The sequence below is a fragment of the Trachurus japonicus genome, chromosome 20, assembly GCF_045865225.1.
Source record: "Trachurus japonicus isolate A0001 chromosome 20, Traja_1.0".
Taxonomy (NCBI): Eukaryota; Metazoa; Chordata; class Actinopteri; order Carangiformes; family Carangidae; genus Trachurus; species Trachurus japonicus.
The window spans coordinates 23,151,193-23,289,924 of NC_140926.1; the positions used below are offsets into that span (position 1 = coordinate 23,151,193).

The 138,732-nt window shown below is 42.5% G+C and overlaps 8 protein-coding genes across 19 annotated transcripts in view; 2 read left to right on the forward strand and 6 right to left on the reverse strand.

The window, feature by feature from the left end:
* Positions 1-3,163, reverse strand: part of map7d2b (MAP7 domain containing 2b) — a 37,333-nt gene extending 34,170 nt beyond the window's left edge. Inside the window, exons 1-2 of the mRNA XM_085763165.1 lie at positions 3,037-3,163; positions 2,627-2,686 (exon numbers count right to left, since the gene is read on the reverse strand). The gene's annotated coding sequence lies outside the window, so the exon portion shown is untranslated. The remainder of the gene's footprint in view (positions 1-2,626; positions 2,687-3,036) is intronic.
* A 5,007-nt stretch (positions 3,164-8,170) lies between these two features.
* Positions 8,171-14,115, reverse strand: eif1axb (eukaryotic translation initiation factor 1A X-linked b). The gene is made up of 7 exons (XM_085763721.1): positions 13,963-14,115; positions 13,169-13,252; positions 10,933-11,036; positions 10,662-10,712; positions 9,619-9,700; positions 9,224-9,315; positions 8,171-8,400 (listed from the first exon to the last, which is right to left on the reverse strand). The coding sequence occupies exons 1-7, from the start codon at positions 13,976-13,978 to the stop codon at positions 8,395-8,397; spliced, it is 435 nt and encodes a 144-aa protein (XP_085619847.1). The 5' UTR covers positions 13,979-14,115; the 3' UTR covers positions 8,171-8,394.
* A 2,748-nt stretch (positions 14,116-16,863) lies between these two features.
* Positions 16,864-21,205, forward strand: LOC146966929 (uncharacterized). Its single transcript, XM_085763606.1, has 2 exons — positions 16,864-17,154; positions 19,986-21,205. The coding sequence occupies exons 1-2, from the start codon at positions 17,128-17,130 to the stop codon at positions 21,057-21,059; spliced, it is 1,101 nt and encodes a 366-aa protein (XP_085619732.1). The 5' UTR covers positions 16,864-17,127; the 3' UTR covers positions 21,060-21,205.
* A 3,980-nt stretch (positions 21,206-25,185) lies between these two features.
* On the reverse strand, positions 25,186-80,718 carry rps6ka3b (ribosomal protein S6 kinase A3b). 5 transcript variants are annotated; one of them, XM_085763519.1, is made up of 22 exons: positions 80,192-80,718; positions 72,486-72,545; positions 42,505-42,621; positions 41,871-41,952; positions 40,424-40,504; positions 40,169-40,248; positions 38,915-39,021; positions 38,753-38,790; positions 38,454-38,596; positions 36,929-36,999; positions 36,246-36,334; positions 35,320-35,384; positions 35,112-35,214; positions 34,876-34,985; positions 33,055-33,180; positions 32,854-32,943; positions 31,574-31,732; positions 30,550-30,711; positions 30,112-30,188; positions 29,771-29,888; positions 29,548-29,688; positions 25,186-28,762 (listed from the first exon to the last, which is right to left on the reverse strand). In XM_085763519.1, exons 1-22 carry the CDS (start codon positions 80,258-80,260, stop codon positions 28,640-28,642), a joined length of 2,211 nt encoding a protein of 736 aa, XP_085619645.1. In that variant the 5' UTR covers positions 80,261-80,718; the 3' UTR covers positions 25,186-28,639. The 5 variants fall into 5 exon arrangements, with proteins under 5 accessions (XP_085619645.1, XP_085619647.1, XP_085619643.1 ...); XM_085763520.1 differs by having other exon boundaries at positions 26,691-28,762; positions 33,055-33,177; XM_085763521.1 differs by lacking the exons at positions 72,486-72,545; positions 80,192-80,718 and adding an exon at positions 61,903-62,071.
* Positions 80,719-81,725: 1,007 nt separating this feature from the next.
* On the reverse strand, positions 81,726-94,343 carry pdha1b (pyruvate dehydrogenase E1 subunit alpha 1b). Of its 6 annotated transcripts, none has more exons than XM_085763531.1 (13): positions 94,174-94,343; positions 92,843-92,863; positions 92,045-92,137; positions 90,336-90,401; positions 89,579-89,752; positions 89,156-89,282; positions 88,954-89,045; positions 88,712-88,804; positions 87,428-87,583; positions 86,992-87,063; positions 86,193-86,260; positions 85,866-85,974; positions 81,726-83,127 (listed from the first exon to the last, which is right to left on the reverse strand). In XM_085763531.1, the coding sequence occupies exons 1-13, from the start codon at positions 94,231-94,233 to the stop codon at positions 82,963-82,965; spliced, it is 1,296 nt and encodes a 431-aa protein (XP_085619657.1). In that variant the 5' UTR covers positions 94,234-94,343; the 3' UTR covers positions 81,726-82,962. The 6 variants fall into 6 exon arrangements, with proteins under 6 accessions (XP_085619657.1, XP_085619655.1, XP_085619658.1 ...); XM_085763529.1 differs by having other exon boundaries at positions 91,982-92,137; XM_085763532.1 differs by lacking the exon at positions 92,843-92,863.
* A 778-nt stretch (positions 94,344-95,121) lies between these two features.
* Positions 95,122-104,759, reverse strand: acot9.1 (acyl-CoA thioesterase 9, tandem duplicate 1). 3 transcript variants are annotated; one of them, XM_085763535.1, is made up of 16 exons: positions 104,600-104,759; positions 103,561-103,655; positions 101,873-101,899; positions 101,146-101,191; positions 99,901-100,071; positions 99,760-99,797; positions 99,593-99,676; positions 98,923-99,026; positions 97,653-97,726; positions 97,437-97,504; positions 97,243-97,354; positions 97,051-97,141; positions 96,550-96,635; positions 96,364-96,451; positions 96,117-96,267; positions 95,122-95,738 (listed from the first exon to the last, which is right to left on the reverse strand). In XM_085763535.1, the coding sequence occupies exons 1-16, from the start codon at positions 104,611-104,613 to the stop codon at positions 95,683-95,685; spliced, it is 1,305 nt and encodes a 434-aa protein (XP_085619661.1). In that variant the 5' UTR covers positions 104,614-104,759; the 3' UTR covers positions 95,122-95,682. The 3 variants fall into 3 exon arrangements, with proteins under 3 accessions (XP_085619661.1, XP_085619664.1, XP_085619662.1); XM_085763538.1 differs by having other exon boundaries at positions 101,281-101,899; XM_085763536.1 differs by lacking the exon at positions 101,873-101,899.
* Positions 104,760-106,347: 1,588 nt separating this feature from the next.
* Positions 106,348-109,694, forward strand: LOC146966933 (diamine acetyltransferase 1-like). The gene is made up of 6 exons (XM_085763541.1): positions 106,348-106,598; positions 107,544-107,595; positions 107,685-107,765; positions 108,873-108,974; positions 109,071-109,111; positions 109,201-109,694. The coding sequence occupies exons 1-6, from the start codon at positions 106,536-106,538 to the stop codon at positions 109,375-109,377; spliced, it is 516 nt and encodes a 171-aa protein (XP_085619667.1). The 5' UTR covers positions 106,348-106,535; the 3' UTR covers positions 109,378-109,694.
* A 7,285-nt stretch (positions 109,695-116,979) lies between these two features.
* LOC146966934 (MICOS complex subunit MIC26-like) lies at positions 116,980-134,113 on the reverse strand. The gene is made up of 9 exons (XM_085763540.1): positions 134,008-134,113; positions 133,544-133,657; positions 130,735-130,857; positions 128,649-128,681; positions 128,204-128,258; positions 123,254-123,349; positions 121,310-121,401; positions 118,095-118,184; positions 116,980-117,177 (listed from the first exon to the last, which is right to left on the reverse strand). The coding sequence occupies exons 1-9, from the start codon at positions 134,023-134,025 to the stop codon at positions 117,133-117,135; spliced, it is 666 nt and encodes a 221-aa protein (XP_085619666.1). The 5' UTR covers positions 134,026-134,113; the 3' UTR covers positions 116,980-117,132.
* Positions 134,114-138,732: the final 4,619 nt, after the last annotated feature.

Below are 138,732 nucleotides of genomic sequence, written 5' to 3' on the forward strand. Positions count from 1 at the left end.
GTTCCAGGAGCACCGTGGCTTGGGATTGCAAGGTCTTAACAGCAGCTTCCATCTCTGTGATTTTTTCGAAGTTTTCACTCACCACAACTTCAGTATTAGTGAGGCGGTTGTTAAATGACGTCACCTGCTGACCTAGTGAATCCACTGACTGCTTCAGAGATTCAGTTGATTGTTGAATCAGGATAGCCATGTCAGCTTTGAAGCCATCACGTTGTTTGTTGAAAAGAGCCTCGAGGTCGATCATGGTGACTGGGTCGGAGTGGCCTCCGCTGTCGGCGCTTCTGTCCCCCGGGTCTGGAAGCTCCGGCGTGGCGGCGGCGGCGGCCATGCTAGCTAGCTTAGCTGAAATGCTAGCTGCCCGAGTTGTTACTGACGGTTGAGGATTAGAGTTTGAAGAGCTCATTACGTCGCAATACTCTTTCCCACAAAAAATAAGTAATGCACGAGTCAGCCCTAAGAGAAGCACTGTAAAACTGGTAGACTTGAAAGGTAAATGAAAAGTTCGGCTGGAGCTCCCTGCTCGCACGTCTGCTCTCTACCTCATCAAACCGGAAGTCATAAATGCCTCTTTTTAATTCTAATTTATATATTTTATATTTTTCATATCAAAGCTGGAATAAGTGAATACTTATATCCAGGTTTCTTGAATCTTCTATGATTAAAGCTATAGTGCGTAACTTCTATCGCCCCCTAGAGGATTTCTGCGTTATTACAACAATACGGCCGGCACCTGCTTCTTCAGGTTCTCCGCCATGTTGCTTCTAGCAGCGCTCTCCTCCCCCCTCCCTTCTCGTTGTCAGGTAAAACCGAGTAGAACGCATTATTTCCTGTGTGGAAGCGCGGGAATGTCGCCAAAGACACCAAATACAAAAAGAACAAAATTGAAAAATACCGCGAGGTGTTAGAGGAGCCAAACGGTTTAATCAGCGTTGTATCATCTCCTCTTGTAGTGGCTTGGATGAAACAGATATTTACAGTCATGTAAGAAGTTACGCACTATAGCTTTAACATATATTTTTTAGGTATTGGACAGCTGGTACAGAATATAAAGATCACTTTGACATTTAGAGAATGTCTACCATTATAGACCAAATATCTTATTGATTATGTGAGATCTGTTGGGGTACTTGACCAGCGTTCCCCTCCTTTGTTCCTCTCCAGTTTGTTGTTTTCTATGTTTGTGGGATCCTTCCTGATCCACCTGAGCCTCTGTTCCTGACTCTGCAGTATGTAAAGACTGGCTCGCTGGTGCATCCGTTCACCCATATGGCTTAATTGGGCCGACCCATGTTGAGAGGAATCTGGTTTCTTTTACTTCACTAGTTCTTGTTTACCTGTGACTCCTGTCCTGTACCCTTTGTCACCAATTCCAGGGGGAAACACAGGACCCAAATGCAGACAACAAAACGCAGGGTGCTGGGGTAACAAAGGTTATTTATTTAGGAAACACAAAAAGGTCAGCTGTCCGGAAAAATGTTTTTTTTTAAATCCTGAGAAAAATCACGGGACTAAAATCCCAGAAATCACAAACAGGGAAACAAAAACATCTTCAACCAAAAGGACAAACACAACTCAAGGAACACCAAAAAAAACAAACAGACCAGAACCCAAAAGATGAGAGAACCACAGACTTGCAAGAATAGCTGCATAAAGGGGGAACCAAAGGGGGATATACAGTATATACTATATTTAAGGGGAATACAAGATGAGACACAAGTGCAACACATTAGGGCGAGGCAGGTGCTGATTATAGGTGTGAACACAAGAGCAGGAAGAAGACACAAGGGGTTTTCAAAATAAAGCAAACTAAAGAGGGAGCACATGGAGAACGTGGCACCCTTCAGTCTGTAAACAGCAGCTCATGATCCTGCACACAGCCTGTAGTGTCCAGCCTCAACCATCACTCTGCTCCTGCCAAGTGTGCTACTGCTGCTGCTGCTGCTGCTGCTGCTGCTGCTGCTGCTGCCGCCTTGTTGTCAACTGTTCATTCTGGCACAGATAACTGGTCAGCTGCCTGAACCAGACACTTCTCTATAACAACCTGTCTCTGTGTCTGGTCCAAACTGAACAAGAGCATAACCAACACTCTTATTCACTGACATACTGTAAGTTTGTAACGGGTTGTGCAATATTGTTGTTATTGTGTATTTTTGTGCATGATGCGTGTTTGTGGTCTTGTGTTGTCTTTCCGCTGCTGGTAACATTGTAATTTCCTGCAAAGGATTAATAAAGTATCTTTAACTTTAACTAACTTTAACTTAACAGATAAATCAATAATTAAAATAATCATTATGTCATTTTCAGTATTGCCACTTGGCTCCACAATATGAATTTGAATTATTATTTTTTTTCGTGTCATGCCACCACTGTGGCCCATAAGTAGCCTACTAATAGTTAAAATCTATTCTATTCATTGAAATTACCCAAAATCACATCTTTGCCATTAGAGGCTTTACAGTCAGTCTGTTATACAATAAATAGATATTTATGAAGTTCTATTTTCCACTGTGACATTTAACCACCAGCTAACGCACACTGTCTCCACATTGTGTGTCTGTGTGTGTGCCAGGGACAGATGAAGAGGACAGACCCCATAGAGCCCCACCAGCTGTAGAGTTACTCATACCTTGTGTCTTCTCTCTGTCCTCCTGACGCTCTTGTCCTACATGTAGATGGCGACGGGAGCCTTCAAATAGGTGAAGGAAAAACTGAGAGTTAGTCCATTTGTCTCTTAAATATGCTTTCTCTCTTTTACTCTATTTTTTATTCTCTCTTCTATTCTATTATTATAGTGTTTATGATTAACTATACTGTATTTTCACAACTGTACAGCACTTGTTTTAAATGTGCTTTATAAATAAACTGTGACTCGACTTGCCTTTTTCTGTGGAAGATATAAAAACACAGAGACAACCAAAGACTCAAATACTGCTTGTGTTTGTCTTCACCTGGGCTCTGTCATATTAGTTTATTTCTGTCCTGGATTATGATGATAATGGAGGCACATCAAAGAATGGCACCTGATTTGAAGTTTACCTGAAGGACTGCTGTGATTGGACGCCGATCGGGCAGGTGATGCATTCCTACTGTTGAGCAGCAGAGGAGGGGCCAGCGCTGTGTTTTAGAGAGGAGTCAGATGTGATTCATGCAACACTGAGCGGCTGAGAGACAAATATGAGGTTGAAAACATGAAGCTGGAGTGATGAACGTGACTCCTGCATTCGTCAATCACACAGACTTGTAATGGCGTCCCGCTGCGATACATCTCCTGTCAGTCACCACCACGTCACGTTTAAGGACAGGCGTCAGAGCAGGACCCCCGAGCGTCGCCCTCAGCCCATTCCCCTGCTAGGTTTTTATTTTACAATCTGTCAAGCTGACATGGAAGTGGAAATCTATCGACCGACTGTAACAGCTACACACAATACAAGAGAAATCTGAGAAAAAAAAGGTCCTGCTCTCATCACACACACACACACATATGCAGCCATTATGTATGCAAATATATGCAAATCTGAGCCAAGTCCTGAAGTGTCTCATGGGTCCTGCTTAGGATCATCCTTAGTCAAGATTACATAACGGACAAAAAACACATAAATGAGCTGAATCACATTTAAAGCCTTTCACCTCCATCTTTCAGTTGAGGTACCTGACTACACTGTGACTATGATGCTGAACATCTGATGCTGCATTAGTGTAGGAGCGTTTAGCAGCGCCTGTCAGTGACTGAACAGGGATGTACTGGAATGTGTGAAGGAAGAAACCTAATGTTGGATATAAAAAGAGGACTACATGCTGCCTTGAAATAAATGGCAACATTTTTCTTTGTCAAAAATACACTATATAGCCTGCTCTAAATGTAATGACATCATCTCATCATGTATAATTCAGTCTATATATAACTTGCAGCAGTAATGGTTAAATTCTGGTGTGTGCTACAGATTAATTTCATGCATATTTTCCTTGTTAGAGACAGCATTGAGCTCACATATGGAGGTCGTCCATTAACAATATAGAAATAATATAGCTAGTACTCCTGACTGATGTGTTCCAGTGTTTAACACCTATGATGTCATACAGTCACAATAATCCCCATATGCTGAAAACCTACATTAGCCTGCCCAATTATGCTGACATCAAATTCACAGCATTGCAGGATCTTTAAAGGGAAATTCTGTGTATTTTAAGGGCGTAACTCGGTCAATTTTCTTACACATTAAGTGTCAGCATGAGCATGGAAACTGAAAGCCCATTCAATTAATGTGGAATAGCAGCATCTCCTCACCTGTCATGTCCGGGCAGCTCGCAGCCACTTCAGTCATCTTCCCGTCCCTTCACCGACCTGACGGGAGCCAGAGAACCGTCAACACCCACAGGAGACCGCCGGTCTTATACAGCACAATGACTCAGGAAAAGACGACTGCAAAGAAAATACACTGGCAGGAGCTTATGGTAGAGAGACGGAGGAGGGAGGGGAGAGAATCTATGGATTTATGGTCCTTTCTCCGAGCTAAACCTTCATCGCTGCCAATACGGTTAATGATAATTAACGGGTGGTTCTACTTTCCGTCTGCCTCAAAAATTAAAATACTGTGTAATGTGTAAAAAAGAAAAGAAAAAAGAAAGAGTTGTTACTACTATTGTTCTACGTAGCCTATAGCCTACTACGTCTTGTCATGTATCTGAAAAGGAATAATTTACTTACAGGATAAATTAAATCAGTCTTGAACCGCACCCTATTTTTGTTCTTTCGTTGCTTTTTTAGCAGAAATACAAATCTGTAACCGCCTCACAGTTTGACTCATTTACATATTAATGCGCATGAAAATCATCACTCACGCCCTCAGATGCTCACGCCGTTATGGGTTGCCTGGCAACCAGGTATAGTGCTGCCAAAGAACTACACATCTTGGCGGAGCAATAAAAACAAAATTGATACAATTATAATTATAATTTAACTGATTTAGTGTTCTCAGATAGCAGACAGTAGATAGTAGAGACATGAAATTCATATTCAAAGAAAAATAAGTAAATTTAAGAAAGTGGAAAATAGGAAATGTAAGTGAATCAACGGATGGTTTCTGCTCAGTCTTTTGGTTATGTGGAGCAGCAGTAGGCTACAAGCTGGAATTCATAGAAAACATACCACACCTTAAACACCCCACTCGTATAAAGATATCCTACTTTCATACCACCAGTGTAATAAAAACTGTTTTAATGATATTTGATTTCACTGTATTATTATTGTGGCCGCCCGCTCTCCCTCACGTGGCTCTCTGGCTCGTGTCAGAGCGCACGTGCCGGGCACAAGCGAGCCCCAGCGGCTGCGTTACGTCATTGTTGAAGCAAAACGAGGCGGGCTGCTGTTGACATGCAATATGGGTCAGTGCTGCTGGCAGTCTGCTCACACACACATGCAGGTTCACTGAGTCATGTCAGATCAGCACCATAAATAACTACAGTTAACACTATGAGATAATAACCAATCAGCACCTTATACTGTGTTGATAGGCCTACCACTTATAAACCCCACAGCCAGAACTCTTCAGCAGCTTCATATTAACACCAACAGACTATGAAAACAAACTCAATCAGAAAACTGAGAGTCCATTGCATCTGGATTACAAGTATGATCCAATAAGCAAAATCAGCACCCTTCGCCCTGGTAATGACTATCAGCAGTCAACTGAAACAAAAAACCAAGAATTAAAAATCAACACCCTTTTGTCAACATAACATCACGACTTCTTCTTGCAATTGCAGGTTAGAGAAATACAGTCAGCCTGGATAGTGGATATATACACTACTCACAAAAAGTTAGGGATAATAGACAAGAATATCCCTATAAATAGTTCATGCTACAGTGATATTCTATCATGAAAGCAGGCCTTTTAAGTAGAAGGATGCAATGGTCATTTCTTTATCTCAAACAAAAGCTAACAACAGTGTTGGCTATAGCACAACACAAATCTCAATGTCTCAATAACTTGTTCAGTTTGATCAAAGTGTTGTCTTGGTCTCATGATGTCAAAATGTGAACAAGGTGGAGAGGAGAGGGAGAGAGAAGAGGACTGTATACAAACTGTCATTGAACCAGAACATTTAGTGGTTCAATGACAACTGAACCACTAAATCAGACGGTGCTTGTGATTTTTGTGGTTAATCACCTTGTTAGAGAACAGCATGTTATTCAATAAGTACTGAAACATTGAACAACTGGACATGTGCATTCAAAAGTTTAGAGAAGGTTAAATTAAGTTCACCTGTAAAGGTTATAGTGCATTTTAGGTGCATTCTGACATTTAATCCAAAAGCCAAACATCCCTAACTTTTTGTGAGTAGTGTACATTTCTCATCTGTTGCCAACCTGACTGGAAACACAATCAAGCGATCGATAAGCAGGAAAAAAAACTTACACGGCACTTTAGAAACAGACACTAAAAATGCCTGGCATTAAGATCTTGGTCTTAAAACAAGGCTAAAATCAATATTGGAAAAGTGGATTCTGCATTGTATTTAAAGGAAAAGACATCAAGTCTCAATATCAGTGCTTGCATCTTTTGCTACAATTAAGTCTCTAAATTCAGATTAAACAGAGACACCATTTTAAATTGCTTGTTGGAAGAATAATACAAATCTGAAGATCTATCTGTAATCTAAATAACATAATTTTGCTAAGAAAAAAACACATAGTAGCTGCAGTGATCACAAGCCACAACACAAAAACAAACAGCAGTTAGGTACTGAGCTGCGACAGGAACGTTAGCAGGGCTGCTTTATGTTTCATCTCCACTACGTCAACAACACCAGTGGCTCTGGACGTGGTGGGCCCACGCTGTGAAGGGCATGAGCCCAGTTACCCCCCCAGAGCTCCTTCTGTTTTAGCTCGGCCTCTGTCAGACCAGCACAAAGCGTTAGGCGCCTAAAAACCACTTTGCCAGGTCAGTGGAGTTAAGATCTTTATTGGAAACCCAGCCTTCAAACATCATAGTACATTTTTTTAGTAATTCAGAGTTACAGCAACAACAGCAACAGGCTCCATGTGGTCTAGAACAGTGGTTCCCAAACTGAGGTGCTGCCCCCCTCCCTCAGGGAACATGAGGAGGTTTCCAGAAGGAGGAAAGGAGAAAAATAGATGTCTTGTATATATACTGTATGTGACTGTTATTTGATTTTAAAGAGGTTCAGAGAATAAGACAGAAGGCTCTGCTGTGAGGTTTTACTGGTGTGGATCGGTGGAGGAAGAGTTTGGGAACCGCTGGTCTGACGTGAGACAGAGCAGCCGGCCGGGCCGAGCTTCACTGTGTGTTGAAGCTACAGAGCGAGCAGCGAAGAGTTCACAACAGAACATGGAAACACACAAAAAAGAAGGAAAAAAAAAACACAAATAAGGGAAACAACAGAAAAATACATTTGATTTTCCTTTAGATTTCAGGGGAAAGGAATTGTCTTCATTCGGCCACGGTTCAATTCAAAATGCAAAAAGTTTACTGTAAAACATCATCAGTGGGATATGAAGTTGACAAAATGACAAACTCTAAGGATTCAGAGCCATACTCAGTGTTATTACCTTTCTTCTATCATTAATAAACAGCTTTCAAACTGTCTTCAACTTTATCAACTGTCTTACAGGCTACAGCTACAATGATACAGACTGCCAAAGGAAAAAAAAATAAAAATAAAAATACACAAAATGGTTTATCTTTTTATTGGCGAATCCAGAGATTCTGTACTTGTTGCTAAATTCCACATAGTGTGAAATCAATATAAATACATTTTTAAAAGATGACGCATTTGGTGCAAGATATTTTGCAGTCATGTATCGGCTCGAGCCTCTACAAAAACAGTTAAGTGTTTGAATTATACCAGAAAATAAAGAGTACAAGTGATGCGGCACATTCGCCATTTTGTTGATGTTTGAAACAAAAAGGTAAAAAAATCTAGTAATGCTCCAGATATTCACCCCAAATATGATGCTGGTGATCAGCCTACTCTGATTCTCCAATCCAACTGCATGAAGGCAGAAAGGGGAAACTGTCTGCGTCATCATCAGTCACTAGGCAGCCTGCTGCATCGCCCTCCGGTTGCTACAAGTGATAACTGAGACAGTTGTACTGAGGCAGAATCTCACGTTCATTCATGTTAACAATAAACTCAAAGTACTGATGTCTTTTCTACCCCTTATGTGAATGCACTTAAAGTTCTCCATACAACAAAGACTGGTGATAAACAAATGGAATAAATTGAAACATACTGTAATGTAATAAACTGTATTGGATTGGCATAGGCTGATCTTAATAAAAATAATTGTTATTGGTGCGGTGTGTCGGCTCAAAATATCCCAATTGGAGCATATCTAGTAAAATCCCACTTCCTCCCTCTAGTTGCAGGTCTTTAGATCTGGGGGGAAAAAAAGAGAAAACACAATTATTTCAACTTTTATTCGCACTTGTAATCCATGGTCATTTTCTGCTTCAAAGTTAAATTCCTGAAACATTTGGAGTTTCAGCTCATTTCAGCATTCATTTCTCATCACTAAAGCAAAACTGGTTCAGCCTTTGGTTTAGTAGCTGGGCTGATTAAAAATGACATCTAGTAGTATAGTATAATATAACTGTTGGTATAGTATAATATAATGTGTGATTAATCAACAAATTGTTTTAGCTTTCAACCACACACTGGGAGGAACCAGTTACTCCAGGTAGAGATGGGTGTCAACCCTTAGTTACTACTAAACCTGACTGAAAAGTGTCTGTAGCTCTGAATAAGCTGAAAACACAAGGTAGTAGAGCTGCAACTTTCAATTCTGTAGATGAATCAATACAGAAAATAAGTTGTAAAGTCATTTGATACGTGGTTAAATATTTGTCATTTTCCAAGTAAACATGACAAATGTTTCAATTCCAATGTGAGTAGTTCATCTTCACCCATCACAATCAAATCTGTATATTTGAGGTTGGCATTTGAAAACAAATCTCCTTGGGCTGCTACAAATTATAAAATGGTCAATTTTGCTTCCCACTTAGTTTTTTAAAGACCCAACATAAGAACATCACAGGCAGACTACCTGAAAAAGCTGATGATGCATCACTGATCAGATAAAAAAGTTAGTTTCTTTCATCAGAAATAACTGATTAATAATCACAATTTAACAAACTGATTGGAAACTAGCCCTTAGCACAAAAGGGAGAGGAGGTCAATCATAAAATCAGAAGACACTTACGTCATCAATGTCCTCATCATCATCGCCAATGTCATCAAACTGGATCTCATCGTCGTCTCCGGGCCCGAAGGTGTCTGTCTCGTTGATTTTGGCTGAGGAGAGAAGACAGAGAATGATGGTGAAGAGAAAGGAAAAAGTAAACTACATGTTCAACAATCAGAAAACCATGTTTCTATTACACTAGGACGAAATGACTGAATATTGTTGAGAGGTTGTAATAAAGGTCAGGACAGTGAGGACCTCTGCTGGTGGAAGTCAGAAACTACACACGTTGTCAGCCACTGCTCCTCTATGAAACTCTCATGAACAGAACAACAATGTGAGCCTCATAAACAAGGAGCTACAGAGACTATAAATAAATCCCTGGACATGTGATGACCAGTCCCCCAGCTCACCATGCTCTGGCAGCTCTCCGTAGGCTTTCAAACTGCGAGCCTCGTCTGCGTTGTACTTGAGGATGACGTCGGCTTTGTTATCCTGAAACACATGAGGAGGAATGAGACCAAGGCTGAGGCAGCACACCGCTGGGTACCGTAGCTACCAGGTCAACTTGTTACATAGATTAGAAAAGCGTCAGAAGGAAATACTGACTAAACCTTCATCACACGGACATAAACTGATATGTACAGTGACATTAGAGCTTTAAAAAACAAAAATATCAACAATCAAGGTTTAGGAAATGTGATGAGAGCTTTTTTGCTGATGAAGCATACGTCCTTTTAGGCAAGAGGCTGATCTGCCAGAAACTACATTTGGTTGCAAATAATATCATTACTTAAAAGGATAGTTCAACATTTTGGCAAATTGTTACGAGAGCGAGTTGTTTTCGAGGCAAATACAGAGACTGCTTGCCGAAAAACTGTCCCCGACGGGAACGCGCATCAGCGGTTTTGCATGAATTAACCTCTAAAACAACTCTGTCTCGTAACGTTCTGTTATTATCTCATAGCGTGGTGAATGTGCAGGTCACAACTTGTCCACCAGAGCGTTTTGGAGTTGTTGGATTGTGTATTTGATCAGTTTGATGAGGGAAACCAAGAAATCCCATTAGCCTCCATAGTGTCGCTCTGAGCAGCTCGTGGCTCTGCTCCGCCGTTCTAAAAACAGCTTGCACCGACAATTAAAGGCAACAAACCTACTGCTAAAACTATAGGGATTATGGCATGGGCCAATTTGCCAAAATGTTGAACTATCCCTTTAATCATTAATCATGCATAGAAGCAATTGGATGGATGAACATATGGATTGAATATAAATAAATAATTTTTTAAAAAATCATCTAAGTTTGACATTATTTTTTCCCAGGGTCTGATATCTGGAACATGGGAAACCTTTTAGTATGTGTGAAACAAAGGGAGCAACAAGTTGTGCGATACGTCCTCACAGTGAGGTCACTACAGTGTTGACGGCCAAGTGTGTGTCATGTGAGCCAACACACCTGGTAATCTCTCAATCCCACCAGGATGATGTCTGACGTGTTAATCCAGACCTGATGGAAAACAAGACAAAGCACAGATTACACCTTGTTTCATACAGCCACGGAGTGCAGTACGTACACACACACACACACGCTCAACTGAGTCCATGCTACCACATTAACGGTGGCTGACAGACCATTGAGCCCGTGCTGATTCAGCATTACGTCAGGGGAGGTTTTCTCATGTGTGTGTGTGTGAAAAGGTGTGAGATGACAGTCGGGACATTCCTACCTTTTTCCGGAGTTTTCCTCTGATGTGGCAGAGCCGCTTGGTGCCATCGAAACACATGGCCTCCAGACGTCCATTCCCCAACATTTTTATCACCTGAGCGTATTCTGGAAAACAAGATGGTGCAAGCAACAATTACATCAAGGAAATATCTGGACATGTCCTTTAAATCACTTGGGCAAAGGTCTTTAACATCCAAGAGTAGGACGGTTATTCTGAGCCACTTCTGGCAGCAACCTTTTAATTTCTATCAGGAACATAGAACGGTAATAAAATGTGGAGGTCTAACTTTCAATGCCCATGAAGCTGGAGAATTTCTTATAATACAAATATAAAACTGTAAGAAATAAAATACATAATGACTAATTTACCACAGGGTATTATGATCAAATCACTTCCACCGAGTGTATCTGGTTGTATCAGACGAATTTGTTGCACTTTTATGAAATATTACATTACACTTATATTGAGCTCTAGAGGAAAAATAAGCACGACCATGCATTTAATGAGCCAGGTCAGTGTTTCATCTGTAGTCCAGTGCAATTCTAGAAATGTAATGTATGATAGAAAAGAGCAAAGTGCAGACAAAAGGATCTGAGGAGAGAATAGACACAGCTTCAGTGTTACTGGGATCTGAATAGGAAAGTTCTTGACACAAACACACAAAAAACTGTACTGACAGAGTATTTGAGGTCAGAACAAGTAGAAACAACATTGCTCTACATTCTGCTCTTAGACTGGATATTTTAATTACATCACATTCATGCTCCTCTACAAAAATAGGGACTGAATTCACTGTTTATCATCTAACATAATAATATGCCCACTTCATTTTATAAATTAGTGATTGAAGAACACAAATAGAGTAAGTCAGTTTTCTTTCTGACTGATTCATGAAATATTGAGAGCTGAAAATGAGTTCCAGTTTTATTTCCATCTTTTTAATCTCCACTGGAGAGCCTTCATAACCTACGATACCAACCACTAACATCAGGCTTACTGCTTCTTTCTCCTTCATTTCCTATTATATTATCTACTGTCTGAATTAAAGGGGAAAATGATGATATTCTTTACTCTTTGACACAGTCTGGTGTGATGCACATCAACTACACCCGAACTATTCAAAAATATTTACAAACTGCGTGACCTAAATATTCACAGGCGATTCTGCGCCCGGCTCTAAACATGACTGTGCATTGCGTAAGCGTTGCCTTCAGGAGCAAATCCTCCTCCGTACACTGGGCTCTCTTCCACATAGCAGGGATGTTGGCATCACTGTTCACTGCAGCTGAAGCCGTGAGCATCGCCGCTCTGGAACTACTGGTCCTGGATGTCAAACAGCCCAGTAACAAGCAAATCAGAGACGTGTGTTGTTCACGTAGTCTATTTGTACATCGTTGTGCACGTCATTCATGTGATTCGTACTCAATAATATCCGTTATATTAACAGTGTTTATCCCAGCTATTGTTTATGCTCCTTTATAGCCTTTTTTTTTTAAATTTACCTTGAATATTGCACCAACTGGTTTGGCATTTTCATTTCGTTGTACATGTGACAATGACAGAAATTACAAAATAGTTGAAAAAAAGAAGAAAAGAGCTCATTCATTTATTGCAACTTCCAACCCCAAGCTGGTGTCTCCGGGCTGCTTGTTTTGTGTGTCCTAAGGTTTATTGTCTTGACTATAAAGAACATATTTACACTAGAGATGCTGGAACAGGTTTTCTTGGCTTCTTTTGTTTTTTTGAGTAAATAATCAATGACTTCCCCAAACTTGCTGCCCAGGAATTATCTGTAGCTTATCAGTAGCTTTCCACTACTGTAAATTAAAGCACAGACCTTCAGCCAGAGAAAAGCCTCAGGAATACTATAAAGTATTTATATTCCTAGTTTTGCTCTGGTGTTTATTGATAATGTTTAATGAGATGTTCACTAGAACTGTGACTGTTTAAAGCGATGACAAGCTGCTGGGCTTTTCAGGCATCAGTTCATTCCCCTTTAGGGTTACTATAGGTAACTTTATTGGCAACCACACTACAACGCCTACCCTGTCCACACTGTCAAACCAAATGCTGGAAAACACTTAATTTTCATGTCCCTGGTCACTTTATCACTTTTGGAAATACAAATAATTCTCTATTTGTTTTTGACATCATGAAGTCAGAGTGAGGAGGCTCTTCAGTTCAGCTCCAGTGTAACAGCTGGCTCCTCTCCCCCGGGATCAGACCTGGTACTCACCCTGTCCATCCTCTTTGAACACCAGCTCTCTCTTCTCTGACTCATTCTCGTTCTTTCCACGTCGCCGATTCTTACCTCCCTTACCTGTAACCAGAGTCAAAAAGATACAAGTTACAACTCTCCATTCATTCATTTCATCATCCCGCTCACTGGGTTAAAGGTCAATGGACGCATCAATTAGCATACTTCATTTTTAGCCAACAAAATTCATTCTTTGTCACACAATCGACCCGTAAATACGTGTTGGGATCATTTTTATATAAGCAGTGGTATTTTACAGTCCAGCTGGGACGCTACAGAAGATAAGATAACGTGGTACACGCTGAAAGATACCGAGTTAACTTAGTTTAAGCGACGTTCAAGAAACACTAATGACCTGGACCCTCACACTACATCCCCATGGAAGTTCAATAAGACAGTAGAAACGACCAGGCGTTATCAGGGGTTAATTCCACAGAAACAAACCTGTCACAGGCCAAACCGGGGTGGGGTTTAACTAGCAGCTAGCCCGTTAGCTGTACCGGCTAGCCGCGAAATACACTGACAAACAGATAAAAAGTATACATCATATTAATTTATCCAACACTGGCTCCATCACTACCGCGAGGAAATCCATCCTCGGTTGGGTTGACTCAGACGCCGTTAACGGTTCGGTAGCCGACTCTAAAGATGGTGCTAACTAGCGTTAGCCGCTCGGTGTCACGTTTTCACTGCGTGTCTCCGCGGCGACTCGACACAATTACACAAACACCGACACAGGAGAACACGCGGTGACTTGTTCCTGTGGCTCTTACCTTTATTCTTGGGCATATTCTTTCACGCCTTGGCAACGTTAGTCCCACTCGATAGAAACGACAGGCCGTTAAACAGGAACTGTTTATAGTTGTCAGCGAAAGCTGAGATGTGAACTGAGCTAGTGAGCTACCGCTAATTCTTTCCGCCGGTCTGCGCATGCGCTTAACAGGGCGTTCAAAATGCCGTTGCTTTATTCATAAGTCACTGTTGACAGTTACAACAGAACAATATGTGTTTAGGTAAATTAGATTTTCAGTTTATATCTGTTTGGATGATCTCTTTCCATTCACATATCCAGACCACGCCAGGCTGATGTGATATGTGTTAATGGTGATTTCAAATGATTAATAGTTGGCCCTTTATTATAGCAGGTGAGACAATTTAGCTATTAAATATATCTATATCCCGAACATATATGGAAGAAAACAGCAAACACAGGAAGAAGGTAGTCGTATTTAACAAATTAAACCTGAACAACTAGGCCAAATAATCGGTTGACATTCAGTTTTTTCATCACAACTAAATGACTGGAAAAGAATTGTTCATTGCTGCTTTATAGCCTAGTTGTATAAAGAGACCAACGAATGGTGATGTTTTATTACCCAGCAGCATAAAGTAATTATCGTTAACACTAAGGTGCAACATGAAAATGATATGATAAGATACAATGACTTTATTCATTCCCAAAGGGAAATTCATTTGTCTGTCAGCTCATCTTTCATTAGCAGAAGAGTTAAAAAACCTGAAGGTACAAAGGATCTTCTGTATGTCTCTGTCCTGCAGTGAAGAGAGGAGCCGTCCTGGTCCACTAAGATGTTATGAAATAGATGATCCCAGTTGTTCATAACGGCCTCCACCATCTTCAGTGTAGCTACATCTGGCCACCACACCCTCCAGTGATAGGCTACATCAAACATGATTGAAGTCTCCTGATATTATTAAAAGTGCCTCAGGATGTTTAGTCTGTATCCTAGTGTTAGGGTGAAAACTGTCTGTTTACCTTTACCTACCTGAATATTTACCTTTACTAACTGAGTTTGATATTGTGCCCTACTGATTAACAAATAAAACAGAACACCGTTGTTTTACTGACTGATGGAATAAAGCTGAACCTGTGTCTCTACACTGGAGATTTCCAAGCTGCACACAGATACCTCATCAGAACTAACACATTCTCCACTTTGACATTACTGATCAACACTGAATATATCTCACCGAGGATTGTTTTATTAGATTGAGCACTTAGACATTTTACCCATTTAAACAAGTTAATCCTGTGTGGTGTGAAACTTTTGCCTTATGTAAGTTGTTCTGAACTGTATTTGAGCTGTTGTGTCCTGTTGAAGAATGAGAGAGAGTCAAGCATTGGCCCCGTGGTACGAAGGGTTAACACATGGAGAGATAGGAGCCAGCCCAGGACATATAGAAAGATTTAGTATGTATCTGTTTATGCTTTCACTTTAAGTAGTAGTAAAGTTTAGTCTCATGTTTTAACTATGTCTTATATTTTTGAGTAGCCTAACCCATTGAGTTTAAAGATAACTGAAACTTGTAAGGAAACCATATAGATTTGTGTTGAGCCTGATTCATAATGCAATAAATACCAGTAACCCTTTTGATCATTCAGAGGTAAGCTGAGGGCACACAGAGCCACACTAAAAGCAAAACATCTCCAAGGCCGAAGGGAGGAGAGGATGAGAGGCCTGTGGCCTGCTGAATGAAGCATTGTGAGGAAGAGTTTTAATGGTCTGTATTATCTGCCCTGACCCCTCAGACACCTGGGATGGAAAATGTATGCCAGAGTAGGGAGGATTTTGTTGTGTTTCAGTGTTTCAGTTCGAAGTATTAAGAATTAATGTAACGCCTTTGTCTTGGGCAGATGACAGATAATTCTCACTCTCTTGGGATGGTTGGTGCAGATAACGGCTTGCAGACTGTGTTTTCTTGAACAGGAGAGTTTTTTGTATCTGATTCCTTTGATGATCCAATTTAATAAATCCGGAACGTCGTTGTTTGTCCTCTCTTGGAATAAACGAACACGCATGTCAGTGTTTCTGTTGTTTCAACCTGACACTATGCTAGCAACAACTTCATGGAGAACTTCACATAGAACTTCAGTGGTTGCTATGGGTGAGATGTAGCTACACAAGTATTGTTATATGAAAAAATGTAGTAGGTACTTTCTTTCCACCAATATCTCCAGCTCATCACTCTTGTTGGACAGAGAGTTGATATTTCCCATGATGCCTAGCAGCAGAAAGGACCTACAGTACATCTCCACTTCAAGCCTTTATCTTTGCACCAGCAGCAGCAGCACGGCAACCATGACAACACCTCTTCATCTCAACTGGAACAGGGCGGCGTCCTCCGTCCAGACCTGCTTTGTTTTCAATGAAAGAAGCTCCTCTCCTGAACAAACTCTTCTCCTCACACATGTATTCATAACTAGTTGACCTCGTCCACGTAGGCTATGACCAAAACATAGAACAAAAACACACCATGAATAAAGCAAACGTTGAGCCAGTTGAAGTAGGAGTGTTTACGCCATTATGCCTACAATTTATTAATAGAATTCATAGCAATATAGGCCTAGGATACATTTGAAAGAAATTCTGCTTCCTACTTTGTGTTCATTGGAACAACGTTTATTTGAATAAATGTGTGTTGTAGTAACAGAGTGGAAATATTCCTACTTATTTATCCTTTTTCAGCATGCTGAAATCACATAAAACTCTTATGGTGAATTTCCACTGAGTTTAGCTCTAAATTTCGGCCCAGTCGTTCAATGGTATTTTAATGGTAAATCCCTCTGTTGTTATCCCTCCGCGCCACCAGGGGGCGCCCTGTCCCCCCGAGCTGCTACTGGTGTTTTGTTTTTCCCCAGAGAGAGAATAGACATTTTGGGGGCTGTCGGCTCTCGGCTGCTGGATGAAGCCTCCTCCGCTGCTGCACCGAGCGAACGCTGATTTTCGTCCCGGACGATCACCGGCGCGTTACAGCCGTCTGCTTCCGCCGGTACCGAGCCCAGCGGGGCAGAGAGAGGGAGAGAGAGACGGAGGAAAGAGAGCTAGACCCCCTCGGCCTGGACCCCCCCCCCACCTCCCCCCCTGCTCTCCACCTGCCTGCTTGTTTTCATATAATCTGGTCTTCGAGGTTCCTGTGTGATGGCTGACTTCAGCAGCAGGGTCACGGTGAGTCTGCACCGTCCTACCGCTGCTCAGCGCACACACAGATACACAAACACACAGAAATGACACACGCTCTTCGCTTTCCACTACTTTGTTACTTTACTACGTAGTTGTGCGTATGTGAGTTGTTCACAGAGTCAGTAGTCAGTAGTGTGTCAGTTGTTCTTTTTACAGTGGTTGCAGCATGTTCATCAGCTGCTGCATCATGTTGTTAACATCATACCCAGGGGGCAAAATCCCAGTTTTTTGAAAAACGGACACGGAGCGTTGTAAAAGGTTTGACACCAGAAATTATATCTAGGAACTTCAAGGATTAAAACCTGGGTGGACAACCCGGTCAACTAGCTGCTGGAAAGCTACAGGGGGCCAAAACCCCTTTCTGGGGTCATTTTGCTGGCGAAATGATGTAAATGCAAATATTTAGGTACTACAATGGCATAAATAGTCATACAACTATAAAATTTGGCAGAGAGTATCTTGACACATAGGGGGAGGCATGAAAAAAAGATTCTGGGGTTTGCTGCAACTCAATTTTAAGATATCTCCCTCAACATCCCAAAAAAGACCAAAAAAAGTACTGTTCGCCTGACAAATTCTCATGAAAATTATTATTTTTCAGCACCTTATGGAGAATATCTATGCTTAACATATATATAGAAAATTTCCTTAATTCATAAGCTTCCATTTGAGTCCAAGATAGCCTTTCTACTAGCTACTGGAAAGCTACAGGCTGTCTCCAAACAATGCAACACCTATTGTGAAAAACTACATGTTAACTGGCATGATCAGAAACCATTCTATTTCTGGTCTCCCCAAAGTGAACAGATAGATAGAGAAGACCGTTGGCCACAGCAAGTGGGGCTTTTGAGATAGAAAGGCTATCTTGGACTCAAATGGAAGCTTATGAATTAAGGAAATTTTCTATATACATGTTAAGCATAGATATTCTCCATAAGGTGCTGAAAAAATAATAATTTTCATGAGAATTTGTCAGACGAACAGTACTTTTTTTGGTCTTTTTTGGGATGTTGAGGGAGATATCTTAAAATTGAGTTGCAGCAAACCCCAGAATCTTTTTTTCATGCCTCCCCCTATGTGTCAAGATACTCTCTGCCAAATTTTATAGCTGTATGACTATTTATGCCATTGTAGTACCTAAATATTTGCATTTACATCATTTCACCAGCAAAATGACCCAAGAAAGGGGTTTTAGCCCCCTGTATCTTTCCAGCAGCTAGTTGACCGGGTTGTCCACCCAGGTTTTAATCCTTGAAGTTTGTAGATATCATTTCTGGTGTCAAACCTTTTACAACGCTCCGTGTCCGTTTTTTTGCTTTGCCCCCTGGGTATCACTATAAAGTTTAACTTCAGTTTAATGATAAGATCTGTTACCGGAACCAAACTACAAGACCTCAGAAACTATGGCTAATAATAATAAGACACCAACAGTAGTATTAAGTGTTTCTGTCAGGGGTGCAGATCGCGGGGGCGTGGGGGCACGGGGGCACGGGGGCACGCCCCCCCCCCCCCGAATTTCTGAAAAACATGAATTGAAATATGAATAAAAAAACGACCCTCAATCTTAGGGCTTCATATTTTGATATTCATCCATATCAATTAATCATGCATAAAATAGTGCCATTCACTGGAATAAAAGGAAGATGGTGAGAAGAATTGAGGATCTGAGAAGGTCGGAGGGAGGCGAAAGATAAGAATGTGAGTAGACATTACATACCAGAGACCCCTAAAATTATAATATAACAGTTGAGTAAGCAGTGATTTGCGCTGTTGGCTATTTAGGACAAATAAAAAAGAAATGTAAGCACAATAAATGATTCCCTGTGCAGTACTGTTTGAATGATATGGTGAGCCTCTACCAAGTTGTAATTTATGGTGGCATGGTATGAGTTGCATATACCCCCCCCCCCCCAAATCCTGACATCAGATCTGCACCCGGTTTTCTGTGTGTTGATGAGTTTTCTTTTTTTTTTAAAAACACTTTATTTGTAATTTTCCAATTATCATATAAAAAAATCATATTTTCTGTTTAACAAATAACGATAGAAAAACAACACTGACAATAAACAAAGACAGACCAAACCCAAAATCAACGTGACAAACTAGTCACAAACAATGGACCGGCAAAGACAAGAAAAACTAAACAAAGTGCACCATAATAGCTAGGCTACTTCTTATTGGTGTAATCATTCAGAGTTCCAGGTCCAGACCAGGTCAACTGTTCACATGAGTTATTGGAGGGTCCCAGGTTTTGTGGAATCAGTTGATGGAACCGTTGAGGGAACATCTGATTGGTTCTGCATAAGGTCCCTGATCCAGTGGTGATGTGATGGAGGAGTAGCAGCTTCCATTTGAATAAAACCAAGTTTCTAGTAGCTAATAAGGAGGAAAAGGCAATGACCCTCTGTAAATGAACAGGAGGAACAGATCCTGTTACGGACAGTTGTGTTCTACCCTATGTGGTACAATATTTTATTCCATTGTTCCTCTTTTTAAAGGTTGCCTTGTACAAACTGGCAAAGGGATAATCGATGAAAACTAGCTTTTTAAGCTAATTTGAGTGCATTTACATGTGTGTTTTTTATACAATGTTTATTAATGTGCATTGTCCCTTTCAAAGAAACTAAACTGAAACTGAAACTGGATCAGAAAACCAACCAAAAACTGATTTTCCACTGTTTTCTGACAGTTTGTACAGAGCCGTCACTGCAGGAGTAAAGTGTTTGATTCAGATCAGCAGCAGAGTTTGTGTGGATGGACGGATGCAGAGAGACAGGTGACGTGAAACATCAAATGATCTTTGTTTGTCCTGTCAGACGTCCACAGAGCAGCTGGCGGTCAGAGCGGCAGGAAACGGAAACTGGGACGGTGCCGGTGGGATGGACCAGATCACGGTGGTGAGGATCGACGACAGTCACATCGCAGAGGAGCAGTCTCACGTCCAGGGGAAGGGGAAAGACGAGTTGTACGAGGTGGAGTACTCCCCGCAGGCGGAGGAGGTGGCGGCGGCGGGGGAGGAAGAGGAGGACGGCGTGTACGTCATCGAGTATTCAAACCCAGAGGAGGAGGGAGAGAGCTACCAGTTCACCATGTCTGTGGACCGCTCGCTCCCCCACAAAAAGCCCGTCAGACTTCCTGTGGTGAGAGAGAACGCCAGAGCTCCTCCGCCCGTCGTCAGCAGGCAGAGACGGCCGAAGAGGAAGATGATGACAGAGGAGGAGGAGGAAGAGGAGGAGGAGGGGGAGGAGGAGGAGGTCAGAGTGGTGAGCAACAAGAGCGTGTTAGAGTTTGGAGAGGACTACGACGACATGATGGGCTCAGGGAAGCAGCTGCTGGTGTGCTCACTGTGCCCGCCAGGCCGGACCTTCAAGAGGGCGTCGGGTCTGGCTGTCCACATGAAACAGATGCACCTGAGGGAGGGCAAGAAGACCTTCTTCTGCACCGCCTGCAGTCAGAGCGTCCGCACTCAGATCGAACTGGACACGCACACGCGGCGCCACGCCAACCACGACGCCATCTTCACCTGCCTGCTCTGCGCGGCGGGGACAGAGGACCGGACGGAGACGGAGACGTCCGGCTACAGAGGGTCCAGGAGGGGCCTGAAGAAACATCTGGACAAGGAGCACCCGGGCGTGGTCCCCCGCTGCAACATCTGCAACAAAGGCTTCAAGACGCTGGCGTCCTACCTGGCCGACCAGTTCCGCCACGTGGGCGTGTCCCCGTACTACTGCGCCCAGTGTCAGATCTACGAGATGACGGAGCGGGGGCTGAGCGTGCACAACAAGAACCACAACAACAAGAAGAAGAGGCAGGAGGAGGAGAAGCCGCCGCCCGCCGCTCCTCCCACCACCGCCGCCGATAACTCGGCCACGGACGACTCGGACTTCTGACTCCGCAGAGTCCGGTCTGGTCCCGTCCCCTCAGACTGAAGCAGCTCAGACAGACCCACGGCCCGGTCGGACCCGAACTCTGGACCAGAACATGACTGGTTGGACATGTGACCACAGAGGCGTTGATGCCTCCAGAGCTCCTCCATGTTCACCTCACACACCCAGTCAAACTCAACATTTCCTCTACACTTTTCACAGCCCTCCATTTTTTAGGAGCCTTTTAAAGGGATAGTTCAACATTTTGGCAAATTGGCCTATTGCCATAATCCCTATAGTTTTAGCAGTAGGTTCGTTGCCTTTAATTGTCGGTGCAAGCTGTTTTTAGAACGGCGGAGCAGAGCCGCAAGCTGCTCAGAGCTACGCTATGGAGGCTCATGGGATTTCTTGGTTTCCCTCATCAAACTCATCAAATACACAATCCAACAACTCCAAAACACTCTGGTGGACAAGTTGTGAGGTAAATTCATGCAAAACAGCTGATGCGTGTTCCCGTTGGCTGCAGTTTTTCATCAAGCAGTCTCTGTATTTACCTCTAAAACAACTCTGTCTGGTAACGTTGTGTTATTATCTCATAGTGTGGTGAATGTGCAGGTCACAACTTGTCCACCAGAGCGTTTTGGAGTTGTTGGATTGTGTATTTGATGAGTTTGATGAGGGAAACCAAGAAATCCCATTAGCCTCCATAACGTAGCTCTGAGCAGCTCACGGCTCTGCTCCGCTGTTCTAAAAATAGCTTGCACCGACAATTAAAGGTAACAAACCTACTGCTAAAACTATAGGGATTATGGCAATGGGCCAATTTGCCAAAATGTTGAACTATCCCTTTAATGTGAAAATCCATCAGGTGTATATTTAGTCTGTTTAGTGTCATAAAGACCAAATGGCTGGAACCTTGAGACAGTGATGTGACTGTGGAGCAGGATGTTGTCGGCTGCAGCCGTTTGCCTCAGTGTTTCTGTTGGTTTTTAACCTGCTCCTTTTGTTTAAACACTGAGGGATTTTTGAATGAGAGTTTTATATTTCTGACTTTGCCAGTCTGTGTCATTTGACAGAGTGCCGTCCCTGTAGCGTCCATCAATGTCCTGTGTAAAATAAATCCAGTTCTATTCTTAGACTCAGTGGGAAATGAAGGAAAATGAAGTTTTTCCACAGCCAGAGTTTTGTTGCAGTCGTTTCTCACATGTTTCAGCAGCAGGTCCCAAAATCAAAAGACACACAGCTGCATAATGTGATACAGCCCAGTGATATCAATCAATATATAATTGAGAAGAAATTATTACATAGACTATGAATTAATATTTTTTTTGTATTATTATGACCCCTCAGGTTTATTTCCACAGATGGAGATCCACTGAGGACGAGTGTCTGTTCGTCCTTCACAAATGTGGATTTAAAAACTCAGATGTTACATCCAAACACTTGTTTTATGAATTTTATTTAAAAAACCCCTGTACCTTTTTTTTAATAAATAGATGTAGAAAAAAATATTAAAAGACTAACTTTTTAAAAACTCTTCACAGACCTGAGTTTCTGTTTATGAAGGTTTTGGAGGATAAAACGAGGGTTAAAGGTGCATTAACTGAGTTTGGGCAGAAACACTGAGATCTGTTTTCAACCGTCATTTAATATGTTTTAATGTTTTTATTTCTGACAAGAAAATATGTTTTGATAAAAAAAATCTTTGTTCCATGCACATTGATCAGTTTCTTTCTTTTTTTACTTGTGCAGGTTGATTTGTCTCTGCAGCCTCATTCATGTCTTTTTTTATTTTCTTATGTCATTAACCCTTGTGTTATGTTCACATTTTGGACCCTTTGGAACTGTTCGGGTCAAATTGACCCGGAACATTATTGTTGGTTTTAAAAGAAATATATAACTAAATATTTACATAAAAAAACTCCAACATATATTTTCTTTATCTCAGTTCCAAACAATATAGATAACATACATGAATCATGTTTGCAATTAATGTCTGCTAGATCACATTTAACAATGGAAGTGTCATTCGTTTTTTGTGATAAAGTTATAATGTATGTAAAAAATCCACTATAGTAAAGCCTTGGGGTGTTTGTGTGTGTCTGTGTCCATGTAAGTTTGTGTGTGTCTCTGTGTCTGTGCGTGTGTGTGTGTCCATGTGTGTGTCTCTGTGTGTGCGTGTTTGTGTGTCTGTGTCTGTAAGTGTGTGTGTGTCTGTGTCCATATAAGTGTGTGTGTGTGTGTGTGTGTGCTTGTGTGTCTGTGTGTGTCTATGTCCATGTAAGTTTGTGTGTGTGTCTGTGCGTGTGTGTGTGTCTGTGTCCATGTGTGTGTCTCTGTGTGTGCGTGTTTGTGTGTCTGTGTCCATGTAAGTGTGTGTGTGTGTGTCTCTGTGTGTGCCTGTGTTTGTGTGTCTGTGTGTGTCTATGTCCATGTAAGTTTGTCTGTGTCTGTGTGTGTGTGTCTGTGTCCATGTAAGTGTGTGTGTGTCTCTGTGTCTGTGCGTGTGTGTGTCCATGTGTGTGTCTGTGTGTGCGTGTTTGTGTGTCTGTGTCTGTAAGTGTGTGTGTCTGTGTCTGTAAGTGTGTGTGTCTGTGTCCATGTGTGTGTCTCTGTGTGTGCGTGTTTGTGTGTCTATGTCTATGTAAGTGTGTGTGTCTGTGTCCATATAAGTGTGTGTGTGTCTCTGTGTGTGCGTGTGTTTGTGTGTCTGTGTGTGTCTATGTCCATGTAAATTTGTGTGTCTCTGTGTGTGCGTGTTTGTGTGTCTGTGTCCATGTAAGTGTGTGTATGTCTCTGTGTGCGTGTGTTTGTGTGTGTGTCCATGTAAGTGTGTGTGTGTCTCTGTGTGTGCGTGCGTTTGTGTGTCTGTGTCCATGTAAGTGTGTGTGTGTGTCTCTGTGTGTGCTTGCGTGTGTGTGTCCATGTAAGTGTGTGTGTGTCTCTGTGTGTGCGTGCGTGTCTTTGTGTGTCTCTGTGTGTTTGTGTATGTCTGTGTCCATGTAAGTGTGTGTGTGTCTCTGTGTGTGCTTGCATGTGTTTGTGTGTCTGTGTCCATGTAAGTGTGTGTGTGTGTCTCTGTGTGTTTATGTGTACGTGTGTGTGTTTGTATATGTGTGTGTGTTTGTGTGTGTCTGCATCCATGTAAGTTTGTGTGTGTGTGTGTGTGTGTCTGCCTGTCTGTCAGTCAATGTATTTCATCCGGGTCAAATTGACCCGAACATCCTGTGAAGGACATAAATGCGTAGGGGTATTGTAGCATATCATGTCAATATTTTTTTTTTCTTTCACACGTTCTTCACATAAAATAAGCCAAGGCCATGGATTTTCAGGTCGAAAAGTCGTATCCTTGTATATTTTTTCTTTTAGTAAAAATTTGAAACGGGTCAATTTGACCCGAACACCACATAAGGGTTAAAGGGAAACACCACTGATCCCTCAGCTCTGTCTTCATTCTCTGCTTTCCCCTCTTTATGGAACTGGATCAAACCTCAGTTCAAACAAACTGATTATTTTCATTCTAAATCTATTGATCATCATCTGATTGTGCTCTCTGTGAAATGATGTACACGCCCCCGTCGCCCTGGTTACCTGTGCTCACCTGGATCTGCATTCAGCAGTGTGTCTCAGTCTCCCTCCAGATGTGAAGTGTCTGAGCCGACGTCTTTAGTCTAACCAGATGTTCTGTTGGGTCTTCATGTTGTGTCTCATCAGACCAGAGTCTCCCTCAGGCCCTGCTGGGTTCTGGGTCCAGGACCCCAGGATGAATCCTACTGGTTCCAGACTCTGGGCTCCAGACCTGCTTTAATATCCTAAGTCATTGTGCAAAAAGTCAATTTCACATATGATGTGTGAACTGAAACAATAAACACGACTTCATCAGCTGATGAGCTCTGATCTGGATCAGTTAAGCTGGTTGTTAAGCTAGTTGTTTCTATTTTCAGTGAATTTCCTCTTTAAAAACAAACGTGTCCACACTATCCCACAAAGGACTCTGCAGGTTGTTGTTCCAGCTGAGCAGCAGCACACCAGACCTGACTCATTTAATCAACTGATCTCCGCCTTCAGACAGCTGATTGGTCAAACTGTGAGCTCTTGATTGGACCTGCCTGACCTACAGAGTGCAGTGACCAGTCAGTCATCTCGTGTTACTGATTATCCTTTTTATTTATCATTTTAATAGAAAGTCCAACTCTCACTGCAGGTACAAAAACAGAGAGCTGGCGTAGCAGCAGGGCTGAATGCGTCTCTGACAGGATCAGAAAGAGGAGGAGGAGGAGGAAGATGGAGAGGGAGAGAGAGAGAGAGAAAGCTATTCCCCTGTTTATAATTACAGAAAAAAAGAATCATTCCTTTTACATTCCTTTATCCCAGAGCTGTACATGGAGAGACGAGGCAGAGATCAACACTTATATATTTCATTTGATATAGAAAATAAAAGAAAGTCAAACATTTGTGTCCGAGCCGCGACGTTTTGTCCCTTTATGTTGACAGACGTTCACGCGAGCGCAGGGAGGGAGGGACGAGCAGTTTTCAATCATTCACCTACACATAATCATTCATGTTCATGTTACAGATGCACCACTTGTGGAGGAAGAGGAAGTTGCTTTTTTGTTTTGTTTTGTCTTTATAAGGTCAGTGCTCGCTGATTGTCTTCAGTCCTCCTCCTCCTCGCCGACACGACAGGTGTGGGGAGGTTTTTGCAGCAGAGGCACACACAGGTAAGGAGAGAAGGCAAAGCACAGAACAGACTGTGGAGACGCAGCAGGATGAGATCACACAGCTCACACCCAGCAGCTCACTGTGTGGTGTGTTGGTCCGAGCTAAAGGAGCAGTTCACCCAAACTACAGAGAAACCCACACTGAAGGAAACAGCTGCATGGGAAACCTTAAATCTTATCTCACTGTCATGGAAACAGTGTTAATTATCACTTTATTGTGCTGTTATCTGAACTCCAAACACTGAGGAGAGCTGCAGTACCACAGAGACTTGGTTTAAAATGTTAATTTGCTTCCATTTTGTGAAACACACTGAGATAATGTTGTCTGATCAGGTGACTCTTTGGGTGAAGTGTGAACAACACACACTTATACAACCTGTGACGCAGCAGGCTGGAGGAGAACACACTGGTGGTCAATATTCAGCAGATTCTTTTGAATTTGGACAAATCTGACTCAGATTTCTGCCTTTAGATGAAAAGAAAACAGAGAATTATTCACTGTTAATAGAAAAAATCCACACGTCACTGTGAGGAGTTTCTGCTTGAGCCATGAAAGTGATGATTAGAGCTCAGAGGTGGTGAAAAAATCTCCCATGACGCAATGTGTAACCTTGAAGTGCTTTTCTTTGAGTGGTTTGGGTGAAGTAACTCCTTAACTCCTGATTTGGTTACATGACAGGTAGATGTGAATGTGGTTTCTCTGCTACACAGCTGAGTTTAAAGGGTTTAGCAGACAGCAGACACACACACACTGACACATCTGCTTGGACAATAACGCCACCACTCGCTCGAGTGGACGACACTGAAGAGATGAACGACCACAGAGACGAAGCGCAGCGTGACCGGTCTGAGCCTGTGTGTCCTGCTCACCTCCCATCACTCACAGTTGTGTGCTTTTTTTTCTTTTTTTTCCTCTGTCCCCTCCCTCCTCCTAGACATAGAAAACTGCATTGTCTTGATTCATAGAAACCTGAGTTGCTCGACGTGTTTGTATTTACAGTTCAGCTCCGTGTGGGCTGCACATACAGAGATGATGGGGCGGCTCCTACAGAAGGTTCAGGTGTTCTCAGACCAGCGGCGGCGGCAGGAAGCTGGTTCCATCCAGTATGTTGTCTGCTCGTTGGGTAACGAGCTGTGAGCTCAGTCCTGCTGTCTGTTTGGTGTGGCTGCTGCCGGTCTGGAGAGTGATGCACCCACACGTCCTCTCATCACCCGTCTCCTTCAGTTAAAGCCATGTAGTAGCACCTGAAGCCTCAGAGTGTTTCTTCAACCTCAATTTAGATTCACTGACGCATTAAAGCTGCACAAGGCAAGATCCCACCAGCCTGAAAGATACTGTCCATTCTCATTTGCATAAATTACGTTGAGCTCTGGAGGTTAAACACTGAACTTTAAGAGTAAAACTATACCACTTTGTTTGTTTTTCCACCACTGAATTTCCTCCTTATATTGTTGCCACTGCCGGCACTTTGCATACATTTAGTCAAGTGCATCAAGTTATATTAATATTCAGGCATGCTGTGGCCACCAGGGGGCGTTCACAGCCTGAACTTGCCTTGTGAAGCTTTGAAGTGAAGCTCAAAATGTAGACAGTGTTTGTTCCCTTTCATTGATGAGATTCTTCTCACATGTTGAGTGAGAATGGCTGAAAAAACTAAAAAACTAAACCAAAAGAAAACCTCTATCTGTATCTGTTTCACCTCTCACACTGAGGATGGTCCTAACAGCTCACTGTTATTTAAATGCCAAGTCTGGTCATTCTATATATTTTTCTTCTTGTCACCAAATCCCATATACCAACCCAACACTGACACAGCATAGCTTTGTAGATAGTTCCCTGCAAACACTCCATCTCTTCCTGTTTGTTTGATAAAAAAACTAAAAGATTAAAGTTTAAGAGTCAAACCGACAAACTGTTGGTTTTGGTTTTTCCATCAGATTTGTCGACAAACACTAAAATCTACAACTGCCGGTGACTTTTCTCTACGTTTCTGAGCTGGTGGCCAAATGACACTTTGACTCAAACAGAATAATGTGAAGAGACTGTTGGACTGAGGCAATTTTGTTTTGTTCACCTAAAAGGTTAAATACTGGAGGCCGGACGTCTCCGACTCTGACGTACTGAAGTTCATTTTCTGAACAAATCCTGAGACTTGTCTTCATTCAGAAACATCAGGAACGACCAGATGTTTCCCCTCTCACACTAAGATTTTTGGAGATTTTCTGGCAAATGTGAAGAAACACGTCTGGAGGCTGCTCTGCTCGCTGAGGTGAACGTTCCTGTGCGCTGCTTCACGCTCTCTGTCCTGTTCTGTAGATGCCGTCATCTCAGAGGCTACTTGAGGTTGAAATGCAGGATCTACAGCTACGCACAACTGTGACGCCACTATAATAACATGATCCTAGCTCTTTAAATGCATACATTAGATTACCATGTTCCTATGTTCAGATTCCCCCCTGTTGAAGTAAATAAATACAGTACTTTCATTTTCCTGACGCGCTGATTGTCCAAAGCAAAAACGCCGCCGGAGGACTCGGCCTCCGCGGCGGGAAAAGAGTCGACGGGTCGTCGTTACAGCTGAGTCCGCCGTCGATCAGTGACACCACAGCTGAGACTCTACAGTAAGACAGCAGAAGATCCAATCGGAAGAGTCCATTAAGGTGCAGGACAGGGAGGGGAGGAGGGGAGGAGAGGAGGGGGGGTCAGTGGCGCTCTCTGTGCTCCTATTTGGCGTTAGCGGTTCCCAGGTCCATCAGTAGTCTGTCCCGCCGGACTGGACCGGAGTGGACAGGAGGGGGAGGGGGTGGTGGTCCGGCGGAGGTCAGATCGAGGTCAGAGTTGATGGGAGGAGGTGGATGGGGGGGTGGGGGGGCAGTTAAAGGTCACAGAGCGGTGGAGGTGATCTTCTTCACCCCCCTCCGCTGGGCCAGAGTGGAGCAGCCCACCGGCTCCAGGACCGGGGGGACGTTCCTGTTGAGGGCTGAGTAGGTGGCCGCCATCGCTCCCTGCAGAAATGTCATGTCAAAGTTAAAGGTCCAGTGTGTAAAATGAGGGGAAAACAGTGACATCTAGCATTCAGATTCTATTATTTATCTATTAAAGAATTATATTGTTTATTTATGAACGCTTGGCAGAGGTTCATAAAGGTGTATTGTCTTGAAATTTCCTACCAAGTCGCAGAGTTTACTTTCACTTTCATCACCTTACCAACTGTAGCTTTAATGTAAAGCACATTAGGTTGCCCCTTGGTATGAAATATGCTAACCAAAATCCTGTGTGTACATTATTTGATGTCTCTTTCACAAAACCAGTCAGGAACAGGAACAATGTCTCACTTCTGACTAATGAAGAGAAGAAGAGTCGACACTGACACATGAACTTCTTCATGGCTCATTGAACTGGTCGGTCATGACTCTGACTCTTCGGCTTCATCCTTTCTTCACACTCATCTTCACGCTTTTATTGTGAAATGTTTTTAATCTGCTTTGTGCCTGGGGTGAACTGGATTAATGCTCCGCAGCATGTAAATGTCTGTGTTGTTTCCATAACAACTAACAGGGGGCGAGGGACTAAAATCTCCAGCAGCAGCAGCGGTCCGGTCTGAGTCACGTCCAGCGCCGCTGCTGCTGGAGATTTTTGGAGGATTTAGAAGATTCTTCCCAGCACCAGTCCAACAGGAAAAGGACGTGACCAGTCTGTTTCATACAGTGTGTGTGTGTGTGTGTGTGTGTGTGTGTGTGTGTGTGTGTGTGTGTGTGTGTGTGTGTCCATGCATGCGTGCGTGCGTCACCTTGACGAGGTGCGGTGCGTCCTGCCTGTTGAGGGTGTACTTAGGCAGCTGGTCTCTGTGTGTCACCCAGGGGTGTCTGAGGACCTGGCCCGCTGTCAGCCTCTGGTGGGGGTCCACATGCAGCATCTTGGACACCAGGTCCTGAGGACAGACAGAGGTCACACAGTCAACGTACAGCAAACAGAGCCTGACTGGGAGACGAAGAGGAGCCATGTGTCCTCACCTTGGCCTCAGCAGAGACAGACGTCCAGTATCCTCCACTGAGGGAGAACTTCCCACTGCCGATACGAGCCAGGATCTCCTCTGGAGTGTCCTCAGGACCGTTGGCAAAGGGAGTGAAGCTGGAGACAGAGGAGGGGACAGAAGGAGCAGGAGAGGGAGACAAAGATTATTTTATATAGGTGCAGCAGTTCACAAACAAATGATCAATTGGTAACTAGAATAAAATGGCAGATTAATCAATGATGATGAGACCACTAATTGAACAAACTCTTTTAAACTGATTTATTTAATTAAACTAAAGTGACATCACTGAGAAAGGTAAGGACCAAAGTCAGCACCAACCCTGTCAACATGGTGTAGAGCAGGACTCCCAGACTCCAGATGTCACAGGCAGCATCGTAACCCTGCTTCTTCAACACCTGACACAAACACACACACAGCACGTACATCAACTTCTGGGACAAAGAGCTTCAACACACACCTAGAAAATGATCTCATTCCAAACTTTCAGGCACACATTTATTCATATACTTGAACGCCTCACAAGATATACAACTTCAGACTGAGCTGTGAAACTCATCACCACAAGTCAAGTAGAAAACATCAGCTCATTAAATTCACCACGTCCTCCCTTCATCCTGACAGCTCATGTACATCTCATAACTAACAACATGAGGAGTTAAAATGATCATCTGACATCAGTATAAAAGTGGCGGGGACGGATCGGCATTATCTGGACACTGGCAGGGACGTGTCCCCACTGTGGGACAGCTGACCTACCTCTGGAGCCACAAAGTTAGCGGTGTAGCACGGTGTCATGAGCAGGCCGTTCTCCGCTCTCAGCTGTTTGGCGAAGCCGAAGTCACAGATCCTGATGGACTCGGCGTTCCCGCTCTCGTCCACGTAGAGGATGTTACTGGGCTTCAGGTCTCTGTGCACCACCTGCAGACACACATGGAGGACATGGTAAAAGATACTCTTCAGGTTATAGTCACTGTTTACTGTGCAGTGTCAGCACCAAACCAACTTGGACATAACTTTATATTATTTACACTGTTTTGCTGAACTGGGAAAATTGTTTGTGTTCTGAAAATGCTTTAATTTGGTTTGTGTAGATAAAAGCCTTTTGTCTTAGATTACAGCCTTCCTTTTAGTGGTGAGAAGATGAAGTATCCAAACTGTTTTTTAAAGGCAACCAAACAGTCACAGTAAACACAGAGGCCGATGCCTTTGTATCTCTCCCAACTGTCATAGCAACATTAAAGGAAATGTTGCAAAAACATTTCAGTTAGACCAGTTGTGACATCTGCAGTTATTTCTCAATGTGAACTTTAATTGCGAGGACAGCTGAACTACACAAAAAAAAACTTCCAATAATAAATAAAGGAAGAATAAATGGGGTTTAAATTGAGGAATTGAAAAATTAAACTCTTTATTTTGTACTTGATTTTTCCTGTAATTAGAACTACACATTTCTTTCCAGGAAGCTTTTCAGAGTCATTATGACAGAGCAGAGCTGACACTTTACTTTCTGTGCTTCCTCTTACTAATCACACCCACATTTACCCAGTCACTGCTTCCTCCAGCCTGTCACTGGGAAACACACCAAATTAATTCAGCGTGAATTCTACCAATGATTAAAATTACGTTTTTCTAATTAAATGCACCTCTAGCACTGAACAGCTGTAATTATGAGTGAACAGTTGTAATCTGTGTGTACGCACACAGCCCAACTTCCACTGTCTCGTCTCCCTGTCGTACATGAAGCATCATGAGTCCAGAATCCGGCGGTTCAGTGACGTACCCCCTGCACGTGCAGATACTCCAGTGTCTTGGTGATGGTGTAGAGAACAGCGCTGGCCTCTCTCTCGGAGAAAAACTTCTGTCGGAGGATCTTGTCCAGCAGCTCGCCTCCTTTCATCAGCTCCGTCACCAGGAACACCGAGCGCCCGTCGTCATACACCTACGACGTGGAAACAGATCAACACTGAGTCACTACAGTTTAGTCACTGGCTGCTCTGTTAATGAACTCATCCACTCACAGTCATTCACATTTCACTCGATGTCACAGTTTCAGACATGAAAGAGGCTGAAAATAAAGATTAGAACAATTTGAAAACTGAACATTTTTATAATTTTTTTCCTGATATCTAAGGGTAATGTTCACTATTTTCAAAAGACAAATTAATCAATGAAATAATCAACAAATTTACTGCTAAGTGCTCAACTCTGTATTGTGGTGCAAGACAATGGACTTCACTAACAAAACGTTGAGAGAGAGAATGTGTGGTGGTGAATATGTGAAAAGTGTGAAAATTTGCTAATAGTTGGATTTCGCAGTCTCCAAATGTCTCCGAGACCAAAGTCATTCATATATAATGAAATGGTTTCAGATGAATTCCATGATTTAAGGTATAGTCTTGATCTATTACTGTATAAGAAGAGTAAGAAGAGAAAAATGTGTGAAAAAATGGAGAATTATCATTGTTTGGACCATAGACTTGCAATTATGACATTTTTATCATGTAGTGAAGTGTTGAATAACAACGCCCTTCTGATCGCTGACTTTAGAGTAAGTGGGATATTTCTTCTTATTAAAATTGTGAAATTCAGAGCGCCACAGCAGCAGAGAGGAAGTAAAGCATAGATGTACTGATTCGATAATGAATCAACTGAAATGAAAAAACTCCTGAAAACCACTTTCTTTCTGGTGTTTGGACAAAGGGCTGAATCATGTGTGCAGCAGCCTTCTCAACACAGGAACTAAACAAAAACATGAATACAGATAAAACTGTCTTTTGTTACTGGAACTGATGCAAGTGAGGAAATTTTCACCCAGCAGCAAAATGATATTTTTAACTCTAATTAAGACTGAGTCAGAGAAACAGTGAAAACCCGAGCGAAGCCGTTAGCATCGAAGCAGGACATTGTTTCTTAATCTTAATCTGTCCAGTGATGAACGGTTCAACACCTTAAAGTAAAGACAGCAGATGTTCACAGTCAGACGCTGAGGGTGGATTTCACTTGAATCACGTAAAACCGTTAGAACCACAGATTATTGACCACTGGTTGTGTGTGACTCACGTCCTTGAGGGTGATGATGTTGGGGTGCTGTCCGTATCTCAGCAGGATCTCCACCTCCTCCGACGGGTCTCTCTTGGCCTTGTTGATGATCTGTGAAACGGACAAATGTACGTTAACGGTGTTGAAAATGCAGGAAGCAGACGTTACACTGCAAACCACCGTGCACGGATGCCATGTGTCTTTTTTTAAAATTTTTTTTACCTTGACTGCGTACTCCATGCCAGTTCCTTTGTGTATGCAGCGTTTACAGATGGAGTAGGAGCCGACGCCGATGTCCTCTTTGATCTCGTAGGCGTCTGAGAACTGCGATGTGCTTCGGTGCAGCTGCTACATACAAAGACACAAAGATAAATATTATATCAGTGTTGATAACTGAGGGTGTTACAGTGTCGCTTCGCAGAAATAAGCACTTTTGTGGGTGGGTGTTGTTTGGATGCGTCCTATTGAAAGCTTTTGTTGACGGCTATTTATTTATTCATTACTAAATAATCTCAAACTGACGTCCACTTAGTGGCTTTTTCAGGAGCTTTGAGTGCATCTGGCACATTATCAGTAATCTACAGTCTTTCAGCCTCAGACACTTGCACGACCCAATTGGAGTTACTCACTAATGCTCTGCAGTTAACGATCAGCAAACTGGGAGAATAATGGAAATGATTGCTATTTCAGTTTTTATATGTCCTCCTTTCCTTTCACTGTGCAGCAGCAGCATTCAACAACACAAATTCCTGCTGTCAATGAAGCTGCACTGCAGTTACAGTCCAGTGTTCATGTGTTGGTCCACTCATTACTGTTGTAATGTTCTGTTGTTGCACCATAGGGGCTGATGACGATGTGACAGCATTATATCTCAGGCCCTGTTCAGGCCTGCTGTTGACATTTACCTTCAGTGAAGTGGTCAGCTCTAAACACAAACAGTTCAAGCCTGAGGCCACTTGTGATTGGATCTCACTTCCCTGCTTTACATGCAAATAAACAGACGTGAATGAGGGAGAACAAGGAAGTGAGAGAGAGACGGAGAGATATAGAAATGGGCAAGGGGGAGTTCAATAAATTACTGTGGGTTAGGGTTATAAAGTTAAGTTTAAAGAGATAGTTCAACATTTTGGCAAATTGGCCGATTGCCAATCCCTAAGGAGTAGGTTTATTACATTTAATTGTCGGTGCAAGTTATTTTTAGAACGGCGGAAGAGAGCCGCAAGCTGCTCAGAGCTACGCTAATGGGATTTCTTGGTTTCCCTCATCAAACTCATCAAATACACAATCAAACAACTCTGGTGGACAAGTTGTGACCTGCACATTCACCACGCTATGAGATAATAACGGAACGTTACAAGACAGAGTTGTTTTAGAGGCAAATTCATGCAAAACCGCTGATGCATGTTCCCATCGGGGGCAGTTTTTCGGCAAACATTGTCTGCATTTTCCTTGAAAACAATTGTGTCTCATAACGTTCCATTATTATCTCATAGTGTGGTGAATGTGCAGGTCACAACTTCCAACAATTGTTGGATTGTGTATTTGATGAGTTTGATGAGGGAAACCAAGAAATTCTATTAGCCTCCGTAGTGTAGCTCTGAGCAGCTTGTGGTTCTGCTCCGCCGTTCTAAAAATAGCTTGCACCAACAATTAAAGGTGATGAGCCTACTGCTAAACTATAGGGATTATGGCAATGGGCTGATTTGCTAAAATGTTTAACTATCCCTTTAATCTATTTGAAATAGTAGAGGACATCAGGAGAGTCGTTGCTCCTTTAGTGTGTTCAGGATGTTTGTGTTCACTCTGTGTTCGCCCTGAGTGATCAGCTCTCTCGCTGCATCTTGGATTCATTCACTCCTCAACGTAGATCACTTGTGATCAGATCACCTGAGACAGATGTTAACACCTGGCCTGAATGGGGCCTCAGGGCATGTCTGCTTATTCATTGACCTGGCTCATTAGTCCCTGTGTCTGACAGCTTGTTTTACAAGTGATATCAACCTCTGGAAGGTCCACATCTACACAACCAGTGTGTGTTTGTACCTGAACAATAGCATTGGGTAGTGGTTGTGTCTCCTCCTCTGTTATGGCCACAAAACTGAATCCTCTGAACAGCTGGTGGGCGTTGGCGCTTGGAGGAACCCCTGGAGAGTCTGAGACAGACACGGGAACAGCTGTTAATCCTCACCGCTCAATCAAATGAGACTTCATTGAGAATGTAGTTCAGTGTTGAGTAAAGAGGAGGAAGAGGAGGAGGAGGTGAAGTGACAGTCAGGCACCTCTGGGTGTTTTAGCTGTGAACTCCGGATCAAAATAGAAAGTGTCATCAGGTCGTCCTGAAGCCGGCTTGAAAGGAGGAGGGATCTCTCTGCGGAAGAGTTTCTGTGGAGAGAGGAGAGCCAGGATGAAACAGAGTTAAGACAAAATAATGAAAGAAATATATTCAGTCCAGGTTTGTTTCTGTGTCTCTGAGTGAAAAACACTGACGTTCCAGTCGATGGTGCTGAAGAACTGGTGTCTCTTGATCTCTTCTACTCCATCTGGTCCAGCTCCTGCAAAGAGACACACGAGCAGTGAGTCCAGAGCAGCACGCGACAGACCAGCAGGGGGCAGAGTGACTGCTCTGTACATCACAGCATCACTGTCTAACCCCCACAGACAAACACTGAGCCACTGTCAGAGCCCACTGCTTCCTGATGAGTCCTTTAAAGAACACCTTTGATCTTTTTTATTGTTTTATTAAGAGACAGTTATTAAGAAAGAGCATTTGTTTATTTCACCATTTTCAGCAGCAGATTTATCTGTCACTGTCTCAACATAATGTACTAAAAATAAAAAGAATTTATTTTCTGATAACCCTTGTCTCCATTGAGAAGATACTGTTCAAGTTCACTGAACCTGAGTTACAGACAGTGACTATTCCGCCTGTAACTGGACCTTATGTGTGGAAAACACTTTGAAGCCACAGTCTGAACCAAGTGTGTGTGAGCAGCTGCTGCAGTGATGTGAGGATCCTAAAATACTTAGCACAGATACAACCAGGTGGTCTAGGTTGTGGATTGACTAAAACAAACAGAAAGCATCACTAGCAAAATAAATAGTCCATCCACATTTGGTACTGTAGTGAGTCAAGGATGGATGGAAGATGGTGTGTGAGCATGTGTGTGAGTTCTTCTAAAACCCTAAATGAGCCCCGGCAGGCTTTCGTGTGATTACACTGGAAAGAGTGAGAGTGAAATCCACCTCCTCCTTGTTTTCTGCAGTGACTCAATAACAACAGTGTCCTGCTTTGTCTGGAGGAGGTGAGCAACTGTGTCTTAAGATGTGAGGCGCCTTCATTGATTCAATCAGGGAGCAAATGATGCACTTGGCTGAAGTTCAACACAAAGCAGTGATAAAACAGTGAGTTGGACCTAATCTGTTGGCAGGGTTGCGCTTGAAAAGGTTCCTGAGGAGACTCTGAGCTTCTGAACTCAAGAACTGTGGCATCCCCAGCTTGGCCCTGCGAAGACACAGAGAGACACAGAGAGGGGGGGTGAGACTGAAGGCTGTGGGTTTATTACTGAGGAGCTGTCATCAAATGTCCATATTGCATATCCAAAATGAAAGTATCTGAAAGACTAGACGATAATATGTCTCACACACAGGAAACACAGTCAGCAGAGTACAGAGAGTCTGCTCAGCAGTTTCTACAGTCAGAGAGTGAGAGAGACGACAGAGGAAACAGGAGGGGTTAATATTTCCTCTCCTTTGTTTTTTTCTCCCATTATCTCAAACATAATTAGACTTTCTTCTCTCTTCTCTTCTTCCAAATCTTCTTTCCCCTCCTCTGTCCCCTCCCTCACTGTTCTAAATGGATACCAGCACACTCCCAGTCCAGCCCTCCTATCCCTCCTCTGCTCTGTCCATCCTCATCCTCCTCTCCCTCCTGAGAGCTGCACTTTATCTCCTCTATTATAAATCCTTCACTTCCGCCTGGGCTGATTCTGTGGAGGGAGGGGGGGCTGTCAGTCTCTCTCTGATGTACAGTAAGCTGTAATAAAAGCTGTTAGGTGGCGACTATATTGGACTTTTCCGGCAGTGTGGAGCGTCTTACTTGAGGATCATGGTCATGGTCTCTTTCCGGTCTTTTCCCTGAAACGGCAGCGTTCCCGTCAGCATCTCAAACTGGAAGAAAGAGAAGACAACACATGTCTGACACTCAGCTGATGCTGTAAACTCTGGAGGTTACAGGCTTAATGCAATAAAAAATAAAAATAAATAAATGAATACATGCATACAACAATATAATAATATTAATTTCAATGAAGAACTCCCAGTAAATAACTCTCAAGCATACATTTTAGTAGCTTTAAAGTACAATAAGGTTCTGTAGCTTTGTTACACATAAGCACACAGTGTAAAGGTTGTATATTATTTTGGATACATTGGCATCACTGTAACCAACTGAGGTCATAGTGTCAATGATTTGTGGCCTTAAACTTAAGAACAAGTTCTATGTTCACTTTCCATATCTAGTCCAATATAGAGTGTGGAGTGTCCAGATGTGTTGTGTGACAGTGACTGTGTAGTGCCAACTATTGTAGCCTATACATCATTGTAAGATACAGTATATAAAATACTCCAATAAACTGTCTGTAATTATTGGGCACAAATCAAGTTCATAACAGATGCTGGAAAAGTAAAATTGAATGAAATGGCTGAAACTCTTCTAATACCCTCTGAACTACAAGAGTGGATAAACATTATGGTTAAAACAGCTTCATATGAAGTTATGCTCAACAAGATGAATAACAGGAATAAGATCAAGGCACCAGTCTGGGACTTGTTTTGGACTCACATCACATTGACTGATGAAGCTACAGCTTGAAAACCTTTTCCTGAGTGTATCCAACATGTTGTATGTATATGCTCTCCAGCTATGCAAATGCATCAATATGTCCCCTATACATCATCTACGTATATGGTACTTTTATTTTATTCTTGTTTTGCTATGCCACTGATGCTACATGTAATGTGCCTAAGATGTCTCACAATGTAAAATGTTCTACTGTCAAACACCAGAGATAAAAGAAATACAAACTTGAATTACAAAAAAAGAAACTCTTCTAATAACTGATTCATGGAGTGATTTTAAGCAAATATACTGAATAATCTTTAGTTCCAAGTTCTTCACTTTGAAGATTTGATGTTTTCCTTTTACTGTTTACAGTTTAAAGCAGATAAAACAACTGTCATCTTAATTGGAAATAAAATTAGTATTTGCAGCCCAATTTCCAATTTAAAAACTAATCAAAGACTGATGTTTAAAAAGCTCAATCTCCAATTCTATTTCATTTTTTATTGCAAGTTGTTTTTAAATATGCAGCATGGATCAGGATCCAAAATGCAGACAGCATCAGAACTTCTCCACTGGGTTTCTTTAAGGCGTTACACCTTCACATTTCACTGACCCGACTATTTGAGGCCGAGTTAATTATCAAACTAACCCTAACCCAAACTAACCCTAACCCAAACTAACCCTAACCCACACAATTAGCAGGGAGCGTCATGACAACCCTTCCCTCCCTGCAGCCTGTGGGCCTGCAGTGTGACCAATGAGCGAGCAGCGTCCCCCTCACCATGAGCACGCCGTACGACCACCAGTCGGCGCTGTGTGTGTGTCCTCGCCTGTTCACCACCTCAGGAGCCATGTACTCCACGGTGCCGCAGAAGGAGTAGGCTTTGTTCTCGTGGTCTATTGACTCTTTGCTGAGGCCAAAGTCTGAACACACACACAAACCAGAGCGTTATCTTCATTTACAGCAGTGAAAATATGATATGCAAACAGACCTCAGTGTGGCACGCAGCGGCTGAAATGAACAACTGAAGCAGACACACACCAGAGGAAACACAATCTTTGAAGTGTTACATTACGCACCGGTCAGCTTGATGTGTCCCTCCTCATCCAGCAGGATGCTGAAACGACAGAAATGCTTTTTGTATTCTGAAGGAAATGTCTGGAGGGGGAAAAATGCAGCATGACTCTGAGTCTGAGTATCTGTGTGTGTGTGTGTGTGTGTGTGTGTGTGTGTGTGCATACTTCTCAGGCTTGAGATCTCTATAAATGATGCCGAGGCTGTGAAGGTGATCGAGAGCCAGAGCGAGTTCAGCGAGGTAAAACTTCACATCCTCCTCTGTGAACATCACCTGCAACACAGCACAATTTAAGTTATTGTTGCATTGAACGTCACAGCATACCACTGCTATTCAACATCAGCACCTCGGTGAACAAACAGTGCTGTATATTCATGTTCATGGACAGTGACATTGCTGTGGTATTGTGTGTTGCCTTACACAACATGCTCAGTCTTAGTTTGCAGAAAATGGAGCACCCACACAGTTATGTAGTGCAGCTTTAAATTAATCTGAGGTAAAAAAAAAATAAAAAATAAAAAATTAAAGCATCTTTTACAGGAAATGTGCGTACTGAATCTTTTTTTTGTTGTTTTCATACTTTGTTGTGCTGAAACTCCTGTGAAGCGGAGTGTGTAACATTGACAGGATCCATCCTCACCTTTGTCAAACTGTGCTAACTAGTCTACACCAAATGTTCCCAACCTGTGTGTTACCTCTGGGTACTGAAAGTGTGCTGAAAAATCATTGCATCAGGCAAAACAGCATAATGTTGATGAAATGTGTAATTAATTAACAAAATATATAGTGGAAAAAAATAATGGAAATTGTGCCTGTGTGCTGAAATATCCCATCCATGGTATAATGTGGAGTATTAAAATGAAGAGCTGATTAGCAACAGGAAGTACTGCTGGTCTCTGTGTGGTTTGGGGTTTGGATGTGGGCCATCAGTGTTTTTGTTCATGTTCAATGAACGATCGTTCATTAATATGTAGCGGAAAACAACACCAGCACCACAGTGTCACAGCGCTAATGTAAACCCTGGTTGGATAAGGATTCAAAATTGGATGAAATCTGACACATAGTTTGATAAAGTTATTGCTGTCTGTGGTTCTATATGGGCTGTGGCAATTTTTTCTTTTTAAATAATAGCTTGCAGCAATGTACTGAAAAAACAACAAAAAAAACCAACTATGAACTAGTTCATTTTTGGACCCGTGAACTTAGTTCATAATTTAGTTCATTTTAAAATTTGTGAACTGAACTTTGAACTAGTTCATGTAGAAAGTGGACTTTCCCAACACTGCCAGTCTACACCTCACTTCACCTGATTCCTTTCTCCGTCTATTTCTTATGAGTCTGACTTCATACATTCTGATTAATTCTATCTCCTGCATGTTTTTTAATGCTCTCGAGCTGAAACAGGTGAAGCAGGTGTCACCTCCTTAGAGAGACGAGTGAAGAGATCTCCTCCTCTGAGAAAATCCAGGATCAAGTAGAGCTTCCCCTCCGTCTGAAACGCTGCAGGAAGGAAGGAAACAGAGGAAAGTGAATTTAGATAAGATCGGAGAAGTTCCCTGCCTGCTGAACGTTTCCACTGCCAGCTTTGTTGCTTGCTAAAAGAGGAGCAATGAGCTCTGATTGGCTGGAGCGGAGCTGGTGACTCATCAGGGAGGTCTGTTATTGTCTGACTCACCGTAGTGCAGTTTGACGATGAAGGGATGGTTGACCTCCACCAGGATGTCTCTCTCCATCTTAGTCCTGACCCGGTCACGCACTGAGTACACATAGAGAGAGAGAGGGAGAGAGAGAGAGAGTGGAAAACACATAAATCAGCAGATAAAGCTCTTACTGAAAAGCCAAAATAAAACAGCCTCTCCCTTATTGAGTTTCTGTTTGGGCTGGAGAGGCGCCGAGATGGCAGCGACGACAAGCAGGATCACAGGGAGAAAAGCAGAAGGAACGCAACAAGAGAGAAAATAGGAAGAAAAGGGAAGGAAGGAAGAAACAAACAAACTGAGAAAGAGGAAAAAACACAAACAAAGAGGAAGTCAGAAAAGAGAGAAGAAGGAAACAGATGAGCTAAAGGAGCAGGTTGTATTTTTTTCACCAGCAGATGGTGCATGAGCTGAACATCACTCTCCTCCGTCTTTAGCTCCTGTTATCTGTTCGGTTTCACGTTCACGTGCAAAATTCCATTTTGGGAGGTGACGACTGAGCAAACCAAAAAACACCTAAAACACTCCAGATGACTTCATCTACTAAGACCCTCCGCTGACTGAAACTGTCCAATCCAAACTTTTTGTCGTCATACACAGATTTACTACATTGCCTCTACTCAATTTGAAGTTTGATGATGAGCAGTGGGACTAAAGAATAGAGGAATTAGTCACTACAATAAACTTCAGATCAGCCTTATTACAGTGTATTCCTGTTTGTTTACAGTCAACAGGTTAATGTGATCTGTAACTTTGATTTTAACCTGCTGTTTCCAGACATCACACATCATTAGGGCTGTCACAATCATGACCTTCTAGTTGACAATTTTATTGTGTTTTTCTGATCATGATTGTATGCCACTATTATAGTATCAGCCTAAACATAGTTTAATGATACACCGTATGAAGAAGAGACATTTATTGGCATACAGATGAATGGAAATCATTTTTTTTTTTTTTTAAGTATATTTTTTTGGCTTTTCGTGCCTTTATTTGATAGGACAGTTGAGAGTGTGACAGGAAATGGGAGGCAGAGATGGGTGGAATGACATGCAGGATAGGGCCGTCCGTCGCGGGACACGAACCGGGGCCGCCTGCAGCGAGGACTATAGCCTCAACACATGGGGCGGGTGCTCTACCAACTGAGCTACACAGCGCCCCATGAATGGAAATCATTTTAACGATTATGCAAGTCAAATAATTGTGATCAGTCGAGTATGTAATAATTGTGACAGGTCCTTAATCATGTTTGTGGATTAAATGGTAAAGGAATATTCAGTCTTCTCTCATTAGTATTTACAGTTCAGTTTGTTTTTCTCCAGTTTCTCTGTTTTTTTCCTCTCAATAATCATGAAGTGAAGTCAGACAGTTGGATTAGAGACAAACATTTAAAACAACATGTCACAGGAAGTGAGGGCTCTGTACCTTTCAGTGTGGCTTTCTTCAGGACCTTCATGGCGTACAGCTGCCCAGCATCTGGCCCAGTGATCTTCCTCACCAGAAACACCTACACACACACACAGTTACATGCATACATGCACAAAGTGAAAACCTAAGTCTCCAGCTGAAGCATTTAATTGATAAGTGTGTGAAACAGTGTATAATTTACACATTGTTAAGTCAAAGTATAAATGGGAATCAAAGTGTGTGTAGCCTACTCGTTGGTGTTTTGTGTGTTTGAATTTTTTGGGAGGTTAGCCCTCCTTTTCTAGGTTATACTTGTGTAGACCAACAACACACACACACACACACACACACACACACACACACACACACACACACACACACACAGACAGACACACACACAGCAGGAAGCTAATTGTTCATTCATAAAGATGATGATATAGAGCTAGAGTGTGAAGGGCCCTCAGCCTGCCATTTCCATGGCAACGGGCTCTCAAACACTGGCACAAGGGAAACACTCCAGGGATCTGAGTGGAAGTGAAGCCCACACTTAACGCTGAAGTACACACTCACACAAACAAACACACACACACACACACACACACACACACACACACACACACACACACACACACACACACACAGATGGAGGTACCTTGCCGAAGGAGCCTTGTCCCAGGACTTTACGCAGCTCGAACTGTCGAGGGTCGGCCTTCTCTGAGCCCTCCTTCACATGGTGGGTGATGCTGATCTCCTTGATCGGCACGTCATCCTGAAACACACACACACACAAACCATCAGGATCAGAATAAAGTTGTCTTCTTTTGTTCCAAGTGTCGCTGGAGCTTTTTGCTCTTTTCAAGCACCATGACCATGATTAAAGGTATAGTATGTAGGAATTCCCCCCATCTAGCGGTGCGGTTGCATTCACGTGAAATCGGGCAGACGTCAGACAGACAACAGACGCTGCATGTAACAAAATAAACAAGCGTCTATGTAAACAAGTGGTCCGACAGCACGAGGCAAAACAATAGAGGCCTGACAATATGTTGTCATGGTGATGTGGTATTGTTTTACCGTCTTTCTCTGGTGGAGTAAAATGACATGCGTTTGGTTTGCCGACGGCCGTCTGCCTGACTGCACCTGAATGCAACACCAGTGCCTCTGTCCTTCCTCACACTACACAGTGGTGACAGTTTTAACAGGCCGAGCCCACAGCTCCGCTGAGTTTCCGTGGTTACCTACGTTCACGCTGCCACTCAACGTAAAAAATGGCGATGCAACATGGCCGCCTCGGTTCGGTGCGTCGCCCACTTATGTACTTGTAACGACTTGTAACAACTCATTCTAAGGTACCAGAAAGCTTTCATTTGTATGTGGGTGTGATTCGACCACGGACACAGTCCAACTACCAACCCTGTCCAGAGGAGGTTCACCCACTGGCACCCAGGTTGCCATTGAACACAAGGTGAATACAAGGAACTCGGTCCACGGAGCGCCTCAATCAACCAGAATGCATTGCAGTTGCTGAGCGCTAAGACAAGTTTTCACAGAAGAAGCGGTTACACTGAATCTCCTCCACATTCAAACACAAGTGATGAAGCAGTGAGGCTAATTCAGACACGGTGTGTGTCTTGTAAAGGCCTGCTGGGAAATGTAGTGCATCAAGGAGCCGGTTATATCCAAAGGTAAAGTACAACAACGTTGACCGTGTCAGAAACTGGATTTTTCCAACTCATCCAGACTTCTTCACATCTCAGTGACTCACACAACAGGTTGAACAGGGTTCCCAAATGTTCGTCATCCACACAGCGGGAATCTACAACACACACACACACACACACACAGTTGTCATGGAGCCACCCCCGATACCTGGTTCCCGCTGAAGCTGAGTGACTAATGACACCATACTGTGCATGTGTGTGTGCAATCAGAGACACCACAGCTCCTTCTGCCGTTAACCCTCTCTGAAGCTTCCTGTTGATGCTCCACATAACCATGGAACGGAGCAGCCGGTGAACAGGTAAACAGGAGAACAGGTAAACACATCCATACTGCATTCGACCCGTCAGCGTCCTCTCCCTGCCTCCCCTTCATCCTCTCTATCCTCTTCCTCAGTCCCTCTGTCCTTCACTCCTTCACTCCTTCTCCTCTCCTCCCTCTCTTCCCTCTCCTCGTACCTGCAGTTCCCAGGTGTTGGCTGCTGGGTGTCCAAGTGTATTATGGGTCCTGTAGTCCCGACTGCGGCTGAGCTTCTGCGGCGTTAACATGCTCCTGTGCGTTGACGGTGAGGCGACAGGATGGAGCCAGCGCTGGCTTCTGCTCATCCTCTCTCTCTCTCCCTCAGAGAGATCTTTGCCTCCCTCCCTCCCTCCCTCCTTTCCTCCCTCATTCCCTCCTACTTTCTCACTTTTTCTATCTTTATTTGAACCGTTCTCACCTCTCCTTCTCCATCTTTCTTATTCTCTCACTCCCCTGTCTCGTGAGAACAGGTTGTAGACTGGAGAGGGAGAGTGGAGCCAGATGTGCAGCAGTACATCTCATCTCATCTTACTCAATGGAAAGTAAAAGTCTTGAATTTAAAATTAAAGTTACAGGTACATACATATTATTAGAAATAAAATTTAGTTTATTTGTGCAAACACATTGTGTGCTTTTTTGTGAATTATAAAAATCAACATTATGTTAAAAAACATTGATTTTTAGATAAAACTCACTGTTACAACTGTCTCTTATTTTCTTTATTGATTCATTTGCCTGTCACACGTAATGAACTAATTGTTGGTTTGTCTGATCTCCTTTGGTGTCTTCAAATATCCCAGAATATTCAGTTCACCATCAGAGAGATTTAAACAGTTGATCGATTCTCAGACTCCCTGCAGATAAACCAATGAATCGTGTCAGGTCTGATACTGTGCACAGCTCCACTCTCAGCCACACAAGGACACACAAACATGCAATTAACACTGCATGTCATCAAGTGTGGAGCATCACATCGCCGTATGTAAATGAGACTCGTCCTCCAGACAGAGACGACCGAAGACCGCGTCTCTGAACGGAGCTCAACGACACAAACAGCTGATAAACGCACAAAAGCAGAGTTCAGACGCTGCTGCCAAAAGAGATGGAGAAATGTTTGAAAAGCTGCATAGTTTAAGACGGTTGACATTTTAAGTGTGTGTGTGTGTCTGTCTATGTGTGTGTCTATGTGTGTGTGTGTGTGTGTGTGTGTGTGTGTGAGTCAGAACACAGATGGAGGATCAGAGCTGAAGCGACAGGATGCTCATGTAGCACCTCTTAATCACAGGATTAAAACTGCAAACCCTGCACCTGTGATCTGAACACACACACACACACACACACAAAAATGACACGTCTACACACCTGACCCCCCCCCCCCCCAGGCACACACTTTACCTTCGTCTCTTTCCACCTGTTATCATCCCCGTTTATTTCCATCCAAATTGTGCGATGGTGAAACTCACCAAGAGAAAACAGACGTGCGCGCACACACACACACACACACACCCTCCGATTCACTCTTCTGTTGACTTATTAGAGTGTATTTCTGTCACACACACTCGTGCAAAGCAGTGAACACAATGTCCACACATGCAAAGGGCGCAATGAATCCAGTCTTTGAGAAGTGTGAAATCACTGCTAGTCAGTGGGAGATGTAGTCCACTCTATCACAGTCAGTACTACAGTCAGTGGTGCAGCAGCAGCAGCAGCAGCAGCAGCAGCAGCAGCAGCAGCAGCTGTCACATCAAACTCATTCACAGAAAGGTAGGCCACCTATCAGGAGAGGATTCATGTCCGTGATGGCTTGGAAAAAACTAGTTAGAGGCTGTTTCCATTGTCAAGAATAAACCACAGGAAGTGGAGCTTCATCCTCTCCACAGTGGTCCAGGTGTGCATCCAGCGTGGGCCCTTTGGATCGAACCCTACATTTCCTCTCTGATAACATTGAAAATGAAAAGATGGCTTTAAAAGGAATAAACCTTAAAACTCAATGTCTTTGCCTAAGAAAATGACAATATCCACAACTGCCTGACAACTGGGCAGACTCAAGGTGCTGGTGAAGATTTCCTTATATAATCACTACTGGACAGTGACTATGAGCTCAAATGATCCGCTTTAGTAAACTTAGATATATAAGATAAAATAAATATATAAAATAGACCACACACTGTATTGATCACAGGAGAAAAAACTATCAGAGCAACTCCTCCTCTGTCAGTCGTGTGTGAACCTGTCAGAGTTCACTGGTTAAAGATGAGGCAGAAGATTGTTCAGAGACCATGATCTGATCTGAGGCCAGTGTTTGAATTGAGACATTTTGAAATTCCTCTAGTTTTAAATATCACAACCACCAAGCTTCAACAAAAGAAAAAAGAAAACAGCACTTGAGTGATTGTTTCACAGTCAGTTCAGTCAGCAGCTTGGTTCAGACTCATGTGTTTGTGTAACTGTGGAACAACACAACAGTAACAAAATGCACTGTTAAAGCAGATATCAGTGGAATGTTTTTGTTAATATAAGTCCTAAATAGTCCTATTTTCCGTCAGCAATCACTTACATGAAGTATTTCAGCCTAAACACGAGTCTCTCCGTCACTCTGCTCTGCTGTAACCCGAGGAGAAAATTTTCCTTGTGGGATACAAGTGTTATCCAATGAGGGGAGAGAACGGCATGAAGGGCTGTGTGTGCAGCCAAGGGATGCGCGTGAATGTGGTGACGTAGCACGAGGACCAATTGATGCCTGACAAGGGCGGGGGCTGCTAACTCATGGTGCGTTCAAGGAAACTCGTACTTTGTGTTTTTCCTTCCTGTGAAGTCATACCAGTTCGATCTGGTACGAGTTCACGGGTCGGAAGTTACGAGTGGCCGTTATAGGGAACTTTCACAGACAACAGGACGGTAAAAACACGAGCTACGGGTTACCTGGAACGCTACCAAGTCGTAGTTGTGACTTGAAGCTGTAACTTACGGTTTCAAAAGCCTGCCTTGAACACAGCATTAACCGAAACGGCCGTGCCACTGATATCTGCTTTAAATACTAAGCACAGCTTTCTAGTCATTTATTTGAGGGAGAAAAGTGACTGAACAATTTCCACTTGTATCAAGAAAAGTGACTGAACAATTTCCACTCGTATCAGAGCAGAGTGTGACCTGGAGGATCTGTACTCCGTCTCCAGTGATGGAGCTGAGGACTTTGTCCACCTCTGGACATAATCAAATCAACAGCTGCTAAATTAGTCTCAGATAGTCAGAGCTGTGTCCTCAGAGGTGTCAGTGCAGCAGAGGATGGTCTCCTGCACCTGCTCTCATTCTGCTGCACTGGAAAAAACACTCTGCCTTGTTGAAATTCTTCAAACCAATCTCCATCATCTGACCTCCGGATGCAGAGGCGGTGCACAACACTGATGGAACATTTTCATAGGCCAGTGGACTGTCAGTGCCTGCAAAGTAAACGTCTCGAAAATCAGCAGAGGTGTCGACTGTGTGACTGCACGATGCAAATCTTAAGAACAACTTGTCATGTTGAGTGGAGGCTGCAGCTCTGAGGTTGTTGTTGTGTGTTGTAGTGAGAGCAGAGATGGAGGAGAATGCCCAGTGGCAGGATTATCCCCACAGCTCAGCCTCCATCCGGAGAGTCAGACGACTGATACATTAATTATGAGCTGCATTGGTTTTGTCAACTAGAGCTGCAACAGTCCATCCATCCATCCATCCATCCATCCATTTCTGTGCCACTCATCCTTACATGGTGGAAGGGACTGGACCCGATCCCAGTTGACATTTGGCAAAGGCTGGCTACACCCTGTACAGGTGGCCTGTCACAGGTCAGCAGACACAAACAACCTCACACTCACATTCACACACATGGGCATTTTGTCACCATCTTTGGACTGTGGGAGGAAGTCGGGCACCAACACAGACAGGACCAATACTGATACAGATTATTAGTAATAAAAGGAAACATATAACTGATATTAGAACCATTTGCAGTAAAAACTTAAATTTTGGTGTCAACATTTCAAATACCACACCTTGGATTAGACTGGATACAGTATACTTTGTGTTTGCTTTTTGTATACTGTGGAAATATGTGATAAAAAGACCTTCAATTTATGGAGGATAACATAAACTCCAACACAAATCAGAGCCAATGGAGCATGGTTTCAAATAATTTCATTTTATCCATTATCAGTGAAAAAACAAACAGCCAATGCAGATTATCATAAAAGTATCGAATATCGGCCGATATTATCAACCATGCAGTCATTATTTTCTACTATTTTTCTTTTTGTCGTCTCTTTTTCACCAGTATCTCTTCTCTCTGTTTCTAGCAGAACACTCCGTTGATTTTACTGTTTCAGACAAATATCATACGGAGATGATATGTTTCAACCAGTCACTGCAGTCTTCACCAACCGATAGTAAAAGCGTTGGTAACAGAAGACAAAATGAACCTATTCAAGCTAGAGCATCAGCTGAGTTTGTGTTTGTGAGGTGGAGGCGTGGAGGTCTGGAGCTAAAACATCAGGTGAGTCTGGTCACTTTTCCAACTATCCTAATCTTTTAAAAATCAATCTTTAAAATTGTACGACATAAAACATGTGGCCCTCTCCTCCTGGTACCGTCTCTGACAGCGACTACACACAAAGCAGCAGACTCCCTCAGACGCGGCGTGGTGAGCAGGTTCCCAGAGAGCTGTCAGTAGCACAGCTGGAGCGCACGCAGCACAGCAGCACAGCAGCACAGCAGCACAGCAACACTTCACATCATCTGTCCACCATCACATCTAATTAAAGACGTCTCCTGAGTGGAGTGAATCAGTGTGATGTTGTTATAGCGATCTGCACACTGCAACAACAGACCTTAGCCAACAGACAGTCAGTTAGATTAAATTAACGTTTTTAACCTTTGGACCTCTGGACGGGGAAATCGACACAAGTGGGTGTGTGAGTGTCTGGCTGCAGGGCCCGATCATTTTCTTATTAAGCACAGTGAAGACTCGGAGTGTGTGGTGGGGGCCGCTGCTCCGGAGCTCAGGGTCATGATGCTGCTGTGAAGGTTGGAGGGGTTTGTGATCACTGCTGAGTCAACTCTCTCTGCAGCTGCTCTTCTATACAAAACTCTAACTTTCACTCAGACACTGGATGTGACGGGACAAGAGAAAGAAAGAAGTGTAAATATTTCATCTCTCTCCAGCTGAACAGAGCTGATGACATTCTCTACAACTGTGCTACAGCTGTGCACTCTTGAGCTTGTTTACTTTAAACCACAGAGGTTTATACTTTTCATTACTGGACTGATGTGTTGACATAAAAGTGAGATATTGCAATAGCACAGACAGAATTAGCTCCACAGCAACAATAATTTACCATTATTGATTTATCTGTTGATTATTTTTTATGGAGAAAAGAAACTGATCCTTATTTTGCAACAGCAGTTTTCCTGATGATTTTTTTGTTGCTAATCAATCAGTCAAATCAGTCTCTTTAACTATAATAGACTGAAATAAACACTGTAGGTGTCATGTGCTTTACATGGAGAGAAAAAGTCTAAAATATTTGATATATTCATGTTATTGGTAACTGGTATTTAGTCACAATCAACCGGTTCTTACTGTGTTCAACGGTGCATACTGTAGGTATTTGAAGCTGATGTTAGGACACGTCAGTGTTAGAGGATGAGGGAAGTGGTAACATGACCCCCCTCCCCCACACACCCCTCACTGCCCTCAAACACACACACCCAACACAACACAACACATAAACACAAATGTTTGCAGAACGTTTCCATGACTTTTTTGCTATTGATGGATTTTAAACTTGCTGGTTTCAAAATAAACCAAACCGTGTCTGTGTGTCATCAGGTTTCTGAAGCAGCACCACATCAGCTGATTTCACTAACAACTAACAACACTTCACCTACTAGCTGGAGATCCCCTCTGTGTCACTTCACTACATTCTCCAGCAGTGTGTCGGTTAGATCTCCAAAGACATTCATCAGATCCGAGCAGTGACAGGAAGCTTAAACAAAACAGTCACATCAAAGATCCAATGCAAACAGCTTCATCCAGACAACAAGAAGACCACGACTTCAAATCTATTCACCTGTCTATATTACATTACATTAGATTATATCTGTTCTAACCAAATAAACAGGACAAAGGCTGCACAACATCCAGGTTGAATGAAGCCCCATCAGCAGCAGGACCAGGCTGTCCCTGTCAGACAGCTGACAGCTTCTCAATCTATTCAGAACTACGTTTTCCAGTATTTAGTTGCACAACTTTAACACACGTACAGGACACACTAACATGATATGTTAGCCCCGGCCTCACCTCGTCCTGAACCTAACCACCTGTTGAGGTGTTTAGGGTCTGTCGCCCGGCGCTTTGTAACACGATTTCAGGCTGTCAGGCTTTCATGTATATGTCTGGCGGTGTAGCGGCATGTTAAAGGCTGGGGGGGGGGGGTATATCCTGGAGTCCAGTGACCGGTGGAAGTGCAGAAAAACAACATCAGTACATAAGTCCTGTTCATTGTGGGTCAGCACCTCAGACCACTTCAACAGATCTAGATCAGCTGATATCGTCCAACTAGAAGACATGAAAGAGGTCACATGCTGCAGCACGTGCACATCTGACAGTGTAAGGACTGGACCTTTGACACATGCACGGACAAACTGACCCTCAGAGACTCAGGCAGGACTCAGGACTCAGGACTACTCACAGCCAGACTGGGGTGTGCTGGTCCACAGCAGCCTAACACCGTCTCCCTGTTCTTCCCGTTGAGCAGCCACGGCTCGCCGTCGAAGCTCCGGCTGGGCTGGCGGCGGCCGGCGAGCAGCAGGAGGCGTCGGAGCGACTTGAGCCGATCCCTGAGCGCCCTGACCAGGCCGGCCACGCCGCGCGAGCACGCCGGCTTGGCCTCGGCCTCGGCCCTGGTCCAGTGAGTCATCATGAAGTGGACTGAGAGGACCGAGAGGCAGCGAGAGGTTTGGACCGGTCGGTGGCAAACAAGTGGATATGTGAGTGAGTGTGAGGGGATACCCGGAGGAAGAGGAGGAGGGGGGACGGGGGGGCAGATCCAAATTGGGATGGGGAGCGGGATCCCCCACCCGGCCCCTCCCCCCTCCTTCTCCTCTGACATGCAGCTGTAACCTTCCACCCAGTGTTTCCATCAGGTGTCCTGGAGATCCCCGTCTGCTGCCCACTCACATAACTCACTGACCAATGACCGACTACCACGACAACACACACACACACACACATACACACATACACACATACACACACACGCCTCATTCATTTATATCTCTTTAATTAGCATGTCGAGTCAGCATTCAACATGCTAATTAAAGAGATATAAATGAACGAGGCGGCCAATCTGTCAACTAAATGTGTGAGAAATTATTTACTTCATTTAAAAATCTGATCCATTCATTAATTCCCTTTCATTCTCTGTTCTCAGATCAGCCTGGGAGCCACAGAGTTTAATGTTGACACAAAGATAAAATGATCGGTGAATATAATCACACACCAAACAGAAACACAGACAGTCCTGTTAGTTTTCTGATAACTCTCTGTGAATAATAACAAAATATCAACACACGCAATGCACACACACACTCTTAAACTACTAAACAGTGGAAAATAATGTGTGTGTGTGTGTGTGTGTGTGTGTGTGTGTGTGTGTGTGTGTGTGTGTGTGTGTGTGTGTGTGTGAGTTAATGAACAACTTTGCACAGTTTCAGAGCCTTGCAGAGGGATTGTGCAATAAAACTAACGATAGAACAGAGAAGTGCAACAGAATAAGAGCAATAAAATTATCTGTGCAATAAAATGTATGAGAGAACAGGGGAGTGCAATAGTGCAAAGGGAGAGAGTGTGTATGTGTGTGTGGTTTGGAGGATGGAAAGACTGTGGATATCTGGTGCTTCTGTAATGTTTCTATGGTTGTATGTTGATGTGTGGATACATGTATGTGAACAAACATTTTCTCTTGTCTCCAAGACAAGTTTCTCCCACAGGAGACAAGAAAAAGTAACTAAACTAAACTAACTACTGCATTATAATCAACACTATATCAGCTATATCAACACATGATAACATGATTTGTAGCAAATGATAGTTACACATAACCCTTGTGTAAGTATTGTCTGCAGTAATGGGTGCAGTGAGACATTTATTAATTGTATTAAACAATATATTGGACTATTAATATATTTCAAAAGGGCATAAATAATAAAAATCAGATCAAAATCACATGTAAAAAACTGAAAACTGAGAATTCTTCAGTTTATGTTGAAAACACTAGTTGCTGACTATTTCCCTGTTCATTGATAAATCAATGTATCTCTTTGGAACAGTCACTTGTTCAGTATAATAAACAAAGATAAAACTGACTGAATATGTTCATCTCCCTTTTTGCATCAACCGCACACACACACACACACACACACAGACATTCAGACATTAACCCGACCAACACAAGCTGACCCGCAGGCGACAGTGACGCAAATCAATTATCCCCAAGACCCAGCGACCAGGACGGCGGAACACACTCCAACACACTCCAACACACTCGAGCACAGACACAATGTGGACACAGACGCCCAAAATCCTCCACCTGTCACTTCCCCCACAACCAATACACAAACACAATGTACACAATGCTGGTGCGGACCGCCGGCAGGATGCGTGACATTTCTTGGATTACCTCCACCTGTTGTCGCCTTCCCTGACACTGCACTGGTTTCCACACACACACACACACCAGTGGACGGAAAGCAGAGTGGACTGAGCACCTGCAGCATTCTGGTGAAACTTGTTCAAGCTCAACATGTTGCTTCTACGTCTCTTCAGCATCAGTGTTTTATTCAGATCAACAGAACGATGATCAGATTGTGTTATGTCTTATTAATGTCCTGCATCTGTCAGAAAGGCTGCTTGGCTGTGTTGTTGCTTTGTGTTGTGAACAGTGGATCCTGTGGATGTTTTGCTGTATGAATGTTTCTCATTTGCTGTTTCCTGTTAGTCTGCATGTGCAGCGCCTTGAAAAAGCTTACGTTGTTGTTGCTGCTGTCTTCATGGTTTCCTCCGTCTACCACTGTCACTGAACATCTCACCAGAGGAACAGCTGAAGATTCACCAGCTGTCTGACACTGGTACATTTATAGAGAAGCTGATTAATGTGACATAGATGCATTAATTCATTTAAAGGGATAGTTCAACATTTTGGAAAATTTGCCTTTTGCCATAATCCCTATAGTCATAGCAGTAGGTTCATTACCTTTAATGATCAGTGCATGCTGTTTTGAGATTCGCGGGACAGAGACGTGAGCTGCTCAGTGAACACAATGGAGGTGAATGGTACAGGTCCCCTGTCCCTTATTATCTCATAGCGTGGTGAATGTGCAGGTCACAACAAATCCACAAGAGAGTTTTGGAGTTGTTGGATTGTGTCTTAAAAGAGTTTTGAGGGACAGGGGACCTGTACCGTTCACTGAGCAGCTCACGTCTCTGCCCCGCAGATCTCAAAACAACATGCACCGATAATTAAAGGTAATGAACCTACTGCTATGACTATAGGGATTATGGCAATAGGTGAATTTGCTGAATGTTGAACTATCCCTTTAAGTTTGTTCAGTTATGAAAAGGCACTGTATTCAATGTGCTCAGCAGCAAACAGCTGGAGTCGTAGAGAAGCACTCGGCCAGATGTTTCCATCTGGAGCTGGTGGAGACCAAACACAGAGCTTTACTAGGTGACACATACGTGACTCTCAGTGAAATAATAAATAGAGGTGTCTGCTAACACATCAGTGTCTCACACATCTGTGTGTGTCAGCATGTTGTGGAGCTGTTCTCAAAAATCCTCACCCAAAAAGACCAGGAAATCAACTGTTGCAGCTTTTAGTGAGGACAGACACCAAAAATATTCACTGCTTTATGCTCATGTCGTGTTTCAGACAAACCAGAAAAACAGTTGGTTTGTGTCTGTGTGAACAGCTATAGCACACTGTTTCTCATCCTTCACCGTTTCTCTGTTCAACCTTCACCCAGACGTCTTCTTGTAAACTGATATCAGTGCTGGGCATGAAACGGACTCACTTAGCCCTGACTGAGGTTACTGCAATAATGGATGGCAAGTGAGAGTGTGTGAGTGTGTGTGAGACAGAGGGAGGGGAAATGAGTGAAAAGTGACGCCACATTTCCAGCTTCACTTGCATAGCCCTTATTAACTCTGCTCATAAATATAGATGCAAGTGGGACTTTGGTAATAACACCAACCAGATTGTTCTAATGTATTTTTATCCCTGCTGTGTGTGTGTGTGTGTGTGTGTGTGTGTGTGTGTGTGTGTGTGTGTGTTTCTGAAACTGCTGATTGCTCATAATCCTGCTGATTATCATCATGAATGTATGATGTGGATATCCCGACAGTCACCTGCAGCACCGACTCCTTGATTAAATGAGCTGTTTACTGATGCACAACAAGGGTTTGTAATAAATACATTTCACTTGCAGAACTTAATGAAATCATTGACACAATCTATTTACTGCTGGAGAGGATTAGTTTAATAATAATAATCATGTTTCCCTGAAGTGGGGCAGACTCCAAACTTCCCCCATGTTCAGAGCTCAGACTGAGAGATTACACTGGAAATGAAAAGCATTAAATATGAAAAGTCAATTGTCACCATTCATTGTGGGGACTTGGGACTCTATTCTTATATTAAATTAAATTCTGTACAGAACATTATTTTTGGGGGGTTGGCAATGACAACTTCACAAAAAAGTACAACCACTAACTAGATTTTTCAAATGGGCCCAGTAGGAGAGTAAACATACACTAATAAAGCTGTCAGCTCATTAGTGTGACTGCTGAAGCAGTCACACTATTGTTCTTCTGTTTGGCCATTTTCTTCCGCCTTTTTACGGTCTTCTTCTAGTCCTTCATACTTTGTGCTATTTCAACAATTCATATATCAAAACGTGCAGCTTTTTTTGAACTTTATCGGCATTACTTTTCTCTTTTTAACTATTTATACTTTTTCAAATATTTAACTTTTTCACAAAAAATCTCACATTCATCAAAGTCTCAACCTCTCTTCTTCACAACTCCACTGTAGTGTAGGGGGTAGGGTGGCCGTTTGCCAACCCTAAGGTCACTGGTTCGAATCCAAGGGAAGAACTCTTGTTATGTTATGTTGAATTCTGCTCTCCTCCCCCGCCTTCAATTGGTTACAGGTGTTTGTTATCTCCTTGATTACTCATACCAGTTTGCAGCACATCATCACATTACAATGAATGACAACAGTTTTGAAAGCAGTGTGCTCTCTGTAGCCGAGTGGCAGAGTAAAGGTTTAGTGATCATATGGTCATGGGTTCGATTCCTGCCTCAGTCTTTTCACTTCATTGCTTGACTTTTGATTCCAATTATTCAGCTGTCATTGGACAGTCTTTGATTCCTCATAGTATAAAGCTCATTGTAACTCAGGTTCTCTGTGGCCATATGGTTAGTGCTCAGCCTGAAATTCACAGACATTTTCATTCTAAGTCATTCAAGCTTGACTCTCAAGCTTTCTTGATGTTGACAGTGTGCAGATCATTAACAGACAACAGTCTCTGCAACTGTGTGTGCACCGTGGCCTAGAGGCAGAGTGGAAGTCTAATAACCATGAGGATGTGGGTTCGATTCTGACCTTGGTCAAACATTTGTATGGTGATCACAGCTTGCACTATTTGCTAATTCTGCAACAGCGTTCAGTTGCTGTCAGCAGTCACACCATTTCCATTCTTGGAAATGCTTTTTCTAGTTTTTATTGATTTCTAACCATAAATAAACATGAATCAATGTCTAATACTATATAATTATATAATAATTATTATTTTAATTCTGTCATTGAAAACATTTCAGTTTTTTTTATTTTTCACCATTAAAAAAAAAAAATTCTTATAGTATTATGAATATGTAATTGATGTTTTGTCTCTTCTAATCAACTATTTTATTCATTTTCAATTTTCGATGAAATCTAAAACGCGATATATATACTGTATATATATACACACACACACACCCACAACACAACACACACACACACACACACACACACACACACACACACACACACACACACACAGGTAGTGAATAAAAATGATGGTGATCTAAAGGTTTTTCCACTGCTGCTCTCAGTGAGTGTCTGACTGAGAGCATCAACTAAACGCCTCAAATGTCAATGTATATATAAGTGTGTGTGTGTGTGTGTGTGTGTGTGTGTGTGTGTGTGTGTGTGTGTGTGTAAAGCCTCTCCATGGCAGCAGCGATCATGGATTGAGCGAGTGGGATTCCATTCCAGACAATCTGTACCCCCTAAGCCCGTTATGCAATCAAATTAACAGGCCGGATGGACACACATGCGTGCACAGTGCACACACACACATACACACACAAGCTTGGGATTTGTCAGGTTAGAAGCATAAAGTGCATTTCCGCTGGCCTTGCCCGCGGCTAAGATATCACACATACAAAGGCACGGGGCCACCGGTCACCTGTCCAAGAGGAGAGCCTGGCTGCAGCGCTCAAATACTTGTATGGAAGTATTTCAAGAATAGACTGTGGTAAAGTGTAGGGACGTGCTGCTAACAACGTCAGCACGCTGCTCCATTGTTAATAATAATATAATAATTATAATCTTTACATTTTATAAAGCTCCTTTCATGCACAAATGCAGCACAAAGTGCTTGAACAAAGCAATATCAGAAACAATAAAAACAACAGTTGAAAACACAACACATCATCTACAAAACAAAGCAAAGCAATAACAGTGATAAAAGATCAAATCAACCCCTATTAAAAGCCAAATTAAAAAGATATGTCTTCAATTTATTTTTAAGAATGGCTAACGAGTCCGCTGTTCTTAGGTCTAAAGGGAAAGTGTTCCAGAGTTTAGGGCCATTAAAACAAAAAGCAGCTTCACCAGTTTTCTTGTGGGACAATATTTCCAAGATCTTGTCATTTTACTTCACACTGGGTTGCAGCAGGTTTGGATGTTTTCTGCAAACTGACACTAGCTGGTTTATTTCTGTCCACTGCTGTGCCTTTGTCATGAAGCACCTCTGTATCTGCTCACACTCTATATAGTGTGAAAGTCTTGAGCTGCAACAATTAATGGATTAATCGCACAATAATTGATTATTAAATTAATTGTCATCTATTTTGATCATCAAATAATCGGTTTGGGTAGCTTTTTTAAGATTAAAGGTCCAAATTCTCAGATTTCAGCTTCTTAAATGTGAATATTTCATGACAATAAACTGAGTCTCTCTTTGGTTTGTGGACAAAACAAGACATCTGAGGACGTCGTCTTCTGGTTTGAGAAACACTGATTGATATTTTTCAACATTTTTTAACATCTTACTGACCAAACAACTAATCGATTAACTGTTTAAATAATTGACAGATTAATCGATAATGAAAATAATCATTAGTTGCAGCCCTGAAAGTCTACAATCAAATTTAAATTAAGACTGAGAGTATTTTAGTCTCAGATTTACACAGGTTTTAGTGTGTCAAGCAACATTAAATGGAGGAAGAAAACCAAACCTGCACCTTTAATTTACTCATCAGACACTGTCAATCATGTCAATGTCATGTTTCAACACAAAAGCTGAATATGAAGGGTCAAGAACACACAAACACACACACACACAGGTTTCCAGTTGATCTTTAAAGCAGTGACAGTGAACAGAAGAAGACAGCTCCACCTACAGAGACTCCAACCACATCGACAGTGTGGAGCTCCGCTCTTTGACTGACAGCTGATCTGTGTGTGAACACGCTGACACGGCAGAAAACCTCACAGTTTGCTCGTGTGTATCATCTCCCGGTCCCGACACCCACTGCCTGTAACACAAATAAATCCTCCCTTGCTGTTTTGTCTTTATCGTCTCAGTCTGACTGAACTGGAAACCTCAACAACATACATCATCATCAATATGATTCAAGGATGTATGTTGGTTTTCAAGGAGTGAAGAGGGTGGAAAGAAAGAATGGGACAAACAATGACAGAAAGACTTCAACATAAAGACCCAGAGAGAGATGAAGATGTAGCAGACAGAAGATGAAGGAGGGTCAGTGATGAAAGGATATGATTTGCAGCCGAGGCCGAACTTTATAGTACAGAGAGAGAGAGACAGCATTAAGTATAGATGAGGAGGAGGAGGGGGGAGGGGGGGGGGGTCATCATTAATTCAGGAGCTGGCAAGACAAGATCCTCAATCACTGCTGTGCACATACACACACACAGTCTGAGCAGATGAAGGAGTGTGTGTCCTCTCCTGCGCTCTGCTGTTAACTGATCTACAGAGGAATACACAGAGGGAAGAGACTGCAGGGACGCTGCTGTGGACCAGATCACAGAGGAGAGGAGGAGAGGAGGAGAGGAGGAGAAACCTAAACCTGCTTCTTCTGATGGTCACAGAGCGCTCGCTCTCTCTCTCTCTCTCTCTCTCTCTCCCAACCCTGTGGTATGTGCATCTTCAGTTTGTATCTCTATCAACCATCTCTTCATACTCACATACAGGGCCGTTGCTAGGAATTCTGGGCCCCCTGAAAGAATACCAAAGTGGGCCCCTGACTGGCCCACTTTTTTTCTTTGACTATGTATGTATTATCATTTTTTATTTAGCCTACTTTGTTTTGATGTTAATGCAGCATTACTATGAGTATTAGTCAAGGTCTTATGCAGAATAAATCAGTTATACAAAGATTAGACTACTGGGGTTTTTTTGTGGGCCCTACTGGGTGCTGGGCCCCTAGAATTATCATCACCTTTCTCCCCTATACAACGGCCCTGCTCACATACCAGCAGCAGAGGAAAACACTGCGTGGATTAATATTAATTCACTTTTCATTTCATTCATTTTCTTAGAAATCGACCCGACAGCAGGAGTGAGAGGGCGAGAGACATCAATTAACACCAACAGTCAGAGAGAGAGAGAGAGGAAGAGGAAGAGGAAGAGGAAGAGATGAGGTGGGGAGGGCTCAGAGTTTGGAAAAACTTTGTCGTCATGCCAACCAGGTTACCATGGTAATCTGTCCATAACACACACACACACACACACACACACACACACACACACACACACACACACACACACACACACACACACACACACACACACACACACACACACACACACACACACACACACACACACACACACACACACACACACACTTCCCTGTGATCTGTTGGACAGTACAGCCACTGTCTGTGTACCCATTCCAGTCCTGACTCTCTCTCTCTCCAACTTCCTCTCATTCTCTACCTCGCTCTGCCTTCCTCTCCCCACCCTCGCTCTGTGCCCCCCCACCACACACACACACACACACACACACACACACACACACACACACACACCGCTGTCGCTCTCTCTCCCCTCATTAGTGGAAATCAAAGCTCTTCATCTGTTGCCAATGGAGCCTCTGTGATCAGGACGAGGGAGCCTCTTAATTACACCTCGCTCGCCAGCCGCCGCTGCACTACAGGGAAAATTAATGAATGATCACACTCTCTTGTTACGCCACATTTTAAATCATCTCAGAGCCTGACTGCAGCCCAGATCACATCGCTGCTCCTCAAGAGTCACAACTCGGTCCAATGCTAACACACACACACACACACACACACACACACACACACACACACACACACACCACAGCAGCAGCAGCAGCAGCTCTCCACTCTGCCTCTTCACCAGGTTTGTCCCTGTTCATCGTCAGTGTGAGAGAAGTGATGCTGATGCTGATGCTGGTGAGTGTTGTTGGTCACGCGGACGCAGCCTGAGCGTCCGTGCTGTGCTGTGTGTGAACAGTTAAATCCAACAGGGCTCAGGTGGACCCCAGCTGTCTCATTGGCTCCGTAGCAGCTTTCTGTTTACAAGATGGCAGCAACACAAATAATGTTCATCCCAAACAGAAATTAGAAGAAGCCTGAGCCACAACTCTGCACATGGCCACGGTGACATCATGAAGGACTTTCATGGTCTGATGGTGAAGAAATAACAGCACGTGCTGATAGATATGACCCTCCATTTTCACAAGAACACTCACACCCTGCTGCTGTAGTGTATAGAACTATTAGGGGATGCACCCATCTCATATTAAGATTAGATGAGCCCAGATATTGATTCACATCTAAATCTTCTTCTTCCGTTGTTGCTCCTCCAGGGTACACAGGCTGTTGGCCAGTGTCCTCCTGTTCACTAGTTTTTCCTAGACCCCCCTGATCTAGAAACAGCTAGATCAGGTATCAGATAACAGGGCTGGTCCATGCAGAAATCTATTCACTTCAATTCTATGTTTGTGATGCGTGCTACATCACGTGTCAGCAGCATGTGCAGCACGCTGGTGGACAACAAACACAGAGCAGCAACGTTTTACACGGTTGGGAATGTAATGTTAAAGGACAATTCCAGGCAAATTCAACCGGGGATATAGTTTCCTTAATATTTTCAAGTTGATGGCTCAGTATGTTTAGGTAGAATAAACAATATCCAGACTTATTCTCACTGCTACGAAGACGTTGTGGCTCTGAGGTGATATTCCTTTGTTGATAAAACAAACGGGAGCTTCATACGGCCTGTAAACACAGTTAGCCGTCAGCTTAACTCTCACACTAGACTTTGCGATTTCGCGCGAGACTTTGTATTACAGCTCTGTTTACAAACATGTCCTCTTGCTTGAAGACATTAAAAAGAAAATCTTCATATTCACTCTTTTAGGCCTAAAATATTAGGAAACTACAGCCCCAGGTTGAATTTGCCCGGAATTGTCCTTTAAAGTCAAGTCTGATTCCTTCACTGTCTTCACCATGGAAAGGTATACAGTTTATCAATTCAACAGTGGTATCAGATACTCCATAGTAACTACTTTAAACAATCATAACAAATGATTTAAACTTCAGGTCCAGCTCACGTCAGTGGACTATAAAAAACTCCCCTGGTTTATATTTAGGTAGACCACGCTTACAAGGTGGGTGGGGGTCAAAAGGTCAACAGTACTACACTTCATGTGAAACACCTCCACAAGCAGCATAATTACTGAATTTTCATGAAATAAAACATCAACACTGAGGAACAAAGAGTGACTACCCTGTGCACCCTGTTGACAATGAGTGTGTTTATTGTCAGAGCTGTCATCATCTTCGCCTGTAAACACCAATATTAACATCAATTCATCAGTTTGTTACGTAACATGTCAGAAAGTCATTTAGTGCCCATCAAAAGTTTCCAAAAACCTGACCTGATGTTCAAGTTGACTGTTTATTCACTGCAGTTGATTTGTTGTCATTAAAACCAGCAAAACTTCAGCAACATCTCAGGGACTAAAAAAGACAAATAATCAATCAATTATCAAATTGAATAAGGGCTGCAGCTGATGATGACAATCAATGTGGGAAACACTGGGTATGAAAAGTAAAGTGATCAATTAGACTAATGAACTAATCACATGCATGTGTACAACATTTTGTGTTTGTTGAGTCAACGTCTCAGCTCTGTCCTCATCTAGTGACAGATCAGTGCCAGGATCAAGCAGGCTTAGCGCCTTGTGTGAACACACTCCTCTGGGAAAAAACCTTGAGTCTTAATGATTTCAAACTGCATCACATTTGTTCTGTGTGTGTCAGTATCAAACGTGTCCCTGAACATCTACAGCAGTCGTCCGTGTAAACTGGAGGTGGCGGCAGCGCAAACAGCTCGAGGCTCGCAGGGTTAAACTAGACTTTTTTTTACTCTGTTGCCAAAGCAAAGTGCCAAGTCTGCTCACAACACAACACCCAGCTAGACCCGACAACACACACACTCTCTACAAATGCAATATAAACAGACCGAGTCTATCAGGATGTCGAGTCTGTCTGAATCACAACTAATGAAAAAACACAGACAGCCAACAAACCAGCAAGCTATATTAACAGTCCATGTGTGTGTGTGTGTCTGTGTGTATGTGTGTGTGTGTGTGAGTGTGTTATACCTGGAATTGCCTGTTTCTAACGTGGAATAAAAGAGTCTTCATCGCGCTCCTCTCCTGTCACAGCGCCGCTCAGACTGATTAACTGACAAACTCGTTACAACACACAGCACTGAGGGAGGCGCACACACACCCACAGGAAGACCCTCCAGCTGTTCATCGCCGCGATTAAAGCATGTCCTGTCATTGTTTCCCTGGCAACAACATCTGCACAGGAAGGTACACATCTGTCCTGGGACTGGAGCCCCCCCGCCAGCCACACATACATACATACATACACACATACGTCACTGCAGCCACAAGCAGGAAGACCACGGACATGACAAACTTTAAATCATTGACTTCTGCTTGGTTTGAAGTTTCAGAGGAGAGGAGAGGAGAGGAGAGGAGAGGAGAGGAGAGGAGAGGAGAGGAGGAGGAGAGGAGAGGAGAGGAGAGAGGAGGAGAGGAGAGGAGAGGAGAGGAGGGGAGAGGAGGGGAGGGGAGGGGAGGGGAGGGGAGGAGAGGAGAGGAAATGAAAAGGAACCAAAGGAAAGGCGTACAGGAAAGGAAACAGGGAGAGAAATGGAAAAAAAAATAGTAATAGGTAGGAAAAAGGGAGTGAGAGAGAGGAAACAAAAGTCTGATAAATGACGTGAAAACCTAAGTTCAGCTTGTGAGACGAGGGGGACGACCAGTGAGAGTCTGACATCAAATTCCTCTAGAGACAGAGATGACGAAGAGGAGGAGGAGGATGAAGAGGAGGAGGGGTGGAAACAAGACTAGACGTTGGTTTTGAGTGTCTGTGTCAAATTCCTGCTCAGGTCAGCCAGACATTTTCCCCCTACAGCTCCTCAGTGAACATATAGGAGACTCCCATCGGCCCTCCCTATAGGCCAGATATGGCTGCAACTAACACTTGTTTTGTTACTGATGAACAGCAAAACCTCCCAGTGGAGAAGAATCAGTCCTCTCTCTTTTAAAACATGGAGGATCAATCTGAAACTGTGTGCTTTAGCTTTGCAGTAAAAGTTTCTTGCAGATTGGAAGTGTATAGTGTATCAGTGCTGAATAAACACGCTGACTCCCAGTTGAGGAAACATTAATTCAATCTATACTATGAATAGAGCTTGCCATTACTCACAGTACATTTCAATCAATTCACTTCCCCGTGGCTGTACATCTATTCTGTGTGAGGTGAAAACATGTCGTGCACATGTGAAATGTGGATTAGTTGTTGGCCAGTTGTTTCCAGTCTAAACCTGATACATTAAAATGCCTCTCAGTGACAAACACTGAACCAGTGTCTTGGTTTAATGCTGACACAACACTTAAATGAACGAATGAGTTAGTCTAAAGAGGTTAAAATAAGGATTTGCTACTTTTATTAAAGGGATATTTCAACATTTTGGCAAATTGGCCCATTGCCATAATCCCTATAGTTTTAAGAGTAGGTTCGTTACCTTTAATTGTCAGTACAAGCTATTTTTAGAACGGCGGAGCAGAGAAATGAGCTGATGAGCGTTCCTGTCTCTTTTCGGCACGACTCTGTATTTCCCTCTAGAACAACTCTGTCTCGTAACGTTCAGTTATTATCTCATAGCGTGGTGAATGTGCAGGTCACAACTTGTCCACCAGAGCGTTTTGGAGTTGTTGGATTGCGTATTTGATGAGTTTGATGAGGGAAACTAAGAAATATACTATAGGGAGTATGGAAATGGGCCAATTTGCCAAAATGTTGAACTATCCCTTTAAACCTGCAGTTAGTTGTGTTTTGAAACAAATATACAGTCACTTTAAACTCCATCTTGGTCTCCACCAGCTCCTGAGGGAAACATCTGGGTCTGAAGCTGCCAACTGCAGAAAAACGCTGAGCTGAACTCATTAATGAGGAACCACTACAATAATAATTAGCCTATCTGTCGGCCATATTAGTTCCATTTACTAGCTAAAACTCTCTGAGTACTCTGTCTCTGTCTCTTTGTTTGTGTGTCTTCTCTGTGATTGGTCTGTTCTTGGAGAGAGGGTTGCGTTCAGGAAAACCGGCGCCGAGTTACACAGATTACATCATCACCCCATGACCTCACAATGGCCGTACCCACAATGCCTTGTTCACAACACGCACGCACACACACTGACCCTTCCCATTACCACAAAGGAATGAACCGACTGATCCTGAGCAAAACTAAACTGGGAGGACACTGGAATCTTTCTTCCTTTTCCTGCTTCTCTAAAACACACACACACACACACACACGGCGGATGGACACACATGGACACACACACTCACGCTTTTATGCCTCTTCCTATCAATCAATATTTCCTCTTTCTCTCTCATTCTCTGTGCCCATCAATATCCACTCAAGCCAGAGTGGGTGGGGTCAACATTTCCATTGTAGGTGTTTAGGCCTGAGCGCACACACTTCCTCCCTCACACATGAACACACACACACACACACACACATACACCAACACACACACATCTATTAGAAACCCAAACAAAAATAGCTGTTTTTATTTTTGAAAAGTAAGAGTAAAATGTGCCAAACTGAGAACATCTATTTTTCTGACCTTTTGTTTGTCTGGGCATGTGCTCGCACACACGCACACACACAGACGCACACACACACAGACACACAATAACAGTCTACCACTTCTTGCTCCACAGTCAGAGGTTATGACCATTTAAACCATAAGTGGATGAGCTGCTTCCAAGGAATGTCCCTGTCTATCTGCTCACTCACTCTCACTCACAAACACACACACACACACATGCAAACATGCACAGGCACACACATAAACACACACACCTGAGCATGTTGAATAAGAGAGTGCCATGTGTTTGTGTGTGTGTGTGTGTGTGTGTGTGTGGGCGTTTAAAAGACGCCAGAGAAAGTCAGTCCAGATGGCCAGAGGAGATTAAACACCATCTGCCAGCTAGCGCACACACACACACACAGGAGGTTGTGCAATGATTTATGAAATGACTCTAATAAGGAAATTCATTACATTTTTAGCATTAGTGATAAAGGCCTTTATCTGAGGGAGTGATGAATTATTTAGTTTTCCTTTTGTAATCTGTCAGAGAAAATAGGCTGAAAAGGGAAATGAGGATCCACATGTTGTGTCAGACTTCATCTCTCTGTGCTTCATTACTACAACTGCAGTGTGTGTGTGTGTGTGTGTGTGTGTGTGTGTGTGTGTGTGTGTGTGTGTGTGAGACCACTGACTTTCTATTACATTAGCCTGCTGCAGCTAGCTGTGCAGACTGGCCAAATGTCCAGTGTGGTGTGTGTGTGCTGGATCTTGAGTTGAAAATGGGGGAGTGTGAGTCTGGACAGGACCTTAAATATCATGTCACTCTTCCACAAATTAAAATAGTTCCCAGGTGTCTTAAAGACATGTCTGTGACATGCTTTGGTCAAAATACCTCAAGGATCAAACATCACAGCTCTTTTCATCCTCTCAAAACAGCCCTGTTCAGAACGGCTGCTTTCAGTGCCTCTCCCTTTAAATGCAGATGAACCACTGCTTGCCCCGCCCCTTCTACCGGTCCCAGGTAGGGGTGGTGTTATGCAAAATCGAAAACTAGTTACATCCATCGTTGTCAGACAACTGATGGAACAGCTCATAAAACCATGGGTTTCAATCTAGGGAGCCTGAAAATTACAGATTTTTTTTGTCAATTCTCACTCACAATCTCAAACACCCAACAATGAGAGTCAGTGTGCCGTGTGTTTTTATTCTTGCTCAGCTGTTTTAAAAATGTAGCTCTTTATCATGTAAATGTCAAGTTTTAGTCATCTTGCATTTGCCAGACAAAACAAATCCTCAGTCAACAGTTAAAACCCAAAAACATGTTGACAGTGGAACCAACAGTTCAGACATTACACTGGGTCTTATTTAAGGAAACAGCAGTGTTGTTTCTGGGATAAGGAAAGATTGTCTCCAGGACTTTTCAGGTCGACCAGAAAACTCCACCAGTGTTTCCTCCAGATGTTCAACTTGTCCTGCTGTTGCGCTGAACAGCTGCCGTTCCACTCACTGAGCTGAAGTGGAGGAGACGACTCGGTCAGGCTCAAACGCTCATCACAGAACAGGAACAGTCGAGATGTAGCTACACCATGTGTGAGCTGGAGCGGCCTGACTCAATACCTCACTGAGGAAGAGATGTGTTGTTCAGGAACAAGCTGACTTCACTCCACACTGGAAGGCTGGGACATTTATCAGAACTGCTCATTTGTCATATAAATATTGGGATGGCAGCCTCGGGACACATGTCGTCACCATAGAAACGAACTGGGCTGGTGATGCTGACACAAAGTGCAGAGAGGTGGACAGACAGACATTAAAGTGGTGGTCGGTGTCGGCCGCTCCCACAGTGAGTCAGTGACCTCATCCTGGACCAAACATGATACGCTGTCTGTCACACACACACACACACACACACACACACACACAGCAGATGGCAGCAGATGTTAGTCAGTTCCTCAGAGAGCAGCGATGTTCCTAACACTGAGTCTGGAAAACATTTTCTGCCTCGCTGGGGGCATCTATGAGTGTGTGTGTGTGTGTGTGTGTGTGTGTGTGTGTGTGTGTGTGTGTGTGTGTGTGTTACTGACTCAACAATGAGCACTACAGTCTGTATGTGAGGTGATTGTGTTGCCATCTTGTTCATATCTGAACTAGTGATGATGAGTGTAGTGTGTGTTATCCATTCAGCACTCTTGAATGTGAGGGTTGTGTGTGAGTGCATGTGTGTGTGTGTGTGTGTGTGTGTGTGTGTGTGTGTGTGTGTGTGTGTGTGTGTGTGTGTGTGTGTGTGTAAGCTCTTTTTATCTTATTTTTATATCTTTTTTTATTATATATATACATTTTTAGGGGCGCCCCCCCCCCCCCTCTCCCCTCTCTGCCTCCCATTTACTGTCTCTCTCTCAACTGTCCTGTCCATTAAAGGCATAAAAGGCCCAAAAATATACTACAGAGGAATCAGGTTCAGAGTCAGGCACCTATTTGATCATCTCATAAAAGAGAAATGAGACTCTGAGACTTTGGTCAGTATCCTTCTGTTACATGATGGTAAATTGAAGATCTTCAGTATTTTGGCTGATCACTTTGTTCAGACAGAAAAAGACATCTGATGGCAGCCGTATGATCAAAGGCTGTGTATTGTTACAGCACTTACTTCACATTTACTTAATATGTCGTATTTTTGAACTGTGAAGAAGAATTCAAAGGGTTTTAGAATAGGGATGCAACCAATCATTACAAACATTGAAAGACAAAGATCAACTGATATCCAACAGGAGAATTTCAGTTGATGCCTCCGTCCTTCAGGCTCATATGCCAGGACCAAAGTTGTCAAATGTGTGATGAATACAAGCAGAAAATCCTCACGCCAGCCGCTGGAATCAGAATCGTTACATATCTAATAATAGAAACTCAGTAAAACGATCACTGATGATGTGATTTAGTGAACTTTTGTCAATGAGGTGCTCACAGGTACAGAAGTACTCCTGTCACTTTCACACTGAAAACGTCAGCAACATGACACAGTGAGGCTGCAGCATTACCCCAATTTAACCTGAGACCACACACACACAAAAGAGTCACACTCAGTTAAGTCAGTGGAACAACTCACTCATTAACAGCTTTATAATAAATTCATCCTCACATCCCTGTAACATTCACACCGTTTTCACATCTAACTTCCTGCCTCAGAGGCTGTGAGTGTCTCTCCCTTTCTCCCTCTTGCTCTCCCTCTCCCTCTCCCTGTCTTTCTATGTGTCTGTGTCTGTGTGTGTGTGTGTGTTTGTGTGTGTGTGTGTGTGTGTGTGTGTGTGTGTGTGTGTGTGTGTGTGTGTGTGTGTGTGTGTGTGTGTGTGTGTGTGTGTGTGTGTGTGTGTGTGTGTGTGTGTGCTGCAGACTCTGGAGAGTGAGGTAATGAGTGCTCAGCTCTTCTCAGACGGTCGATCCATAAGCCATCTCCTCTGCATTTAAAAATCGATGTGTGCAGCTGGCCTGCCTGCCGCCGACACACACGCACAAACATAAAACTAGGAAGACCCTAAAATAAGATCAAAGTCAGATTTGGTTTTATTCTGTAGGCTCTTCACCAGTGATTCCAGGACAAAGTAGCTCTCAACCCTTTGACATTAACAGCTTCCATTCACAGCCTTTCCCACACTGCTCATTCTTCATCACTATAAAGGGCTGAGGAGGTTCAACTGTTTCATGATAAAATACAAGTAGAGAACAAGCAGGGAGTGGCTGAGTCATTTGTCTGCAGCACGCGTTTGTGCTTTCTGTTTAATATCAGTTGTGTCACAGGTCATTAGTGACCCTGACGTGTTGGTCTGTCTCTCCCATGTCACTGTCTATCTATCTATCTATCTATCTATCTATCTATCTATCTATCTATCTATCTATCTATCTTTATTACACGGCTCTCTTGAATGCTGCTCTCTGATTGGTCCAGCGCTGCGTTCTGCGGTCTGTTATTTCTGTATAACGGACCGTCGTCATGTATAACAGACCGTTGCTAGGGACGCCGCTCTGATCAGCGCAGTACCAAACGATGCAGGATATTTACCTTGTGTTTCATTTTTACCGTCATTAAACAGCGTCGGACTAATAGTGATGTTAGAGATAAATGATTTGTAACCTGTTACAGGGAGAGTGGAGGCTCCTTCCACATCGCTGCTGGAAACCAGACCTGCTGATCAGAGCCTCTGACCCGGTGTCACAGCTCTCCTCTCGTCTCGGTGCAGCTGGCACCGCGGCTCCGCGACACAAACGCACCCCGTAAACAGTAAAGTTAATCTCTTGTTTATTATGACAGATACGACTACACACAATACACACATTTTAACATGTGTATGGTAATCCATCGATCCACTGATTGATTATCAAAGGCTTCAAATGCACGAACGGGAGGAGGCTCAGCAAAACAGCGGAAGTGACCGGTCTTGCAGATTCGCTAAATGCAATTTTAAATCGAAGTCGTATTTTGGTCAACATTATGTTTCAAATTAATTATTTCACTCGTAAACCGTGTAATAAGCGGGATAATGTACAGTTGGTCGGTTGTTATTCATGTCCCTTCATGTTGTCCCTTCATGTTGAATGAAACCCCTCCGCTTCGCGTCGGGGTTCCATACAACCTGTCGGGGTTTATTTCTCCATAACAACCTCCGAACTATACATTATCCCTTACTTAGAACACGGCTCTCTTGAATACTCGATTCTGATTGGTCAATCACCAATATTCTGCGGTGTTTATTTCTCGATAGACCACCGCTGAGCGGACCGTTGCTAGGGACTCCATAGCAACGGCCGACTCTGCATGTCCGGTCACGGCCGCTGTTTTGCTGAGCCTCCTCCCGTTCGTGCATTTGAAGCCTTTGATAATCAATCAGTGGATCGATGGATTACCATACACGTTACGATGTATTTTGTGTAGTCGTACCTGTCATAAACAAGAGATTATGGGGTGTGTTTGTGTCGCGGAGCTACAGAGAGGAGAGGAGCTGTGACACGGGTCAGAGGTTCTGATGCAAGTTTACTTTTCAGCCACGATGTGGAAATAAGGAGCCTCCACTCTCCCTGTAACAGGTTACAAGTCGTTTATCTAACATCACTATTAGTCCGAAGCTATTTAATGACGGTAAAAATGAAACATAAAGTAAATATCCTGCATACTTTCTCTTTTCTGTGCTGCGCTGGTCAGAGCGGCGTCCCGAGCAACGGTCTAATTTTACATGAATAAAATCTCTTTTTATTATTATTATTATTATTATTATTATTTTGTGTTACATTATTGAATGATTTAGTTGTAGGCCGTGTTCTAAGCGGGATAATGTATAGTTGGTCGGTTGTTATGGAGAAATAAACCCCGACAGGTTGTATGGAACCCCGACGCGAAGTTGTATGTCTTCATACAACCTGAAGGGGTTACATAATACACCATAAAATACACCTGTCATTGAATTGGATGATTCAGTCGTCTCACCTACATGGAAACAGACAAACTGAGTCCAGAAACAAGCTCCATGTAAAAAAGAGTTAACAGTTCATTGCCTCCCAGTTATCTGTGTCAGTACAATGCAAATGTTGTCATTAATATTCAGATGTCAAGCAACTTTGCCCACACTCACTTTAGCTGCTGAGCCGCTGCTACAGAACAAAGAACTGGTCTTTTTTCTTTCGCTGGTGCATGCAGTCACACACACACACACACACACACACACACACACACACACACACACACACACACACACACACACACACACACACACACACACACACACACACACACACACACACACACACACACACACACACACACACACACACACACACACACACACACACACACACACAAACACAATTAATGATCAGTGATTTGAATTCTGAATGTCCAATGAGCATGGACTGAATTTATGACTGTTCCGTTTTGTGTTTTGTGTTTTGTTGTGTTGGTTTTAATCTGTTAAAAACTATGTAGACATACACAACCAGTATAATGCATGAAACTGGGACACATCATATGGGATTTTTCAGACCCCTCACCACCTCACAGTGTTACAGCCGCTACTGTGCTGATAAACAGACACAGCATCATTTCACATGAACATGTGTGAAACCTTTCTGTCAATTTGTAATTCACAGATTTACAAGAGGATGAATTAAGAAAGGATTCCTATTCTAGTACATATATTTTATTTTCATTTATTTATATCCACCTCTCTTTAAAGCAGATATCAGTGGAATGTTTTTGTTAATATAAGTCCTAAATAGTCCTATTTTCCGTCAGCAATCACTTACATGAAGTATTTCAGCCTAAACACGAGTCTCTCCGTCACTCTGCTCTGCTGTAACCCGAGGAGAAAATTTTCCTTGTGGGATACAAGTGTTATCCAATGAGGGGAGAGAACGGCATGAAGGGCTGTGTGTGCAGCCAAGGGATGCGCGTGAATGTGGTGACGTAGCACGAGGACCAATTGATGCCTGACAAGGGCGGGGGCTGCTAACTCATGGTGCGTTCAAGGAAACTCGTACTTTGTGTTTTTCCTTCCTGTGAAGTCATACCAGTTCGATCTGGTACGAGTTCACGGGTCGGAAGTTACGAGTGGCCGTTATAGGGAACTTTCACAGACAACAGGACGGTAAAAACACGAGCTACGGGTTACCTGGAACGCTACCAAGTCGTAGTTGTGACTTGAAGCTGTAACTTACGGTTTCAAAAGCCTGCCTTGAACACAGCATTAGCCGAAACGGCCGTGCCGCTGTTATCTGCTTTAACATGTGCTAATGTGCATTAATAGCACACATCATAGTGTCATTTTGCCAAGAAGAATAATATTAAAGCCCCAGTATGTAACTTATTTGGCTTTTTATTAGCAAAAATCAAATATGTCTTTCATAAATACATATTTCACTGAAGTCCAATCACACCCACATACAAATGAAAGCTTTCTGGTACCTTAGAATGAGTTGTTACAAGTCGTTACAAATACATAAGTGGGCGACTCACCAAACCGAGGCGGCCATGTTGCATCGCCATTTTTTACGTTGAGTGGCAGCGTGACCGTAGGTAACCACGGAAACTCAGCGGAGCTGTGGGCTCGGCCTGTTAAAACTGTCACCACTGTGTAGTGTGAGGAAGGACGGAGGCACTGATGTTGCATTCAGGTGCAGTCAGGCAGACGGCCGTCGGCAAACCAACCAGATGTCATTTTACTTGACCAGAGAAAGACGGTAAAACGTGGGCCAGGTAAACAATACGACATCACCATGACAACATATTGTAACGCCTGTATTGTTTTGCCTCGTGCTGGAGGACCACTTGTTTACATAGACGCTTGTTTATCCTGTTACATGCAACGTCTGTTGTCTGTCTGACGTCTGCCCGTTTTCACGTGAATGCAACATCAAGAATACGTTCAGATATGCAACCGCACTGCTAGATGGGGGGAATTCCTACATACTATACCTTAACAAAGTTAGAATTTGTTTATAGCTTGAAACTGGATAAAAAGTAAGTGAAGAAGAAGAGTAAAACAAGGTGGGTTTACAATAAGAGTAAATAAAACATCTAACCCAGAAATAACTGCAGGAATGTGATGAACGTCACAAATAAAGGATGGTATTGAGCAGTGCACAGGATCTGAGGGAGGAATTTTTTTCTGCTATAAGATGACTCATGACTTTAATAGTGAGCCATGCTGAACTTCACTTTCATACCAGCAATTATCCTGCAGCAGTAGGCGTCAGTTTTCTCACACGCTGGATGAATTATCTAAGAGCTAAACTGTGTGTGTGAGTGAGTGAGTTTCAGCTGCACTCACACAATGCACACACAAGGTCGCACGTGTGTCCATGTACAAATGACCTGGAGGGCTATTTACTCGTCAATAATGTGCAGTCAGAGTCATGAGTGCATATCACAGACACACACACACACACACACACTAACACAAACAGCTGCCATCAGTAAGTGCAGAGTGTTGCGCACTAACACACTGTTTACAACCGAGGCTCACTAGTGTCAGACAAGATGCCATGTAGAGCTTGGTGTGTGTGATGTGAATGGGGGGTGGACTTACAGCGCAGGCCGGCATGGAGTCGTCCTCGCTCACCAAGTCCTCTACTTCATGATGGACGTCCTGTAATCACACACACACAGATGAACACATTAGCATACATAGTAGTTAGCCTCAGTGTGATGCTGCGAGGCGGCTGCTGCGTCACTGCTTCACCTGAGCAACAACTGCCCCCACAACACACAACATCACTGCACATACTGTACAGGGCTGTTTCACACTCATCATCCACCAGTGAGGATTTGTCACATTTACCTTGAGTGTCCACTTTATTAGGTACACCTCCAGTCTAATGCAATACAGAACAATCACTTCTATACCAATGTTGTCTTGCCTATAGTGATTGTTTTTTTCTGACACATTCATTAAAGGAGACATATTATGGAAATATCACTTAAGGTTGAAATCCATGTGGTTTTACGAGCTGTTCCCTCAGTTGTCTGACAATGATGTAATTATTTTTCGAATTTGCATAATAGCACCCCTACCTGGTACCAGTAGAAGAGGTGGGGCAAGCAGTGGTTCATTTGCATTTAAAGGGACAGACACTGAAACCAGCCGTTGTGAACAGAGCTGTTTAGAGAGGATGAAAAGAGCTGTGATGTTTGATCCTTGGGGGATTTTGACCAAAGCTTGTCACAGACATGTCTTATAATTTGTGAAAAAGGGGCAGAATATGTCTCCTTTAATATGTTATCTCAATTATGAACTGAGCACTGAGGTCATAGTGCTGGTGGAGTACTGGCCTGCATTATAACATTCTGCAAAAAGCACATAAAACTGGAAAGACCTTTCATTATAATGAACTCCAGGTCAACACTTAAAGCTGATTGGCTGAGGATGATCGGCAACATCTCAAGTGTGTGCAAGTTGCCAGCTGATAGGAAACACAACCTCTGGATGTATTTAGACATAAAGTCTGGGTGAAAATCAGTAACAGATTTGGAGTAACATGTTTACTGGCATTCATGGCTGTATCAGAGACTTCAAAAAAAGAGCATTACACACACATTTTGTGGTATCAATAGAAGAGAGATGACAGAAAACGATGCTGTAAGAAGAGGTGAAATAACGGTCCCCGGCAACACTGTACTTAACAGTCAGCACCTTAGACCCTAAGCCATAACTTAGCCTGTCGAGCATCTGTATAGAAACACCACTGATTACATTAAATGTAGCTGTATGGTTTTTTTGTGGAGTGCACATGATTAGCCAGACTTTTCCTTTAATTCGTCACCATCCGTATGTTGTTGTTATGATCAATCTGGTTTGAGTGATGGTGAATCTGGAAGGAAGCTGTAAACTGTAAAAAGTGGCAAAGCTAAATAGTGGATCTCAACGTGCAACACAGTAACAGTATCAGCATCTGCCCTGAGTGACCTCCACCAGATAGCGTGCTTCACACCCCAGGTCTGGGCAGCGCCCGGCCGCTCCCTGCTGTACATCTGCAGTAAGTAAGATACACATCAAGGACTGTGCTGCCTACCAAATACGACTTGTTTTGATTTTTACGCTGACAAACGTTCAAAGGTGAAGCGAGCCGCTCAATGGGTAGGCGTCTTCTACTTTGAACCTTCTCCTCGTCAACTCGCTCCTGCTCCCCGTGAGGAGGAATCAAAGCAGAGTTCAAATTAAAGCGTGAAGCCGGGGGAGAATATTCTCCAGACGGTCGCAGTGTGAGATTTATCATCAAGGACACCGAGCTCGGACGGCGTCTACCTCATCTGCTGGGCCAAAAGGGAAAAGCAAAAACAACAGATATGAATTAGCATTACGTAAGGCAGATTATCAGCCGGTCTGCTTTCCTGCTGGAACAACAGCTGCGATTCAGACACTGATAGCACTGATACTACAGCCCGACAAAAACAATAATAACAATAAAAGCGATTATGGTGATTATTTACTTTGCTGGTAAGAACGGAGTCGGGAGGATAAGCCTGGAATCAGCACAGCGGGGTGACAGAGGGGGGGGGCAGAGATGAGATGGATGGCAGACAGGTTGAGAGAGCGATGGATTATGATGAGAGAGAGGAAGAAACATGCAGAGATAGAAGGTGACGGAGAGGACAGGGCAGTGGACGGAGAGGTTGTCTCAGGATCTGCAGTGAAGGACAACATGAGCTGATCTAGCAGCTTGTCTCTGATGCAGGGGATTTCAAAGACTGACAAGAGCGGGACAAAGTGGGACAAAGCAGGTACCTCCCCCTCCGACAAGAGTGAGGAACGCCTGGCCCATGCAATTTTAAATACGGGATAAATCCTGCTCCAAGTTTTGTATCTACTGTGCCGATAATTTGGCAGCGATGGAATCAGACAGTAGACTGTGGGCTGCTGCTTTCTCAACACCTGTATTTGTTTACATGGCAGAAAAGTAGTCCTTCAAGTGTGTTGAATGAGCAGTTAGCAGTTCATCTGTAGGTATACCCACGGATTTCAAAAAAGACCGATAAAGTTCTGCAGTTAGCAGCGTCTTTTTATCTTTGATGTCTATGCAGATTTATGGACATTTATTCATGTTGGACATCAAACACAATGATATCAACGGGAAGTGTGAATGACACTGAATCTAAAATTGTGTCTGTGTTCAGACTTGAGCTTTGTCTCTAAGAAGAAGAAGTGTGACTTTAGAAGCAAACAGTCCTGAGTGTTGTGTTGTATAACGCCCTAATAGCGATGCATCAATTACAAGAAAGCGATTTCCAGCTGTCTTCAGAACATTAGCATGCATCGTCCTGTTCACCACATGCATCTTTGCCTGGCGCCTCTCCCTCCTCGTCTCCTCTGCAAACCTCTGAAGCACTGACTGCCTGCATGATGTCTGTAGCAGCCAGCGTCTAATCCAGCCCAGTACTCGGAGCTCGAGCTCAGGCCTCGCCCGACTCTTGGATCCCGTCTCCACCTGGTACCGGCATGTGATACATTAACACCTGGCATTAATAAGCGTTATTGTTACCATGGCTCTGCCGGCAAAGTAATCGGATATCATTATGCAAAAAATATGCAGTGCTGGCAGACTTGCCAAGAGACATTGCGGCATCCGGCGCTGCTGTGGGGGCTCCGCTGATTTTTTCCCTCACAGAGGAAGGGCGTGTTTCTGGCTTTTTGTTCAGGTCGCAGTGCTGCATGTGGACAACTGTCCCTGATGAGTGTCTTTTACAGCTAACAACTTGATTACAAAATTCCCCTTTTTGAGTCAGCACGGCTCAGTGAGGAAACTCCAGCCAGAGAAACCTCAAGCAGCGAAAAACCAAACACCTGCTTGTTTGTCAAATTCATTAGAAATCTGTCTCTGGCTGAACTTATTCCAGGTTTTCTTGCACAAAACAGTTCTGTGGAACTCGAGTTGTTAGGCAAAGTATGAACAGGAGGAGCACTCGCAGCATGTCGTATCTATTTCAGTGTCTCAATGGGAATAAAGGAGTATAACAGCCTGAAAACATGTGAACCTGTCTTTTAAAAATGTAAAACTGCCCAGATTGCTTTGGTACCTGGCTGAGATCCAAACACAAAATTAATTTGCAGGTGTCACCGATCGAAGCATTCTGTTCTTTTCTTCTTCTTCGTCTTGTTTCCCGTTTGAAAAGCTCAATTTGTTGGGCAAGAAACTTATGAGGTTGTTTCTGTGGAGAAACCCAGCCACACACTCTGGTATGTTCAGGCCGATACCTCTGCCTACACCCAGACACAATGAGAACCTTTATTTTTACTTGGACGCTCTGATATTGAATCTGGAAATCACCACGTAGGTGATGGCATTTCTGTGGTTTCTTGTTATGAGAGGTGTAGTCTTTAAAGTGAATCCTCCAAGATAAACATGGTGCAGGTGTGATTTAAGTAATGTACTGCTGCCCTCTGTGTCTTTCTTTGATGTTGTTGGTGCACCACTTTATTTTCAGTCGTTTTACTTCTGTAGCTTTCTAACAAGAGAAATTCAGTTTCTCTGCAAAGTACTGACTAATGTGTGTTGAGAGGAACTAAGCAAGGAAACTAAAAAAAAAAATGATGTTCTCACAACGAGCTCAGACAGGCCCCCTCATATTTATGCAAAACGGATTTTTATCTGATGTAGCTCATTCTTCAAGAGCAGAATGAAACGAATCGAAGTGTCACTGACGCTTAAAGAAAAAAAAAAAGAATGGAGCAACAGATTTCCCAGAGTTCAGCGGGACATATTTGTCTGGTTATGTCCTAACACACAGATATTCACTTTACTGTCATGAAAGATTAAGAAAAGTCTCTAAAACCAGAGAACTGATGAAAGACTTGAAGAATAAATCATTCATCACTAGAAATGGTTGAAGATTCTTTTTCAGTCATGTGAATTATTGATCAATCCATTGATCGGGCAAAGGATTCAGCTTATCATGTTGGAGTGGCTGGAAATGTCTCAGCCTCAGCTAATCAAAACAAAACCCCAGGTCAAATTCAGGCTCATGGATTAGTAAATAATGATAAATTGATTAGTGATTGAGATAATGAGCTACAATTGTGACAATTGCTCCATGTAGATATGAATGATATGAATGGCTAATTCAGAGCTGAAAGGAACACTTCAGTTTGTTGATTAATGAAAAACATACTTACATACATTTTCGTGAATAGATAATAGAAGTTACACAATGTCCCTTTAAGTTTAAAACTGTTCGATGAACAATAAAATTACTACAACTACTACTACTAATATGTAATTTCATATATTTTTTATTTTAAACATAACACTGATAATTTAATCAGTAATTAAAATGCCGTTAGGTGCAGGTATAGTAATAGTAATCCATTATTTGTATTTTTGCATGAAAAGCACTTTATAGATACAACTGAATTGCCCTTTTCTTCTCTTATTTGTTATACCTGATAGTAAACTGGATGTATTTGGGCTGCAGACAGTTGGGTGGATTAAATAAGATCTCTGTATGTCTCATCTTCCACTCTGGGAAATAAGAACCAGCATTTTTATCTACTGATAATGAAAACAATCCTTTAATAAACGTGTGGTTATGATCCGGCTCTGTAATGCACTTCTTGTGAGCAGAGCGGTGTCACCGCTGCAGCCATGATCATCTACACTCAAACACACTTTGCATGTTTTTAAAAGGCAACTGCGGCCCCTCTGTGCTCTTTGTGTTCATGTTGAATGATCTTGTCTTTAGGGCAACAATCCTCCAGCGCCGTGTCCACTTCATTCCACAGCTTCACCGCTCGCTCCTTTGTGTGTGTGTGTAAAAGAGAAAGAGTGTTTTTTTTTGTTGTTGTTCTGCGGTGGCCTAGAAAAAGCCGGTACAGCGGCTTATACGCTGCGCTACCAAACACATCGCTGCAAGTCAAAGGGCTTAGAGGTGTAACATGCAGGTCAAAGGTGTGTGTCATCCAGCAGAGTGTCAGCACGTTCCTGTCTGGTTGATAGAGCGAGGGGAGCAGGGCGCTGTGGGAACACGGTGAGCAGGTACCAGCTTGTCAGGACGCCACGCAGAAATGAGAGAGGCCGGCTGCGCTGGTGACTCAGTGCTTTTTTTTGGTGAAACGTGAATCAGGTTTGATTATACACAATCTACACAGTCACACACACGTACGCATGCATGCAGCCATTTCTCCATGCAGCCATTGTGACACCTCATGCAGGAAATGGACACACACCACACACACACAAAGACGTAAGCTCTTCCTGAATCATGCGTTCTCGGTGGCACCGCCTCTTTCTCTTTATCAAGATTCAAAAACTTGTCGGAAGGAAGAAGTGAAAAAAGAAAAGAAACAACACACTCACAGGAGCTGTTGTTGTTTCAATCTTGTATCTGAGTGTGAGAGACAAAGAGCCTTTTACACCAGATGAATCCCACACTTTGACTTTTCCACCATGCTTGATGTTGTGTTCTATAACCCATAAAAAAAAATCACGCCAAATCAAAACCACCAAACGGGGATTTTTCACACTGTCCTCAGCACGTAGAAGCAGAGACTGACTCGCAGTGACTGAAACACTCAGTATCGACTTGAAAGTGCTTCTACTCAGACTACATCCTTGCATGTTCCAAGGTCACCCTCTAATTGAATTTCCAGCCAAACATACTGTATATCCAACCTAAGCTACTAAACTGCAAGGAGGAAACATAAACACACAGCCTGAAGACATCTAGGGTTCTCTGACAACCTATAGACTACAGGTCAAAATGGTAACACTAATAAATAGCTCCATGTTAAGTTGCAGTCCTATGTTTTTACATTATATTTTCTATCCGACAATATAGCAGCCACTCCCCCAAATGGAATCACAAGAGAACACAAACATGCTGCAGTGTCCTCTATGTGCTGTTACAAGACAGACAAATAGAAAAAGGAAAGTGAAATGTGGCACAACATAGTGTAACATAGTGGTCTCCAGTGTTGGTTTATACAGCTTCTAGTCAAACCTGGTATCACTTTAATGTCCTTATAGGAGCTTAAACAGTAGCTGCTGCTGCTGACACTCAGTAAGTTGATTGTCAGCTTAAGTTCTTCTGTTCACAAGGATCATTTGAAGTCTCTAAATGCTTTTATAGAGTCTACAGACCTAACATCTTCTTCTTATTTGCTGCCTTCTTGGCCAGGCCTTGCTTGGAAAAGAGATTTTTTATTTTATCTCAAGCAATCTGCCTTGTAAAATAAAGGTAAAAAAAACACACTTGGTAGTTTGTATGGTACAAGATGCATTTTGCCATATTAGCCTACTTAAGCACTTGTGTGTTTTTTGAGCTTTGCAGCATGTTTCTGTATCCACCATGAGTTCACTTTTTTGGCCGGTGTCCCCATGGCAGCTTAAAGCAGAGCTGCTGCTGTCACAGTCGTCTTATAGCGACTTTAAGGAAATTTAGAAGAGATGACTTATAGTGAGTCACACTTTAGCCAAGAGTGAAGCTTCAACCTCACTACTTAGGGATGTGTTGCACATTGTGTGCAGATTAATGCAATTTTATCCCCTACATGTGTGTATGTGTTACGTGACCTGTAATACTAATTTAATGTGTTTGTGCCTCGATATAAATGCCCTCAATATGTTTATAGGGCAGCTAACCCACTATCATTAACCACACAGTATTATTTTTATATTTTATCATATTTGCAAACTCACAGTCGAGCAACATTGCTATAGTGATATGTACCTGGTAGTTCTATTATGTTACAACCTATCTGTATGATATTATTACTTCATATTATATCCTTATCACATTTGCTGTGCCCATGGGACCTGTAAGAGCAGCTGGGTCCATAGTCATCTACACTAATTGTCACTAAGTGTATTGTCAGATTTCAGTACCTGGGGTCGCTGTCCCGTCTTCACAGGGGCTTAAAGTGGAGCCGCAGCTGTTGACAATCTAATCTAATTGTGACTGACTGTATAGTTTTTACTGTATAATTCATCTTGAACCTCACCGTTATAGCACCTTGACGTGGTTATTGAACCCCTAAGGATTTGTAACACATGTTTGGTAGTTTACAGTGACACTATGCGACTTTATAGTACAATTTACATCTACTTTGAGGTGTTTTTTAAATCATGTTTTAGCCTCTACAGCAGCGTATAGTGGAGTAGAGTTAATGGTTATCTACAGGAGAGTTTACAGTGCTACAGGCTGCTCTCTACAGTCGGTCAGTGTTACTCTGCGAGTCAAAGTCACTCAGCTGTCAGTCAAAGTCTGCCTCCCTCCCGGTGTGTGACTGTGTGACCGGCTCACCTCTCCCGCCGCCGCCGCCCCCCCCAGTGGCATCTTCTGCCACGGATCAGCCAACTGAGCCAGGGGCATCTTTCCCGTCTTCCACTGCCTCTACTTTTCTTTCTTCTTCTTCTTTCTTATTCCTCTTTTCTGCTCCGGCTTGTCGTCCCTCCCTCGGTCGACACTTTCTGTCCGGTCTCGTCCTGACTTCTCTTCTCTTTTCTTTTTTTTCCCTCGGTGTTTTTTTTTTTTTTTTTTTAAGGTCCCGTCTCTCCGTGCCTGTCGGCTGCAACCAAACCTCAGCGGACCCCACCGACCGACCGACCGACTGACCGAGAGCCGAGGGAACACGGTACTATTCCGGTTGCGCTGTGGCGCTCAGACCGCCCCTTCCTCCGGAGAGACGAACATGAGAGAGACGCAGAGAGGCGGACGCCCTTTTTCGGAAACTGATTGACTCAACACACGAGTTATCTCCCTATCTGCTGCTCTCTCTCCCCCTCTGTCTCTCTGCCTCTCTCTCTCTCATTTCCGTTGTTTCCCAATATGGCGGCCGGTGTCGGCTTACCTGTCCGTCAGACCGCTGCGTCACGCTCACGTCACGTCAGGAGGCGGCTTCCTTAGGTAATAAGGAGAGAATCAACAACTTCTCTGGCTTTGACTTTATACCAAACTTCTATTCATAGAGACCACGGTGTTCACGGCTAATTAATCATTTCTGACTCAAATATATTTGGTTTATTTAATAATATTTGAAGACAAGATCTCCATTTCTTGTATTTTTTAAAGAAATATGACAGTTGCTGACGTAATCTTTGTCAAACTGTACGCAAGAGGTTCAACTTGCCGACTGAACTTGTTGTGAAATATGAAGAACACGACCACAAACAGGTTCATTTCCATAAGACACACACAATTACCATATGAGACGCAGAATGACCACAGACATATAAAATGACCACTAAGGACAGCCATAAAAGACACATACAATGACCACAGAGAGCCTGGAAATAACCACAAGGAGATATAAAACAAGACAAAGAGACAGAAAAGACTGAAAAAGATGCAAAGAGACATAAAATGACCATAGAGATGAGCACATAGAAACATGGAGTGATTAATAAATCAATATAATGTGTTGCATTACTGAGTGACAACATAAGTGGATGATTTTCATCAAGTGTCAATAAATGATTGGTGTAATGAAAAGTCCAATTACAACCAAGCTGCTGTTTATCATACTGTGCCTTGGTTTCCATGGCTGTGGATAAATAAACAAAGATTTATCTGCAGTCTGATGGTGACACACAGTGGATGGATGAGGAAAACTAAACTCAACATGGTTCAGTCTTCACTTTTTTACATATTTTATGTTTTTCATTAAATATTTGATAATATCAAATCATATTGCTTTATATCCAAATATGTTTTTATTAATGTCTCAATATGTCACCTGTGAGGTCTATCTTTTTTTTAATATTCATTTGATATTTGTCTAGTAACTCAACTTCTGATCAGAGTATAAAAAAATATTAAGACACCAGAAACACAAACATTTCAGCTCTCATTTCTTTCCACATTTATTCTAAAGCCAACCAGTCTTTTAGCGCAACACACACAATTAACAGTTGAGTATAGGTCCAAATCTGTACAGGTTCATGGTCACAATCTGAAACAGAAAATCCAAAATAAGTGTAACACAGCTGCAGTTCATGTTTACATGTAGCAAAGACATACGTTTCCACACCAAAACCGCAAACTCTTTATATTCATGTCCTGAAAACTGAAAAAGCAAAAGAAAACAGAGTATACTGCAGTGCATCTAGAAGACCAGGTCCTTCAAACATCTTTATAGCCACAGAGATTGTAGATTTGTGTCACATGTAGAGGTCACACTGTGTTGTGTGTGTGTAGCTGGATGGTAAAATGAAACAGCTGGTTAAAGTTTGGAGGTTCAGGTCAGTAGTGTCCTGCTTTGCCACTGGATCCGCTCTGAGAAATTGCATTGGCTCATAATTAAATATTTAGGGCAGTAATAGTCGCCTCTGCTCTGCAATCATATAGTCAGACTCACTCTTTTAACACACATCCCTTTAAACTCATCTTGCTCTATAGCGCATTTAAAAACAGTTTTCACTAAGTGAACGAGGTCCGAAAGAACTCACGAGACTCAGCAAGTGATTTAAGAACCAGTGACTATGTTCCCGAGTTGGAGGTCATTTCTTGGATCCAGAAACCTTCTGTACGTATTCATTCCACTTTTTCTGCACAGTTAAAAGCTTGGAGAAAATTCACAACAGACATGTCACGATGGGAAAACAAAGTTTAAAATGTGAAATGTAACTTTTGTGCGTATATTGCGCTGCCCTGCAGTAAATAAAACTTTTTAAGTAAACAGTGTGCTCAGAAGAATGGCTCATCTTCTCATACTCCATAACCTTGTTCTCATTTTATAAGATCTCTGGCTTGATGATGGTTCGATAGCCAACAGACTGGTCAGATGTACGACAGGTTTGAGCAGGATAAATATAAAGACAAGGAATAAATCTTAATTTTTTCTATATAAAACTATAAATAAATAACACTGACAGGTTTCAGGTCAAAGCTGAGTCCCTTTAAGGTGCTGGAATGCTGCGACCTAAAGTCGAAGGAAGAAGGAGGTGCTGATTGTTTCTGGATATTTCTGTGAAAGTGAGAGGGCCGTGCTTAGTGCCGGGAGGACTCTCCTCCACCGACGGGTAGAAGGTTGGTGTGTATAGGTTTCTCTTTGGGCGAGTGTGTACGGTGCGAGTCTAGCTGACGGACTTGAGCTTGGCCCAGGGGTTCGTCCCGCGGACCTCCAGAGGGGGGCTGTTGAAGAAGATGTGGTTGCACAGCTCCTCCAGCGGCGGCTCTGGGTCCGACGTGGCGAACTGAGCGGCGTCCTCCACCTCCTTTCTGATGGCGATGTCGATTTCCTGAAAGCAGAGACATTGGTGACTTCTTTACTACAGTGTCTTATCGTATATGTGCTCTCACGCAACCTCATTTTAACTCCTTTGTATTTGACGAGGTTCCATGCCTGTGGTGAGGGAGGAGCTGTTAATCTGCGATCTCGGCCCACGTAGTAACGCTAAAGAATCTACAGCGACCTGTCTGTGCAGCTCAGGGTGGAGACTCCTACGTTCTTGTCATACGAGACTGAACTGTTCTCACTCTGTGGGGACCACTGATCTCAGTATGAGTGCTGAGGCCATTTGCAAATGTTACATGAAAAAAAGAGAAGACAAACCTGAGTCTTTCAGTTTTAAGATTTCCACAACACAGCTGCAGGTTTAATTCAATTTAATTTAAAAACCAAGAAAACACATGACGTAGACTCCTGTTTGTGGTTTAAACACCAAAAGCTGTTGGATCTGTTCTGGTTTAATGTAAATAAATACTTTTTTCTGTATTAACAAGACCAGAATCTTTCCCCAACCTCAGCCAAATGCCTTGAGAGTCTTAACAGAACTATGAAGCAGTAAAGTAATGTTGTTAATGCACCTGGATTTTGTTCTGAAGGATCAGATGTTTGCTGTCTGAAGATTTTAAGAATGTTTAGTATCATATTAATAATGTTTTCCCAGCCTGGTCAGATGCTACATGAACTGATGAAGCCTCTTGGATGAGAGGTGAAACGTCTTCCTAGACAAATAACTAAGTCCAGTTGCTTTCGATTTAACCTCCTTTGAAATACTATGACCTGGACAAATGAGAATATGCACAGGCATATTAATAATGATAAAATCATAAATTAAATATTTCCCCATCATGTGAATAATTAAGTGCATCATCTTGCTGTTGCAGTTTGGTTTTCAGTTTGGTTTATTAGTGGGTTCTGTAGGAGAAAATGCTGTTACTGTGAAACTTGAGTCAGACTGTTGAGCTGATAACACTGGAATAACTTGACGATCCAGTTATTTGAAACGTGTGACTGTGACTGACTGAACACCAGTGGCAGGTTGCAGCTGAGCTACAGATTTATTAGCGTCAAGTTTGAACAATAATTTAATCTGAGATTCATTTATCATCTACAGAAGAAGCTGTGAAGTCAATATGCATAGAGTTCTGTTTCTGTACAATCTAATGTTCGTATTGTCTAGTAAAAACATCAAACAACCCTGCAGGTAACAGAACATTACCCAGACATCTAAAACCCACTTATTATATTATTATATCTTAGTCAGTAGAATCAAATATGACCAGCGTCAGACCAGAAACACGGTGACTCAACCTCTGTTCTTTTTTGTTTCCTGAGCTCAGCTGCATGTTTCACATTCATCCGACACAACATGAGGTCAGATAATGAGTTCATATAAATGCGTAGGTGCGTTTGTGGTTCAGTGTTTTCATTAGGTTGGCATTTCTTATACGGTATATCTCCTCTCCTCAGATTTCTCAAGAAACTCTGATAAGGCCCACTCCCCTCTTTTTGAAACCAGAAATGACAAAGAGACAGTTTCCCTGAGCTGAGCTGAAACTGAGTTCATCCTACAGACTTCTATAGTTCTGTCTCAGTGTGATCCAAGTCTGCCGCCACATGCTGAATTAAATGCTATATATTCATCTGTGCAGCAGTAAATTTCCACTTCCCGTCAACACGAGCATCAGTGAAACCACCGTCGGTGTCAGCGGTTGAAGTGTGTCAGGGTCAGAGTTCAACTCTTGGTTTGCATCAATAACATCATTTGTGGTATTTGTGGGTGAGTAAGTGCCCAGTTATTAACAGTCAGTCAATCTCAAGATGGTGAAGAACAAACATGAGCTGAAGCTGGGATGTGATTAATAAAGCTCATTACAACTCTTCTGATAATGAAAAGATTTGAAGCTGAATTAAGATTGATAAATTCATTTGAATTAAGATGGTTTAGCTGCAGACACAGTGCTGCCAACTACTGGAGCGAACAGGTGCAGCTCTGTTCACACTGATTCAAACAGGTACTGGGAGTTGTGTCTTAAGTGTTTAGACTTGAGTGCACCGTGTGTTGGCGTTTTGATGATGCATGACACACTTGCCTCCTACCTCGCTGTGTGTAAATGTGCTCTTAAGTGCTCGAGAACCAACAAAGAATGTATTCAAAGATTTACCTATTGGAACCTGAAACAGCAGCTGATCCAGACTCAGCTGGGTTACGGCGTGACAACAATGATCATGTAGGTGTGTGTGCTCAATGTGAGGCACGTCACACACTCTAATGTAAACTCAGTAAACTGTGGTGCTATGACGTAAACACACAGCAGGGGAACTTTATAATCCTCAGCTGATCATCCATCTACACTGCTACATTTTGAAAATGTAATACAACAAACAGGCTTTGGCCTGGTCTTTGGAGGAGATCAGTGTTCTGAATAGGTGTGGGAATCATCAAAAGGTACAATACTATAATGGTACTATCAGCTTTTTTCAACTGCAAATGATGCCTCCAATGAAAACTTTCTTAACATCTATTTTTTCTAATAAGATAAAACTGTCTGTTCAGATCGATACCTGACATACTATAATCGGAAGGGGGAGATTGGGTCATGTGGACCGTGTCATGTCGGTTCTGATAGTTTGGTGATAGCCGAGTGTTATCACATTGAGAATTTGCCTCAAATTCAATCTTTGGTTCCAAAGCTCCCACACCTCTCTCCTTCCTCATGTTAGAGGTTGTGTTTGTTATGAGCAACTCACCTTGAACTCCTCTACAGCAGCCATGTTGTTGCTGAGCATGCGATCCTTCAGCAAAGAGATGGGGTCGCTCTTACTGCGGACCTCCTGGATCTCCTCACGAGTGCGGTAGCTGCAGGAGGTTGAATGAATCAAGTTATTTAAAATTAAATTGAAATAAATTAACGTAGATTTTTCACTTCATAAGCTTCATAAAGAGGATTTTGTCCCCAAATCAACACTTGAGGGTCAAACAGACTTCTTAAACTTAACTGGAGAGGAGAGATTTAAAAATAACAGAGGAGCCTTTCCTTGAGAGATACAGAGGTCACAGTGTCGAACATCACTCACCTGACCCCGGGGTCACTCATGCTGTGTCCATGGTAACGGTAGGTCTGCAGCTCCATGATAATGGGACCCTGAAAACACACACCAGGTCATTTCTCACCTACAGTGCAGATTGCATCCAGTGAATGCAGAACTGGATCTGTCATTGTGTCCTGTCTCCTGAACAGTGGGTGTGTTACATGTTTAGTGTAAATATAATGAAGGTAAATTATTGGATGTGTAAAACTGCAGAGAAAAAAGAGAAAGAACCCACAGGGAGAATCAGGATGTGCTGTCTAACTCCAAGATGAAACAATAACATGATAAATGACAATACAGGACAGAGTGAGGATGGAGCTGTGAGGATGTTACACGCTCAGATTGCTCTTAAAGGAATAGTTCACCAAAAAATGAATTTCAGTCATTAGTGACTCTCATTGGGCTCCGACTTTCACGCACATGAACACGAGAGCATGCCCCAGGCAAATTCAATACAGGACTGTTTAGGCTGTAGAAATGTCCTAAATTACGTCGATTCGAGAAAACTCTGGACTATCTCCCTTCAGGACACTTGGATTGCAGTGGACGAGCAGTGTGGAGGAATATGTCAAGGTTTTTGTGTAGTTTTATAGGCGTTTTTGTGTTGGGCCCTATTACTCTCATATAAAGTTTCTGTTTGACTATGAACCAGCCTCCCGGGTCTCCAGATGCACTTTGAGGAATAAGAAACTACTCAGTATTCATCAGCACGAGGGTGAGTCACTAATGACTGATATTCAGTTTTTGGTGAACCATTCCCTTTAACCCTGGAAGTGGACCTCACCTTTCCTGATCTGCAGTGATCTGCAGCGAACTTGGTGGCCTCTCGGACACACAGGACATCCATCCCATCCACCTGTGAGGAGAGAAGACGAGGAACAAGACGACAAGACGTATGAAAAGCAGGGAAATGTACTGTGGTTCAATTCAGAGCCAGTCGTCCTCTGAAGTTAGCATCATTCAGGTTGTTTGTATGCAGTATCATACATGAGCATCAGACAGCTGTATGTATGCTCACACCTGCAACTGCCAGGAGCTGATTGTCAGTCTCCTGTTATAGTCTAGGTCCACACAGGCCAGCTGAGGCGTACGGCCCACAGGCACACTGCAGCTGTTGCCCAGGACCCCTCTGGCTTAGGCTACCACATCAACATGCAGGATCACAATCAATTAGAGCTTTTTCACCACAGAGCTGTTTGAATCAAAGTTGTGTGTCTCACTCTAATTCCTGGGATGTAGTCTCCTCTCTTGTAGTAGTCGGTGCTGGCTGAAGCTCTCTCCACCGACGTCCCCATGCCGTACTTGTTGTTCTCGCAGATGAAAATACACGGCAGCTTCCAGAGGGCAGCCATGTTGAAAGACTCAAAGATCTGGCCCTGATTGAGGACAGGGGACAGGTGTTTCCATGTCAACATAGGACACATTCAACTTCTTAAACGTCTGTTTTCCCTTTCCTTTCTCTCCCATTTTGCATGTATATTTCTTTGTTATACTATCCCTATTATTGCCAACACATACATATCCACACTTGTACACATGCTCACACAGACACGCAAATTCACAGACACAGACCACAACTCCAATTCATATATACATGTACAGCACCAGTATAGCATTTGTCTTTGTTTAATAGGTTGTTTTTTGTCTTCGTACATTTCTGATGTTTTTCCATTAGTCTTGTATGTGCATGTAAAGGTAACGATCCAAAATGTTGAACTATCCCTTAGAATGGCAGAGCAGAGCTGCGCTACAGAGGCTCATGGGATTTCCCTCATCAAACTCATCAAATACACAATCCAACAACTCCAAAACGCTCTGGTGGACAAGTTGTGACCTGCATATTCACCACGCTGTGAGATAATAACAGAACGTTACGAGACGGAGTTGTTTTCGAGGTGAATTCATGCAAAAATGCTGATGCACGTTCCCATCGGAGGCAGTTTTTTGACAAGTAGTCTCTGCATTTGCCAACATCTGTCGTAACGTTCCGTTATTATCTCATAACTTGTCCACCAGAGCGTTTTAGAGTTGTTGGATTGTGTATTTGATGAGGGAAACCAAGAAATCCCATGAGCCTCCGTAGCGTAGCTCTGAGCAGCTCTGCTCCGCCGTTCTAAAAAACAGCTTGCACTGACAATTAAAGGTAACGAACCTACTGCTATGACTATAGGGATTATGGCAATGGGCCAATTTGCCAAAATGTTGAACTATGCCTTTAATAATGAGAAGAGAAAAAGGGGGTTCTGTCTAAACATAAACTGAGGGAGTTTTCTCCCAGAGTGATTTCAGTGTGGGGGACATGGGCTAAGCATATAGATCTAGCTAACAATGCACAGCACTGTGCTGTGATGCATGAAAACAATGAGTCAGGTCATTTCATTGTTTATGGCTCTTCCACCACAGTCACACTGGGCTGACAAAAGTCACTGCATGAGCATGTGTGGAATCCATACATAGACAGAGGGTGATTTAAAGCTGCACTGCCTCTTTCTGGTCAGTCTCACCTGATTGGCTGCTCCGTCTCCATAGAGTGTGACACAGATCTGATTGTTGCCTTGGTACAGGCAGGCCAGAGCGATGCCCGCCCCCAGAGGAACCTAGACCATGTCACAGCAGAGTCATTCAGAAGAACTGAAAACTGGCTTCCAACTTTTCAAATCTTCTGGTGAACAATAAAGTTTTCTTTATTTGAATTTGTTTTGCAAGTGTTTCTTCTCTGTGTGTTCATATGTCGCCGCGTGTTTACCTGCGCTCCCACGATCCCGTTGCCGCCATAGAAATGTGGGGCGTACATGTGCATTGAACCGCCTTTGCCTTTGGCCACGCCCCCTTTACGACCTGAGCAGGGGTCAAAGAAACACGAGGGGAGTTTGAACCCAGGAGCCACTTCAGGCCTGTAAAGGTGTGGTTAACCCATGTGAATCCAGATTCTGTGGCTTCTCCCTCACCTGTGAGTTCGGCCAGGATCTCTTTGACGGACACGCCGCGGGTGAACGTGTATCCATGGGCGCGGTACGCCGTGATCAGGTGATCAGAGGGGGTGATGGACGCCTCGATGCCTGCAGCACAGGCTTCCTGTGGGCGGAGACAAACCTCATCACAGGCGTGTAGTGGAGCATTTTATATTCACATGCATCTGAAGATGTGTTGACGCTTTTCTCACATCTAATTAAATGTGAGCAGCACCGTTGTTGTTGGTTGTTTGTTTTTTTCCTGTTTGTTTATACTGTTGAGGGTGGGGGGAGGTGGGATGTTCATAATTTTACAGTCCCTGTGAGTTTTTATTTCTATGTCCAGAACAATAAATATATTGTTTACAAAAAAAAATCGATGTGAGCAGAGCCACAGGAGTAACTGTAATCTGATGGTACCTGTCCATCGTACAGGTGACAGAAGCCTCTGATGATCTTCTGTTTGTACAGCTGGTCAGCTTTCAGCTCCATGCGTCTCACCGTCTGCATGGTGCGGTAGTACTGCAGACCCTGATCTCGGGTCAGCTCCGCCTTCAGTGGAGGACCGTCCTCCAAACGGTGCACGTCGCATTTCTGTCGGCGGTGAGGAGAAAAATACAAATATAGACCAAAGATTAGAGTTTGCAATGCAACCTTTCCCAAAAGCCTCTCTATTGGCAGAGACTATTTGCAAAACTACTCTGTTTTACTTTTGCTTTTCTTCTTTCGTCAACTGTATTGGTCTTTTAGTTTGTTTCATCATTTATTTAACCCATAAGTTGTATTTTTTTTTCTTAAGACACAGCAGGTCATGGTGGTGACCTCACCTGCACATTGTTTTTTATATAATACAAATTCACCCTTTGTACAGTGATTTGCATAAAATGTAAACAGTTTTATTTTATGTGCAAATAAATAAAAAGCCAGACTACACATTTCTTCATCTTATACAGTTCAACTTAAAATCAAAAATCTGCACTAAAATCAAACTGATATACACTGATCAGCCATAACACTGATTCTTGACTGAGTTATAGAAAATGCAGACTACAAATTAAGCTTAAAATCAAACTACTAATGGTTGAGAACATATACACCAATCAACAAAACTCGCCTGTTTTAATGTTCTGGCTTTTGTGGTGTAAGAAAACTAAGTGATATATTTATTTCAACTCACCTTGATGTCGAAGGTGACCTGAGGGGTGAAGTCGGCGTAGGAGCGGGAGACCACGACTCTGGCGCCCTGGTAGACGAGAGGAGACACTGGACATTTATACAAGAACGTGCGGTTTAAAAGATAAAAAGACTGCAGCAGTGTAAAACACACGAGTCTTCCAGCAGCACACAGACAGCGTGAGGGCTGCCCTCCTCTTCACAGCAGCTGCAGGGTTAGTGGGTGCAGAGAGACGGGGGGTCGGGTCTGAGCGTGGCGGAGCGGTGCGAGCTGGACTAGACTGCTACTACGACTGTGGAGGGGAAAGACATCCAGCCACAGTTCAGACGCCAGTTTGAAGCTTGTTTACTCCTCTAACCACTGACCCCGAGGTGTCGTTAAAAAGCTACTAATTACCTGTTACAGAAGACAACATGAGGTGAATACATCACTCATCAACAAATACCATGACAGCTCTTATTGACATAACCACTGTGTGTTTAAATGCAGGAGAGTTGTTAAGTTGAAATGATAAATGTTATGATGCGAGTGCTCTAAACTAGAGGTCATCTCAGTATGAATGAACACTAGTGGGTGCATTTAAGTGTTTTTGTTTCATGTTGGATTTTTGTCTAAAGTTGTACAAGACACTGACAAACAGTTCAAATAGAACAACTGTTGCCAAATTCTGATTATCAATTAATCATTTGAATCAAGTCATTTCTTAGCACATTTGAGAAGCTGTGGTCAGAGAATGTTTGAGTTATATCTGTGTCAAATTTATATGTTCAAGTTTGGACTCAGATAAAACAAGCATTTAAAATTCTCAAAATGTTACCATGAGCTAGTTTCAAACATTTACCTGTAGACTATACAGTATGTTAACACAGACTAAACACTTCATCCATTAATGAAAACAGAAGTGACAGACATGAAAGTGATAGTTACATGCAGCCCTAGTTTTACTGTTAATGTGTGAAATGTGGAAACCTTGAAAGAAAAACATGCATCTGATCATCTGTTATTTTACCCTCAACCTGCCTTTGTTAGTTATTAAAGGGATAGTTCAACATTTTGGCAAATTGGCCCATTGCCATAACCCCTATAGTTTTAGGAGTAGGATCATTACCTTTAATTGTCGCTGCAAGCTATTTCTAGAACGGCGGAGCAGAGTTGCGAGCTGCTGATGGAGGCTAATGGAGTTTCTTTGTTTCTCTCATCAAACTCAAATACACAATCCAACGACTCCAAAACGCTCTGGTGGACAAGTTGTGACCTGCAGATTCACTATGAGATGACAGAACGAGGTTGTTTTCGAGGTAAATTCGTGCAAAACCATGGTTTTTAAAAAATAGTGTAGCTCTGAGCAGCTTGCGGCTCTGCTCCGCCGTTCTAAAAATAGCTTGCACTGACAATTAAAGGTAACAAACCTACTCCTAAAACTATAGGGATTATGGCAATGGGCCAATTTGCCAAAATGTTGAACTATCCCTTTGACTATATTTCCCCTGGAGAAAAAAGACCAAGGAGGGACAAGGACCCAGTTACCCAGAAACAGAAGGACAGAACCACTAACTGTCTCTTTAACAGGTTATTTCCCTTTCATTCAGAACTTCTACACAGTCCCGTTAGTGGCAGGCAGACATGGAGGATGCTACTGGTTGTCTTACTGGTGTGTCTAGCGGGTCGGCCTGGGAGCTAGCTAACTGTGCCACAGATGCTCTAGTACTGACTGGTGGTGGTTTAGGTGGTTGCCGCTGGGTCGTTGCCAAGGCAGGCGCCTCCGGTGAGGTTAGATTGACGTACTCTGACAGGTCAATCAGCAACTGGGGGAACACAGGAGCCAACCAATCAGACCAGAGCACAGCACAGCCTGAGCAGCTCTACAGAGGCTAGGGGGACGAGGAGAGACGTCTACAGGTGAGAACAGAAGCAGCAGCTAAATGGAGACACGGACACACACACATTGATGACTTCTGGCTTCTGGAAACTAAAGACAAGGAGGGAAAACATGGAGACTGTGCAGCGGCCCAACAGTGTCTACACCTCAGCTAATGTTTAAGGACTGGCACAACATTTTAATAAATGACATCACACCTACAGTGTGTGTGTGTGTTCAAATGACTGATCAGTGATCAATTCATTATGAAAGTATTTTTTTCAGAGCAACTACAGCTAAATGTTGCGTGACTAAGAAACATCACCTTGTTAAGCAGGCAACAGGGTGAGCCAAACTACTACAGAGTTATCAATGATGTTATATTAAAATCCTATGTCAAGAAAAAATAATAACATAAAATAAAAACAGAAAATGTATGTTAGGAATTGGAACTTTATATGAAAATGAGCTGCTTTTAAGTCTTATGGACTGTTGGAGAATAAATAAATCAAGAGCCATTGTTACTTGTGGTGAATTTGTTTAGCTTTTAGCCTTAGCAGTTAGAGCAGCTCCTACAGAAACATGACTGCAGAGGGAGGGGGCGTAGGACTGGGCCTACAGACACACATCAGCAGAGTGACAAGCTCCTTACCTCAGACACTGTTTGGGCTCCCTAGGGTTCAGGCGAGGGGGAAGGAGAGGAGGGAGAGAAGCGAGAAATAAATAGGGATTGTTGTGAGTGTTTGTGTGTGAGTGTGTGAGTGAGAGTAAACAGGGAGTGGAAGCAGGAGGGAAAGAGCGACGGCTAATTCAACAACAGGGTTCCTACAGTCACCTGGAAACCAAGTGGCAACTCATGACGGTTATACTTAAATATGGTTTGTTTTTAGAATCAGACGTAAAAAAAAAATGCCTGAAAAAAATATACATAGGTTTAATAATCATTATAAAAATCTCATGCAAGTATGATGGTTTGTTTTCCAGTGGCTGTGGAAACCCTGTGAACACAGATACAACATGCTGATGCAGCAAACTAAGAGGAAATGGATGCACTGGTGTGATCTTACTAGAACCAATATTTGCCATTTATCCACCCATTACTAAAATAATCCTGTTAGACTGAAACATAATCAGTTTTTCTTTTTTACAAACTAATTTAGAAATCCAGGCCAAGCAGGTAGAGGATCAGCTGAGATAATGAAAGTAGGTTTTGACACAAGCACTTAAGGCTCCTCAGAGATACTGTGCTAGTCTAAGCTGGATGCCAGCCGCCATTCAAATTGAGAAGAGGAAGTAGAAAAAGAAGAATAAAGGACATTATAGTCTAGAGGTGAAAGACTCAAACAGAAAATTGGTGGCTATCTACGGAAAACTTAGTAAAGTTGATTTCAGGGCGACTTAAATAATCACTTATGTGAACTACTACATCAAAACCACCACAGGTTTTTAAGAATTAAATCCAATACCTGTTTTACGATTTATAACAAAGGGAAGCTAAGTTTAACCTTAAAAAAACTGTAGAAATAGTCGCCGTATTGATCCCTAGGCTGAATCTTACAGCTGATATTGGCAAATATCGATCACATCAGTGCATCTTTAGCAGTAGAAGCCGCTTTTCTGTTGGAGGAGGACAGACCACCACCACGACCACACAGACACAGAAAAGTAAGAGGAAGAGTTAAAACGGAAAAATAAAGAGACATGACCGCTCCTGCTTTCCCACCGTTTCTCCCCGTGCACAAGCTTCATTTCACCGTTAAACCATTCCGTTAAAAACGTGCTCAAACATCATTTATCCGACCAACACACGTCTGAAGCAACTTTAAAGCGGGAGTCAAACCAGCCAGGAGGATGCTAATGTTAGCCGCTCGTCACAAGGTCAGCACCAGGCCGAGCGTTTCCAAGCTAGCTGGCTGTTAGCACGGACCAGCTCGGCTCAGAAACCAACGGCCTCCAGCTCGACGTTTGTCCCGGACCACTCACCACATTCCTGCCAGTTATCCGACAAAGAGCGTTGGAGATGATGGTTAACATGTTTTGCATGCTACGGAGCGACGACCGGCCGGCAAAGGGATTAATTAACGGCTCAAGGCGCAGATATATCGGCTTAGTGTGTTGTTAGTGTCCGTCCCAGAAATGTGTCCGGTCAACACGCTGGCGGAGCAGACTGTTGGTTCCGCCGAGCTTTTTATAGCCGACGGGAACGCGTCACGTGAGGCCTTTTAGGCTCGTGGCCTCATTAATAGAATTAGTTCAATAAAAAAAAATAACAGACAAAAAAAAAAAAAAAGGCCTCACTAATTGGAGGAAGTGTAGTGTAGCTCAAGTTTTTACTCTTGTAATTCTCCATGGATCTTATGATCTTTTAAATTCTATTATTTATTTTTTACCAAGTCAAGCTTCTGTCCTTTTTTACCTTCCACCTCTCTTTTAGAACCGATAATGCCGACTGTTATGGTTCTGATGTTGTGCAATGCTGCTTTGTCTGTATGTCTATTGCCTGTATGTCTGTCACTGTACTTATTGTATTGTTGCTATATGGCTCTATGCACTCTTGCTCAAGACAAATTTCCCCTTTGGGGGACAATAAAGTTTATCTAATCTAATCTAATCTAATCTAATCTAATCTAATCACACGTAACTTTACGTGATTACAGTCACACACACAGCACAGGGGCAGAATCATCAATGACTGCTCAAAGTGAGAATGTTAGTGTGAAATAACACATGTTAACTTGTTTTCAATAAAAAAACATTTGCACAAAGCAAGCCTATCCACTTTTCCATGTTGATAAGAGTATTAAAATTCAAGGGACATTTAGGGACATTTAGAATAAATAAAAATGTGCAACACAGCACTAATTTCCATGACTCGACAGACAGACATGTATTTGAACATAAAAAAAGCAAAGACATCTGAACACCTGAAGCCATGATAAATAAGATTTGATTTATTGCATACAAGTAATTTAAGGCCAAATAAAGACACCATCCTTCCTTTCGCAGCTGTCTGACACATTCAGGATACAAGTTCCCATTCCATACAATAAAGAAAAGTAAAGCTGTTTGTGCGTATAAGCGACAGTAAAATATAAAACTGTAACATAATGTAATGTAACGTCAAGCACAGTGACTAGGATATATATGAGGTTACAACAAAGCCAGAAAACAAAACATTTGTTTCAGTTTCTTGAGTAAAATATGACCGCCGTGACACTGTAAACACTGACTGGCTGTCAGATGAACAACTTGGTGTTGAGAACAAGAAAATAAAATAAAAGCTGTCTTTGTGTCTTTTCTGCTGTAGTGATCTGAACAAATGTAAACCACCACAAGTAATGTAACAGGAATTGGTTGTGAAAAATGTGCAAAGCATGATATAAAATGATGTATTCTACAGCATACACACGCATTCACTCACTCACACACTCACTATCTTAGACCTCATTGGTCAGACGCTGGAGGGCTTTAATGGGACGTAGATTTGATGAGTCAGTTCTCCACGGTTTGGTTAAAATGTCTCTTTCCATCCAGGTACAACATGGACTCTGTCAGACAAACACAAAAACATCAGCATCACATGTTTCAGGTGGTAAAGCAACAACATTTGTTTAGTTTTGTTGGATTTTTATTTTAAAAGGATAGTTCAACATTTTGGCAAATTGGCCCATTGCCATAATCCCTATAGTCATAGCAGTAGGTTCGTTACCTTTAATTGTTGGTGCAAGCTAATTTTAGAATGGCGGAGCAGAGCTGTGAGCTGCTTAGAGCTACGCTACGGAGGCTCATTATGGGATTTCTTGCTTTCCCTCATCACACTCATCAAATACACAATCCAACAACTCCATAACAGAGTTTGGAGTTGCTCTTGTTAAAATGGTGGGTGAATATATGGGCCAGTGTATGCGTGCGTGTGTGTGTCCTACCTCCATATGTCTGTGGGATGATGTTGGGGACTTCCCGGTCTGAAGCGAAGGTGAAGTGGAAGACGTTGGTGGTGTTGTGCTGGCGGGTCAGCGGGTCAAACACCTCACTGTGAACTCTGACCTGGATGTACTTCCCCTGTGTATAACACACCTGAAACACACACACACACACACATTACTCAGAAACTCTCCACTCTGCACTCTCTCTCCCTTCAGTAAAAACACATTGATGCACACTCTCTCTGACCTGTGACGAGAGCAGCAGCAAGGAGCCGATCTCCACCGGCTTCTGGAACAGGATGTCATCAACAGCCACCAGACTTGGTCGACAGCCTCTGCAGCACAGCAGGAGAGGGACGGCGCTCAGTATGTAACGTCACACCAAACAAACAAATATCCTGCTTTGAACCAATGATCTGTCAGAGTGTCTCACCCGAAGGAGCAGGCGTTGGCCCAGCCCAGCTCGTAGGCCTTCCTCATCAGGAAACCTCCAAAGATCCTGTTGAAGATGTTCCTCTCCTGGTCCAATCACACACACACACACAATGGATTTAACCTCCACAAACAGTTTATAATGTAAATCACCAGCATGAATTACGGAATTAAATAAACTATTGATTTGTTTTCTGATGAATGTTAAGGGATGAAATGACCATTACAGCTCCTCACAGCTCAACACAATTCATTTACAAATTAATTATCCAGACACAACTCAACGGATTGATCGCTGACCCAAACTATTGAACTTACTTGATTACCGGTACTAATCAAATCATTGCAGTCTTAACTGAACACAATTGATGTTGAAATTGTGATATAATGTTCACAAAGTGGTGATTTCACCCCCTGAATACCACCTGAAGATCCGACAACCCAGAATTGAGAATGAGTGTGTTGCTTTTATTTTGTACTTGCAGCCGTCCCCTCCTCTCACCTGTGGGTGGCAGATCTCCAGTCCTTTCAGTTTGGCGTCTTCCATCCACACTGAGTTTGGAGGCAGAATTCTGCTGCGGAAACTCACCGTCCTGGAGGAGAGGAGACATATGTCGTATTATTTATTTTTTTTTTTACAAAATTTTACTTTTTCTTCTTTTTTAATTTTACTTGTGAGGTATCTCAGCCATACTTTGTATCCAGGGTGTTGAGGAACAGACTGTGGACGATCTTCCTCTCCTCATCTGTGGGAGCAACCTTCAGCAGCGACGCCGTGCTCAGCTCCACACGGCGGGATTTATTTGCTGGAAGGAGCAAAGAAACGAGGTCAGAATCAAAAAGTGAATATTTTAGCATCTTAAGCAAGGCAATGAATTCCAACCATACCTTCTCCTTCCTGGAAAATCTTTTCCTCCTCTGGTCCGCTGGGCTTCAGAGGATTTACAAACGCTGCCCTGAAATGAAGTGGGACAGAAGCAAACAGGATGAGAGTGTGTAAACACACTCAACATACTGAGTCCCTACCACACGTGACAGCGTCTGTCCATTTCAGTTCTATCATGAAGGAATTCATGTGTCCACAGGCTGAGCTGAGGTCCTCACCTCTTGTTCTCTGGGTCCCGAGACACCATGACAAACGTAGCATCCAGAACTGGGGCGTAGGCTCCATCACGGTACTGGAGGAGGAGGACGAGGAGGAGGAGGAGGAGGAGGAGGAGGAGGAGGAGGAGGAGGAGGAGGAGGAGGAGGAGGAGGAGGAGGAGGAGGAGAGGGTTGTGGGTGTTTTAATTCAGGAGGAGATGTAGCTGATCTGCAACATGTTTGTTCTGATATTTATCTTACGTTTCTTCACTCTATGAACCAGTCATCTGTCAATCAAACAGTCTGAGTGGGACCACGACAATTTTACTTTTGCATCCATACTTGTTAAATCTAGCTGCTTCCTTCTTTAAGCCTGTGTTTAAAGGGATAGTTCAACATTTGGCAAATTGGCCCATTGCCATAATCCCTATAGTTTTAGGAGTAGGTTGGTTACCTTTAATTGTCGGTGCAAGCTATTTCTAGAACAGCGGAGCAGAGCCGCAAGCTGCTCAGAGCTACACTACGGAGGCTGATGGGATTTCTTGGTTTCCCTCATCAAACTCATCAAATACACAATCCAACAACTCCAAAACGCTCTGGTGGACAAGTTGTGACCTGCACATAACATGAGATAATAACGGAACGTTACAAGATGGAGTAAATTCATGCAAAACCGCTGATGCACGTTCCCGTCAGGGGCAGTTTTTCATCAAGCAGTCTCTGCATTTGCCTCAAAAACCATTCTGCCTTGTAACGTTGTGTTATTATCTCATAGCGTGGTGAATGTGCAGGTCACAACTTGTCCACAAGAATTGAAAAGAAAAAGGATTGTGTATTTGATGAGTTTGATGAGGGAAACCAAGAAATTCCATTAGCCTCCGTAGCGTAGCTCTGAGCAGCTCACGGCTCTGCTCCGCCATTCTAAAAATAGCTTGCATCGACATTTAAAGGTAACGAACCTACTCCTAAAACTATAGGGATTATGGCAATGGGCCAATTTGCCAAAATGTTGAACTATCCCTCCAAGGTTCACTTGATTTTGTTCATTTATGTTTTTTGGTGTTTTTGTATGTTGAATGTACAATGTTGCAAAATGTGTATGTTGCCTTTTTAATGGCTACAACATGGATGTAGAGCCCACAACAAATTTCCCACCTGGTGAGACAATAAAGTTTATCTTTCTTACTTATTGTTACATTAAATCTATCAATGAACACAAATAGAATAAATGCATAGTATAAACACAGTTATACATCTAAGTGTGTGTCAAGAGGCAGGTCAGTGTGTTTACCTGGGACATGTGCATCTTGGCTTCAATTGACGTCTTTCCCACCCACGTCACATGACCGGTGAACTTGATGTCACAGTCAGGATAGATGACGTGCTGCCTCATATCTGACCAACAAAAAGACATCAACATTAATGTGGAACTCCTCTACACAGAGCGGTGGTGTTTAAACAACTCAGGCTGCCCCAGATTATCACTTTCATTGTTAAACTGGTTTTATTTTCAATTGTCAAATTAACAGAAACCTGTTGAAAAGTCCTTCACAGTTTCCTGTTATATTTTCTGGCGGAAACATATGAAACATTCCATTGAAATCAGAACCAAATTGCACAAATTATTCACTTTACAAATATTTAAGAGACAATAGAATAGAGGAATTTCCTGGAGGCTGGAGTGACGTCAAATGTCTCGTTCCAACCCGCCAAGCCATAAAACGAATAAAGAAAATCAGCTCTTTAATCTAGACAAGTCAAAACAGTTGATACTGTTTTAATTGACTGATTCAGGAATACAAAAACAAACCAATTATACCAAAGGGACAGACCCACAGCAAAATGCCATAAACACACTGGTTCATTTAATTTAATTATTTTTTTCTGGTTTTCATTGTCCTTCATTAAAGTACACTGAATGTCTGTGGTTTGAACAAATAGAAAATATCATAGACTCTTACCAATTTTGTCCACCAGCGCAGTAACAATGGACAGAGGAGACCTCTTCAGTGTCGAGTTGTAGGTGTGAGAGTAAGATATGAGAACTGTGGATGGAAATGAGAAGAAAATGTATCAGTGTTTGGTGACTGACTGAGAATAGCAGCTTGTTTTTAGTGTAATGTGATACCTGCTAAACTGTCCAAGTCCTCCAGGATTCTACCAAACCTGCAGAGACAAGAGAGAAGAGGCAGACGTCAAGTTTCTGTTGTGGTTGTTTATCTGTTCCCCTATCCCACATGCTGGTACTGGTGTGTGTGTGTGTGTGTACCTGACAGTGTTGTGGAAGGTGAGGTATTTCTCTCGGAGCTGCGGCTCGGAGCCCAGCGGCAGGTGAACCTCCAGGTAACTGTCCTTCATCGTCTTCGCTGGAAGGTCCTGCTGAGAATTCGCCAACATGGACGACAGCGACACTCGCTCTGCCATGGCCTGCCGGTGGTCGCTGTGGAGACCATTAGGAGATACATTACAGATTTATTACATATATTACTGAATACGTTACTGGTAAATACTCTACTTTCTTGTCATGTGTACTGGAAAAGAAACAAGGATTCAGAATAACACTGAGTTAGATATCTAAGATTAACAACTACAGATATGAACAAAAGTAAAATGTACACGTCACAAGTGCAAGTGCTAAATGTTCAAGCAGGGCAAAGATCCTTCTGTGCGAAAATGTTGCCTATTTATTGATTTGACATCTGAAGTTAAAGAGGAACTATACAAGTCTGGTCGCTTTTCCACTGTTTTGCTAACCCTCCACCTGGCCATGTGCATTTGTTTTTAACGAAGCCGGCGAAAAAGCAATCCACGGAGTGGTGGGTAACGTTATATAACATAATACAATGTTAAGACGTGTATATCTGTGTAGTCTTGACTGTCATAAACAAAAGATTGTGGGTTACGGAGCGCGTTTGTGTTGCGGGACACCGGGTGGCGGCCAGGTACTACACTGTTGTTACAAGGTTGGTTTTCAACCATGAGACGCCAGGTGGAAGACAGAGAGCCTCCGTTCTCACTGTAACAACTCACAAGTCATGTAGTTAACTATCACAATTACTCTGGAGCTTTTTAATTAAGGTAAAAATGTAGCATAGCCACGGGAGAAATCCTGCTTAGTTCCTCTTTAAATTGATGAAATATAATTTTTGAGTCAGCGAAAGAATACCCACAGACTCTAACAAATGCAGGGGGTTAGTAGAGCTTCAATAATACAACTAATTATTGTGGATACTCTATATAGGTAAAAAAGGGATATGACTACAAAAAAATAATGATGAAAAAGAAATGAAACAGATACAATCATAGGAAAAGTAATAAACAGGAGACTGGCGGGCTGTGGCACTGTGGCTGATTGTGTACTTAAAAAAAAGCAAAGATATATTGTAATATATTATATATTATATTTTATATTGTATAATATAAAATATTTCATTAATTTAATGAGACACAAAAAATCCAACTAAACCAAATGAAACAAACACTCAAACACTGTCATGTTGCCCTGGTTTAGTACCTCCAGTTAGTGGAAGCTCCCACGATCTCTCTCAGCCTGTTCCGCACTGAAAAACACAGAGGAATCCGTCAGATCTGGTGTGTATGTACGTGTTTCCTCAGTCTACAGTCAGGCAGTGAATGCACCACAACTTACAGGAGTCAGAAGTTGCATGACGAACACTGAGACTGTTTACAGCTGCAGCCTTCAGACACAAACTGTTTGGCTTTTGCAGCACGATCAGGAAATATAGCTGTGGGCTGTGATTATGTGCTGCAGTGCCACCCAAAAGTGTACGTGCACAAAGTAATAACACCAATCCAAACACAACTTCAAGATCAAAATCTTCTAGTTTTTAGTCTGGAGGCTGCAGCACATCGAGGCCAAAACAGTGCGACGGCATAAAACAACAGAGAGAGAAGCAGCAGTCAGGTGGAGACAGGTATCATGTAGGAACCAGCTGCACTACAACACTGAAGCTCAGTGGCACAGAGGGAGGAAGAGAAGAGGTTAACAAACACCACCTCTGAACGCTGCAGGGAGGGATTAGCTCTACTGTGGAGCAGGAAGAGAAATCCAGACGGCCTGAGACCTACCAAGAAGCACAACGGGTGCACAGTAAAAGATGCTGTACGTGAAAAACGACGTCGGTGCCAAACATGCAAAGGAGAATTAATAAAGAATTAGAGCAGACGAGAAAAGAATTTGGCAGTAGTTTAGAAATTGTCTGATTTTTACCAACACACACCATTTGAGACGTGTAAGAGTGGATCTCCTGTGGACAAACACACATGATTTAATAATCTGTGGGATCAAAGTTAAAGGGACAGTTCAACATTTTGGCAAATTGGCCCATTGCCACAATCCCTATAGTCACAGCAGTAGGTTCGTTACCTTTAAAGGGATAGTTCACCCTAGAATGATATTTCGCTCATTATCTACTCACCCTCATGTGGACTAAGGGCTGGAAGAAGTCTCAGAGTCCTCCGTCCCTTCTCTGAGTTTACAGGGGTCTTTTTTGTTTAGCGTAGCAGTGCATTCAAGGGCAACGGTTGTAAAGGGACACCAGAGCTCTTCGTAAAAAAAAAAAAACACACACAAAAAAACATCCAAATACATCCATGATCTCGTATGTAATGTCCCGTCTTGTGCTGAAGCCCCCAAATTGCGTAATTATTGTCCCGAAAAAAAATTAAATAAGTCCACATTCCAAGCATGTTTGTAGCATTAGCTCTGTGTCTGTTGTGCCGGTCTTCCGCTGCCAGCGCGCATGCGCAAGGTTCGCACTGAGACCGACTCGAGTCTCAGTCTGGTTGCGCATGCGCGCTGGCAGCGGAAGACGGACAACAGACACAGAGCTAATGCTACAAACATGCTTTGGAATGTGGACTTATTTAATTTTTTTTTCGGGAACAATTACGCAATTTGGGGCTTCAGCACAAGACGGACATTACATACGAGCATCATGGAGGTATTTGGATGTTTTTTTGTGTGTGTTTTTTTACGAAGAGCTCTGGTGTCCCTTTACAACCGTTGCCTTGAAATGCACTGCTACGCTAAGACCCCCTGTAACTCAGAGAAGGGACGGAGGACTCTGAGACTTCTTCCAGCCCTTAGTCAACATGAGGGTGAGTAGATAATGAGCGAAATATCATTCTAGGGTGAACTATCCCTTTAATTGTTGGTGCAAGCTATTTTTAGAACAGTGGAGCAGAGCCACGAGCTGCTCATGCTACGCTACCAGACAGAGTTGTTTTCGAGGTAAATTCATGCAAAACCGCTGATGCACGTTCCTGTCGAGGGCAGTTTTTCAGCAAGCAGACTCTGTATTTACCTCGAAAACAACTCTGTCTCGTAACGTTCCGTTATTATCTCATAGCGTGGTGAATGTGCAGGTCACAACTTGTCCACCAGAGCATTTTGGAGTTGTTGGATTGTGTATTTGATGTGTTTGATGAGGGAAACCAAGAAATCCCATTAGCCTCCGTAGCATAGCTCTGAGCAGCTCTCTGCTCCGCCGTTCTAAAAATAGCTTGCACCGACAATTAAAGGTAACCAACCTACTGCTATAGGGATCATGGAAATGGGTCAATTAGCCAAAATGTTGAACTATCCCTTTAAGTTAGAATGTGCACTCGATTTATTTAGGATTAAAGAGTTTTTTCCTCTTTATTTTACTCAGGTTTTCAGATCTGGAAAAAAACAAACAAAAATCACAGAACAAATGTGCATTAGTCATGGAGTGTTCAGACAAACATACCGTTATAGTTATTCTATATTAATTAGGTTACTCATTTGGTCTCAAAATATTTTTCTGTATAGTATCAAGTCATTTGTGTGAATGATCTGTTACACACATGTTGTAGCTTTTACACTGGTGACAAGCAAAGACTTTAATTATGTTCAGGTCGTTTCAGATGAAAGTAGACACCGTACCATCAGCCATGTCCGGGGCCCGGCCCTTCTTCGACGCCCCACCTGTGCAGAGCGACCTGGTCGTCAGGGACGCAGCTGACCGGAGAAGCAGCAACCTGTGGTCCATGTGAGGACATGACAAAAAAAAACAAAAACAAATCCTAAAATAGCCTTCAGATCAAGAGGTCCAGACATCTACCGTAAATGCATCCTCCACTTCTAATTATAGCCGTTCACAGCATCTGTTCTGTGATCCATAGAGAATGAACAGCTGAGCAGACACACTGACGTGATGTGGTCACTGGTCAGGAACTGTGTTTGTAAATGCATCTGCTTCGACATTTTCCATCGTTAACACAAGAGGAAAGTGAAAAACCAAAGATTGACCTAATATAGTGAGATTACCTCATCAATAATCTATTTTGAGCAACTAATAGCCATTTCTACAACTTTTGATTTCACTTGTCTTTTTAAATCTGATCTTGCACAACTGCAAAGTAATTAATTATGCTGAAATAATGATTTTAGTGATTATGGATTGTATTTTTAGATATGGACTGTTAATGCTGTAGTAATATTGTTAGGTGCTTTTAACAGTGAAGACTAGTAACATATTCTTACATATTTTACACACCCCTTAGGCTATATATTCTGTGGAGGAGATGAAGTATTAGTAGTAGAGGTAGTAGAGGCATTGCTTGAAAATACTCCATTTGAATACAAATACTGTAAATCTGTACCCATGGCTGAAATTACCCAGAAGTCATTTGTGCATGGTGAAGTACTTGTGTTACTGGTGCTCCTCTGTAGCAGTGGTATGAACATGGCACCACCCTCTGTGTATACAGTGACCCACCCTGTTTGGGCCTGACTCACTATTTCCAGGTGAAGCACGTTTCTTCATTCATGCAGCACAGGAGTCATTCAACTCCACTGAAACTAACAAATCACGATACGTTCACCTTAAAAGGCTGTTTACTGTTTCTAGTGTGAATTAGCTGCACTGGAAATAAGCTAATAGTTTAGCACTGATTTTACCGAGGTTTTGAAGAGCACTGACCTCGGGGAGAGCATGGTTCAGTCCGGGTGACAGAGTTCAAGCTTCAGGCCTCCAAATAAACCAGGTGAGCGGGTTAAATGGAGAATAACTGCGGGGTTTCTCTCCTCAGAGCCGAGCCGTGCCAGGCGGTCAACAAAAAAAACCTGCTCAGGATGTTTCCGTGTTGCATTTCAGGCCCCGCCCACTTCGCGATGACGTCAGATGTAGCGTTTAAGAAAATTGGAAATTTAAAATCTGTGCACATTGTCAGTCACTTCCTGGCCTACACACCTTTCATCAATCAATCACTAAAACGTTATTTATGGAGACCGTTTTATACAAAGGAAGCAGCCCAAAGTACTATGTTAAAATAATAAATAACAACCCCCCACCCCCTATTCCACATTCACATCACACACACACAAATGTACTTAAATAGAACAAAAAACATGAAGCAATTAAGAATTCTAACTTACACTAAACAATTTGCAATTGAGAATGGATAAAAAGAAGTAAATGAAAGAATAAATAAATAATACAAAGGAATGAAATGGAAATACTGCAGAAATGTAAAAAGAAAGTAAAGATCTATTAAAACAAAAAGGGAAATTAAAGAGCAAGAAAAGCAAATACAAACAATAAACAGTGCTAATGATATATTTAAAAAAAACTTATGAAAGTCAGTTACTTGTACAATTTGAATGTGCAATGACCGTAGAGATATTCAGTTCTATTCCACTCTAATACCCTTCTTTAGTTGTTTTTATTGCAGTGCTATACTAAAATCTGACTCCTGCACAGATTCAGGGTCAACCCCAGACCCCCAACCCCCACCCCTTCCCACTGACATGTCTTAACACATTTTCATGTAAACATGCATCTGTAGAGGTCCAGATTCTCATAGTCACAGACTACAAACTGATCTAGAGTAGTGTGAGCACTCTCCAGGCAGAGAGGGGGCAAACAAAAGACACTATTGTTTGCATTAGGCTGAAATGCACGATCCGGTGTCTCTGGACCTGGACCCACACTGGCATCAATTTCTACTTTTTTTTTCTAAATCTGTCTCACATGAGTTGACTTTACAACAAAGTGTATGAAGTGTTTGTAGTCCTTTCAGACAATTCCAGCTTCTCAAATGTGCAGACTTAAAGTTTTCCTTCGCATTTATGTAAACTTATACGTCGGTTTGGACTTTTGGAGTAGTTGTGGAGTATTTGTCACTGTCTTTCACAAAGCAAAGAATCGACGACGATTCAAAAAAAATTTCAGCCAAGTCAGCAAAGAAAATGATTCTTAGATGCAGTCGACCACAAAAAGCTCAGGAGTAGCTATCTTCACCTCATCCTGCTTCAATAACTTCCACACTTTTCCTCCACCGCTGTCTCTGCACTACCTTAGCAGCCTAACGGGACACTGGAAAGAGTAATTTTCCATGTACATCTTTGACTCGAGTCTTGTCAAGGTGTAAAATCTTTTTACTCTACATGAGGTGGTATTATTACAATGTGAAAGTGCCACTTTTACTAAAAGCAGAAAATACTTTCCGAAACTTTCAGCTTTTCAGCCTTGAAAACAAAGATCTTATGACCTTAACAGGATCAAAACAGACCCTGATCACGTCCACATTCCGATTCTGCTGTCCATGATTGGTTGAATCCCCCACCAGAGGGTGTCGCTGATTCGTCAGAAACCTAAGAACCTCGCCGGACTGACCAATCGCGTCGCAGCCAGAGCCGGGTATAAAAGCCGCGAGGTAAACAAAGGCCGGAGTTGTTTAACGGCAGCGACCCGGCCGAGGGGAACTCTTACTGGATGTTCTTGTGTCGACGAACGCGTCCTGACCAGAGGCAGACCGTGGGGGAAAAGCCACTCTGAAGCGAATGAAGAAACATCTTATCTTTCACTTCACATACCGAGGACTTCTAACGAAAGGAAAAAAGAGTAAAAGAAGAAAATGGAGTATAAATTACGAAAAGCTGAACCAAAGGACGTGTCTGATATATTACGACTGGTGAAGGTAGGTAGGCCTGTTGTCAAAATGAGACGTTATTGAACTTGAATTCAAACATAACGGTCAGCTCACGCGCTCGGCTCGGCGAACCGTTAGCTATGTGTGACGGGTGCAGACGGTGACAGGTAAAGGTCAGCCGAGGCCCAGGCCTAAAACCACGGATTATATCAGATCATAGTGACGAGGCGGCAGGTGGAAAATGTCCGGAGGATGTCCGAGTGTGAGCTCAGTGTCAGGGGCCTTTGTTTACACCCAGCCGAGTCACATCCGCTCAGTCTGCCTCTATTCCTAATATGGTCAGTCTGTTGTGGAGACCCCGCTCATCTGACTGCTTCACCCCGACCTGGTTATTATCAAGCTGTGAAACCCCTGACCTACATTTACAACGCTGCTGCGACGAGCATTTTCATACCTGCTGTGGTTAGTTGACAAGTTATTTAAGAGGAGAAACGGTTTCCTCATCTAACAACACAACTCAGGCTGTCAGTCCTGAATAAACTTGAGCTCAGGTCCCTCACATACAACTTTAAAAGGTATTAAATGACATCTACAAAGTGTTGAATCATTTCCAACAAGGAAAATCTGATATTTTACATAATAACCCGAGGGATGAGTATTCAAATAATGTAACACAACCGTTTTCCTACATGATAATTTTGTTCACCCCTTAGATTTGATTTGTGAGCTTTTTGATCACGTAATGACTGGGGTTGAGGAAACACAGTGATAAGAAGACAGGAAAGCAGCCAATCCTCACCAAAGAGGATGATACTATTTAAATTGTTTGGTGTAAAATTACCTCAAAGATTGATCTGCTGTCAAAGTAAATGTCTTACACGGTGCAGTCAACATTTGAAGTATCTCTATCCTTTCATAAGTGTGAATTTGAGCTGCATTGTGACTTCTGCCTGTTAGATTACAGTCTTAATGTTTGTTGTTTTGTTGTTGCAGGAACTTGCAAAATATGAAGAGATGGAGCACCAGGTGACACTGACGGAAAAGGGTGAGCTTTAAGTCACATGATACAGTTAAATGATCAATGCCCCTCCTCTTCTTCCTCTCCTTGTGCTTAAAGTTTTTGTTTCCTGGCAGAACTCCTTGAGGATGGATTCGGTGACACCCCGTTCTACCATTGCATCATCGCTGAAATCCAAGGAGAGAGCAGCAGTGACGGTATGAAAGACTCCACTTCCCCTAAGAGAGGGAAAAAACCCACAAAAGAAGACAATCTGCTCCTTTGTTTGAGCCCAGCTCTCCGTCTCGGTGTCCTCTCCCTCCACCTGCAGCCACCAACACACCCAGCTTATTGATCTATTTGGTTACCCGGCGGTTTCTGATCTAAATTTGACCTCACAATGCTGCTCCCTCCACCATCTGCTCAGACCAGCAGTGTTTACCTAACAGACATACAGTACAGCCTGCACTTCCTGTTTTTGTGAAGTAACTATAGATCTCATCAGAACTGAATCTGTAGCCCGTTTGAGGCAGACGCCGCTCTGCCGCAGGTGTTCCCTTTCTGGTAACAAACTCTCACACACTGTATCACACTTCTCTGAGTGCATTAAAATCTGCACAGTTTCTGACTTGTTGCAAAAACTTTGATCACAGGCGCCTGCTGAAAAATAGATTATGTAATTACGGCTTTGCCTTTTTGAAGTTAAAATCTTCTTAACAAAGCATAGAACAAAGGTTCAGTTTGGACCAGACCTGTGGTCCTCTACTATTTAGTTTTTTGTGTAGCTTAAACAAACAATTGAACAATTCAGAGCATGTGCCCTGTAGTCACAGAACACATTAATGTACAATCTGACCCAGAAACTGCTAAATGTGTCACAGCAGGACACAAACAGTCTAAAGAAGACGGATAAAGAACTTTTTAAAAGGAAATGTATGAAATAACAGAAACACTATGTATATGCAGAAGTCAGGTGTGTATGCACGATACCGCACATAACCAATGAGATAAGACCGGCTGAAGTGAGTGACTCTGTCTCATAGCAACGGCACATGTAAATGTCTGGCGTTCGTTACCAGGTGGAGTTTACGGTCAGATGATCAAAGTGTGACAGATGTGCTGCTGTGAAGCACCAGCAGTGTTCAGCAGAGTCAAACTGAACTGGACAAGCTTTTATCTATTTGTTTAAAAGTGATGGCATCTATCTCTTACTCCTGTCTGGACACTGTCAACTGCTTTGGACAAAAAGCATCTGCCACATGGATATAATGATGTATAAAAATGAATAAGTAAGATATTGAACTGTTTCTTCATGTCTCCCTCAGATCCGAAGGTGGTGGGCTTTGCCATGTACTACTTCACTTATGACCCCTGGGTTGGCAAACAGCTCTACCTGGAGGAGTTCTATGTGATGGATGAGTACAGAGGTGAACACAACTCATCTGCTTCACTCTAAGTTTATTTATATCTTAGCAACCTCTTTGTTAAAAAGCTGTCTGTGTGTCTGTGGCTTTTTTTTCCAGGGCTGGGCATCGGTTCGGAGATCCTGCGGCACCTCAGTGACGTAAGTTCACCAAGCCGGAGTCTCTCTTTCATACACTGTTCTCATCCAGTCTGCCGACCGTCCCCGTAACCCTGTCCTCCCTCTTCCAGCTGGCGATGAAGACGCGCTGCACCGGCATGATGTTTGTGGTGGCCGAGAACAACGAGCCGTCGGTCCAGTTCTACAAGCGTCGCGGTGCGGAGGACCTCTCTCAGGAGGAGGGCTGGAGGCTGTTCCGCTTCGACAAGGACAGCCTGGTCAAGATGGCCACTCCGGCTGAGGAATGACAGAGGTCCGGCGCGGCACAGGAGGGAGGGGAGGCAGAGCGAGGGTCTGACCTCCACGTCCGACTCCTCGAGTCAGACGAGAGTCATAGAAGTTCAGCTTTCTAAAAAGGGGAAAACTATATCACAGTAACATGATTACGTGTGTAGTTCAGTTTGATTAAAAAACCTCTTGTCTCTTGTTTAATCACATTTTCTAATGTGTTTCTTAGATTCACTTTTTTGATTTCTCTCTTAACCTTTCATCATTTGTTGTCAGTAGTGATGCATTAGATGTTACTATCAATTATGTTTGCAATAAAACAATAAGTGATCACACACCATGGCCTCATGCTTCAGCACAGTGTCTCCAGCTTCTGTTTTGATTGTTTAACACTGGAATCAATCACGTCTCAAATTCTGATTGATTTGATTGATCCCTGAAAAGCTGACTAGTTTATTTCATTATGGTGCTGTTAGCAGTTATTTAATATGTAAACCTCGTTCCATTACAAAGTTCAAAATGCAGCTCCAACATCTGCAGACACAGTTGGTCCACTTCTCATGTTTATGTCTGTTTATCATGTTTTAAAGGTTGCAAAATTGATCATACTAATATAAATCAAATCATTAAAACTTTATTGTCACAGAAGGAAAATTAGTCTTAGCTGCAAGCATAAAATAAAACAAACGAATAGTAACACAAGAAAAATGATATGTTGTCATACAATCAGTGCAAACGGTTACTCAAAATGTTGAGTCATGATGAAAGGCTAAAAATAAAATAAAGGTTTCATAACATTGCACCAGCCCAGAAGGTAAGAACTAAAATGTGACAAATAAAAACTATAGTGCAGTTAAAACAGTCTCAAGAATAAATCAGTGGCTGGAGTAATAATAATTTACAACAGAGTTCAACTCCTAATTCCTCATATCATGTATTTTTTTAGAGTTTAATTTCAGTCTCTGGATATTCATCTTTGTAATGGTAAAAGATGGTAAATTTGAATCTTCCTATGTTCCAATCACCTGAGATGTTCCTACACTCTGCTTTCCCCCCAAAGATATCAGATCTCCTTTTGTTTGTTAACCATTTGTGTATTTTAACGTATAGACCTCTTAACACAAAACTCTGCAGGATACCCCAGGTGTGAAACACGCCCTCGGGGGTCGGTGCCGATACCTGCAGCAGACAATAGGGTGTGAAAACACTCTGGGTATGGGGCCGACCCCTGAAGCAGACAAAGGGGAGACCTTTGAGGCGTTCCTCAGGTATATACTGTATGTTTAGGTTTCCCCATTCTCTGGGTCTTTCCTTTACCTGACTGACCTTTCCTTTCAAGGAAATATAAACTTGTCGGCCGGCAGAAGTCTCTGTTTCATCATTCACCAACAGCAAACAGCTAAAAACTTCCACAACATCTTCTTTTCATACACTGTAACCTGCTTGAATCATTTCCTGTAGATGATGTAAATATAAAGTATATCCACTGTAGACAGCTACCGTCACACAATCCTGTTCTAACCAAAACATGACTGATGCTATGTGGGTATGTTATTACTCCTTTCAAACCAAACAAACCATAATTGAGATATATATACTGTATATATATAGCGTAACCATAATAATCAGATGAACCCATTGTGAAAATAATCCTCAGCTACAGCCTGAGATGATTCAGCATCCTGTCTGTCAGTAAAGACTGCAGCAGCTGAGAAAACCTGACTGACCGTTAGTGATGGAGTCACCGGTCTAAACTGGAACTGACTCACTGCAGCTCATCAGATATGTAGCCTATCACAGCCTCTTCTGGTTCTGGAATAACTTTTATCATTTTGTCTCCTTCTATGTTTTCTGCTTTTTGCTGCTGTGTGAAGCACTCTGAAAGCCCTCGCTCCTGAATGGTGTTTTATAAATAAAGTTCTCTCCTTATTTAATACCTGGAGAAGTTTCTGCTTCAAACTAATGACATACTGACAGAAGTCCAACAGACTGGCACACAACTGGCCTGCTGGAGAGAATGTGGAGAGGTTTTTGCTGATCAGGCCCATGTTTTTTTGGTCTTGCTCCTCCATCCAGATTTTCTGGAAGTGGCAACAATCATTTCAAAGGTTCTGTGTTTCTGTGTTGTATCAATGTATCATTCACAACTCTCTGTTTTGGAAATATGCTGTGGATTGAGTAAAACTGATGTTTTTCTTCTGAGGGTCTTGCTGGCTGCAAGTAAATAGGCCATCATAAAACACTGGCATCACCACAGATACTTTTGTTAATGTTGTAAAACAACTGCATGTCCTAGAGCAAATCTGACTTCAAAAAGATCTGGGTGAAAATCGATGGCACAACTGGCATGTTTATTAGACCAATGAGTGAGGCTGTTTATGGTCTGTTGTGTATGGTACTCTGTCTCAGTGCTGTGTTGATGGCTGTGTGTTCTCCAGCTCTTATCGTGTCCAAAGGTTCCAGGCATCATAAAGGAGTTCATCTGAGTCGACTGGAGATAATTGAACACAGCAGCCAATGGGAAGATGCCGCTGACTTTAACCTCACGGTGGGAACACAGTGACCATATTGCTCTTATTGTCTCCTGGTGTTTACGATGATAAACCCCTTCAGACGTACATCTGTCACCTTTGATCCCACCTTTATGTCGGATTATTAACCTGGTTAAATGTTCACCAGGGGGAGGGGTCTGACAGTAAAAACAGACTGGGGGTCAGAGCGAGTCGACGGTGGAATTATGATTGTTTCTTGCATGAATCACTCCATTTGTCCTTGTCTAGGTGTTTGCTCTCAGGTCAGAGGTGACGACCTGTCTCAGCCTCTCTGAGCCACCGTACATCCACCGTTACAGTCACACTGGGGTTCTTTCCCAGGATGTGAAGTGTCTCTTATCTGGATGCGTTCATTGTTCAGAAGGGAAATCCAGTGAGACTGAACTCTCTCTGACAGTTTTTACCAGAAGCTCCAACAGAAAGTGCTTCGTGGAGTTCATATTTTTAATTTTTTGGGGCTTTTTCACCTTTAAAGGACAGGAGAGTTGAGAGAGAGACAGGAAATGGGAGGCAGAGAGGGGCGGGGGACTCGGACCGGGGCCGCCTGCAGTGAGGACTATAGCCTCAACACATCAACACATGGGGCGGGTGCTCTACCAACTGAGCTAAACACCGCCCCATGCTTTGTGGAGTTTAAAGGTGTACAGAAAAGAAAATTGAATTTAAGCCCACTCTGGGTCATAAAATTAGTATAATAACTCATCTATCAGACGATGTAGGCCAAACTTTGTGCAAAATTCTATTTTTGAGTAAATCTGGGATGAAAGTGTGTATTTTTTTTTTCGCATTGGATAATGCAGGCGCACGGATTATACGTCAGCCTGTACACGATTCACCAGCCACTGATATTGGATCCGTCATCCGTCATTCAAACGTCTGAGACACGCACACACACACGGAGCTCAGTCTCGCCCCAAACTTTGAATATCCCGCCCGCTCGATAACGACCAATCAAATTCGTTTTCATTACTCGGGTAAACTCGTGTTGCAGTTCGTGACAACTCGGCGCGACAAACAGGACAAACAGCCATTTCTGTACACCTTTAAGTGTATGACCACTTTAAAGGGATAGTTCAACATTTTGGCAAATTGGCCCATTGCCATAATCCCTATATAATAGTTTTAGCAGTAGGTTTGTTAACTTTGTTGGTGCAAGCTATTTTTAGAACGGTGGAGCAGAGTCGTGAGCTGCTCAGATCTACGCTACAGAGGCTCATGGGATTTCTTGGTTCCCCTCATCAAACTCGTCAAATACACAATCCAACAACTCCAAAACGCTCTGGTGGACAAGTTGTGACCTGGACATTCACCACGCTATGAGATAATAACAGAACGTTATGAGACGGAGTTGTTGCAGAGACTGCATGTGTTTTTGCTTGAATTTACCTCGAAAACAACTCTGTCTCTGTAGTGTAGCTCTGAGCAGCTCATGGCTCTGCTCCACCGTTCTAATAACAGCTTGCACCGACAATTAAAGGTAACGAACCTGCTGCTATGACTATAGAGATTATGGCAATGGGCCAGTTTGCCAAAATGTTGAACTATGAAACTGCTACAGTAACACACTATGTTCTTCTGTTGTTTGATACACACTGTGGTGACTGAAGAGGATTACCATATTTGGTGATGCCTCTTGTTTTTGCTGTGTCATATTTCCCCATGTTGTTTTAGATACATGTTTCCATTCAACAAACTTTGACTCTTGATGGAGATATCTACAGCTTCAATTCAGCTGGAACATGGAGGGTAAATACGGAAGCCCAGAAGTTTTAAACTCATCGGTATTAGACAAACAGCAGAAGAGGTTCCTCCTCTGTCTGACCCGAGCTCTGAAACTGAGTAGTAAGAAGTGACATGACAGCAGGTTCATGTCAGTAACTCTGCTGTGGTTGGGGAGGAGCTGCTGCTGCTGCTGCGGTTTCTGTAAATACAACAACAGGACGTGAACTATTGACAGTGATCACGTTCACTCTCACTCTGAAGTTTCTGCTACATCCAAAATGGGTGAGATCAGTGTTGACCTGCTGTCTCATGGTCTCAGGAGGAACTGGACTGTTCTACTTTGGATGTGGTTTGAGCAGCTCTCACTGTTCCCATCAGCTCCTATCAGCTCCTCTTGACTGCACCATCCCATATTCCATGTTGTGAACTGTTTTCTTGTCTGAACACAACATCTACTACACGTCTGCCCGTCCTGGGTGGGGGACGCCTCCTCTGTCTCTCACACTGAGGTTCCTCCTGTTTGTCCTCAGTGGATGTGAGGGTCAGAGGCAGGGTTATTATACTGAACTAAAACTAAAACTAGCAGTGAAAAAATAATTTAGTAAAACTGAAACAAACTTGGAAGTTCATCTTCAGAGGTCTGCCAGAGGCTTTCTCCTAAAACCTGGAAAACTAAGACTAAGACTAAGACGAAATAAAAACTAAATAAAACTAGTCAATTCCTCAAAATAAAAACTAAACTAAACCTGCTTCATCACTTGTTGAACTAACTAAAACTAAACTGAAATATAAAAGCAAACTGAAAAACTAAATACAAATAAAAACTAATGAAAATGTTAAAACTATAATAACAGAGGTCAGAGGTTGTTGTCATGATGCTGTGTGAAGCCCTCTGAAACAAACTGTTGGACTCTGACTGGGCTGCTCCAACATGTGGGTTGTCACGGTCGTCAGGGTCGACAGAAGTAAGTTTTGCTTTCACTTCCACATGACGTGTGAGAAAAATGAGAGACATTCTAGTGTTAAATCAATACAGTGTCTTACTTACAGACTTTTTGTTGCAGCCCTATGCACTAAAGTCTGCAATTGATGCAGGCACATGGCATCAAGTCAGAACGAGGCAAGAGAGCAGCGAGAGCTGTGATCTGACATATATGCATCGCTGCAATGATTGACAACCATCGACATCTGACCAATCACTGGTCAGAGGCTGCAGGTGAAGAGACGTCAGGAATCAGGAGCAACAAAGAGGAATACAAAATAAAACTAGAGGAAGCTCTCACTTCATTTGAAGGTTAGTATGCTGTGGTATGTTTATCTCTGATCTGATCTGATGTCAGCATTTTAACACACTGTGCTCAGGCTCCAGCTTTGTGCTTTTACGTTGATGTGCTATTTTTTTGTTGTTGTTTTTATTCATTTAATTTTATTAGTATATTTAAATTAATCTTAACAATCACTGTGGTACTGGTACTTGTTGAGACAGTATTTCATTTTTTATGACAAACGACTAACACAAATTCTTCTAATCTTGAAGTAAAAAAGTAAAACGTTGCCTGCATAGACACATAAAAAAGTCTCAGAAATTTGGAGAAGTGAAAGTGAAGAGTGAGAAGTAAATGTAGAAGCAGCAGCAGCACTCGTCTGCATGGCTGATGACTCACAAGACTAAAACAAACCTGTTCAAGCGAAAGAATCATGAAGAAGCCGTCGCCTTGGTTAGATGTTTAATTACATTAGGATAAAACATCATATATTATATACAGTGTATTATTACACATGGACAATGATATCATCCAGTTCACTGACAAGAAGGAATGTGTACGTGATTTGGCCCTTTACTGTAGCACGTGGAAATAAATAATGAAGAATGAGCGTGTGAACGCATCACACTGAACTGAAACTCACACACGAGACATGACACGGAGACTCAACCACAGAGGAGAGGACACGTCACACTCCCAATTCACTGTTGGTGTCACTGCAGCCCCTCCACTGAAACCACAGAGCACACACACTTCCAGCTCAGGGTGAGTCAGCTGTCTACAAAAAGACCCACTACCATCTTTACACTGCTGCCATTTGTGATTTTGAATTTCTCAAATTAAAAAAATAAAAATAAAAACAAATGAATAATCTGCTGAAAACAGGATTTTTTAAAATTCCTGTTGGTTTTAGCTGAGGTTTGAGGGACCCAACACAGGCCTGTCACATGTTTCTGTGTTGAATAAACTTTCTATTTCATTTCTTTACATTTGGAGACAACAACACAGACTAGGAACATAAACAGTTCAGTACTGGTGTTAGAAAGTGGGAAATCTTTACTATTTGTATTTTTCTTACCATTGTAACTAACAGTTATCTTTAACATGGATTCATCTAGAAGAGATCTGAAAAAGGACACAGTTACACAAATGCCAAGGCCATGTCTTCTGAACAAAGAAAGGTCACGCTCATATTTAAAGGGATAGTTCAACATTTTGGCAAATTGGCCCATTACCATAATCCCTGGTGCAAGATATTTTTAGAACGGCGGAGCAGAGCCGTGAGCTGCTCAGAGCTATGCTACGGAGGCTCATGGGATTTCTTGGTTTCCCTCATCAAACTCATCAAATACACAATCCAACAACATTTATTATTACAACATTTACCTCCAAAACAACTGTCTCATAACGTTCTGTTATTATCTCATAGCGTGGTGAATGTGCAGGTCACAACTTGTCCACCAGAGCGTTTTGGAGTTGTTGGATTGTGTATTTGATGAGTTTTATGAGGGAAACCAAGAAATCCCATTAGCCTTCCCAGCGTAGCTCTGAGCAGCTCGCGGCTCTGCTCCGCCGTTCTGAAAATAGCTTGCACCGACAATTAAAGGTAACGAACTGCTACGACTATAGGGATTATGGCAATGGTGCAGTTGGCCAAAAATGTTGACCTATCCCCCTCTAAGGGGCTGCAACTATCTAAAGTTTGTAACTTGTTCTTTTTCTGTTGATGAACTCATGGATTAATCTACTTACTATTCAATCTGCATCTACTTTATCAATGTTTACCAGTTCTTCTGAGCTTTGAAAGTCACCGCTTTCTGTGCAGTTTAATTGAGCTTCAACAAATACCAGAACAAAGTGCTGGAGGCAGACATCATGAGTGTTTCTCTGCCAATCGGAGAGCAAACATCGTAAACAAGTTAACGCTGAGCTGCTGTGTCGAACTAAAGGTCATGGGAGGAGAAAGGCTGGTTCCAGAAGCAGCTACAAGTTGGAGTTATCAGGGTGAGAAGACTGAGAGAGGAAGGTGACCAGAAAAGTGAGAAAACCTGCTCCTGGACCAGGCCCTATGTCTGGAAGCCTTCAACACAGTCTGATTAAGCAACACAAGGTCCTCATCTGTAGCTGGGAGAGTTTGGATGTGAGGAGCAGAAGCAGAGAGTTCATCTACAGGAGTTGCGCAGGTGTGAGTGTGTGTTACTGGGAGCTGGAGAGGTGTGTGTGTCCTCCTGTCGCCTCAGCTGGTCGAGTCGTTGCTCTGTGTTTGTTCTTTCTTCTCGGCCTTCGGGAGAAACATGACAATAAACCATCAACATCGATGTACACAACAATCTTAAAGGGATATGCCAAAAAAAATTTTTCGTGTCTTGCCTCACTCCTGAGTCCATGACAAGCAGATAGACACCATCCTTTTGACTGTGCGTGCAGAAACAAGGGAGATACGGGCAGAGCTGGCGCACCGCTAATTAGCTTAGCTCAAACACTGGAAGTGTATAGGTAGTGTTAGCCTGCCTCCTACCTGAGCCGAAATCAGCAGTCAGAAGCTGATTTAATTTTAGCTCTAAACTCTGTAAATATATCACTTCATCAACATTTCAAACATTTGTAGGCGAGAAAGTAGCCGTTTAGATCAGCAGTGTGTCGTTAATTTGTCTAAATACCAGCTGTTTACAATTTTGTTCGGCGCTACGCAAGCTAGCCGTCATGACCAATGCACTTAATTTCACAAAATAAAACACCCGTTGCCCTTTACATACAGAAAACCATGACGATAGGAAGCTAACCTACCCTTGATGTAGCTAGCTTGAACCAAAATAAACCGTCTTTGCTTGAACCCTCCGTTCTGATCGATCTCGTCCCGTTACCGGCATTTGACCGCTCAAGATGCCTTACCGGAGAGTTCTGTCAGCTCTGAGACGAAGATCGGCCCGCTGGTTTCTGTTTAGAGTTGCTGAAGAGTTTCTCTGATGACTTTAGGTAGGAGGCAGGCTAACACTACCTATACACTTCCAGCGTTTGAGCTAAGCTAATTAGCGGTGCGCCAGCTCTGCCCGTACCTCCCTTGTTACTGCACGCACAGTCGAAAGGATGGTGTCTATCTGCTTGTCATGGACTCGGGAGTGAGGCAAGACACGAAAAAAAAAATGTTGGCGTATCCCTTTAAAGTTTTAATCTTTGGATGACAGAGAAAACCTTCACCTTCTTCTTGCCAAACGGTGGGTCCTTCCACAGAGCCTCCAGACTCCCACGGCCCTGCTGAGCCCAGGTGTACGCAGAGTCTCGACTCACCTGGTGGAAACATGAGCCAAACGCACAAACACATCACAGACTTACTCTTCTTACTAATCAGATGGAGGGCAACATGACTACTATGACGATGTTTCTATTCTATTTGCACATACATATAAAAAGAAACAGTAAACAGTTCATGTAGAGTAGAAGGGAATGTATGGGTGAGGTCAGAAATCCAGTTTGTTATTACCAGTTACTTACGTATGTAGAGAAAACTATTTATAATAAATAACGAGAATAATTTAAAATAAATAACAATAATCATTTTATTTTTCTGAGTTGTTTTCAAGGAAAATTCATGCAAAACCTCTGATGTGCGTTCCCGTCGGGAGCAGTTTTTATACAAGCAGTCTCTTCATTTGCCTAAAACAATTCTGTTCCATTATTATCTCATAGTGTGGTGAATGTGCAGGTCACAACTTGTCCAATTCAACAGCTCCAAAACGCTCTCGTGGACAAGTTGAGACCTGCACATTCACCACACTATGAGATACGGTAATAACAGAACATTATGAGATGGAGTTGTTTTAGAGGCAAATGAAGAGACTGCTTGCATAAAACCTGCGTTTTGGAGTTGTTGGATTGTGTATTTGATGAGTTTGATGAGGGAAACCAAGAAATCCCATTAGCCTCCGTAGCGTAGCTCTGAGCAGCTCACGGCTCTGCTCCGCCGTTATAAAAAAAGCTTGCACCGACAATTAAAGGTAACAAACCTACAAACCTACCTACCTACCTACCTACCTAGGGATTATGGCAATGGGCCAATTTGCCAAAATTGCCATCTAATACCTAAAAACAAGGTAAACACTCACTTTAAAGTGCTGAATGTGGGTTTGTAAACTCATCTACAAACTGCATTTAACATGATAAGCCAGTAGCTGCCACATCTGGAGCAAAATCTGCTGGTTCAACATAAAGCAAAAAGAACAGCAGGGCTTCCAGAAGTTAAGTTTTCCATTCTCTTCAGTCATTTTAAAGAAGGTCAAAGGATGAATAAAAACAGAGAAGCCTGAAGCTGCAGATGCTGACATGTCCTGACTTTAAAGGTTCAGTAAACTACGTCAGAGCTGCTTGTTGGACGGCTTCACACACTCCCTCCACCCAGAACTGCAAATGTTACTCTTGTGACTTTCCAAAAGTGATGATCTGACACTCCCGCCCTTTTCACACAGGCACTGATCGGCTGCATCGAAGTGAGAAACACCATGCTCTTTTCATTAAAACACTGCATCAGGAGAGTGAGTGCATCTTTCTGTCTGTCTTTTAAAACGTGAGGCTCAACATCTGCTTTTATCTGGTCAGCTCATGTGTTTCCACAGCTGTCCCCTGCCCTGCTCGTCTGCTCCACCTCTGCATGTGTGTCGGGCCGGAGCGTGATAGCGTCAAGGCGTTGTCCGCGTGGGTTTCGTGCCAGCCGCGTCTCTGGGTGGAAATACAGTTAATAAAAATGACCCAGACATCAGTGAAAATTAGAAACTGGCTTCACAGCCAGGACTTCCTCCAGGAAAAGCACGGCCCTTTCCTCGGAGGAAACGAGTCAGCGATCAAACGCACACAAACACTGATACGGCGCGGGAGCCGGCCTGGAAAGTTTTTTAAATCTACGTGATGTCGGTCAGAGCTGCAGACGGACGGTTTATAAGGCCAGGGTGTGATTTTCCTCAGTGGTTTCCTGTCAAAATTAAACTCTCCTGGGTTGAACTTTGTGCCGCACAGCGCCCGGGGCCTCGGCAGCTTCGACCTAAAAATACACTGACACATGCAGCAGAGGTGAAACTGCTGCTGCTGCTGCTTTCACAGCTGTTTCCTCACTGTGTTTCAGCGGTGGCAGAAGTGAGGGGAGTTACAGGTTCGACAGGTTGTCTGTCTTGTGGTGTAAATGTTTTTAGACTTTGTTTTCCACGCTGTAACGTTGCAATCTGAACAAAAGTAACACAGTCAAACCGTGACACAGCTGCAGTAAATGTTATCAGCCTGTTGAGACCTGGACTCTGGTTACACAACGTTACTCTGAACCACAACAAATACTCAAGCAGCTACAACAGTTTTGCATTGCGCTCCCTGCTGTTTATTATTCTTAAACATTTAGATCCGTCACATGGCCGCTGTGCTGTGACATCATCCAACAGTAAAACCAAGCTGACGTATAGACCTGGATCACAGCTTTACAGCTTATGGAAGGTATTAACTGGTTTTCCTGGATCAGTGCCCACTGATCTTTTACTGTTAGTGATGATTTCAGTATTTTAATTGGCTGTTAGATTTTTGTTTTTTTAACCGACCAAATGTAAAGATAGATCCCATTTACATATTAAAAAAATAAATACTGTCTGTATGTTTATGTGTTTTATTACCTATTTTCACTTTTACTTATTATTTAATTAACTAATTAATTAATTTATTTTATCTATTTATTTCTGTATTTAATTCCTATTTGAATTTTTCCCCATTTTCTTTTCCTTTTTAAAAAAAAATGTAATTTAAATTTCTATGTGCTAATGCGAAGATCAATTAAAACCACAGTGATCTGTGTGAGTGAGAACATAACGGCTCTGATGATATTGACTGAAAACCATCATGTTTAATTAGCAGCTTGATACCGGCAATTCTATTCTATAATGTGAAAATATTAAAGGTCCAGTGTGTAAAAATTGGCAAGGTTTATTGGCAAAATCTGAATATACTACCCATGAATATATTTGTATAAGTGTATAATCGCTATAAAATAAAATCTGTTCGGTTTTCGTAGCCTTGTAATTATTCTTTTATATCTATATAGCAAGGGTCTTGCTTTAGAGAGTGTCGCCATCTTACGCCGCCATGTTTGTACGGCAGCAGGAAAGAAGGAGGAGGAAACAGCAGAGTGAGTGAGTTAGTAGTTAGTCGGTAGAGAATAGTGAGAAGTTTTTGAGTTATAAACCTGAAAGTTTGTGAATGGATCATCAACGCACTAGTTTTTTTGTCTTTGGATGCCATCGTCACTAGATGCCACGGTTTCCCCCAATTTTACACACTGGACCTTTAACTAATCACTCAATACACTATAAATTAAAATTTAAAAAAAACCCCACAGGACACCTGGTTTATCTGATGTGTCAAGAGAGAAACACACACACACACACCTTTAGTAAGGAAGCGGCCTGCTGAGGGTAAAACATGGAGGTGCTCAGAGCCATGAGCCCCAGAGGGAAAACCAGACGCTTGATCCTGGAGCCTGCAGGAGAGACAGAAACACAAAACATGTTTTTAAAAAGGTGGGAGAGGACTATGAACTGGTGTGACCTTTCCTACCACTCCTCGTTACGTCATCCAGCACCAGTGTCCAACAGGCTGGAGGTGAGAAACACTGGCCCAGGAAAAACACATCAATTCATTCTGACTCCCTAAGGCTCAACATCTGTCTTCACTGACACGCCATCGTTCATTCATTTAAAAAGTTAGATTATGTTTCCATATCTGTTCTCGGGAGGCTGATAAAGAGGTTCCTGGCTCTGAAAGAAATTAAACTGAGACTGAGATAAACTGGCTGCATGTTAAATATCAAACTCCAGCTTTTCTCCCCAGGTTGAAGGTTATTCCTGGAAGAGGAACTGGACTAACAACTCCTACATAGACCAGAAATACTGTCATGTGTTTCAGACTCAGATTCAGTTGTTTTATTCATGTACTAAGAAAAATATGATACACAAGAACAGTTGGGGGACAACCGCCATTCTGACATAATGATGGTATTTTTTTCTTTTTTTAAACATCCTGCCTTTCCGACAATTCCTTTAATAGCGTATTTTTTCCCAAAAAGATTTTTGCACTGGTTGGCCTTAGGCAGTGATGAAAGGAGTTAGAGTCCACAAGTAAAGAGTCCAGATAAGTAGGAGGGAGTCACCTGTTGAGTAACGCACATTTCCTTATATTGAAAGCCTTGTTGGAATGGTGGGACGATGGCATGTCGGAATACCGGTATGTCAGAATGGTGGGATGTCGGAATGACAGTATGTAACCAGAACAGTTTACAAGTAGATGTACATGAAAGGGAACCCACCATCTGTCTGCATCCACCACTCAGACTAGTTAGACGTCACATTCTGCATTACACCACCACAGTCTAATCAGCTCATTGAGTCTAGGGTTGCACAATTCCAGGAATTTTCAAAGTTGGAAACTTTCCATGGGAATTAACAGGAATATATGGGAATTAACAGGAATATATGGGAATTAACAGGAATATATGGGAATAAATCCAAAATTTACAAAATTGAAGGGTGGCCCTGAATAAGTAATGAGTAATATTTTACTCAACATTCATGTTTTTGTTGTTCAGTAAAATAATTGATTGTTCATACAATAATTAAAACTTAATAAAGTTCTACTCACAAATAAATCTGTCGAAATGTCATGTTTTTTTAATTGCATTATTTTGCATAGATGTCTGCTTATGACAAAACAAAATTTGCATTTATGTTTGGATATGATACAGTTTGTTTAAATTACCGCCAATTCCCAGTTAATTCCCTTAAATTCCCAATAATTCCTATAAATTCCCATAATTCCCATGGAAAGGTTCCAATCTGGAATATTTCCAATATTCCCCAGTTTAACTTCCCATGGAAAGTTTCTGGAAATTTACTGGAAATTTACTGGAAATGTTCCGCCCCTTAGCAACCCTAATTGAGTCCATATTAAAGTTTGGCCCCCAGCTGAAGGAATATCCTGCTGAGATATTGTGTTTGCAAAGTATAAACCAAGTTAACCTTGACCAAAGTCTAATCAGTTCATCCTTGAGTCAAAGTGAATGTTTGAAGAGACTCTGTAGCAGAGTGGGACGGGTTGACAGTCTTATGGACAATGTCTATGTCACACACTAAATAAGAAGCACAAATACAGACACATGTGCATGTAAACACGATGCATTAAATGTATCTTGTGCTTCCTGAGTCTGTGGAGCGAGTGCCATCAACATAATCACCTCTTATCGTCCTGTCTGCCACCTCTGACCCGTTTACTGCGTCGTCTGAGGGCGAATGCGGGTCAGTGGGTGTTTGTGTGAACTCTACGCACGCACTGTTTACCTTTGGCCAAATACAGTCCCAGGAAGCCGGAGAAACCCACCACGGCCACACTGGGGTAGAGGTCAGGAGGGGGGTCGCTGAGGAACTGGTACACGTCTGGAGGATCAAATAAAGGAGAGGAAGGAGAGAGGCTGAGCTGTTGAGAAATATCTGATAAGAGCAGAGGAGTCGCACGGGTTCATGTTGTTTACGTTTGTGTTTGACTGAACGTGAAGCAAATCTATTTCAGGAGGGAAGCAGCAGCCAGCGTTGTGCTGTTTGAAGAGAGAACTACATCTGGGTCAATGATGTGATGCAACCCAGCGTCAAGTGGTGTAACCGGTATTTCTTTTAATAAAAATCTGACTACCAGTATATACAGGAAAATAAATCTGGACTCAAATGTGGAGTAAATGAATTTCCTCTACAATGCAACATTATGTTTCTTGTCAGATTTTACATAATTTGTCACATTATTAGAAAAAAAGTGTGTTTTTTTTTTAGAATATGTCCTGCTCAGTGTTGCCAAAATGCATTAAAATTTAAATATAGAAACGCAGCAACGACATCTATTTCAATTCAATGCTTTCAGAAGAAAGCATATTTATTTTATAACTATTCTTAAATCCACTGTAAGTGGATCAAATATTTAATATTAATATTTTTTTGTGATTACACCATTTGACATTTTTAGGACAGTCAGTCTGACTTTTGTTAAAAAATGGTTCAAATGTCATTTCAAACTAAATATTCTGACATGACATGACCTGACATTTCTGAATGTTGTGTCTTTCATACCCTTGTCTTGTATGTTAGATATGGAGGAGTATGTAGTTTTTTTTACTTTCACCACAATGTTTTTTTTTAATGATGTTGTTTCCCTGGAATGATAAATCTTTTGAGCTTCACACTTTTTTTCCCTAAATGACATGAAGCCAACATTAACACGAAATGTGCATTTTAACAAATCTGATGCTTTTAAATTTTGAAATAGTTGCAGCTATTTTGCCTAAACACAGAACAGGATGTTCACACAGATTCCTTTCTGTCTACAATCTTGTGCTGCTCAAAGAAACACCAGCTTTACAGTAACGTCAGCTATAAATGTATCACTATCTCTAACTGACACAATGACTGGCCTCTAAGTTGTAACTGTTAACCCTGACTGGAGACACAGGGACCTTGGAGCAGTTTGTTCTGGAAAGACAAAACAACAGATAGAAACAGAGGAAAACAGACTTCTTATTTGAGTCAAAAATTATTGTTTAGTTAGGGCCGCGGGCAATCGCACCGGGCACTGGTCCCAACAGCTATGAAATAGCTGCAGGGACCAGTGCCCGGGCAAAGCCCGGGCACTACTGTTATTGTGTGGATTTTTTCTTCCTTATTATTATTCTTCGTCCTCTTCCGGACTATTTTCGATTCGCTACTAGTCCTGCAACTCGAAGAGTTGCAGGACATATTATATATCAAAACGTGCGTCTTGATCGGGATCGCTGTGCTATTACTTTTCTCAACAGTTTACGAATTTTTCGCGACGTAGTCGCGAAAAACTGCGCAAAAATTTTGCATGTAAGTCAATGGGACGGGCGGAAAAAAAAGACCGAAAAAGACCAATCATTGGAGTTTAACAAACGTCTACTGCTCAGGCATACTTTCACCTAGAGACTCCATTTAAACTTTAAACAGTAGACACAAGTCTTGTGTATTGTCGTATTACTCCACGTTTTGATAGGTCATATAGTTTTTGATCAATCCCTGTTCAATGACCATGATCATTTTTGGAGAAATTATGAGTTTATAATGGGTGTGTATTGCATGGAATGTTCGTGTCAGAGTGCGTGACATCATCGGTTAGAGTGGGAGAGAGTGAAGAAACATTCTGTATTTTTTCTGGATAAACTGTCAGCACGGCCACAATTTACACTCTACACACATAATTTTTTCAGAATTTGTAAGACAAACTTGTTATCTCTCATGTCATGTGCTCAAAATATCAGAGAGACTTACAGAACTTACAGAATCAGCCTCTGAGTGCGGCCACGTCTGTCTCTGCTCCTCATTGAGTCCAATACAAATATTTTCTGAGAGAAGCAGAACGGCCTGATGTTTTAAAAAAACTGCCAGCGTCGCCAAAAATATTTACTGTAGAAACACCAAATCGTACCGAAATTTTCATTAAGTCCTTAGAGCAACGTTGATCTGTGTTTTGTTCTGATAGGAGTTACCGTTTTGTCATGCTAAGCCTAAATGTGAGACCGGTTTAGAGGCAGAAAATGGCTCTTTTTCTCCACGTTTCTGTCTGTCTCAGCCTGCGGGGGCCCCTATCGCCGTGGTAACCTCTTTGATCCTCAGGCCAGAGCTCGTTAACTTCATAAACAATCCACCTGGCGCTCGTTTAAATGTTTATAAACACAGACACAGCTAAATCAGACTGACACAGGATGCAGCTACTAACTAACTGTGTGTCAAGTCAGTCACACACACACACACAGACTCTAGAGCCAGCTTCATGTGATTACAGTCACACACACACACACACACACACACACACACACACACACAGACTCTAGAGCCAGCTTCATGTGATTACAGTCACACACACACACACACAAACACACACACACCTTCATGTGATTAAAACACAGTTAACGTGCAACAGAATTTAAACTTAAACCATGATTTAATCTGGTTTTAAAGTTAAACCTTGTTGGTGTCTCACACACACACACACACACACACACACACACACACACACACACACACACACACACACACACACACACACACACACACACACACACACACACACACACACACACACACACACACACACACACACACACACACACACACACACACACACAGGTAACCTAATGTGATTACAGCTCCTCCATATCAGTGCTTATAGAAAGATAATCATGTGTCTGTCTGATCAGCTCTGTCTTGCGCTTAAGATCGTGGGTTTGATTCCCATGTTGACAGAGATGGCAAAATCGGCAGTAGCCCCGCGGCCCATTCAAAATTTCCCGAGAGGAAATTTTCTAGTTTTTATTATTAACAATATTCCATGTGTCTACAAGTCAAAGAAGATCTGAATCTGTAGATTTTGATGTGGATTTAAATCGGAACCATTTCTCATCATCTTTCTGTCTGTCAGCTCATCTAGATCTCAGAAGGTGATATCTGGCCTTGGGCAGGTTCGTTATAGAGTATCAGTCTTGCAGCAAATAGTGAAATTCATTGTATTCAGTGCTTTCTCTACCGAGCACCTGTCATGTTGTTCTTTATACAAATACAGGGATGATAGTAAAAAATAATAATAATATTATCCAACATTTTTGGATCCAAAAAGATTCCTTGTCATGGGGCCAAAAATCCCTGGTGGGGCTCCTGCTCTTGAGCATCAACTTAAAGGGATATTTGAACATTTTGACAAATTCGCCAATTCCATAATCCCTATAGTTTTAGGGGTTGGTTCATTACCTTTAATTGTCGGTGCAAGCTGTTTTACGATCGGCAGGGCAGAGACGTGAGCTCTGCATGGCGCGCAGTATTTCCAACAACTCCAAAACGCTCTTGTGGACAAGTTGTGACCTGCAAATTCACCACGCTATGAGATAATAACAGAATGTTACAAGGAGTTGTTTTCAAGGTAAATGTGTAACCAGAACTACATCCCAGACACGGCTGCTCGGCAGAGTGACTTCAAAAGCGTGAGTAGTTCTGAGTATTTGCTTCATGTGTCGTAATGTTACATAATCATACGTTATTATTTCATAGCGTGGTGAATGTGCAGGTCACAACCTATCAACGAGAGCGATTTGAAGCTGTTGGATTGTATTTAGTTCGACAAGGGAAACGTAGACATACCATGAGCCTCCACTGCGTTAGCTGAGCAGCTAGTATCTCTGCCCAGCTGATCTCAAAACACCTCGCACTGACAATTTGAGGTAATGAACCTACCTATAAAACTCTAGATAAAACAAAAGATTTTGCCAAAATGTTGAAATATCCCTTTAAGCCATAATTTTTGGACACTTCTTCTAGGTCTGTCCCAGTTACTGATCACCTGATCGCAATCATTTGAGCTGACGGCAATTATTTTGCATAATCATTAAATGGTTGCCAAACAGCCGGATGAAACAGAACTGACATATTTCATCACTGTTTTCTCATCATTTTCCAGCGTTTGAGGTTTGACATCATCATGCTGTGCCCTCTTCTTATTTTGATACATATGATGGAGTCATGAACTGTTTATCTGGAGGCATTTACTTTCTAATATTCAACAACCGCATCATCTATTGGCATTAGCTTTATGGATTTAGTAACAAAGCCTAAAGGCAAACTGAAAGGCAGTTTTTATTTATGTGTTCCAATTTTAAAGAGGAACTAAGCAGGACTTCTCCCGTGGCGATGCTTCATTTTTGCCTTTATTAAAAAGCTCCGGAGTAATTGTAATTCTCTGCCTTCCACCTGGCGTCTCATGGATGAAAACCAACCTTGCATCATCAGTGTAATACTTGGTCGCTGCCCCGGTGTCCCGCGACACAAACGTGCTCCCACAATCTTTTGTTTATGGCAGTTAAGACTTCACAAATATACACGTTGTAACATTGTATGTGTTATATAACGCTATCCGCCGCTCCATGGATTGATTTTTTGCCATTAAAAACAAATGCACATGGCCGGGAGGAGGGTTAGCAAAAGAGCGGAAAAGCGACCAGACTTGCATAGTTCCTCTTTAATGCCAATAAATGTCCCTTGAATGTGTTTTATTAAACTATGTTTAGGCTTATACTATTTAGTGGCATAAAATGATCAGAAAAAGACAACTAAATCATTAATTGCAATTAATTGTCAACTAAAATTCCATGATTGTGACAGGCCGAGACAGTTCAGTCACAAATGCAGCTGATGATTATTCAGATCATCTTCTGCAGTGATGTTGGGTGTGCGTTGTCTCACCTGTGACTGTTGTTATTGACGTGTTGATGGTCGGCTCCACAGTCTTGTACACTTGCTGTGGTTCAGAGATGATCAGCAGGGACACACACACACACACACACACACACACACACACACACACAACAGACAGTTACTCTCATCTGATAACTGACTGTATCTTGTGCACTGAGCTTTTTGAAATGTGGATTAAACAGCTCCTGCCCTCTACACACACAAAGAGTCAAAATAAACAGAACCCTCTCAACTTTCAAGTGAAGGGAAAAGCTGACAGCTTTGACGCAGATGGTTCAGACATGTTTTTTTGTGACATCAGTCACTGAGCTGCAGCTGGTAGTCATTGAACAAGCATGTACAACATGTACATAACTCAGAAACTACTCTGCTTTGTAACAGCAACAACAGCTCCACTTCAAAAAAAAGAAATGCATTTTAACTCTTCACTCACTTCAGCTTTCTCCAGCGCAGTCAGACCCGTTTGCTGCAGAAAAACAAGACAAGAAAATAAAACTTAAGTTCACTGGTTTACACAAGATTTAAAGGGATAGTAGCATTTTTTTAAAGTGGGGTTGTATGATCTACAAATAGCCCCTAAGTACTTTAATTGCAGTAGAAGACTCTCTGCACTCCTCCCGTTAGCAACGCCAGCCCATAATAGCCCTGCCCAGAGATTTACAACATACAGTGTTGTGAACAGACCCAAAGAAACGGCCTATTTTCGAAGCCTAAAAGAGGTTTTACCTGAAAAAAATACACAGTTCCATTGTTCGCTATAATATAATTTTTTCCAGCCCCTCAAAGTGCAGGAAAAACACAGTTTTTATTTGGACCTAACCAACTGCTGATCGGCGGGCGCTAACCCTGGGCGGAGGAATACGTGAGTTGGTTAGCTCCAAATAAAAACTGTGTTTTTCCTGCACTTTGAAGGGCTGCTAACGGGAGGAGTGCAGAGTCTTCTACTGCAATTTAAGTACTTAGGGGCTATTTGTAGATCATACAACCCCACTTTAAAAAAAATGCTACTATCCCTTTAACAACATTCAGGCCCAATTCCCTCAAGGACCCAACATTGCAGCGTTGACACAGATCAAAGCTAATAAAAGACACATTATAGCTACATCTGTATTATAATAAGTAAAAACTATTAAAAAAGAAACAAAAAACTTCAATTATATTTTTGCACCTGGTGTATAAATTCAAGGACTTTCAATGAGCCCTGTCTATTTATGTCAGTATGCAATAACTTTCCAGGCCACTGAGAACCCGTGGGAACCCTGGAAATGAAACTACATGTTGGTTTATTGGGCCCGTCACAATTTGACCTTCTGGGCACAGGGAAAAATACATATTGTTTCCGTGGGTGGAGTCAGTCATAAAAATAGTCCAAGTTTTCCTGTGTTAAATCCTGCAGGTTCAAAAAAAAAGGAAGTGAATAGAAACAGATGTGATTGAAGCTTGATGTGAATGTGGCTCATTATCTCCTCTCTTTGGAGTAAAAACTCTCCATAAGACTTGGGTGTCTCCATGACGAAAGCTCAGTGGGAATCTATTTTAAAAAACACAACAGCATCTTCTAAAACATATAAAACCATTCATTTAAAGTTTTGCATAGAGCCTATATTACACTAAACAGACTGAACAAAATGGAACCTTCCCTTTCTCACTTGGTTGGCATGGCTGTGGAGAGGCGTCTGTTATAGGCTAACCCTATAGTTTTAGGTTCATTACCTTTAATTGTCGGTGCAAGCTGTTTTTAGATCGGCGGAGCAGAGATGCAAGCTGCTCGATACTTTCGGGTTTCCCACGCTATGAGATACTAACATATAATTATGTATAATTACGACACATGAAGCAAATACTCGGAACTACTTGCTTTTGAAATCCCTCCGCCCAGCAGTTGTGTCTGGGATGTAGTTCCAGTTACGCATTTGCTTCTAAAACAACTCCGTCTCGTAATGTTACGTTATTATCTCATAGCGTGGTGAATGTACACGTCACAACTTGTCCACCAGAGCGTTGTGGAGTTGTTGGATTGTGTATTTAGTTTGATGAGGGAAAGGCGAAAGTACCATGCACCTCCAAGCAGCTCGTGTCTTTGCCCCGCCAATCTAAAAACAGCTTGCACACTGTTCTATGGAAGTGTGTATAGTATGTAAACTCCTTCTGATGGTGTATGTTTATACACTTCTGTACCATGGCATCATTTTGCACACCTGTTGTTGTCTTTTGTGTTCCTGTACGTATATATATGTTTATATATATATATTTTCTATAAAAATGAAAATCCAATAAAGATATTGTAAAAAAAAAAAAAAAAAAAACAGCTTGCACCAACAATTAAAGGGAATGAACTACTCCTCAGACTACAGGGATTATGGCAATAGGCAAAAATGTTGAAATATCCCTTTAAAAGATGTTTTGTAAATTCAAACTAAAATAGCAAAAAATCCAACTCAACATGTGCTGTTAATGGTTTTCAAATGTGAGGTTGTGTTTTTCTTTGTAGGGATTCACAGCTTCGTACTCTAACACACCTGACACTGGCTGGTGTACGGCTCGGCCCATTTCCTCAGCGAGGCCACGCTCTCCTCCAGCGGTCCGGCCTCTGGCTGCACACACCGAGGTTCTGGTTCAGGTCTGGTGTATAAAGACGGCAGCTGAAACAAACAAACAACAACTGGATGAGCATCATAATGATCAGTTTAACTGAAAGATGTTGGACACAGACGTTTGTTGTTTGTTGAACAGATGGTTCGATAAAGTTTTTATTGACCTTTGACTTTTTATTGCACTTAGAGTTGTGGTTGTGTTTCCTGTGCAGGCACAGCTCTGATGTTCACTCTATACAACTATACAACAACTAGATTAATACATAGAAAAAAGAATCTGATGCTGGCTTGGTATTCTCTTTCTTTCCATCCACTGCAACTTCTGTGCTCCTGAGTCAGAATAGACCCGATCTGTTTATAACATCAAGTGTAACATTATAATAATTATAACACATTACACTTTTGTTTGATTTTTTTTGAATATCATAGGAACATGTGTGGATGAGACAAGTATGCCAAAGGTTAGTCAGGAAACTGCTCTGAAACAATATACATTTTTTTGTGTCTTTAGACTGTTGATAAAGCACATCCTCACCAAATTCTCTGTTTAACCTTTTAGCCAACCTCATTACAACCTTTTACACTTAGAATTATCACAAACTGGTAAATGTCTAAGAGGAGGAATGTACTCAGGTTACAACTAACTTCTATGTTATTCACAATCATGAAAGTCAACAAAAAGCAAAAACAAGTTATTCACAAGGAACAGAACCGAAGAGTTCAGTTCCAAAGGATTGTAAAATAAAACAGTATATCCGTTGTCAGTTGCAGTAAATTCTCGTACGAATTCTTGAGTTACAGCCATAATCGTGCTCTGCGGGTTCACACGAATGCTTGTGCCCAATTAGTAGGGATTCCAGAGAGGCTGCGTTCATGTGGCCAAACACATGTTTCGCCATTTCATTTGCACAGGCTCCTATTCTAACAAACAGTCCATCTCGAAAGGCTTTAATACATCGCATCATGAAAACAGCCTCTAACCTTAGACCCTCACATCCACTGAGGAAAAATTCCCAAGAAAAACATTTAAACAAGGGAAACCATGGACTGCTGTACTGATGGGAGACATTCTTCCATGTGGTGCATTGTGAGAGAAAGATGTTTTACCCAGCTCAGTTCTGACGAAAGGAATATGAAGCAACAATCTGTGAGTGGGTACCAATGTTTTGTCATTTCATAGTTAACAGAGATGATAAATAAGGAGACAATAACTGTGACAGGGCTTTAAAAATGGATAAAAACCAATGCTGTTGTCCCCTTACTGTCAGAAATGACCAGCCAACATTTTGATAAAGAGTGCAGTGATGAGTATTATATGAATCATTGGAAATGAATTGTAAGGCAGAGAGAGATGACGCTATTAATTTCAAAGGAGGTTAAATCGAAAGCAACTGGACTTAGTTATTTGTCTAGGAAAGACAAGGGAAAGACATTTCCTAGACAAATAACTAAGTCCAGTTGCTTTCGATTTAACCCCCTTTGAAATACTATAACCTGGACAAATGAGAATATGCACCAGCTTATCATGACGCTATTAAAAAAAAAAAACTTCAAAAATGTGTTCATGCATTCCACTTGGTCTGTGTTACACCCCACTTCATTTTCCTTCAAGTATAAATGGGTCTGGGTTCTTATGGGTTAACAGGAGCGTGAATTTAAAATAATCTTTACATTCATGTCTTCAAGGAAGTCCAAGACAAGTTTACATATTAAAGCAGAAGTAAGCGATCCGGTGGTTTTGGCTAACTTCCTGTCAGCCGATGGAGTTAGCAGTCCCCGCCCTCGTCCCTACGTCACCACATTCACGCGTATCCCTTGGCTGCACACACAGAGAGGACCGCCCCTTTATGCCGTTCTCTCTCCTCATTGAATAAAGTTTGTAGGATACAAGGAAAGTTTTCTCCTCGGCTTACAGCAGAGCAGAGTGACTGACAGACCCGTGTTTCAGACCAAACACTCTATATAAGTGATTGCTGTCGGAAGATACAACTATTTAAGACTTATATTAACACAAACATTCCGCTTACTTCTGCTTTAAGTCAATGCAAACGGGCGACTGAGCGATTGATAGTGAGTTTTGTCTCCATGATTCATATGAGATATGTAGACGGGGGTGTGTGACGTTTTAAAACCTGGACTATTATGTTCATATGAACAACCAGGTGTCACCATAGATATACAGTACAGGCCAAAAGTTTGGACACACTCAATGCATTTCCTTTATTTTCATGACTATTTACATTGTAGATTCTCACTGAAATTCCACTAATGAACCCTGACAAGGCAACACCACCTGTTAAGTGAAAACCATTTTCAGGTCAGGTTCACCTCTTGAAGCTCATCAAGAGAATGCCAAGAGTGTGCAAAGCAGTAATCAGAGCAAAGGGGGGCTACTTTGAAGAAACTAGAATTGGTGGGGGCAGAGATAGAGGAGGAGGAGGAAGAAGGAGAGGAAGAAGAAAAGAAGAAAAGAAGAAAAGAAGAAAGAGAAGACAAAGAAGAAAAGACGTGTTTTCAGTTATTTCACACTTTTTTGTTAATTCCACATGTGTTCATTCATAGTTTTGGTGCCTTCAGTGAGAATAAAGGAAACACATTGAATGAGAAGGTGTGTCCAAACTTTTGGCCTGTACTGTATATCGTATATATATCTATGGGTGTCACCGTGATGATGTGTAAATCGCACTTATCTCTCCGGCATCACCAGTTCTCCATCACCCAGACAGACACCCACCTCCTCCAGGCTGAGCAGCGGCTGTGTGCTCTTCTTCTTCCCCTCGGCGGCCGCAGCCAGCACGGAGCCGCTCAGCAGGCCGGCCAGCCCCGGAGCCACGGCGCACAGCGACACCTGGCGGCGCAGCGGAGGAACACATGAGCCGGTTAACGGGCACGGAGAACCACAAGCACGGAGCTAAATGAACCTGTAGCCTCTGTTAAACCTTCAATTCAGACGCCGTAGTTCACCAGTACATGTAGCTACATACTAGACGAAATACAATACATTTAACCTCTGGTGTTATAAAGAAGGAGGCGCCTGTTTAACCGGCTGGTTACCGACTAACGTTAACGTTACAGCTAACAACATGCTAGCTGTAGCTGTTAGCTATCTCAGCATCGTTTCACTACATGTCAGTCAGTGAGTCAGACGTGAATTACACCAGAGGAGGCAGAGGGAGAGTGTTTTAAAGGTACATTTACCACTTTGACATAGGACATCTTCCTCCTGCAGACTTTAGCCTTCAGTCCGTGCTCTCCTCTGTACCAGTGATGTAGTGGTAGCGGGCGTGTGAAACGTCATCAGTCACTGCCCAGACGCTGCTGCATTCAGGGACACTGTAAAGTCGGACATCTCAGTGTAGGAACGTCCGAGTTTTCATCAAGTAAAAATACTAGACTTGGAAAAGAGCGAGGATGGCCAAAGTACAATACAACAACAGTAGCCATCCCATGTTAATAGCGATGTTCCAGTTGACTTGAGGATCAATATCGATCGTTGTTGTTGGGGTTTTAGTGTAACACAGTACACATTGCCATGTTTATAATGGAACTGGTGATAGGAATCTCACCCTCAGATGTTTTCTAGATGAGTCTGAAGTCTTTTCCCACATTATTTATTACTTAAACCATGAGTTACAAGTTTTCATAAAAGATGCCTGTGTAAATAGTCATTTTAAATACATGTATGATAAATTATTAATCCCTTACTGCTAAATTTCACTCATTCTTATTTATCCTTTCTATTTTTGTAACACCAGTGAGATTCTATTCATTCTGGGAGGGACACGGACAATCGATCAGTCATTTGATTGGTCTCAAATCACAGACAACAGAATCAAGTTACAAACAGCCATAAGAATCAGAAACGGGCAGGTACAAAACCAGTCAGAGAACCATCTGAAAGTTGACCAATATGAACATTTATTTCTGGAAAGAAGTTACAAATCGTTTCCAAAGAGTTTCTACTCAGATTATAAGATATGTTAATCTGATTTTACTTTCTTTTTCGGATACAGTCGTTGTAGCAAGGTATGTTTTTTTTGTAATTTTTTAATCCTCTATTCTGTTTTCCTACTGACAGACTGAAGACTGGTGGACTAAAGGATGCTGCGCTATGACAGAATGTGCCTCAACTCAGGACAGTAGTTCTTCATCAGGTACATGTTTCTTCTTTAAACGGCGACATGAGGAGGAAGAGGAGGAGCAGCGAGAGGACTGCAGAGCGACAGATGTGATGTTCATGGTGTCAGGGTGATGCAAGAGGGACATGGATTTATGAAAGAGGCTCATTTCCAGTGTGACCATGTGTGTTCAACAGATGACAAGATCCTTTCAAGGGTTGTAGAGGTGTAAAAAAAGAAAACTGACCTGGGAAAAAATGTGCAAAACTGGGAAAATATGTAAAGAGTGGGCAGAATTATGATAAAGAGGTCATAAAAAAAGGCTGAAAGTTTAAAAAGCTTTGAAATTTTGGGGGAAATGGTGTCTGAAGGCAAAAAATAGCTTATTTTGCTTTGACTTAGTGTTCTATAGTTTCATTTTGTTCCTGTTTTACCAGGTTCGAAGGCAAAACATTTGTAAAATGACAAGTAGTGCAATGTCTGCATTTTAGAGCTGAAACCATTTTTTGATTTCTTTGATTTTCTTAAAGACCGGATGATTTCACTAAGAAAATACTCATTCATTTTAGCCCTACTGTGTTAAATGCATTTCTTGAAAAACATTTGTTGCTTTCAAACATTTTCCCAAATTAGAAAACAGATTCAGAAGAGATTAAGAAGTCACACACAGCCTCTCACTGCTGAGCAGGCGTTCACATGAAGGGAAATGTAGACTACACAAACTCTAGTAGCATTGCATCAACACTGTAAAGCTGTGGCGAAGGATTTGAGGTTTGTGTGTGGACACAACAGAGACATTGCTGATCCAAAGAATTGTGAATTGAAAAGATAATACCAGAGAATAAAACAGAAATCTGCCACCAACAATTTGTGTTTTCGAAAATGATAAAAAAAAAAACCTGTAAATATACCATCTGGTAAAAGAATTGCTGGACACAGTAATGACTGAAAAGACACCAGTGTTCTCCTTTAAAATCCACCTGTTCATGAGGGGAAAACCCAAGTAAAAGTTGCCACCTAGAGCCTCTCTGTTTGTTTTTTTTCTTGGGAATGTGGTGACGTGACACTGGAGCAGAGACTGGTCTCACAGCGTCCATTCATCAGCCACATGCGGAGCTGCTGAGGTGGAGGACAGACAGCCCAGGGAGGGACGAGGAACGGAGACAAGGTACAGTTTGAAAATGAAAAAAAAAATAAAATAAAAAAAATAAAAAAACACAAATGACTCACAATGAAATTCTTCTCATAATAAATAAACCTACTACTGTTACTGCATAGCTCGGTGAAAAGCAATACCTCTGAAAATAAATAACTTAAATAGACGGCTGACAGACGGAACTGCATCAGTGTGTGCTCTAGCCCTTTTCACAGTTGGCTCAATGGAAATAAAGAAATAAAAAATAATAAATATCCAGAAAGGACGAGGTCCCGAACACGGAGCTGCTGGGCTGCGGGGTCGAAGGCGCTGGACTGCTGCGCTGTGAAAGCTATGACAACGGTTTGCACGTTTGCATCTGCTGTGTGAGACTCCTCTGACGTGGCTGAAACCATGCAGGTGAACATTCAGTGTCTGGAACTAACAGACCGGTGGTGGGCGGCCGAGGGGGGGGGGGGGGCGGGAGCAGAGGAGGAAAAGGAGGGGGGGTCAGGTGAAAACACTGGCTGGTCTCAGCAGGTTTTAAAGCTAAATCGAGAGCGAGCGTCGTGGAAAACGGCTCCTCTTCATCTGTTCTTCACCGGCACTACGAGACATTTAGGAGAACTGGTGAGCTGTGTGCAGACGGAGGGAACACAGAGTTCAGATTCTGCTCACCCTCTCATCATCCTCATCAGCAGCAGCAGCATCACGGCTGCCAATTTACTGAGAGCTTTCCTGCTTCGAATTTAGATTTTCATTTGGCTTATTTTGGCACAGAAACGTATACATATCAGCCGCTGTTGGAAGATTCTCAAATACGGCGGAGTATCACCCTGCGTGTGACAGTTTCCTCCTGTCTCATGTCTGTGACAGTCAGTTTAGAAAGTCCTTCTTCAGCTTCTTCCTCATGTCATCATCTCTTCTGACAAAACGCGGCTCAGCTGTTGACGATGGAGCGAGTGGATTAATCGATTGATGGCCAGTGTCGACTGATCGACTGTTCCAAACATTTTTCAGTGGTGAAAGTGGCATAAAACGCCAACTCTTCTCCACTTTAAGCTTTGTAACATTTCATTAAAGAATAAGTATCTGTGGGTTTTATCCAAACACAGACAATTAAAAGATGTCAGCTTCAGCTCGGAGAAGCTGTGACGTGCTAAAAACAAGATCTCCAGATCAATCAGTAGTTATTAAATCTTCAGTTGTAGCCGTATGGACCTGAAGCTCTGCAGTGTAAAAAAAAAACTTCCTTTCACCGTTTCCCACAAAGGGAGCGGAGCAGGAAGCAGGTCGTCTCCATCACGCTGGCTAGTCTGTGTAGTTACAACAGACGCACTGATATTTATTTATAGATTATGAACGTGAACCTGTTCTTACAGGATCCCTGATGCTTCTTAAAGGGATAGTTCAACATTTTGGCAAATTGGCCCATTGCCATTATCCCTATAGTTTTAGGAGTAGGTTTGTTACCTTTAATTGTTGGTGCAAGCTATTTTTAGAACGGCGGAGCAGAGCCGCTAGCTGCTCAGAGCTACGCTACGAAGGCTAATGGGATTTCTCGGTTTCCCTCATCAAACTCATCAAATACACAATCCAACAACTCCAAAACGCTCTGGTTGACGAGTTGTGACCTGCACATTCACCACGCTATGAGATAATAACAGAACGCTATGAGAAAGAGTTGTTTTCGAGGCAAATGCAGAGACTGCTTGCCGAAAAACGCGCATCAGCAGTTTTGCATGAATTTACCTCTAAAACAACTCTGTCTGGTAACGTTCCGTTATTATCTCATAGCGTGGTGAATGTGCAGGTCACAACTTGTCCACCAGAGCGTTTTGGAGTTGTTGGATTGTGTATTTGATGAGGAAAACCAAGAAATCCCATTAGCCTCTGTAGCGTAGCTCTGAGCAGCTCGCGGCTCTGCTCCACCGTTCTAAAAATAGCTTGCACTGACAATTAAAGGTAGCAAACCTACTGCTATGACTATAGGGGATATGGCAATGGGCCAATTTGCCAAAATGTTGAACTATCCCTTTAAAGATTTTTACTGGCTGTATATTTCACTTTCAGCCCTCGCTGACACATCAGCCAGAGAGTTAATTTCAGACACTGCGACACATCTCCAGTGTTACAGCTGTTTGGAAGCTCCAGCTGATAGACTGTGCGCTTACACTCGATGAGAACCGATAAAGTGCAGGGAATGTAGATGAGTTGAGTAAAGCACCGCCAGCGACCAGACACATACCTGACCTCTCAGAGACCAGGATCCGTCTCTCCTCTGCCGTCCCTTTCACTAACATCCTACCACATCATCACCATCGACACATAAAGAACGAGCCCTGGTGTAACCGTGGAGCTGTGTGGGTTGGTTTTGTTTTTTCTCCTCTCAATCTCGCGTTCAGCTCTCTCATCCACGCACGCGCGCACACACACACACACCAGTATCCTCAAACTATGAGACAGAGGAAGGAGAGGAGACACAGAGAGACAGGGTGACGTTATATGGACATGAGCACGGTATAGTGGATATCTGGGAGTAAAGAGCAGAATTAGGAGTAAAAAGCTGGAACGCACTGGAAGCGAAACCTGGATGTGTTTTGTTTTTACTGCGACAGATTAGAGCTGGGAGCAGCCTGAAGCATCAGCAGCACCTGTGTGATGATCTCC

Bases quoted from the DNA above. Each gene is read 5' to 3' on its own strand.
- LOC146966934 (XM_085763540.1), bottom strand. The intron at 128,259-128,648 runs GTGAGTGAAGAG...TCTGAACCACAG, and splicing joins CTGCGCTGGAGAAAGCTGAA to CAAGTGTACAAGACTGTGGA. The intron at 123,350-128,203 runs GTGAGACAACGC...TTGATCCTCCAG, and splicing joins GTCAATAACAACAGTCACAG to ACGTGTACCAGTTCCTCAGC.
- LOC146966933 (XM_085763541.1), top strand. From the start codon at position 106,536: ATGGAGTATAAATTACGAAAAGCTGAACCAAAGGACGTGTCTGATATA. The intron at 107,766-108,872 runs GTATGAAAGACT...TGTCTCCCTCAG, and splicing joins AGGAGAGAGCAGCAGTGACG to ATCCGAAGGTGGTGGGCTTT. The intron at 108,975-109,070 runs GTGAACACAACT...TTTTTTTTCCAG, and splicing joins TGTGATGGATGAGTACAGAG to GGCTGGGCATCGGTTCGGAG.
- acot9.1 (XM_085763535.1), bottom strand. The intron at 99,677-99,759 runs GTATCACATTAC...TTCCATCCACAG, and splicing joins GGACTTGGACAGTTTAGCAG to TTCTCATATCTTACTCTCAC. The intron at 97,727-98,922 runs GTAAACACACTG...CTCCTCCTCCAG, and splicing joins CCAAGATGCACATGTCCCAG to TACCGTGATGGAGCCTACGC.
- pdha1b (XM_085763529.1), bottom strand. From the start codon at position 94,233: ATGCAAAACATGTTAACCATCATCTCCAACGCTCTTTGTCGGATAACT. The intron at 90,402-91,981 runs GTAAGACAACCA...CTCGTCTACCAG, and splicing joins CCGACCCGCTAGACACACCA to GGCGCCAGAGTCGTGGTCTC. The intron at 87,064-87,427 runs GTGAGACACACA...CTCTCCTCACAG, and splicing joins ACTACATCCCAGGAATTAGA to GTGGATGGGATGGATGTCCT.
- rps6ka3b (XM_085763517.1), bottom strand. From the start codon at position 50,827: ATGATGACTCACTGGACCAGGGCCGAGGCCGAGGCCAAGCCGGCGTGC. The intron at 42,622-50,596 runs GTGAGTAGTCCT...TGTGTGTTTCAG, and splicing joins CAGCACACCCCAGTCTGGCT to GATGACGTGCCGATCAAGGA. The intron at 35,215-35,319 runs GTCAGTGTTTTT...CTCTCTCCACAG, and splicing joins TCAGCACCATCGACTGGAAC to AAACTCTTCCGCAGAGAGAT.
- LOC146966929 (XM_085763606.1), top strand. From the start codon at position 17,128: ATGGCTGACTTCAGCAGCAGGGTCACG. The intron at 17,155-19,985 runs GTGAGTCTGCAC...TTGTCCTGTCAG, and splicing joins ACTTCAGCAGCAGGGTCACG to ACGTCCACAGAGCAGCTGGC.
- eif1axb (XM_085763721.1), bottom strand. The intron at 10,713-10,932 runs GTAGGAATGTCC...GTTTTCCATCAG, and splicing joins GAGGAAAACTCCGGAAAAAG to GTCTGGATTAACACGTCAGA. The intron at 9,701-10,661 runs GTGTGTTGGCTC...CATGTGTTTCAG, and splicing joins TGGGATTGAGAGATTACCAG to GATAACAAAGCCGACGTCAT.